At 36.2% G+C, this 144,179-nt stretch overlaps 1 long non-coding RNA gene across 7 annotated transcripts; it reads right to left on the minus strand.

The window, feature by feature from the left end:
• Window positions 1–15,045: 15,045 nt before the first annotated feature.
• On the minus strand, window positions 15,046–117,381 carry LOC124526357 (uncharacterized). 7 transcript variants are annotated; one of them, XR_006965649.1, is made up of 9 exons: window positions 117,162–117,381; window positions 98,627–98,699; window positions 84,668–84,693; window positions 81,370–81,462; window positions 81,152–81,267; window positions 59,540–59,727; window positions 26,406–26,646; window positions 19,922–20,008; window positions 15,046–16,495 (listed from the first exon to the last, which is right to left on the minus strand). It is a non-coding gene; the product is annotated as an uncharacterized LOC124526357 (long non-coding RNA). The 7 variants fall into 7 exon arrangements; XR_006965650.1 differs by lacking the exons at window positions 98,627–98,699; window positions 117,162–117,381 and adding an exon at window positions 97,201–97,484; XR_006965645.1 differs by lacking the exons at window positions 84,668–84,693; window positions 98,627–98,699 and having other exon boundaries at window positions 117,162–117,379.
• Window positions 117,382–144,179: the final 26,798 nt, after the last annotated feature.

A 144,179-nucleotide genomic window follows, 5' to 3' on the forward strand; every position in this document is an offset into this window, starting at 1 on the left:
GTACACAGTGCTTTAAAAAGATATAACCAGGAGTTAGGAAGTACTTATTTAAAAAAAAAAGGTTAATTGGGTAAATGGAATTCCAAGTAGAGGGAATATGGAATATCATATATGATGATCATCTAAAAAAAGGGAGAGTAGTACGTCTCTTTAAAAGATAATGTTTTTTTGTTTTTGAGAGAGAGACAGAGCATGAGTGGGGGAGTGGCAGAGACAGAAAGGGAGACACAGAATCTGAAACAGCCTCCAAGCTCTGAGCTGTCAGCACAGAGCCCCATGAAGGTCTCTAACTGGAGAACATTGAGATCATGACCTGAGCCAAAGTAGGATGCTTAACTTAACCACCCAGGTGCCCCACATTTCTTTTAACTAAAACGTTCCAGAATGTGAGAAGGAGAGCAGCCAAAAGTGAACCTGGGGAGGCAAACAGAGGCGAGGACACAAGGGGCCATGTAAGTGAAGTTATAGGGGTGCCTGGGTGGCTCGGTTGGTTAAGCGTTCAACTCTTGGTTTCAGCTCAGGTCATGATCTCACAATTCATAGGTCGAGTCCCAAATCAGCCTCTGCTGGAGGTATTCAGCCTGCTTGGGATTCTCTCTCTCTTTCTGCCCCTTCCCCTGCTCACACTGTTTCTGTCTCTCTCAAAATAAATGAATAAACTTTAAAAAAGATAAGTTATAGATAGGGATCTTTATTCCAGGAGTCACAAGAAGGCATAGAGGAGTTAAATGATGAGTAGTGACACAATTTATAATGAATTTTTGTCTGATGAGCTCCATAACGTTTTTCACAATATAAAATATTGGGAGCTTATTTAGGAAGCTATTGCAATAATAAAGGTTTAGACAGGCAACAGTGGAGAATAAAATGAATAGGATTTCATGATGGAGTTGATACAAAGGGTCAGACAGAGAAAGGTATCATGCTTATTGAAGTTTTAGGAATACCCTTGATACCTTTACTTCCTTTTCCATTGTATTGAATGTTTTGTAAGAACTGGGTCCATTCTGAGACCAGATAAAACCCCTCTAGGCCAAGGTCAGTTCTAGGTTTCATAACATTCAGATCCTTTGTTTTTTGTTTTTTGGGGTTTTTTCCCCCTTTCCTTTTTTGTCTGTTCTCTTCTGTTTTTTCACAGTGGCTGATCCTTGCAGACTACATTTACTCAGCTGACATTTGTTTGGATTTAGCTAGTATAAGGCCCTTGCAGGAGAAGAAAGGGTGGGAGAATGAAGTCAAGGTAATTTTCTCTGTCTCTGCTTGGGTGGTGTTCCTTTCTTTCTCTTTTCTTTCTCTCTTTTTCTCTTTCACCTTCCTCTTTCTCTGCTTTGGATTGTGTTTCTTTTTCTTTCTTTCTCTTTCTCGGCTTTGCTGTGTTTCTCTTTCTCTTCTCTTTGTCTCTCTCTTTTCTCTTTCTCTGCCTTTGGGGTAGAACTCCAGCCAGTTCTCTCTCTAAGACAGTAGTTCACAGTAGACAGGGCTGATATATTTTCTTGCTTCCTCCAGTGACTTCAGCCGCTAGAATATCATAATGCCTCCTCCATTCAATATTTTTCCTGTTACCCTCTAGAAGTTTTATAGCATTAGCTTTTACATTTGGGTGTAGCATCTATTTCAAGTTAATTTTTACATATAGTATGAGGTAAGGGTCTAGTTTGATTTTTTCTTTTTCTTTTGTTTCCCACATATGGTTGTTTACCTTTTGCATGGTAGGTTGATAATAGCTTCCTCCTATTTCTAACCTCTCCGTTGCCTTTATATACTCAATTTCTTAGCTACCTCATCACTTGTGTAACCAAACCTCCTCTGGTTTAAGTTCTTAGAGAGGTTTCGGTTTTCCTCTTCAGACTCTGAGTGATAACGACCTCAAAGCCCAAATCTGGAACTAATCATTATAAATGTTTAAGATTTGCATCACATGGGCTTGGCTCTACTCTTCCAGGTCAATTCAAGAGGTGCTCTTTATGGATTAAGAAAAGCAATGGTGTAAAAAAATTAAGCACTGAGCTCTTTTGTTTCACTAGGCAGCCCTTGAACTTATAGCTCCTTTTTTCCAAAACAGAAATGTTTTTAAAGAGTAAAAGAGTTTTTTTATATACTATACCAGTAATGATCAATAGCTTTATGCTTGTCCTTCATAAAATCCCAACTACATACAGTAAACATGCTGAACCAGATAGATTTTTGCATAAGATTTTCACCTCTTTCAAAATATTTTCATATTTACAATTGTTTACAATTATATAAAATGAAAATTTCATTGAAATCTATGTTATATCAACAATTAGACATTTAACAGTCATCTGCTAAATCAGAAGTATAATGCATGTTTTTACATACAATATTTGATTTCATATCCCTTATTTGTCACAAAAAAATTAGAGATTGATGCACAGAGAGGTTAATCAAATTGAAGGTCATTGTAATAGACCATGATGTCTCTCTTAAGATCTCTATGGACCATCTATTTATTTTTCACATTCTTTAAACTAAATCTATCTTGTTTTTCTGTTTTTGGTCTAGTTAGGTCAGATAATAACTAGATATCAAAGAGAAATGGCATATTAGGTCATGCACTTGATGAAAAATAGCAATATTATAATTAAAATATTTCAACATTGGGGGCAAAATGAAAGCATCTGAGAGAAGTAACATCACACTGAAAGACTAAGCCTTCTATATGATAAAGTGTAACGTGTTGAACAGACTGAAAAACTTTCTGTATTAGCTTTCTATGTTTCATGCAGCAGAAATCGATTCTGGCTAAATTATTAAAATAAATTTTTGAAAGGGAATTGGCTTCATATGATCTACCATAAATCCAGCTTTTAAAAGCTGTTCAGTTAGACTAGGATGAAATTCACCAAAGATCCTCACCAGGGAATGCCACTTCTATGAAAAAAATGGGACCTGTTGTTTTGCCCTGACAACAAACCAAGTTGAAGGACAATAGTGGCTTAGGATCTATGAGTTAGGGGACACCAAGAGTCTGTCTGAATTCACCCATCCTGGTGGCCATATTACCCCTTAGGTAAATATTTATTTTAGTGTATTTATAGAACCATAATACTGGTGGTACAGAGTAAATTTGTTGTGGGTAATCATGATCCTGTGGAAAAATTTTCTGCCATCATGGCACCTTAAGGAACTATTGTGGCCTGGTCTGGAACTTGGAAACAGCAGTGAGCAGAGCTTACCAGTAGAGCAGGGACTAAGAGCACTTTTCTGGTTGTCCCGGGCTTGTCTCTTGGCTTCTATTGATAAAGATGCTGTCTTGAGCTCCTGTGAGGGCAGTAGTATCACTGATCTTCAAATATGTCTTCAAACATGGTTCTAAAGCAATACCAGGTCCTAGGCATTGTATAGGAGGCCCCTTAAAGATGTCCATGTCATAACCTCAGAAACCTCTTAATAATTTACCTTAATGGTAAAAGGAATTTTGCAGATGTGGTTAAGGTCCTTGAGATGAGAAAATTATCCTGGGTTACCCCAGTGGGTCCGGTCTTATTATGAGTCCTTAAAAGTAGAAAACGTTCCCTAGCAGTTAGAGTCCGATGTAATGACGGAAAAAGGGTCAGATAAGCACAGCGTTGCTGGTGTTAGTTAGAGGATGAAGACTATAATACAAGAAATGTGGGCAGCTTCTAGAAGTTGGAAATGGCAAGGAAGCAGATTCCCTCATAGAGTCTGCAGAAAGAAACCTAGTCTTGTCAACATCTTGATTGTAACCCAGTGAGACTAGTATCAGACTTTCTGACATACAGAACCATATGTATTTATGTAAGACCATAAATTTCTGTCTTAAGCTACAGCAGTTTAAACTTGTTATAATGGTGTTGTGAATTGAACGATGACCCCAAAAAGATATGTCTACTTCCTGACACCCAAAACCTGCAAAATATGACCTTATTTGGAAAAAGAATCTCTGTTAATGTAAATAACTTATGGATCTTGGATGGATTATATGTATAAGCCCTAAATCCAATAACAAATGTCCTTATAAGAGACACACACAATATGTAATAATATGTTTTTCATAGATTTGCTGTGAGGATTAAATAAAATAAGTACATTTTAAGTATTTACCACAGGGAACTAACTATAAAAAGACCTTAAGAAATGTTAACAATTATTTTTTAAATTTTAGTTGTTATTAGCAGTAGTTATATCAGATGATTTTAATAATCAGGTTGTGTATTTTATACCATTTTTGTGCACCAATTCTTTTATATGTACTTGCAAGGGTAAGAGAACCTGGGAATGCAGGTATGAATAAGAAATCATACGTTTAATAAGCTCAGAGTCTAAGCTTAACTTTTAATTTTTTTTTAATAAAATCTCAATACCAAGCTTTAATGAAGGCACACAAGGGGTATTAACAAAAACATTTGCTCATTTAACAGTATCCAGTATTTTCAACTTTTATAAGTAACTTTGCCAATTTATTTTTAAAATATTTTATTTTACTTCCTGTGATAAAAGTTTGGCAATATGGAAAAGATAAGAATCATTACTTTCAGAGGCAAGAGATTAATTAGGAGATTGTGATAATTGCTGTAGGAGAGGTATAGGTAAAACCTTGAAAGAGAAGGAAACATTAGCTTTGCTGGTGCATTTTGAATGCTTCATTTGGAAAGTAAGTAAATTTTAATTCATCTGGTGATATTTCAATACTTTTAAGTCTAGTGATTTAGTTTATATTAGGAAGTGATTTAGCTCCATTGTTGCATTACAAATTGGTAGAAAGCAGAGGCTGAAAGATGCAGAGCCTGTGCACTACTCCAGATGCTGCTTCTGCTTCTTGGACTAGAAGTCACTCAGAATCTCTCTCACCCCCTTGCAAAATGGAAATAATTCAGTGTCTTACACTTAAATGGCCTTCATTTTGCAGATCTTCTGAATGGCAGTATTTATGTTTTCTTTTAAATTTATATTACAAAAGTCTATAGTTCTCCTGTGGGGAAAAGTCTTTAAATATCTTAAGTTCATAGTTAATTAAAAACTGTCTCATTTCAAGATGAAGTATTATTGATCTCTCTGCTGTTTCTCCCGCAAAATGGTCCGCAAGTGTCCACCGCTTGGTTTACTCTGCTTCTCTACACCAGCAGTCTTGGTGTCTTTTGAAATCACATCACTCACAATCTCATGTAGCCTTTCCCACAGGGTTCTTGCCCAAGGTAGCGTGTGATAGTTACAACTCTAGACTCAGATTCTAGTTCTACAATTCTGTGAATACTAACTTCACTTTCAGTGGCATTTGGGGGACTAGATGACCTCGTCTTGTTCCTCCTCCTCCTCTTCTCTAGAGCGGTAAGTCCATGTCCCCCTGGTTTGTCTTTATGCACTTTTCATGTGTACATAAATTTAGGGCTTTTTTTCCCCTTTCTTTGTCTCTTCAATTTTATATTATGTTGACCTTTTAAGAAACTTTTGATATAACCTAAGTTTTCTGAGGCCACTCCAGATTGGCATTTAATAGGTTTACAATTTATAATTATAATAGTAATTCTCAGTTAATACCCTATCAGCGGATTCCTCGAATCTCAGCTTCTTTTATACTGCTCCTTTTGGGATTAAGGTGGACAACCCATGGACCAATTCCTTAATATCATAAAGGCTGATATCTATCATTTTCTTTCTCCTAATTATTTTATTATCCTCTACCCCTGATTGATCAAATAACTAGTCATTGTGTTGTCTTCTTGGCGATGGCTCTTGTTATACCCCATTTTAACACTTCTTAATTTACTACGTCTGCATCAGATATATTTTGTTTTGATGAGTGTTTTGGGCTATAGATAACATTTATTTCCAAAATCCTATCTAGAATTATCCTGGACTTACACATTAAAATAGTCTAAGGTCAACTTTCAGAACATCCTTTTGGAAAATCAGGGCATTATTTGTAATTACCAATATTCTGAAAATTTCTTATATTATGAAGATTACAAGACTATACTACAAGTGTGGTAATAACATATCTGAGAATTATCATAGTAGCTTGAGATAAAGTCTTCCTGGCATTGGAATTTTCAACTAATTTAAGTTGGTAGGAATCAATAACTTATTTTAATTATACATAGTAAAATAAATAAGTATAACTTGGGAAAGAAGGACTAACCACCTTCATAAGGACCTTCAAGATCACACTGGTCTTAGTAAATTTACCATCATTCAGGATCCAAACCTTAACTTGGATAATGAGAAGGATTATTAATCAGCAAACCAAGAATAGCTCAACTAGCATTAGGCAGCAATATTAGCCAATTTTATAGAAGTTAACCTGTGAAATCTGTACTCTTTGCTTCAGGATGGATTAAACATGGACACAAGAAAAATAATTTCAAAATGATTGAAAATAGCCAATATGTAGATCAAAAGTGAGGTTTTTCTCAGAATTTGGGAATCAAGTAGAAACACAACTATATAGCAAAGTCTGAAACAGATTGAAGAAACATATCAAAAAGACAAAATGGATTATAGGGTAGCAAGGCTTAATTCTTTTGGGCCATATAAAACATAAACAAATCTGAGTCATGTTGTTTTATTAAGACATCTATCTGGACCTTTGTCACTTTCCAGTATTCTCAGCCTGGGGAACAGCTTCTTCCTACTGGTAGGGACTAAGTGAAAAAAAAGGAAACCCTCACCTCTTAGACACACTCACCATGACTTTAGCCTCTCTCATTTTGGAGAGGATAAGAAATACTGGTGGCCTTCCCCTTTCTAAAGCTGTCAATCACTGTAGCCCTTGACTGGGAGCTGAGATGAGGGAGTTCCTCGTGCTAGACCACACCTGCTAGGAGGGGAACTTGCCTCATGCTGAGTTGAGATGGGAAAGGAGGAGGGAAAGGATGTATCTCAAATGCCACAGACTCTCTGCTTTAATCTAATTTTAATAATTTTCTTAAATAAATGTTTCTTTACTTATTCTATGACTTTAAAGGCTTTTTTAGAGGCTCTAATTCTTTTTTATAGATTAGCCAATTTTGTTTGTTTTAAGCATCATGGAGAGCCTCATGACACAACCCTAGGGGTTGCATATGATTTTATGTATTTTAAGATTTGGGAGAGAAATCATATAATTGTGCTAGTAGTTATCTCTGAAAAAAAGGATTGGGGTCTAAGTAGGAAGGAAACTCAATTTACATTGTATTCTCTTGCGTAAAATGAATTTGTTGAATGATTAAGGGAATTTTTTTAATGTGTATTTATTTTTGAGAGAGAGAGAGATAGAGTGGAAGTTGTGAGGGGCAGAGAGAGAGGGAGAAACAGAATCTAGAGCAGGCTCCAGGCTTGTAGCTGTCCGCACAGAACCCAACACAGGGCTCAAACTCATGGACCACGAGATCATGACCTGAGCCAAACAAAGTTGGATGCTTAACTGACTGAGCCACCCAGGTGCCCCAATTAAGTGAATTTTGTATGTAATTTGCTCCTTTTATCAATTTTTATACAAAAATTGTTTAAGATATGTAATTCTTGTTCCTCTGGTATTTCAGATCCTTTTATGATGCTGAACATTCTCAAATAAGCACATAGTCTCAGGAGTTAGGACCATTTTCTTGACATTTACTTACTATGACCATGATACTCTCCTTATCCAAAAGGAAAATTGCACACAACTTAACCTGGAAAGTAGGGCCCTTCATATTCTAGCTACAACATATATTTTTAGCTGCGTTTTATACCCAACACAGTATGATTTCTTGTGCTCCAAACCTTCTTTATGACCTTGCAAGTTCTTTCTCTGTCCAGCTCCCCTATTTCATAAATTGCTGATATTTGTCACTCTTTCCTCTGTGTTCCACACTGTACTCACTGCCACCTCATGATTTTAGCTATAGAGTAGAGACATATGTGTGTCTGTTTTTCCCGCTAGATTAAACTTTGTAAAGCCTTGTTCACCTCCAGACCCAAACTAGAGCCTAGCACATAGTAAATGAGGAAGAATGCTGATATAAATGGATATAAATGGATTTTTAGAGAGTAAATATGGCCTACATCATATGTCTTTGATTGTCCTGAAAGAACTCATTTATTTTCTGCTATGAAAATTAGCTCAAAACGATGAAATTTTTGAAGAATATGTAGAAAACATAACTGAATCAGGCTATTATTATATAAAGATGCAGGGGGAATGAACTATCCATGTAAAGATAACATGGGTAAATGGTGAAAGTCTTATCCATGTAAAGATAATATAGGTAAATGGTGAAAGTTTTATCCATGTAAATATATGTAAATGGTGAAAGTCTGTCTGTAACGTTAAGGAATTATAGATATAAATTGTTCCTATCCTAACTTTAGAACACAACTGTTCACACTCATAAAATCATCATCAAACAATTGATCCATGTCTACTTTCACTTGACTTCATAATCTAAGAAACTCTCATTACCCTTAGAGACGTTGCTAATGTCTTTCAAATCAAGAAAAGTTACTCAAAATTGTCACAGAATAAAGCTATTAAGATCTGTCTTATCAATTTGTTTGCAGGTATGCATGTATGAAGTTTTGTAATCTTTAAAAAGTGGGGAAAAAAAAGAGAAATTCTTGGCCTAGAAATAAAGGCCCTTTCAGAAGGGTCACGGAAGAGAACATGAACGTTTTTCAGAAACCACCCTTTTCCCCATGGATTCTAATTGATTAATAAACACTTTAAAAGTCTTTATTAATAGAATTTGGAAAAGTACTTGACATTGTATCTTATAGTTCATCAATCCTAAATCATCATGAGGGAAATATAAGAAGAAAATTAAGTTGGAAGATATTATAATTGGGCCAAATCCAAAACTTGTTTTGGAAAATGTAGAACTGAAAGACACAGATTTAGTGAGTCTATTTCTACTCTGTATCTATATGATATTATTGTGATTTATTATTATTATTCAGTATCTTTGGAGTATCTAATTAGGGGAAGGTTGTGGGGCTCTATAAGGAATAAAACAAATTTTTACCTTCATGGAACTGATGTTCCAGTAGGAAGATACAGACAATGGGTAAATAGAGATATGCCAAGTACAAGTTTCACGGAGACAAATAAAACAGGAATGAGGAATAGAGAGTGCTTGAGATGGGGAATTTCTATTTTAACTCAAATTATTATAACCTTAAAGGAAAAAGTATTCCTTTTGAAGTTAGCGAAACTAATATTCCAATCTATGGATGTCTTTATTCCTTTTTTCCTTCCTTCCTTCTGTCTTTCCTTCCTTCCTTCTGTCTTCTTTCCTTCCTTCCTTCTTTCACTGCCAACATTCTTCCTTCCTTCCTTTCTATTCTTCCTTTTTCACCTGCTCTTTGGTAATCAGTCTTTCTCTTTAAGCATTGCCATTGCACAGTGGGAGAAGCAAATAATGTATTTTATTTATTGTGTATTTTTCTGCTGTTTTCCAAGAAGGATATTTAGATGGCTTCAAAAAATGTGATATATTATCAGAAGATAAATACTGTAATAAAATTTGCATAAAATCAAGATGAAATGTAGTAAAACAAAATGATAACATGTCATGAAGTCCTATACTGCTAACCACAAATTTGGCTCCATGCTTTCTAGGAAAGAGGAAAGGGAAATTAGGTATGGGATTTAAATACCCTAAGGTAAAGCAAGTCAATTGCTAGGGCGACACTTGGATAGAATGTTGCCATGGCAATAGTGTCAAGAGACCACTTTACAATAAAGTCAATAGCATTTCCCCAACAGGATCTTTCTTCATTGGGTAGTTGGTACTTGAAAGAATCCAAGTGTGAATATAACCCTATGCTACAGGAGTTCTCAATCTTCTTAAGGGTATCCACTACACTCTCAGGAAAATGTTGCTACTTTAAGAGCTACTATAGTATATTCAACAACATTCACTGTGTCACAAATTAAAATTGCAGAGAAGTGAGAATTCCCTGTGGGCTGATATGATTTTTTTTTTCTAGGAGAGACTTACTTATTTTAAACCTTGATTTTTTAGAACTGGAAATATAAGGAGAAGAACACAGTTGTTCTCCATGATTCAGGTGAGAATGGCAGTAGTAGAGTGTAGGTAGTTTTCAGTATGACCTGTTTGGAAGATAGGACGGAAATCATATTGACTTGATAGTAAGGAAATCATAAGCAGCTTAATTTTATGAAATAGTGGGAGAAGAGATTGTGACAGAGTTGAAGATGATCTAGTTGTAGAGAATTACGTTTAGAAAGTTCAGATTTGGTGCTTCAAGATTTAGGTTCTAAATTAGAGCTATATAGATACAGTTCTGGGAGTGTATGGACCCCTTGAAATGGCATATGATTGTGAATATATACGTATGTTGACTTATCTAGGAAAAGTGCCTGTCTTATTCATTTTCTGAAAAGGACTATAATCTTCTCACACCAACACTGCCAAACAACAACAAAGTATAGAAACATTGCCCTAAAGTCAGTGATTAGCCATGGACATTTTTTTTTTAACAAGGAGTGTCATCAAACTTTAATTAAAAACTTCAGGGTGCAGCGCCTAGGTGGCTCCGTCCATTGAGCATCCAACTTTGGCTCAGGTCATGATCTCATGGCTCACCAGTTCGAGCCCCACATTGGGCTCTGTGCTGACAGCTCAGAGCCTGGAACCTGCTTCAAATATTGTGTCTCCCTCTCTCTCTGCCCCTCCCCCACTTTTACTCTGTCTCTGTCTCTCTCAAAAATAAATGAATATTAAAAAAAAATTAAAAACAAACAAACTTCGGTGGTACTAGCATAAAGTTGTCTCTGCTTCTGATAAACATAATAAGCAAAACGTAACTAAAATATATAAAATAATTATAAGAACAGGGGCTTGGAAATCTTAATTTGAGGAACAAGCAGAGAGCCCAGAGTTCTTTTCCTCTTGATCGTGTGGTGTTAAAAACAACAATCCCAAAACTTTGGCAGAATTTTCCACACTCTGCTGAGTTTTCCTCAGTTTATTCTCCTAACTGGTTGATTCAAGACTTTGTAAAGTGAATCCCAGTGTAGGGATTATTTGGTCACACAGAAATGTCATCCTCAGGTTCAAGAAAATATAATGGCCAATACTGTGGCCAAAAACCATGATTTTTCCAATCCAATGAAAATGATTTTCATTATTAAATTTTTCACAAAATGAAGTTATTGCAACATAATTTGCAGATCACCAACACATCTTCTACCAAGTAGAATTGAATTCTTTTATTTATTTTTAATTATTTTCCTTAATGTTTGTTTATTTTTGAGAAAGAGGCAGAGTGTGAGTGGGGGCATGACAGAGAGAGAGAGAGAGAGAGAGAGAGAGAGAGAGAGAGAGAGAGAGAGAATCTGAAGCAGACTCTAGGCTCTGAACTCGATGTGGGGCTTGAACTCAAGAACCACTAGATCATGACCTCAGCAGAAGTTGGATGCTTAACTGACTGAGCCACCCAAGCGCCCCTGAATTCTTCTTTTAAAAAGTCTAATGACCATAAGAGATATGAAAATGCAACTTTTTTTAAGACATGGGGAAGTTGATGATAGCAATAAAAAGCAATAAAGTCAATTCAAAATTAGGTAAACATTAAGAAATAAAATGAACTAAAATTATTTTAGGATTCAAAAATTTGTTTCTTTCAAACCAAAATCTCTAAGCATATAAAATCTCATGTAAATCAAAACTAATTTATTTTGCCAACTGGGTTTGTTTACCTTGGGGCATTTTACAGCATTCTTCCTCATGTTTCCAATTACCAAAAAAGCTAATTATCTTTAAATTAAGGCCTATACGACAGCTGATTGTACAGTAAACTCATGAAAACAAATGTGTGTTTTCCCATGGCAATACCATAAGATATGGAAATATCATAATATTGTGGTTATATACAACTACATGTTCCTATAACATGTAAAACTTTGTCTTTCCTAACTATACATCATTGTAAAAACTTAATTGTAATCTGTAAAATCTAGAACCAGGCTGAATACATTGGGCGTGCTCAACAAAGACTCTTGGCTCATCTGAAATTTCCTGTTTCCTTGTTTCCACAGAAGCTTGTTAAAATATGGTTAACTGGATACTTGCATCAGTTCCTCAGCCATCTGAGGCCCCTGTTAGGCAGTGGCACCATGAAAGAGCTACTGGCCAGGAGGTTGTCTGTGGGACCATAAATGAATACTAGATTCTTTGCCCCTAGGTCTTGGCACTGTTAATATGTCACCCAGGTGACCCATAAAAGTGGTTGTATTCCCTATTACTATATCATCTACTACAACCCTTTTGTGTTCTGCCTAAATGATAGTTTTGCGTCCAAAGCCATTATGGTTGATGTTCAGTGGTCAGTATTACTGGTCAAGGCTCATGATGACAAACCTCAAAGGTTTCTTCCTAATGAAATATATCCTCTTCTTGATCATTTCAGTCATATTCCCTCCTTAGCCTCTTTATTTTCTGATATCTACAGAAATACACACACACACACACACATCCTTACACATATATATGATAGATATTTGCACACACATAGATACATAGATAGATGATAGACATTTACAGTACACTCACTCATTAAGTTCTGTATCTTTCTCACCACCCATAGACATTTTTTTTGCCTCTTACATACCTGTTATTTTATATTTAAGGGGAAAAAAGATCTGGGGAGGGGAGAATGAGGAATTTTTATTTCATGAGTACAGAGTTCCATTTTGCAAGACGAAAAGAGTGCTGTGGATGGATACTGGTGATGATTGCACAGCAATGCCACACTTAAAAATGGTTAAGATGGTAAATTTTATATTAAGTATATTTCATCACAATTTTTTAAAAAAGTTTTGGGGATCCTGGGTGGCTCAGTCAGTTGAGCCTTCAACTCTTGATTTGGGCTCAGGTCATGATCCTAGGGCCATGGTATCAAGCTCCACCATAGAGCTCTGTGCTGAGCCTGCTTGGGATTCTCTCCCTCTCCCTCTGCCCTTTCCCCTGCTTGTTCTCTCACTCTGTCTCTGGAAAAAAGAGAGAGAGGGAGAGAGAAAAAGATCTGTTTGCCAATCTGCTGTAGCCAAATATTTCTTCTATGATAGAAAATATGTTTCAAATTTAAGTAACCATTTTCAAAAACATGTAAAGATTCCCCATGAACAGATTAACAACACAATGTAAATGACTTAGCATATCTTCCACCGGCCTCTACTCTCAATTTATTTTCTTTCTCTGAGATCTTACAACTGGCTGTTTAATCTGAGGCATAGTTTCTGGTTTTCCAAATATGTCATTACTTTTGTACTACCAATCTTAGCTAGCTCATGCTCTTCTGTCCTTTTGGAAGTCCCTTCCTTGTTTTCCTCCTCCTTATAAAAGTCATTCTCATCTTCCAAGATTCATACAAAGTATTCCTTCTGCCTTTAAGTTTTGTGCAATTCAAATAGCTCCAAGTAATAGCAGATTTCTCTATAAACCCAAATGCTGCACACATATCACCACAAATAATTTATATACCTTGCCCATCTTTCATCATCCACTCACAGTACATTTTTCCATCTATGTCTATTATTTTTCCATCTGTGTCTTTATTTTATTTTATTTATCTTTTGAGAGAGAATGCGAGTGGGGGAGAGAGGCAGAGGGAGAGAGAGAGAGCGAGAAAAAATTCTTAAGTATGCTAAGCACGGAGCCTGACACGGGGATCATGACCTGAGCTGAAATCAAGAATGGGAGGCTCAGTTGACTGAGCCACCCAACTGTCCCAGACATCTAGGTTTTTTACCTTTTGGTAGAGTGTTTTACATATAGTAGATACACAACTGTTGGTTAACTTGTATAATATATCAATATTGGTAACTTTAGTACCTTTTTTTAGACACTACTTAGAAAGTTTAAAGTGACAAACTTCATGGCAATACAGAAACTTGAAGAACAAACAAAATAATAATAAATTGGCTTTGTCTCACCTGAAAGCATTTTTAAAAAAATTTTTAAATTTATTTATTTATTTTGAGAGAGAGCGAGCACAGGCAGGGGAGGAACAGAGAGAGAAAGAGGAAGAGAGAGAGAGAATCCCAAGAAGGCTCTGCACCTTCAGCACGTAGCCCTATGTGGGGCTCAAACTTACAAACCGCAAGATCATGACCTGAGCCTAAATCAAGAGTCAGTCACTTAACCAACTGAGTCACCCAGGCACCCCTACTTAGAAGCGTTTTTTAAATTACTAGTTAAATGTTAAATTACAGAATAATCACTTTCTTGAAATGAAGGCTTTGTCAATTTCAGAGACCTAAATGATATATTTAGCAAATTTACCAGTTTTTAATTGAAGGAAAATTCCAGAATCATGGGTGGTGCTATAAAATATGACCCTCGAAAAATGGGTTAAGCCACATCATAAATAAATGGATTTACTTTGGCTCACATTGTTTGTTCTTTGCTGTTGCTATTCTGTGTTGCTCAAACTTGGGCTTTGCAGGGATATAATAAGCCAGTTTTTGTTAGAAAGTTAGATTTTAAAGCCAGTAACAGTTGGAAATTTTGGTTGGTCTCTGTGGAAACCAATGTATGTGACTGGCATAAATGTTGTTAATGAGAATGTCTGTGAAAATTTCACATTTGGTATGGTTTTCTGGCTTGACATTAACTGAATTTTGTCCCATTCTACTATTGCATGCTTATGATTTGCAATTTATAAAAATAATAATCACAGCATGCTTTCCCCTATTCCTCCTTTTTTGTGTGGCAACAGAAGAGTATGCCCATTCCTTGTGCCATGCCCTGTAGGCAAGAAGGCCAGGGATGGAATGCTTTAGTTTTTTGTTAGTAGGATATAAATCAGATTCTTCTTTCCCACCCATTTAGATATATCATAGGACACACTTTTAATTTAAAAAAGAGTGAGTAGGATACTATCATTTATTTAAAATTTTTAAATTGTAGTTATTTCAATAATTACAATGTATTTGCTTCATACAAGAGTTTAAAGTTACAGAAGGGCATTATCAATAAAAATTATCCCTTTCACTTAAGTGTCATCCAAATACCTAGTTCCTCTGTGTAGCAACCCAGTGTCAGTTTCCTGTGTAACTTTCTAAAGATATTCATACACAAATAAGGAAAACATGTGTTTATTCTCATTTTTTCCCTTTTGTTCATACTAATCATAGCATCTTATACACATATCCACTTAATTTTTTAAATCATTTTCCATTTCAATATAAAAAGTATCACCTCATTATTTTTTCCTTCCCCATAACTCTTTTAAACTAAGGATTGTGTCATGCATACATAAGTCATTAATACATATGTGTGTATATAGTATATGCATATGAAAGATATATAGAATAATAATAAAATAACTACTCATTTAGCTACCTCATGGCTTGATATAGAACATTACCAATAAACTTGAAGCCCATTGTGTATAACACTCCAATCAAATTTCCTTCTCTCTCATCATCCAGGTTTTTTTTTAATTCAGCTTTATATTTGACTCTTTAATGTTTTATCAGAGATTTATATGTATATATATAATTTATATAAATTATAATTTATAATATAAAATATGCATTATATATACATATATATTTATGATTTCTTATTTTCACATTGCATGTATTTGAGCAGTAATACAATAATACTGGATATATTTTTCTACAACATACTTTTTACATCAAGTGTGTGACTCATCTGTGTTAATGCACATAATGATAGGTCATTAATTTTCATCATTACAGAGGAGTCCACATAGGATTATTCATGCTTCTATTATAAGATGTACGAATTGTTTCCAATTTTTTGCTCTTATACATAATATGCTATTAACTTTCTTGGGTATGTCTCCTGCATATGAGGTATCTAATAGTGGAACTGTTGAGTCAGGGGCATGAGCACCATCACATTTATAAGATAATACTGAATTGTTTCCCAAAGTGCTCATATGGATTTACACTGCCATTACCATACTTCTTAGTCTTTGCAAATCTGTGACTATAAAATTGCATCTCATTTATTTTTTTTCTATTATTAAAAATTAGCTTAGTAATCTTTTCATGGGAAAATACGTGTTTTCATATCAGAAATATGTGTTCATTTGATATAATCACAGAAGAGAGTATAAAATGTGTAGGCACAATTTAAAGAGTAATTATAAAGCAGACTCTTGTATAACTATAATTCAGGTAAGATTCAAAACATTTCCAACATTTCAGAAGGTTCTTCATGTCCATTCCCAGTATTTCTTTATTCATCTTCCCAGAGGTAACCATTGTCCTGATTTTTTATGTTAATAGTCTTCTTGCTATTGTTTGTTATCACTCATATATATATTTGTAGTCACTAGAGCTTAGTTGTGTCTATGCACAACTTTTATATAAATGGAAACATGCCATCTTGCCTTGTAAACATTTTTACATGTAATTCCAGTTCATTCCTATTTAATGCTGTATAGGATTCCACAAAAGAAACATAGAACAATTCATTTTTCCATTCCATTCTTTTTGGTCATTTTGGTTATTTCTAGTTTTAGCTATTTCAGTCCTCTATGAATATTCTTGTATTTCCTGAAACACAGAAAAAAAGAGATGACCTCAAATATATCAGGAGCAGAATTGCTGGGTCATAGCATATGTCTATGTTCAACTCATTTAGATGATGTCAAATTATTTTCAAAAATGGTTGTATCAAAATTATAATTCTACAGCAGTCTGCAACAGTTTCTACTGCTCCAAATCTTTACTACTTCTTGATTCAGTCTGTTGTTGTTGTTTGTTGTTTTCCCAACCAATCTGGTAGGTATGTAATGACATATTTTCTGTTTTTATATTCCTTTTTAGCATGACTAAACATAGTTTCTGTTTTTATATTCCTTTTTAGCATGACTTTTAAAAATTATTTTTATGGATTTTTGTATTTTCTCTTATGAAATGCCATTTTGAATTATCATTTTAATGACTAATTTCGGAACTATTTGAATAGTTTAGATATGAATTCTTTGCAGTTAGATGTGTTGTAAATATCTTCTCCCACTCAATCACTTATTTCTTCATTTTCATTATGATTTCTTTTGATATATAGAAGTTTTTTATTTCAATGTAGTAAAAGTTGTCAGTATTTTTATTTATATTTAGTTTTGCTTTTGTGTTTTATTTTTTAAAATCCTTATTTATCATGAGGTCATAAAGTAATTGTCTTAAACTAGCATACAAAATTGGCTTTCACATTCCATCCAGAATTGATTTTTGTTTATGGCTTGAGGTAGGGATCAAATTTCATTCTTTTCCATTTGTATACTTAATTGTATGAGTTATTTACTTAAAAGTCCATTTGATCCCCAATTATTTTCCATGTACTTCTTTTATAAATCAAGTGTCTATATTGTGTAAGTCTGTTTGGGTGTTTGCTTTCCATTTCAGTAGCCTATTTCTTGCATGTCTTAGTTTTACTGCTTAATATAAAACATGCTGACATCCATTAAGGTAAAGCCTCCCACTGTATTCTTCTGACAGTGTGTTATAGCTATCTTTGGACTTTTTCACTTCCATAAATTAAACTGATACTTTTACAATATTAAGTAATCCATACATGAACATGATATATCAACTTCCCACAATGCACCAGTCTCACCTTTTTTCCTCTTACATGGCTGTTAACACTGAAGTCAAGGAATAGTAAGTTCTTTAGGCAACCACTAGTTTTAGCACCTACTTACCTTCTAAGGTTGGACTTATTTAGGTTTTGTTTCCTTTAAAAAATTGTTGAATTTCTCCATAAATTTTCATTTTCACAGTTTTGTTCAATAAGGTTTTTAGGGATTTTTTTTTCTATTTTAAATTCTATTCTTTTAAAAATTAAATACCTGGTATTCAGGATGACAATTGACAGTTGTATATTGATACTTTTTAAAGTAACCTCTTCAAATTTTCTCATTAATGCAAGTGATTTATTAGAGTATATTGATTTTCTTTGTTGACAGTCATATTATCTATAAAAAAATGTTAGTTTTTTTTTCTTTCTTTCTAAATAATTTACTCTTTTGTTTATCTTACTTTACTAGCTGGAACACCAAAATATATGCAGAATATAAATGACAAAGTAGGAATATTTTCCTTATTCCTGATTTTAAAGGGAATGCTTTTAATGCTGTACCATAAAATTGAGATTGCTATACATTTGAGTAGGTACCTCATATCAGATTTTTCAAATCTTCTTTTGTACCTAGTTCTCTAAAAATTTTAACATAAATTGATTTTAAATGTTGTTGAATGTTTTCTCTACATTGAGATGATCAGAGAAATGATCACATTTTTTTCTTCTGTAATTTATTAATCTTTTTTAATTTTTGGAATATATCCAACTTCCTTATTTCTTGTATCTTGAGAGGATGTACCCTCCCCTCTTTTTCTCTTCTCATTGTCAAGGTACAATATCAACCCAGAGCTACATTCAAATAAATTCTTTGCTTGAGGTCTTTTAGATGTTACTGGCAGTTAGAACTTGGGGCACATAATTGAGTGGGAGTTGACCTGTGAACCAATTTTCTAACAGGTAATATTTTATTCTTTTATTCACAACCATGGTCAATACAGCCATGTTTACCGTGTTTACATGGTCTTTCCATCCCCTACCCAACATTTTTATTATGGTTGTAGTCATTTGGTGTCCCATTTTTATGAGTGGGAATCTCTGATTCAGCTTCCCACAATGCACCAGTCTCACCTTTTTTCCTGTCTTACATGGCTGTTAACACTGAAGTCAAGGAATAGTAAGTTCTTTAGGCAACCACTAGTCTTAGCACCTACTTACCTTTGAATTTGCGCACCTACTTGGCTCTCAATTTGTGCTTTAGTTTCATTTTGACATCTAAGGCATTTACTTATTTAATTGCAAACTTAGCCAAGTATATGAAATGTTTTAACGCATGATGTTTAGTTGTTTTATAGTGGGAGGGTTTTCTTGGCTAAGGGAGAGGACACTTTTTATCTGGCCAAATGGAATTCAATTGTATGCATGTAACATCATCTATGTAGCCACACAGTCTTTATTTCCAATGTTTATGAAAACAAGGCTATAAAAGTCATTTCACAGAATAGGAGTATACAAGTAAAAAGTTTTGGTATTACAGGTGCAAAGGGTTATATGCATTAACACTGTAATATATATTGACAAATTGTTCTCCTTAGAGGTTGTATAACATTCTATGTATGAAATTATCTGTTTCTCTTCACTCTAACAAGAATATTTGTTACCAAACTGACATTGGCCAGTCTTTAGAGATAAAAAAAATGGCATATCAGTTTTGGTTTAATTTGCTATTCTCATATTTTAAGTAAAGGTGAAGTCTTTATATATGTTTAAGGAGCATTCATAGCTCTTCTGCAAATTTTATGTTCATATTTGTGTTTATACTCTTTGCTCCCTTTCTGTTGGATTTTGGTCATTTTCAAATTGATCTGTATTTTAGCTCATGGTCTGTGATATGAATTGGCAATATTATTTTTCTGTTTTTGGTCTTTTTACTTTGTTGTTATTATTGAGAAGCATTTTAATGAGATAAAATATTGCCTCTGGATTATACATCAACATTGGGAAAGCCTTCTAACTTGGGGTATTAGGAATTTGCACTTTCAGCATTACTTACTTTTTCCTTTATTTTTTGAGAGAGAGAACATGAATCGGGGAGGGACTGAGAGAGAGGGGAACAGAGGATCCAAAGGGGGTTCTGTGCTGACAGGCTGACAGCAATGAGCTGAATGCAGGACCTGAACCCATGAACCGTGAGATGATGACTTAAGCCGAAATCAGATGCTCAGCAGACTGAGCCACTTACTTTTTTTCTTTAATCAAGTTTATCATTACTATTGTTCCTTTCCTGAAACTGTAAGTACATAGGTTCAGGATATCTATGGCTATTTGCCTCATTTTTTATATATGTGCTTTTTCAGACTCCCATCTGTAATTTAAGAGTCCTGAATAAGATGCATGCTTACGCAACTGCACTTCATTTCTCTGATATTTAAATACACCACAGCATTCCTGGAGCAGTTGGTAGTTCTTCTTCCATTAGCATGGTCTGTCTGAGACAGAAGGAAAAAAAATGAGCACAATTTCCTCAGGAGTCTAAGTATTATCAATAGATATTCTATGAACTGAGAAACTGAGAAAGAATCCAATACAGAAAACATCAACTAACAGGATAGTAAGTCCTAAGTCCCCTCTCATTTAACATGATTGAATGAGATAGGCATTATATATACATATATATATGTATATGTACACATATACATATATATGTGTGTGTATATATATATGTATATATATATATATATCCATCCCAATTGACTCATGACTAAGGAATTTCATTTTGAATATTGCTTGGTTGATTAAAATTTAGCCATCTTATTGCAGAAACCATACTCATACAGCTGCATTGACATTTTCCTGTTTGGTCTATTTAAAGTGTGTGTTTGTCTGTGTGTGTGTCTGTGTGTGTTTCTCCGTGTGTGTCTATGTGTGTTTTAAGCATCCGAGTGCCAAACTCTTCTGGAATTTTCAATTACATCACAACCATTTAATGTTCCTTACTCAAAAGCATTTATTTTATGCATGTATTAGGGAATAGCCCAGTAGCTGTGATCATACAAGATTATGTAGGCATCTATCCATGTGTAATATAGTAAGAATGAAGAATGATGGTTAATTCAGTGACTTGGTTAAGTGGAATTAAATATACTTCAACTGCATCTGCCATGGAGAGTGACGGTTAATTCAGTGAGTTGATTAGGTGGAGTTAGATTAAGACAGATTTAAATTGTACCTGCCATTTTTACATTTCTTAGAAATGACAGATACATTTTCAAATCTTTTAGTTGCCTATTTTTTTAGGGCAACTGTAACATTGTAGAGTTATAGATATAATCATGTTCTGGAAAGTGAATCGAAAACATTGGCCAAAATATTCTGAGAAAATAAAATACTTTCCCCGTTATATGATTGGCACTATTTGAGTTAGGATGAGTTTTTCTAAAATGTTTTCTTGTCTTTAGGAGATTTTTAGCTATAGACAGCTTACAAAAGTTGGCACAAAGTTTCAGCTTCCTTAATTAGATGTACCACATTTCACTTGGTTTTTGTCTTACTTGGAAATCTGAGAAAACACAACCTCATGGACTCATGAACAGCTGTTAGCCACTGGTTCCTCTGAAATAAATATACCAGACAAGTGTTGTTTGATATCTGTAAATATTATCATCATCATCCTTTTTATCATTACCAGAACTATCAATTACTGAGCATACACAGTATGTCTGTCACTGTATTCTGTGCTTTATTTGTTAATAGCCTGTAAGGGAACTGAAGAGTGTGAATTATTGTTCACATTTTGAAGATGGGGGAAAGCTCAGTTAGTTATCACTTCTGAAAAGGCAGACACTTAACAGGTGTGAGAATAGGATTAAAAACTGACCTTGTCTAATTCTTTCCTATTCAGTAGAAATTTCTCACCAACATGTTAGTTGAAAATCTGGTTTAAAGTAACAGAAACCAACTTGAGTCAACTTAAAAAATAAGAATTAATGAACAGGATATAAGTTCATCTCATGAATTAGGCAGAGTAGCCAGTCAGACTTTTGGAAGGGATTAAGATAGCAACAGGAACATCATCAGAAATCCAGTGTATGTCTTTTGTCTTTTTTGCATTCTTTTGCTTTGTTCTCACCCCATCCTCTACTCCTCCCCCTCTTCTTCCTGGGACCTCACAAGTTTAATGGCTTTAGTTCTAAGGACACACAGAAAAGGCCTCTGAATCTCACTTTCTAATTCTCTGGAAGGAGAATCTAAATTTGATTGGCCCCATTGGTGACATGTCAGGTATTCACCATTAATAAATCAATGAAGGTGGGGAGGAAGGTTATATGTTACTAATATAATGGGAAAGGGCATCTCATCCCTGGAAAGACAGAGACAATTCTCATAAAAGAGGTACAGCAAAGACTCACTAGAGGTACTAGCAAGTAGCTCACCAAAATCTACATTTTCTTCTTGGAACACAGACTACATATCTTAGTCTATTTTACAGCTAAGTATGGCAAAATGATAGAGTTTTTGTTATAGAATGTGACTGAAAATGGCATGTGCCGTTTCCAGGCATAGGCTCTTATAAAACTCATTTACCACCACCACCCCCCATTTAGGGCTGACTGGAACAGAGAGACCTTGGAAGCCATATTGTTAAGTTGGCAGAATTTCTGCAGCCTGGATTTCTAAGTGACTAGGTGGAGCTGAGCTATCTTGCCAAACTTCCCAAACTATACAGTACTGTTACTTGGAAGATAAAAATCTTTCAGTCTACTTGAGTAATGCAATTTGGGATCTAACTTTTATACCAGTAAGGAGATCTCTCCTAAGTCACACCAAAGAGGTCTCATGGGCTGAGGAGACATCTCAGGAGACATTTTCTATAACCTCAAAACTGTCGAGAATGAAACAGAAAATCACAAAAGAACCGTAAATAAGCTATAGCAATAAAATTTCCTTGAAGTCACCTATTTAATTTCAAATACTTATTTTATCATATCTATCAAATGACTTTGTATACACAATATCACTTACTCTCATTGTGGTTGTAACTGCAATCCTGATATTATCCTGGCTGAGATTCATTTTGCTTGGTTTATCTTAATAATATGCTGAGAGGATGGAGTCTACTTATTTTCCGTTTTTGCTCTGGGCATACTTTCCAAAGCAACTCATTGTCAGGAGACCGTTCCAAAATATTGAGTATATAGTTTTGTATATAATGCTCTGCTTAACAATAGAAATGCCGAGTTAATTCAGCACAGCCATTCTCCCAAAGGAGATTACTATATAATTGAACAAAAGAGACACAGAACTCTACAATGATTAAATAGCAATATAAAAAGTTTCAAATGCCAAACACAAATCTTTTCTTCATGTATTCAGTTAAAAAATAAAAAAGGTTTCATAAGTATGTATTCTGTATCTCCCTTTTTTAGGTTAGTGTATTACATATATAACCGTACATCATAAATGTCTGGAGGATTAGTCTCCCAAATATTAATAGTGGTTATTATGAAAGAAATTGTAGGTAATATTTAATGGTTTGTTTATTTTTATTCTCTTTTTCTACTTTAACAAATTTGTAATTATGTTTAGAATAAAAATTCTAATGGAAAAATCTGTAGGCAAAGAGGGGAGAATTTTGTTCATTCCCTGTGAGTTAATTCTAAAATACTTTAAAAAGAGAGGTCACGGAAAATGTCAAGTGGCAAGCTGTGTTTATTTTGTAATAGAGAGAAGGGGTAAAGGGAGATAAGATGGAAATTAGTGGAACAACCACACCTTAAGAACTTCTCAAATATTTGAACTAGGATACAGTCCGTGAGAAGTTATTACATTAATAAATATGCATTAAGATTTCAATACTAGGTTAATTTAAAAGATACTTTAGTCATTTGGAGCTGAATTTCCCTTTTTACAAGTCAAATGGATCTTTTGTATATTATTCTGGCCCAGGAGAGGGCAGACCACCACACATAAAGAAATTTAACTTGATTTTGTAAAGAAATAATGCCTATGGCATGACCAAATCCTTGCAAAAGGAAATGGCATCTCATCCTCAAAATATGCGTTGTTCTTTCTCTGTTATTTCCATTCCCATTTGTAGCCATCTTCAAACACAAGTGCTGCTTTCTGAATAAATTATTACTGTAATAACTTTGGTGCCATGATTATTCTTCCTAAAAGGTTTGCACTTATTCTGATGAGATTGTTTCCACGTAGTTAGTGGATCCGTTTTAAAAATGAAAGTTTGCTGCTCTTTTAAGGAAAACAAACAAAAATACTTTAGAAATAAACTGGTCCTCTCTTTTTAAGTAAGCAAAGAAATTAATGCCAAAGTAGTTAACTTAAAAGAGAGGCATGATAGTCTGAACATGAATGATTCAGTGGAAAAAGTCCACCGAAATTAAACTCCTTGCAGAAAAAAGTTAAGCCTATTTCCAAACTATTTAATATTATTAAATATGTTTTAAGAGTTGACCATCTATTTCAAAAAATTTAACAGATAAATTATTACCATGTTAAATTTGTTGAAACTACCAACTGGCTTTTTAAAATATTCAACTAAATTGAATATATGATAAAATGGTTTGGTAACTATATCATATTATATCTTGGGTGCTTCACTAAGATTTGCTAAGAATTCATCATAATCGAATGTGCCCTTTTGTCATCTGGTTTAAATTGTATTTGAGGCCAAACCCTAAAGTACAAAATGTCAGGTTGATATTTAAAATAAGTTCAAGGTTTTAAAAGTTATCCAAAAACTTATTTGCCTTTGCTTTTCTCATTCTCTGTTTAATGAGCTGATATTAAAATGACCTGCCATTATTAAGGTAAGGACTTAAGAATTACAGACATATGTGCAAATTAGCATAGAACTAAAACCTGAAATTAATGGGGACCCAAGGAAGAATACCTTCCAGGACATTATTTTTCTGAGGTTTTATTATCTACTCTTCTGCCAGAGAACACTTAATTAGTAACTGAACAAATTACTCCAAAGATTTTAGGATGTATTATTATAAATAGTTTTCAAAAACATTTAAAGAAACAAGTTAATATTCTCATAAACCCCCAAGAGATTAAAAATGTGCTGATGTATTTGATCAGGCCAGAATAAAGCTTTAAGCCAGTAATTATATTGACAAAAGCTATCACTCTCCAAAGATTGGATATAAATATCTGTTATATGAGACAATTTATTAAAAATCACATGTCCCATGATGTCACTCTTGAAAAACAAACATTTTTAAAATTCTGAGATGGGAATTTTTTAAATACACAAGATTAACTTTGAACTTCAAAAAGGAAAGAATAAGCCTCAGTTAAACTATTCTCCACCTCCATGTATGGTTCAGAAGTCACAAGAAAAGTAAAGGTAGCTTAGAACCTTTGATTTATGATCCATTAGACTGTCTTTTGGTGACTTATTTAAAGCATAAAACAAATCTTTTCATTACTTTTTTTGAGTGTTATAACTCTAGCAATTAAAGGGGGACATGATATACTACTAAGGCTCTCTGAACATACTCTCAAAAGTGGAAAGCGAAGAAAACTAAACCTGGTTGCCACAGATTTACAGCTCATGAAGTTACCAGTATAAAATGTTTGCCTCTTCTGCTTGTTCATGTATTTAGGAGCTAGATGGCTTTCCCCCTGCCCTGGCTGCATGGAATTTAAAGCATATCACCTGTTCTAGAGTTTTGATTTTCCTGTGTTTATCAGCAATTATACCATTTTAAATCTTGAAGGAATCTTGAAGTTACACTCACTCATTTTGTGGGACAAAACTAAAATCCTGGAAGAACACATAATTCACTCTGTGGCCAGAATCAAGAATTTTTCACATTAAAATCAGACACACTAACTCAGTCATTTGTTTAGTAATAAAGGGTTCAAGAAAACCCATTGTGAACACCGTCACAAGGACTACTGTTTAGGCTGCAGGTAGGCAGACATGGTTAGCCCCCATGGTTAGCCATCTGGTTGCCCTCAGGTCTCACCCCTGACCACCTACGTTCCCTGAGCTTGACATATGCCTTGTTTCCTGATGTAAGAGAAGCTTTGCATCTCACCGTTGAATGAATGGTGGAGAAGGGCTATGCTCAACTACCTGTATTGGAAGTTCCACCCAAGTGTCATCCAGTAGAAATATAATCTAAGTCAGAAATAGAATTTTAAATATTCTCCTGGCTTCATTTTGAAAAAGTAAAAAGAAATAGGTAAAAATACATTTTAAAATATGTTTTATTTGGGGTGCCTGGGTGGCTCAGTCGGTTAAGCATCTGACTCTTGAGTTTGGCTCAGGTCGTGATCTCATAGTTGTGAGACTGAGCCCCACGTCAGGCTCTGCAATGAGCATGGAGCCTGCCTGAGATTCTCTTTCTTCCTCTCTCTCTTCTCCTCCCCATTTTCTCTCTTTCTCCCTCTCTCTCTCTCTCAAAAAAAAAAACCTTAAAAAAATAAAATGAGGGGTGCCTGGGTGGCTCAATTGGCTAAGCACCAACTTTGGCTCAGTTCTCATGGTTTGTGAGTTCAAGGCCTGGGTCGGGCTCTGTAATGACAGCTCAGAGCCAGGAGGCCGCTTCGGATTCTGTGTTTCCTTTTCTCTCTGCCCTTGCCCCACTCACGCTCTGCCTCTCAAAAATAAATAAATGTTAAAAATTTTTGAAAAAAATAAAAAATAAAATGAAATATGTTTTATTTAATCCAACATATCCAAAGCATTATTGTTTCACATGCAGTCATTATAAAAAAAATTGTTGAAATACTTTACATTATTTTTTCCCTATTTCTTCTAAACCTAGTGTGTATTTTACACTCACAGTCCATCTCAATTCCGACCAGCAGCTAGTGTTTTGGGCAGTTTGACACCATTGCCTCTTCACTTACCTACACAGGTCCCAAATAAAAAGAAATGATTGAGTAACTGTGAACAGTTTAGCAGATCCAGAACATTTTATCATGATGTATATAAAGAAGCTGATGCTCAGTTTTTACATCACAGGAGTTCAGTGGTTAAGTGTGCAGAGTTCCAAACCCAGACTCGTTAGGTTCAAAACCTCCTTGCTTTGCACCCAATTACATGTCCTTGGACACATTGGTAAACCTCTTTGTGCTTCAGTTTCCTCATCTGTAAAACAGCAGAAGTAGAATGTTACCAACCTCATAGGATTGTTAGAGGATTAAATAAGTCAAGATGCCTAAGCACATAGAAGAGGGCTAGGAAATGTATTGGCAGTTGTTATTATTTACTATTATTACTTCTTCAGAATAATGATTTTTAAAGTATGTTCCTTAGACCATCAGCATCACCTGCAAACTTGTTACAAATGCAGAATTACTAAGAATCTTCATTTTAATAAGATTTCAAGATGGATTCATATGCACATTAAAATTTGGGAAGCAATGTCCTAGAGATTAAGCAGAGAAATTATAAAAATGACAAATGTGACATCTGGGAATTACAATTTATGCTATAATTTGTGAGGAGAAAAACTGGTATCTTAGGGTTCTCCAGAGAAACAGAACTCTCTCTTTCTAGAGATAGATGACAGATGATTGATAGATAGATGATAGATTGATAGATAGATAGATAGACAGACAGACAGACAGACAGACGTAGATGAGGGGTACCTGGGTGGCTCAGTCGGTTAAGTGTCTGACTTCAGCTCAGGTCATGATCTCATGGTTCATGAGTTCGAGCCATGTCGGGCTCTGTGCTGACAGCTCAGAGCCTGGAGCCTGCTTCACATTCTGTCTCTCCCTCTCTCTCTCTGCCCCTTCCCTGCTCACATTCTGTCTCTCTCTCTCTCTCTCAAAAATAAATAAACATTAAAAAAAAGATATAGATAGATGATAGATAATAGATGATAGAGATATCTAGAAAGAGAGAGAGAGAGAGATTTATTTCAAGGTATTGGCTAATGCAATTATAGAGGCTAAGAAGTCCCACAATCTGCCCTTTGCAATCTGGAGACCCAGGAAATCCAGTGCTGCAATTTGAAGGGCTGAAAGCTGGAGAGCTGATAGTGTAGATTCCTGTTCAAGTCTGAAGGCCTGAGAACCAGGAGTGCCATGGGCAGAAGATTGTCCCAGTTCCAACAGTCAGGAGAGAGAGAGAGAGACAGACAGACAGACAGACACAGACACAGACACAGACTCACAGAGACAGAACATATCCTCCCTTCCTCTGCCTTTTTGTTCTATTCAGACAATCCCGCATTGAGGAGGTCAATTCCCTTTACTCAAACTGTCAATTCAAATGTTAATCTCTTCCTGAAACACCTTCACAGACACATCCAGAAATCATGTTTTACCACTTATCTGGGCATCCCTTGATCTGGTCAAGTTGACACAGAAATTATCTGTCACACAAGGAAAAATAGTTTAAGCAAATAGGGAGCTGTAAAATACCAAAATACCAAAAGGAAATTTGTCATAGAGACAAAAACCTAAGGAATTCTAACTGTGACAAACAACTTCAATTAAATTAACTTTAACTTTGATGATTCATCACCACCAGAAAGACTGGTTCACTATGGCAGAAGAAATAAGAGAAACAAAAGTTAGAAAGAGAAGTCTGATGTCAGTCTCTCTGTCTTATAGCCCTCTTAGGTTATTAACAGCTCATATTTGCAGAACAATTAGTTGAGGATATTGCAGCAGATGATTTCCTCTCATATGATAAACTGAGAGACTGGAGAAAAATATGACTTTTACATGAGAGAGAATTAAATGTTGACATGACTTAAAATGTCGATCAGATCTTCATATCACATAAGTGCCTGTAGGATAATAATGTTACTAACAGTCATAATAAAAAGCAGCTAACATTGCTAAGTTCCAGTTACTTCAGGATGTGGCCTATGTTAGCTCACATATTTATCATAACAACCTAATCAGGTAAGAAAGTGATGCACGGATAGGGTAAATTACTTGCCCAAGTTCCCAAAGTTAAGAAGTCATTGAGACCAGCTCAATTTCAGACAGTCTGGCTCCTGAAACTGTACTCTTAACCACTGTGCCATACTGTCCACTTGACTTCCTAGTTGGAGCAAGGAGTTGGAGGATGACAGAGACCGAGCTGTCCAACAAGGAGCTGAATAACAAATTTCTAAATAGTCCCTGACTCTATAAAATATTACTCACGATTTCTTTTAACCCAAAAATATTTTTAACACCAAGCTCTTTCAGAAAATATGTACTAGGTAAAGCAATATTTGGTAAGTTGACATTAAAATTAATGTTACATAGAAAATTGAATTTATATTCAAGAAAGTGGATCTTTTAAAAGTATCAGAGGTTTGACGGAAAAATCTCGTCTATCTCAAATAACTAATAATAATATTTTGATGAGCCCTCAATTCTAAGAGTTAGATATAGTGGGCATGGGTGGTGAGAGAAATTAACTTTGCTAACTAGTGGAGTTTCAGACTGTTCTGATACAGTCAATTCAGTAACTTCAAGTACAAATAGATTATTAAAATCTAGACTTCATTTTGCGTGCTTAATCATATTAATTTTTATTCTCTGTACCCACATCTTTGCTGGTGATAAGCTGGAGGTGATAAGGAAGAAATTTATGTTATGTCCAGCACATCCCTATCAGTAGCAAGAGTTTCAGCCCTCTTTTGATCATTACAGCTGACCTTGGATGCCACAGTGTGACCCAATGCCCAAATCCTAGTCCTTTTATGAGCCCTTTGTATTTGCTTGTTTTTCAGAGTTTGCACTGATGCTTTTTCTGATACTGCAAGCCTTTTCCTCTCCCTCACTCCCCAGTCGATGGTCCACCCCATAGACTCTTACTCCTGGGTTATTCTCACTGTTCCTGTGGACAGCTATTTTGTGGTACCTGCAAGATAGGTAAAGCCTCTGCTGCCTTGGGCACTCTCTATCCATAGGATCTCATAGATCCATGTTGCTTCAATCCATGACCCTGTAGATTGACTTCAGAAACTTTGTTATCTCTTCTCTACCCTACTTCTCTGTAACCTGTAACTTTAACACTAAAGTCTAGCTCTGGGCTAAGCAGCTTTCAGATTAAAAAAAAAAGTCATTAATCCAGATGTAGTGGTAGAAGAGATCCTGACCATAACTGTATAGAAAGCAGAGAAATAATTTATCCATTACCCATACTCCACTTATGAAGGAGAAAGGAAGGAATAGTTATGTGTTCTTGAGCTCTGTTCACCCCTAAATGTGCGCTCTCTCTCTCTCTCTCTTTCTGGTATCTTTTCCTTTTAGTATAGTTGCCTTAGAAGCACTGCTGTGTTTTAGCAAACTTTTGTACTGGAATCTAAAGTCTTTTGTTCTTAGCCTTGAACTGTTTTCAGAGAAAACCTAAAATAGAATTATGAACTTCAGAGGATCAGGAAAAGGTTTCAATAATCTTCACTTTATCCCATTATCATAGCAAATGCCCAAATCGTAAAGAAGTAAAAATCTAGCAATTTAAATATAAATTAAGGGAAATGGTTTTTACTCTTCAGTAATATATACTGAATTAAAACTTATAAATACTGATAAATGAAGATCAACATTATGCCATCTGCAAAATCCTTTATTCTGCTGATTAAGAACACCAGTTATAATATTGGAGAAATAAAACTAATACTGGCTCTAATCTATCTAATCTAATCTAATCTAATGTAATTTAACCTGACAGTTGCTCTAGTCTCCTGTTTTACAAAGATTTAGAAAGAGAGGACCGAAGGAATTATAAAGCCAATGACCTACTATCAACAACTTTGGAGATTATTGTTATTATTATCCCCATTTCATAGATGAGGACTCTGAGGCTTAGAAGTAATGTTCTTGCTCAAAATTGTATGAAAAAAATCTCTTGAATTGTGAAAATAATTAAAAATATCTTGATATTGGCTCATATTAAAGATATCCATAGTATTCATATGATCTCAATTTCCTGTAAAAAGATACACGATTTTCAGTACATTTACCAAAGTTCAATGACTATTGTTTAAAAGTAGCAATAGATGTGGCTACTCATTGTGTATTCCAAGGTCATATACTATCAAGGGTATATACCAAAGAAGATGAATTCTAAAGAAAAATGAGAGGAAGCCAAATTGGATAAGTTTCACAAAAGAAATCAAGCAGATTTCCTTGGTGTCAAGATATTGGGCAACCTTCTCAAGCAGGACTGCTTCTCATTCTCATTTCTCTCACCTTATCCCACAGCATGTAGCCTCATAAATGCCTAAGCAAATGTCTGAGCATTAAATGATGAATTTTAAGTCTGCTCATGAGATCTAAGCAGAGATTATCTTGAAATAATAGAATGGTATTCAGGCCTTTCAAAGTCTGACTATACACTATACACTAAGTCTCCTAGAATTAGTGTTGACCAGCCTGAGATGGTATCTTCCAAGCCAAGTTAACTGTAGTCCTCTGACAGCAATATCTCTTACAAAGACAGATTCCTTAGGGAAAAAAATTAATAATCTGTCTTTACAATTAGCTTAAGTGGAAAGAAGAAGTGAGTAGGACAATGCCCTGTCCCGAAATTATCCTATGTACCTTATAGATATAGTTCTGATTAAATTAATTATATTCCGGCTTATATACCTCAGAGTCTTGTGAATTAGCTAGAGTGAGTAACCTGTTCTTCTGACCATGCTAAATCCAGGACAGTGGTAAGAATCTTTATCACAATTAGTATCAGGGCTGAAACTAGGACCATTTTAAGTTCTTTCTTATTTTCAAACTCATGTTGCTCATATACCAGTGGCTCCTAATTTTTTTTTTCACTTAAAGGACCCCTTTGAAAATCTGATGAAAACTAAAAGGGCGACATATGCCTAAGAAACAAAAAAAATGTCATTTCAAGGGTTAGAACTTGAAGCTTATCCATAGACTCTCACTTAGGAACTCTCATCCTGAAGAGACTTGCCACCTGATTCAGGAAAAGATAATCACCAAATCATCTTACAGAATGCTATATTGCTTACACACACACACACACACACACACACACACACAGAGAGAGAGAGAGAGAGAGAGAGAGAGAGAGAGAGAGAGAAATTCCACTCTCAGAAAGAAACTGGAGGTCCCTTTTGTTTAGATAAGCTTAGTGATGGTTAGAGGAAAATTGCACTGCCCATAAAGGAAAAAGAAATGTAAGTTGCTAAGGGAGATACCTAAAAGAAAGAATCTTGGAGCTATTGGCCTCTGTGAAGAAAGAACAGAAAAACAAGATCCTGGTAGTGATGTGGCAGAGGAAGGTCTGGAGCAGAGACAAGTCCTTGGAGGGTTGAACTAGGTTAGGTTGAGGCAGCATACAACCCTCACAGCTCAGTGCTTTACTTGTCCTAACACAATGAAAAACTTTTCCACATCTCATCCCAGGGGTCTGAGCAGCTACTCAGGTCACTTGCCTTTTAAGTGGACACTTGGCAATATAGGCCACTTCAAACTTTTGTCTCTACCCTCAAAACCAAAGGTTTTCTCATGATTGCTATACCTGGGGAAGAGAGAGAGTCTAAGGTCTCATATCTGCAATAAACACATTTCACTTCTTTTTCAAAAAGATTTTTTTTTTCAATTTTTTATAATGCATTTTATTTTTTATTTTTTTTTATATATGAAGTTTATTGACAAATTGGTTTCCATACAACACCCAGTGCTCATCCCAAAAGGTGCCCTCCTCAATACCCATCACCCACCCGCCCCTCCCTCCCACCCCCCATCAACCCTCAGTTTGTTCTCAGTTTTCAACAGTCTCTTATGCTTTGGCTCTCTCCCACTCTAACGTCCTTTTTTTTTTTTTTTTTTTCCTTCCCCTCCCCCATGGGTTCCTGTTAAGTTTCTCAGGATCCACATAAGAGTGAAACCATATGGTATCTGTCTTTCTCTGTATGGCTTATTTCACTTAGCATCACACTCTCCAGTTCCATCCACGTTGCTACAAAAGGCCATATTTCATTTTTTCTCATTGCCACGTAGTATTCCATTGTGTATATAAACCACAATTTCTTTATCCATTCATCAGTTGATGGACATTTAGGCTCTTTCCATAATTTGGCTATTGTTGAGAGTGCTGCTATGAACATTGGGGTACAAGTGCCCCTATGAAAGATTTTTAATGTTTATTTTTGAGGGAGAGAGAGACAGAGAGACAGAGCACAAATGGGGGAGGGGCAGAGGGAGAGGGAGACACAGAATCCAAAGCAGGCTCTAGGCTCTGAGCTATCAGCACAGAGCCCAATGTGGGGCTTAACGCACGAACCATGAAGTCATGACCTGAGCCTAAGTTGGTCGCATAACCAACTGAACCACCCAGGTGCCCCAACACACTTCATTCACTTCTATCACAGTGCCTTGATCGAAACTAGTCACATGATCCCAGCCTACCTAAGGGGGTTGGGAACTAAGAATTTCCACATATTCAGAATGAGAAGATGTTAGTTCCAAAAATGTCTACTATAAGACATGTCTAATAGAGGAGTCCTAATTTGTTTGCGGGCAGTATCCATTATTAAACTTTTCATTTGTCTCCCCTGTGAAACCCTCAATGAAATACATAACTTTTCTCATTCTTTCGAGGGACTCAGAGAGGTGCTGAGCTCTGCATATAAGTGGAGCACAAACTAGGTATAGGAAGCCCCACTTTAGGTACAGTTAGAGTACAGTGTGCAGAAGACTGCCATCTGATGATAGAGTACCATGAGACAGGCAGTTTTCATGGTGGAAAAGAACTGCCTGGCTTCCAGTCCAGTCTACATTCTACAATTCTGGGGGAAGTTAAGTGACTTGCCCATCTGTAAAATGAGTAAGCTGGATCTTATCATGCCAGTGTTAAATTGTACAGCACTGGTAATAGATGCAAAAGCAATTAAAGAAGAGAGAAATCAATTTAAGGAGTAAAATTATTTTTGGCAGGTAACCTCATTTTTTAGCCTATCTGACCAATGCATTACTACCTCTGATGATCACTTCTATTAATGAGATTTTATTAGGTAATATATATCAAAAAATCTAATTTTGTTCCCTAAATTATAGCACTCGGCATAAAAAATATTCTCCAGTTACATCAAGTGGGATACAATATTGACTCTAAGTCCGTTTTATTTTCATTTCTATTTAAAGAAAATACATTCTAACATGGGTAAAACTTTGTACGATGTATTTATCTCAACATTTAGTAGATGCATTTGGGATAATTGCATATACAAAGGTGATCATATATCAGGGTTTGCCTGGGACAGTCACAACAAAATTATGAATAGCCCCCAGTTTCCTTCTCAAGTGTGTCCCAGTTTGGGTAGTAAATTATATGTTACCCAATATGTATACCATATGATTTTTAGTAACTGACTTTTGTGTACACTAAGCAGCAGGGCCCTTACTTGCTACTATTATAATCAGACCCCAAATTAACTTAAGTCAAACACTTGGGGACACTCAGAATTCATGCAAAATATCAATTTATTTTTTATCTCTTAATTGTTCAATCCAGATAGAAGGTTTTCCATGTTCAGATCACCAGCTGAAACAATCAAAATGAGTAATTGTTTTCTCCTGAATCATTTACAAAAGGAAATCCTCCATTTGAGGTGAATAATCACTTCTGATTTCTCTGGGGTAATCAGAAGCCAGTAATAACAAGCATTATCCTGTTACATTTTGACCTTGGTCTGAATAATATACCTGATAGAGCTCTGAGAAACATGAACACAGTCTATAGATTTTTCAGTCTTCTGTCATGGAAGAGCTCAGACTATTCCTGAGAATAACTCTTTTCTAATTCAAAGTTAATTTAAAAAAATGGTTACACTACCCTCAATTTGAGCATAATAGGGATCTCCCATTTATCTTCTTTATATTTGCTATAAACAAGAGGAATTTTAACTATTTTAGAAGAGTTATTACCTTTGTTTTTTTATTTAAAAATTCAATACTTTTTTTTTCAAATAAAAAAAATTTTTTTGATTAAATCCAAGTTAGTTAACATATAGTGTTATAATGACTTCAGGAATAGAATTTAGTGATGCATCACTTACATATAACACCCAGTGGTCATTCCAACAAGTGCCCCCCTTAGTGCCCATGACCCATTTAATTCATCCTCCCACCCAACAACCCACCAGTAAACCCTCAGTTTGTTCTCTGTATTTAAGAGTCTCCTATGGTTTGTCTCTCTCTCTGTATTTATCTTATTTTTCCTTCCCTTACCCTATGTTCATCTGTTTGGTTTCTTAAATTCCACATATGAGTGAAATCATGTAATATTTTTCTTTCTCTGACTTATTTTGCTTAGCATAATACATTCTAGTTCCATCTATGTTGATGCAAATGGTAAGATTTCATTCTTTTCGATCGCCAAGTAATATTCCATTGTATACATATACCATCTATTCTTTATCCATCATCAATTGAAGGACATCTGGGCTCTTTCCATACTTTGGCTATTGTTGATAGTGCTGCTATAAACATTGAGGTGTATGTGCCCCCTTTGAATCAGCATTTTTGTATCCTTTGGATAAATACATAGTAGTACAATTGCTGGATCATAGGGTAGTTATATTTTTAATTTTTGAGGAACCTCCATACTGTTTTCCAGGGTGGCTGCACCAGTTTACCAACAGTACAATATCTGCATCCTTGCCTACATCTATTGTTGCCTGAGTTGTTAATGTTAGCCATTCTGACAGGTGTGAGGTGGTATCTTATTGTGGTCTTGATTTGTATTTCCCTGATGATGAGTGATGTTCTTTTCATGTGTTGGTTGACCACATGGATGGCTTCTTTGGAAAAATGCCTATTCATGTTTTTTATCCATTTATTCACTGGATTATTTCTTTTCTGGGTGTTGAGTTTGACAATTCTTTATAGATTTTGAATACTAACCCTTTATCTGATATGCATTTGCAAATATCTTCTCCCATTCCATCGGTTGCCTTTTAGGTTTGATGATTATTTCCTTCACTGTGCAGAAGTTTTTTATCTTGATGAGATCCCAATAGTTCATTCAGTTCATTTTTGCTTTTGTTTCCCTTTTCTCTGGACACATGCCAAGTCAGAAATTGCTGCAGCTGAGGTTAAAGAGGTTTTGCCTGTTTTCTTCTCTAGGATTTTGATGGTCTTATATCTCAAATTTAAGTCTTTATTCCATTTTGATTTTTTTTTGTATAGTGTAAGAAAGTGGTCCGGTTTCATTCTTCTGCATGCCACTATCCAGTTTTCTCAACACCATTTGCTGAAGAGACTGTCTTTTTTCCATTGGGTATTCTTTCCTGCTTTGTCAAAGATTAGTTGGCCATATATTTGTGGGTCCACTTCTGGGTTCTCTGTTGTGTTCTATTGTTCTATGTGTCTGTTTTTGTGCCAGTACCATACTGTCTTGATGACTATAGCTTTGTAATACAGCTTGAAGTCTGGAATTGTGATGCCTTCAACTTTGGTTTTCTTTTTCAACATTACTTGGGCTATTCGGGGTCTTTTCTGGTTCCATGCAAATTTTAGAATTGTTTGTTCTAGCTCTGTGAAGAATGCTGGAGTTATTTTGATAGGGATTGCTAAAAATTTAATACATTTTTAATGTTGATTATTTTTTCCTACAGTGCTGGTTACTTTGTGTTCCTCTAATTCATTATGTTCTTTAGGGGTCAAAAATTAGGCAAAGTGAGACCACCAAATGTTGGTAATAACAACTCAAAAATGACTCCCAACTATTGCCAAAAGTAAAATTTGTATCATCTGTGTATTTTGCTCTACAATGTCTTATAGATCACCCTGAAGGACTCTATAGGTATAGAGATCTGTTAGTGCTCCCTCACAGAGTCTTGGTTGCTCTGTTTCATAGGTATGAAGATTGGTTATGTTAACATGGGCCTGATATATGGTCTGGAAAGGCAGTTATGTTTCAGTTATGTCCTTGGATCAACATTAATGTAATTCAATAAAAATTTAGGCAGGAGACAATTAACCATTTCATAAATTCACAATATTTCAATAGCAAAATTGCCCTATTTATTTTATTTTTTAATATGAAATTATTGTTAAATTGGTTTCCATACAACACCCAGTGCTCATCCCAACAGGTATTTAGTTTATTTTAATATGCATATGTTGTTGGTAATTTTCTGTAGAATACAGAAAGCTTCATTCATATACCCTTGATTTAGAGTTTGGTATGATTCTATTAATAAATGCTAAAATGTGGGACACCAGGGTAGCTTAGCCGGTTGAGCGTCTGACTTTGGCTCAGGTCGTGATCTCTTGATTCCTGAGTTCGAGCCCCACGTCCGGCTCTGTGCTGACAGCTCAGTGCCTGGAAGCTGCTTCCGATTCTGTGTCTTCCTCCCTCTCTTCCCTTCCCCTGCTCCTGCTCTGTCTCTCTCTATCAAAAAATAAATAAAAATAAAAAAATAAATACTAAGTTTTTTCCACTTATAATGTAAAAGTTTCTAAGTTAATTGTCACTGAATGCAGAAGATACAATGATTCATTAAGGAAGCCACAGGTGTAAAAGAACTTGGGTTCCCTCATTCCCTGCCTCCCAGAATCAATGGATACAAAAAGTAGAAGGGAGCCTGAGACATTTGTAATTAATTGGGCAGTTGGTGGTAGGTGTATTATTTTGAAACAAATTCCAGATGACATTTTATATGTAAACATTTCAGTCTGTATTTCTAAAACAAGGATTCTTTAAAATCTAACCACAATTTTATAATATCTTAAAATGACAGTAATTTGTTAACTCTATCAAAATTTCCAAGAGACTCATTAAATTTTAATTTTTAGTTTAATTTTTTGAGATCCAAATGAGGATCATACAATGCAATAAGTTAACATTTTACAAATCTCTTAATCTCTTCTCTCTTTCTCTCACCTGGCAAATCATTTGTTGGTTAAAAAAAACAGCAAGTTATCTACATTCTGTAGAGCATCCTACACTCCAGATTTTGTTGATTGTATCCTATGGTGTCAATTAACATGCTCATTAACTCCTAGCATTCATCAACACTTTAGTTAAAATTAGGTACAATTCATATAGGAAAAGTGGATAAGTTTTGTTTTTGCTTATCATGCTTTGTGAAGTGGAAACTGACCCCCTAAATTCCTTATTCTTAGTCCAGAGTCCTTTCCACTACATCTCTGGGTATCTATGAACTTGTACTTGTTTTCTTATTCATTGTTTGGATTTCACACATAGAGTGACTCTGAAAAGTATCTGGAAGGATATAATTTAAGGGACAGGTGAGAATTATAGTGTGAGCGATCACAAAATAGTTCTTCACATTGGGACATAATGAGTTAACACTACATGAAGACCTCTTAGTGACCATGTCAATAATTTTTCATCATCATACAATAAAATACTGAGGCTACACCCAATAGCAATTTGGATAACACCCCTGAAAAGAGTGTGTTGTTCACAGTAACATTAGCTGTTTAACTTTGGTGCAGTTTTTTCCAGACATTATTTCATAAAATATGACCTCCTCAATTAATGAGTTTGTGTTTTGTTCTGACAATTTCTAAAATATGGCTGCAGAGAAAGAGAGCTAAGGCCCTCAGGCTTCAGGACTTAGAAATATTGTGGTTTGGGTGTGAAAATCTCTGATTAAAAAAATCTATAAATTCCAGTATATGCTGATTTGAAGATTTAAAGGCAGATCTTGTTTATGCCCTAGCTACATACATAGGAGTAAGATAATACCTATCTTTGCTGTTAACTGTTTGTGTTTTTTTGTTTGCTTGTTTTACATTTTGTCAGTATATCGAGGCTGTAGAAGTTGGAAAAGGAGCTCAGAATTTATACAGTTATTTTAATACTCATTACAGAATGTGGATAACCACAGTAATAGTAGAACTTTTAAAATATGCCTCACTTGTTCTTAGCTATGTTAATCAATGAAACTAAACTGATACCATATTATTCCTTTTCAGTTGCTGTTAAATTTGGAGAAATTACTGGGTTATGTGCCAAATGACCTGAGATTTGGCCTTGATATCTACTAACTAAATTAAACTAACTGAGTAGGGCACTTTAATTCATGATGTGGTTGGAGACAATTCTGAGGGGTCTCCTGAGTTTCTGCGTCTTGTGAGCAAAGGTACTGACAGCCTTTGCTGAGCTTTGAAAAGATTATCTTTCCAAGGATGTTTGTGTAGTGAGTCGCCTTGGAAGTTAGAGGTCGAGTCTTCTCCCAGAGCAGAGAGCAAGCTTGTTTACTCACCAGTATAATAAATATGTTTTCCTCTGAGTAAAACTTGGGCAGATTGCTTTGTAACCCATTATAATATAGTAGAAATCTTTCAGCTTGTGGCTTCTCAACTGTGACACAAAACTTGGCCCCTATGGGACAAGTAGTTTAATGTAAACGTGAAGTTTATTCTTGCTGTGTTGTGAGTAATGGACTGTTTTTTTCTGACCCCCGGAGTCTGTGACTTCTACCCATTCCCATAATACTGTGGTGGGTTAACTTGCTAGCTTGCAAGCAGGGTAAAATCTTCACATTTTTTAACAGATACCATAATTTGCTTATCTTTAGAGTTAAGGAATTGGTCTGTGAGCTGGTTTAGATTTAGTTTTTAGTTCTGACTTGATGTAATGTAGAAAGAATCCTGTTTTATGTCCTCAAAGGATGACAACCTTCTGAGGCCGAAAATGTAAGGAAGTGTGGCTGGCTCTGTACCTGCGGCCCAGGTGAGACTCAATCATCCTCACCACATCTGTGACCTGGTTGGGGAGCTGAATGGGATGAAAACTGAGAGTAAAGAGCAACTGTATGCAGACATATGTTCACTTTACCTATTGGCAGAAATGAAGAGACTAGAGATTACTATCTGCATGATTGTAAAGACCAGAAAATGAAGATAACCCCCATGGAATGGAACCTGATCCAGTGGAAAGAGGGGCTACAAGAGTTATTGTCACGAAAAACCATTGAGATATGGAAACACAAGCAGAGCTGTTCATGTCTTCAGTGACAAAGCATAAAACAGGATGACAGAGATGTGAATTATTTCCACTTGGGCATAGTACATCCCTCTCCTTGGTACCATGAAGGCTCAGTATGATACATTTCAGCATTGTCTAGAGCAGCTGCATCAGAGCAATGATGCTCAACCAAAGATGGACGTTTCCAGTAGACCCATCAGCACCCAGAGTTAGCCTGGTGGGGAACAGTGGATGCTACTTGTAGAATGAGCTTTTAGTGCCCACAGTCACAGAAGTGACTCTGGGTACTAAAAAAAATGTTTGACAGGCAAGTCCCAGGGTACTGAGTTACTACTTGAGCAGATTGAGACAAAACCTGAGGCACTTTTTCATTGTTATCATTCATGTGACCCCGTTGATACTTATGGCTAGTGAGGTGTGAGGAAACACAACTTATACAGTAGAATATGGTGAGTGTTGTACAGAGGTTAGTGTTACGAAAACACAGAACAAAAATATTTGCACTAGATCTTGAGAGATAAATAGGCTTTTACTAAATTGCCAATCCAATAAAAAGAATTGTTTGCAGAGAAAACTATCACAAAGGCATAAACACTGGATAATGTATTTTAACTTCAGGTTTTTTTGCAAGAGCCAAACACTGGATAATGTATTTTAACTCCAGGTTTTTTTGCAAGAGCCAAATTTTGAACATTTTCAAGACTGAATTGTAAGTACCCAACTAACAGTCAAAGATATGTTCAAAAGATACATTTCCTACCCTATGACCCAGCAATAGCACTGCTAGGAATCTACCCAAGGGATACAGGAGTACTGATGCATAGGGGCACTTGTACCCCAATGTTCATAGCAGCACTCTCAACAATAGCCAAATTATGGAAAGAGCCTAAATGTCCATCAACTGATGAATGGATAAAGAAATTGTGGTTTATATACACAATGGAATACTACGTGGCAATGAGAAAAAATGAAATATGGCCTTTTGTAGCAACGTGGATGGAACTGGAGAGTGTGATGCTAAGTGAAATAAGCCATACAGAGAAAGACAGATACCATATGGTTTCACTCTTATGTGGATCCTGAGAAACTTAACAGGAACCCATGGGGGAGGGGAAGGAAAAAAAAAAAAAAAAAAGGACGTTAGAGTGGGAGAGAGCCAAAGCATAAGAGACTGTTAAAAACTGAGAACAAACTGAGGGTTGATGGGGGGTGGGAGGGAGGGGCGGGTGGGTGATGGGTATTGAGGAGGGCACCTTTTGGGATGAGCACTGGGTGTTGTATGGAAACCAATTTGTCAATAAACTTCATATAAAAAAAAAAAAACAAAAAACAAAAGATACATTTCCATTGTACAAACCTGAATTTCTCATGTCAAAAAATTATCTACAGCAGGAGGGTTTCATGCTTTGCAAATTCAAATTCTGTTAATAAAATAATGATTTAAGTTATGTCCTTGGCACTGTCTGTTCCTATAGTGTGTATATGTGTGTGTGTGCACTCCGTGCCAGTTTGCCAACAAATATAATCTTCCTTTTTCCAAAAATATTATATATCATCATAATACCCTATTTTCAATTTGTGTTTAATAAATAGAATATAATATATACATAACCCTTTAAGAAAATGATTTCTCTCGGGCACCTGGATGGCTCTGTCGGTTAAGCTTCCGACTTTGGCTCAGGTCACGATCTCCAAGTTTGTGAGTTTGAGGCCCATGTTGGGCTCCGTGCTGTCAGTTTAGAGCCTGAAGCCTCCTTCGGATTCTGTGTCCCCCTCTCTCTGCCCCTCACGCACTCACACTCTGTCTCTCTTTCTCTCTCAAAAGTAAATAGATCTTAAAAAATATTTTAACAAAAGAAAATAATTTCTCACCTATTGAATATTTGCCTCTATTTTCAGCTTCTAATCATCAACCAAGGTCAGTTAGGATAGTTTAAAGGAATGCATGTTTGACGTTCCTTATATTTAGGCAGGCATTTGAAAGCAATGAGAGAAATATCTCTAAACAGTTTCTTCATTGTATTTGATAGAGAATGTGGTGTAGATGAAAATGCTCTTGTGGGTCTTTGTGGTTTGATGCCCTACTTTTTTTTTTTTTTTGTCTCAGAGTGGTTAAAAAAATCAAAGTACAATATAGCCTAGAGAAGTGAGGCATTGCCAAGTCTGAAAAGTTCTTAAAAAGTTTCCTTTTGATTTCTCCTACTTTTTTGATCTTTCATACGGTGGTTTGCAATCTCTTTTATTTGTTTATTGTAAGTGTCACAGCATTATCTGGTAAGAAATATAATAAATTATACCTTAAACTACATTGCTGAAGTCTCTCCTTGATACATTAAATCATCCTGTTCCATTGAAATGAAGCATTTTTTTTTAAAGGGATGTGACTTAAAGCTAGCTGATACAAAATATCCAGCAGCATAAACATTTCCTTTGGGTGAGACTAGTGATCCATTATACTCAGTGTTCTATCTTTGACATTGACACCTGTAGTTGTTTGCAACCAACTGCTCCATTGTTGTCCATGACACCATAATTCATGGTAAAATACGTTGGAAGATGATGACAATAATTCTCCCATACCACATTCTCTTCTTACCATGTGGCTCTGACACTCTTCCCACTAATAGGTAAGGTCTATGTTTATTTCCTTTAATCTGAGCAGGCTGTAAAAACAGTGGAATTAATGCTATGTGACTTCTGAGGCTATATTTTTAAAAGACCATACACCTTTTGCTTGTTTCTTCTGGGATCCTCACTCTTAGAATGCAATTACTATACCGTGAGGAAGCCCAGGCAGCCATACTGAGATGTCAACTGACAGCCAACATCCACACACCAATCAAACAACTAAGTGAGCCTTCAGACCATTCTAATCTCCTACTCTCAAGTCACTTTCCCTAGCCCTCAAGACCTCCCAGCTGAGAATTCAGACATGAAGCACAGTCAAGCCATCCCTTCTGAACTCTTAAAATTCCACAGAACCCGTGAGCATAATAAAATTTTTGTTTATGTCACTAAAGTCAGGACTGTTTATTAGGCAGCTATAGTAACTGAAACAATACGGTGTCCCTAGAATCCTAATTTTCCTTTAATAACTCCTGACCAATCAGTCTGCATTTTTGTGCATTAACATTTTCAATGTTTGAATTTTTTGGTTTATGTGACATATTCTAAAAGCTCTTTTCTTTAATTTGACCTAAATTGTTTTTCATGGCTATGATAAGATTTTGCAATAATCTTAAGTAAGAATATTCTGAGCAGAGAGAACTGCATGTATAAAAAACCTGAAGTACAAACAAGTCCGGAGGGATTGAGGAACCCAAAACTGGCCAATACGGCTGGAGTGTGGTGAGAGAGAAGAGTGGTACAGGCATGTCAGAGACCTCTCATCATATAGAGCAGAAAAGGCCATGATGAGGAGTTGGGATGCTATTCTAAGAACCAGGAAGGTTTTACACAAGACAGTCATGTGTTCTGATTCTCATTTTTAAAGATCACTGTAGCATAGAGAATGACCAGTAAACTTGAGAAGGAACAGCAAGAGAGCAACTGCAGAATTACAGGCAAAGAAGAGGGGGCTTGAGCAAGCATACTAGCAGCAAGGCTAGAGCAAATATATTCTAGGCATATTTTGGGGATGGGAATTATAAGAATGTGACATACTGCATGACTGGGTTTGACACAAGGAAACGAATTAAGGATTATGCCTAGATATGCAGCTAGAATAACTGAATGGATTGAGAGGAAAGTTACCAAATTGGGGAAAGGTTATAACAAAGGAAAAGAATTGAGGCAGATGTATTCAAGAGTTAAGTTGGAGAGATTTTTGGCAATTCTCCTTTTAAGTTCTAATGAAAACAACCAGACAGTGGGTTGATCTAATCAAAATCCAGTCCGTGGAAAGAAAAAGAAAGAGAGAGGGAGGGAGGAAGGAAGGAAAAGAAGGAAGGAAGGAAGGAAGGAAGGAAGGAAGGAAGGAAGGAAGGAAGGAAGGAAGAAAGGAAGGAAAGAAGGGCGAACCAGCCACAATCTTCCAGATAGACTGTATTTCTTGCTCTAGTTTCTCTCTCTAAAATACATGGGCTCGATGAATACACCAAGTTAATTCAAAGTGGTATTGCTATTCCAGTGCTTTTATGTGTTGTGCATCTCCATTCTCATCAGCTGGATTTCCTTTCTCTACCATATAGTAATAGAATGAACAAGATGTCTACAATGTTAAGTAATCTTAGAAAAATATGAATAAGAATGTGTCAAGGCTGATTAACTATCACAAGATTTTGGCAGATTTCGAACGCTCTTGGGAAGGAGTACTTGAAGTTGCTAAGGTCAGAAGCCCTGGCTAGGGGATAAAATTGTAGACAGTGAAGAGTAATTTTTCAGTATTTGTGACTAGAATAGGGGTAATTCATAAACAGGAGACTCCCCTCTAAAGAATTTTAGTCTTGGCATCCTTTTGTTGGAAAAACTAGATACTTAGGGGTGTGCCCTTTAAAATATTAAAATCTTCCATTTGTGGAAAGTTTAGTAGTACTATTTAGAAATAATTACCTTTATGTGGAGAAAACAAATGAGAGAGGTATAGTTCTCATGGCTGTTCCAAAAGTAAACAAACAAAACTAATGATATCAATATAATTCAACTGAGTGTTACTTTCTCTTTCTACAAACACACTTGCCACACTTTGTCTGAGAGGAAGATGTTTAAGGCTACCCTTTCTTTGTCATGTAAGAGAAAAATTCACTCTTGACTGCCTGATCTGGGGCTTGACCTCATGAACCTCAAGATCTTGACCTGAGCCAAAACCAAGAGTCGGATCTTAACTGACTGAGCCACCCAGGTGCCCCGCAAGCTAGTTGTTTCAGCTCAGTCTCTATGTGTTTTGTATGTGTGTTCTCATATACATGTGCATGCACAGGCATACAAAATTGATATGTTTTTTAGACATCAAATACAGAATGACCTAGTAACTGTTCAGGAATTAAAGCCTTTTTTTCTAACTCTGCCTCTCCCAGTCCTTTAAATTATGGGCTCATAATCTAAATTTAACTATAAATTGTAGTCAGAAACTATATCTCTCTTAGCATTTAGGGGTTCCTGGGCATCTCGATCGGTTAAGCATCTGACTCTTGACTTTGGCTCAGGTCGGTCATGATCTCACGGTTTGTGCGATGGAGCCCTGTGTCAGACTCTGAGCCGAAAGAGCTGAGTCAACTTGAGATTCTCTCTCTCCCTCTCTTTGCCCCTCGCCTGTTTGTGGACACTCTCTCTCTGAAAATAAATAAATAAGCTTAAAAAATTTATCTTAGCATTTAGCTTAGTTTAGTACCTAGCACATACTAAAAACCAAATATGTGTTGGATTGAATGCACTTTTTTCCTTTTAACTACTGCCTCTTTCTATTCCATTTTTCCACGCATCTTGCAAAAGCAACCTTCTCTCATTCATTATTTATCCGTTTTGGGGCAACATCCTTCTCATTTTATTAAAACTGTCTATATCTAACAAAAGTGAACAATAATCATTCTTTTGCTTAATTCAGTAACTTTTTATTAGTCCTCATCCTGTTTGCCTCTGGGTAATATTTAGCAGAGTTATCCATACTTCATATTTTAAATTCCCTTTTCCTTTGAAATTCCTATGGCTTTTGTCAAACTACTTCATACTTATCCTCTTCGTATCTGCTAAACCTCTCCCTCTTTATGTTTACCATTAAATTTTGTAGTTACAAAGGTTTTGTCCTTAGGCCTATTCTCATTTCACTATACTTGCTCTTTCTGGACATTTTCATCTACTCATAGAGCCTCAGCTCCCAAATCTATGATGATGGTGTCTAATCTACAAGTAAGTCTTAACATTGTTTTCTGAATATTTTCTTTGTATATTGAACATCATTCAAACATAGTATGAGACTATTTTAGCTTAAAGAACAAAATAACAACAGACATGGACTCTGTCTAGCTTATGCAAAATCAAAGGAAGAAAGAGAGGCTTACTGGAGTGATTACTGGGGAATTTCAAGGAGCCTACAGGATGGAAGGTATGGCTTCCACAAGAGGCCAGAGTCCTCAGAGAAACTCAGGAAATTTCTTTCTCTCACCTGTACTCTGAGTATCTGTTTATGCCTTCTCTCACACTGGCAGCCAGCATTTTGTACTCTTTAACCCACATGTTGGAATGTGACAACTAATGGTCACCAAGCTTACACATTCTCAGTTTCAGATCATCCAGAAAGAGATCTACTTTGCTTTCTGTGTTCTGGAGAACCATAGACTCTTAGTGGCCCATCCTAGGAACATATTACCCCAACAAGTCCATTCTGGCCACAGGAAAATGTCCATTATATAGATGATGTCTGCTTCAAAACCATGTGATGTGAGAAGAGACATGTGTCAGAAACAGGAGATAAGAGATAAGATTTGCTTGGATAGAATAAATAATAGGTTTTTAATACAAACACCCTCTAGGCAGGTGAAATTCATGTGCCAAACTCATTTTTATCCACCAACTACCAACTCAGCCGTATCTCCTAAGAGAAAGGGGAAGAGATCACCAGATCTCAAGTTAGAAATTGCTGAATTGTCTTTGACTTTGTCCTAACTGTCTATATTCCATCATTTTCTAGTCAGTCAGTTTTAACACTGAGCTATCTCATGGATGCATATTTTCCAGGCCTCTTGCCACCACCCTCTCATGGCCCCTCATCTCCTGCCTCCTCTCTGGGATCTGTGACTTTATCGTTTGTTTCTCCAGTCTTTGTCCATACCAGACTATGAAGCTAGACCACATCACATCTTTATTTAAAAGCCATTGAAACCTATAGAACAGATTTAAAATGGTCCAGTTTTATGTCTGGTCCCTCCTCATCCAGAGAATCCCATCACTATTTATAGACAACCTTATTTAATCTCAAAAATTATATTTATTTACTCATTCTCCTGGACTTTTGTATACACCAATGCTAACTATACTCTTGTTTATTTGGCAAAACCTTTCTTATCCTTCTGGATTTACCTCAAGACCCAGTTCAAATTTCATCTTCTCTGAGAAGACTGTCTTAACACTTTACATCACCAAGGAAATTAATCTTACCTACCTGACCTTAACTCAGTATAATACTTTTAGCACCTCATGGTTTTCCTACAGTTTTTTATTTGTTTTATGTATTAGCATTTGGACAATTTAGTGTGTTTTATATTTTCCCCTTTAGAACTTCACTTAGGGTCTGGTACAGAGAAGGAACATATGAATATTCATGAATGAAAAATAAGAATTTTTTAATATTGACTATAGACTTTAAATGGGCTCTTTTTTAGTATGTAAATTTTAAAATGATGAGAAATCTATTTAAATCGGATGTCTTAGACAAATTATTCAACTTAAAAATTATTGTGTTCTTCTTATGTGATCTATGGCATGGCTGAGATTATTACTGTGTTTTTCTTATTTGTGCCTGCTTTATACCAAGCTGTTTATGTGTGCATGCTTTACACCAAGCTGTTTACTCTGTAGAGCTGAGAATGACAAAGAAACAAATAATAATATTGTAAGTCAGGTTATAAATGCTAGAGGTACAAGAAAGTGCCTATAGGAGAAAAGAGAAAGGAAAGATTAATTTTGGTTAGAAACTCGTGTCACAAATGAAAGCATGTAAAGCAGAGGGAGACATAGTCTCAAATGACACCCAATATGGTCAACTAAATGAAGCCTGTGTTTCTTCAAAAAATCTACATAATTGTGGTACATAGTGTACAAATTCTGTCCTCTAAGTACTAAACTATTTTTGTTAATTTACGACCATAGTCATGATTTATAATGCCTGTAAAAACCAGCCTAAGATAAACGTTCTCAAATACACAAACACTTACACATACATGACTGCCAAAGGTGGTAATTTCATTGGCTGAGCTTTTAGTTCTACAGTTGAGTTAAAGGAGAAGATTAACATGTGTTAAAGTGAAGGTTTGCTAAGGCTTAACTCTGGGTGTCAGATTGCCTATATAAAGCAGTAAGTAAAATACCAAGCCAAGACAAAAGTGTTTGTTCTTCACTCAGGCTTCCAACCCCAGGCATCATGTACTTAAGAGCAAGCTTAAAGGCAAGCCTTTGGAGAATAGAGCATAATGTTGGCAAGCAAGTCATTCCCAATTAAGCAAACTAAATCTTAAGAACAAAACTACAATAAATGGTCAGAGAATGTGAGAGAACAAAACCCAAAGTGGATGACGTCTTGTTTTTCTGATTTCATTGCTTTCTTCCTCATCCCGCTCATTAAGAATTGGCATTAAATGCTCTATGGGATCTGATCAGAAGTGCACAGAGGATTTGGGCCTGCTGGAGGAGCAACTGCCTTGCAGCCTCCTTGGTTTGGTAGCAGCTGTCTGAATTGAGTAGTCTGTGATTCTAAGGAAAGACTAGTTGTTAATACACATATCAATTCATGTAGTCAACATTACTTTAGGGAATGGAAAGAATGGCATCTTGACATTTGTTCCACCAAAGCAGATTAGTTGGCCAGACTTGGGAACATTTTAAATTTTACTTCAAAAAAAGAACAAAAGGTACGTCTTTTCAGGCTGTCAAAACCAACTACCAAAATAAATAATTCCCTTAGATTGATTTTGTTATCAAACATTGGACACATGATACTTCAGTTTCTTATTCAAATTCCCCATTGTTGGGGTCTATTAATTGCATTCGTATTATTTTGAAAATGCAGTTTTAGCTCATACATAATGAGTGACTAATAATATATAGATATATTCCTAACTGCTTTCATTCTCCATTATTCATAGCATCTATTCCTTATTCATCTAGCAGGATAAAGAGCTCTGGGGAATGAGATGACCTTTTCATCCAAGACCAGTAAAAAATGAAAATTCATTTGATATGAATAATCTCTCTATTTATCAAAATTCTATCAAGGATCATCCCAGAAGAATCACTGTTATTTGTCCAGTGCACACCAGTCTGGCATAGTGGTCAGCATCTGATATAAGCATCTCTTTAGGACCCTGATGAATAGTTATAATGATCTGAATGGATATGGATAGAGATATGGATGTAAAGATAGATAGATAGATAGATAGATGTTATTTATTCTTTTTTTAATAAACTAATTTTCAAAATTAACTAGAAGAAAATGTGGAAGTAATTAATATGTGCACTAATAGCTTTCATTTTTTGTGCCTGCTCCTCTAACCCTGCCCTCCATAACATCACCCAAATTATCATTCTGAAATCATATGATCTTCCCTTATCATTTTTCAGAAGCAGACTTCACATGTCATTTGTTTTACCTAATCTGTTAAAAATATCAGTATATTTTAGTCTGTTGAGTGTCTGACTTGATTTTGGCTCATGTCATGATCGCACAACTGTGAGATCGAGCCCCATGTCAGGCTCTGTGGTGAGCGTGGAGCCTGCTTGGGATTCTCTCTCTCTCTTTCTCTTTCCTTCTGCCCCTCTCCCACTTGTGCTCTCTAAATAAACAAACAAACAAACAAACAAACAAATAAAGCACTTTTTAAGATAGTGTATTTTGTCATATTTAAAAGTGTTTAAAATTTTTATATTTTTCACCTTTAAAGATCCAAGTGCCAGTAAGCTAAGGGGAAGGTGGTGTGTTGGTTATTTATTCAATAAATGTATATTGAACCTCTGCTTTGAGCCAAGAGAAACTAGAAGTGTGACAGTACATTGGAGGAAACAGTTTGAGGCCAGTGGGCTTATGACAGAATCTTGGGTTAATGAGTCAGCACTTTCATTTTACTAGGATCACTAATTTGTCCATTTTGGGAATCAGAAAAGGTTGACCAAAATCCTGCCATTATGATATTCAACTTTAACACATTTTCCCACATCTCCTTTATACTTCTTCATATAGATGAAGGGTGGCGACTCTGATAATAGTCTGTTGTGTTATTTCTCAATGCACTATTTTTTCTGATGTACCTCTCTTACTGAGGTACACACCATTCTGCAACTTATTAATAAAAAGCACCTGGAATATGAATTCTTACTAAAAAAATCAATGTCATCTATACTTCACAGATTGTCAATCAAAACCCAGAGACTTTACAATTTTCCCAGCATTTCACATCTGTTAGCAATAGAACTGATTTCTTTCTCTCTCTCTTTTTTTTTTTTAGTCACCTAGTGTTCTTCATGACAACTGCGCTCCTTAATCCCCATCACCTATTTCACCCATACACCGACCCACCTTCTCTCTGGTAACCATCACTTTGTTCTCCATACTTAAGAGTCTTTTTCTTGATCTCTCTCTCTCTCTCTCTTTCCCTCTCTTTCTCTTTCTCTATTTTGCCTTTGCTCATTTGTTTTGTTTCTTAAATTCCACATATGAATGAAATCATATGTATTTGTCTTTCTCTGACTGACTTATGTCACGAAGCATTATACTCTCTAGTTCCATCCATGTCATTGCAAATGGCAAGATTTCATTCTTTTCATGGCTGAATAATATTCCATTATATCTATATACTATATCATCTTTATCCATTCATATACCAATGAATGTGTGGGCTTCTTCCATATCTTGGCTACTGTAAATAATGCTGCTATAAACATAGGGGTGCATGTATCCCTTTGTTTTATATTCTTTGGGTAAATACCTAGCAGTGTGATTACTAGATGACAGGGTAGTTTTATTTTTAACTTTTTTCAGGAACCTCCATACTGTTTTCCAGAGTGGTTGCACCACTTTGCATTCCTACCAACAGTACCCAAGTGTTCCTTTTTCTCCACATCCTCACCAACACCTGATGTTTCTTGTGTTGTTGATTTTAGTCATTCTCACAGGTGTGAGGTAATATCTCATTGTACTTTTGATTTGAATTTCACTGATGGTAAGTGATGAGGAACATTTTTTCATGTGTCTGTTGGCCATCTGTATGTCTTCTTTGGAGAAATGTCAGTTCATGTCTTCTCACCATTTGTAATTGAATTATTCATTTTTGGGGTGTTGAGTTTTGTAAGTTCTTTATTTTGTATACTAATACACTATATTTTTAATATTTTGTATACTAATCGTTTATTAGATACGTCATTTGCAAATACCTTCTCCTATTTACACAGGTTGCCTTTTAGTTTTGTTGATTGTTTCTTTCACTGTGTAGAAGCTTTCTATTTTGACATAATCCTAATAGTTTATTTTTGCTTTGTTTACCTTGCCTCAGGAGACATATCTAGAAAAATGTTTCTTAGGCCAATGTCAGAGAATTTACTGCATATGTTCTCTTCTAGGATTTTTATGGTTTCAGGTTTCACATATAGGTCTTTAATCTATTTTGAATGTATTTTTGTGTATGACATGAGAAAGTGATCCAATGTCATTCTTTTGCATATTGCTATCCAATTTTCCCAAGCACCACTTGTTGAATATCTTTTTCCCATACAATATTATTTCCTACTTTGTCAAATATTGACCATAAAATTGTGGGTTTATTTACGAGTTTTCTATTCTGTTGCATTGATCAATGTATCTATTTTTATGCCAGTACCATACTGTTTTGATTATAATATAAATTGATTTGATTTGTAATATAACTTGAAGTTCAGAATTGTGATTCCTCCAGTTTTGCTTTTCTTTTTCAAAACTGCTTCGACTATTCAGGTTCTTTTGTGGTTCCATGCAAATTTTAGTATTGCTTGTTCTAGCTGTGTGAAAAAACACCGGTGGTATTTTGATAGGGATTGCATTAAATGTGTAGATTGCCTTGGGTAGTATAGACATTTTAATATTATCTTTCTATCCATGTTCTTTCTATCCATGAACGTGAAATGTCTTTTTATTTCTTCTTTGTTTAATTTCTAATTTTTAAAAATTTTTTAATGTTTATTTTATTATTTTTTTCAATATATGAAGTTTATTGTCAAATTGGTTTCCATACAACACCCAGTGCTCATCCCAAAAGGTGCCCTCCTCAATACCCATCACCCACCCTCTCCTCCCTCCCACCCCCCATCAACCCTCAGTTTGTTCTCAGTTTTTAAGAGTCTCCTATGCTTTGGCTCCTTTCCACTCTAACCTCTTTTTTTTTCCTTCCCCTCCCCCATGGGTTTCTGTTAAGTTTCTCAGGCTCCACATAAGAGTGAAACCATATGGTATCTGTCTTTCTCTGTATGGCCTATTTCACTTAGCATCACACTCTCCAGTTCCATCCACGTTGCTACAAAGGGCCATATTTCATTCTTTCTCATTGCCACGTAGTACTCCATTGCGTATATAAACCACAATTTTTTTATCCATTCATCAGTTGATGGACATTTAGGCTCTTTCCATAATTTGGCTATTGTTGAGAGTGCTGCTATAAACATTGGGGTACAAGTGCCCCTATGCATCAATACTCCTGTATCCCTTGGGTAAATTCCTAGCAGTGCTATTGCTGGGTCATGGGGTAGGTCTATTTTTAATTTTCTGAGGAACCTCCACACTGTTTTCCAGAGTGGCTGCACCAATTTGCATTCCCAGCAACAGTGCAAGAGGGTTCCCATTTCTCCACATCCTCTCCAGCATCTATAGTCTCCTGATTTGTTCATTTTGGCCACTCTGACTGGCGTGAGGTGATACCTGAGTGTGGTTTTGATTTGTATTTCCCTGATGAGCGACGTTGAGCATCTTTTCATGTGCCTGTTGGCCATCCGGATGTCTTCTTTAGAGAAGTGTCTATTCATGTTTTCTGCCCATTTCTTCACTGGGTTATGTTTATTTATTTTGGAGAGAGAGAAAGTGTGTGTGACCAGGTGGAAGGGCTGAGAGAGAGGAAGATCACAGAATCCGAAGCAGGCTCCAGGCTCCGAGCTGTCAACACAGCTACCTGTGAAACTTTCACTATTTTCAGACAAAATGGTATTGTTTAGAAAACCTGAAAGACTCCATCCAAAAATTGCTACAACTGACAAATTCAGTAAAGTCACAGGATGCAATATCAATCTGTAGACATTTGTTGCATTTGTATATACCAATAATGAAGCAGCAGAAAGAGAAAATAAGACAGTCCCATTTATAATTGTACCAAAAATAATAAGATACCTAAGGATAAACCTAACCAAAGAGGTAAAAGACCTATACTCTGAAAACTATAAGACAATGATGAAAGAAATTGAATAACACAAAGAAATAAAAAGACAGGTAGCAATTTTTGGGTGGAGTCTTTCAGGTTTTCTAAACAGAATACCATTTTGTCTGAAAATAGTGAAAGTTTCATTTCTTCCTTACTAATTTGGATGCCTTTTATTTATTTTTGTTGTCTGATTGCTGTGGCCAGGACATTCAGTAGTATGTTGAATAAAAGTGGTGACAGGAGACATCCCCATCTTATTCCTGACCCTAGGGGAAAGGCTCTCATTTTTTCCCCACTGAGTATGATGTAAGCTGTGGGTTTTTCGTATATGGCCTTTATTATATTGAGGTATATCCCCTCTAAACCTACTTTGTTGAGGGTTTTTATCATGAATGGATGTTGTACTTTGTCAAATGTTTTTTTTCTGCATCTATTGAAATAATCATATGGTTCTTATCCCTTTCTCTTATTAATGTGATGTATCACATTGATTGATTTGTGAATATTGAACTACTCTTGCAACCCACTTGATCATGGTGAATAATTGTTTTAATGTGTTTTTGGATTCAGTCTGCTAGCATTTTGTTGAGGATTTTTTACATCTTTGTTCATCAAAGATATTGACATGTAGTTCTCTTTTTTTGTGTGTGGTGTCTTTATCTGGTTTTGGTATCAGAGTAATCCTGGCCTCATAAAATAAATTTGGAAGTTTTCCTTCTTCTTCTATTTTTTTGGAATAATTTTTGGAATAATAAAATTTTGCTTTTGTTGATTTTGTTTAGGGTTTTCTGTGCCTCCTGGATCTGGATATCTATTTCCTTCTCCAGATTAGGGAAGTTTATAGTTATTATTTTGTCAAATAAGTTCCCTGCCACCTTTTCTCTCTTCTTCTTCTTCTGGGATGCCTGTAATACAAATGTTATTATGTTTGATGGAGTTATTGAGTTTCCTAAGTCTATTGTCATTTTGCATAATTCTTTTTTCTCTCTTTTGTTTGGCTTAATTACTTTCCATTACTCTATCTTCTAAGTCATTAATTCATTCCTCTGCTTTTTCCAGCCTGCTATTCATTCCATCAAGCATATTTTTTATTTCTTTTATTAAGCCCTTCATCTCTGCTATGTTATTCCTTATCTCTGTGTTATGGTCTCACTGATGTCCTCCCCTCTTTTCTCAAGTCCAGTGAGTATCCTTATAATCATTGTTTTAAATTCTCCATCAGGCATGTTACTTATATCTGTTTCACTTAGATCTCCAGCCATGGCCTTGCCCTCTTCTTTCCTTTGGGACATATTTCTCTGTTTTCTCATTTTGTCTAAGTCTCTGTGCCTGTTTCTCTGCATTAGAAAAGTCAGCTATGTCTCCGGTTCTTGAGGGTAAAGGCTTATGAAGAAGAGTTCCTATAGTGCCCTGTAGTGTAGTGTCCCCTTTTCCCCAGGGTCTGGTGCTTCTTTGAGTATCTCCAATGTATGCGGTGTGTGCTCTGCTGAGAACTTCATCATTCAGGCCAGTCACCTGCAGTTCTCTTTGCAGTTCAGGCCAGTCATCTGCAGTCTCTCTTTTGTGGGGAGTGTTTGGGGCCTGGCCTGAATATGGTGCATTTTAAGTAGATCTGCTCTGGTGTACTTGTGAAATGAGACCTCTGTCCTCTGCCTCCAAAATCGACACCTCACAAAACTCCCATGTTGGCAGGGATTTGGGGCAGTCTTTTGGGGGAAGGGGCTGAGACTAAGGCAAATGTGACTGGAAAGAGTGGTTCTGATGGCGGAGCAGGGCCAGTGTAAGCAAGTTAGGTAGTGAGTATCTGTGCCCACAGGTTCCCACAGGGTACTCTGTGTTTATGCTAAGGGGCAGAGGAGGGAAATTCTTCCTGCCAGGTCCTTAGTTCTGGAGGGTCCTCTCCATAAGCACTGCCTCTCTGGGACATACTCTGAGATGAGCAGCTAACCTCCCCATTGTGTACCTTGGTGCTCTTCAGATCATTTCCATGCTGTATGTCCACCGGCTGTTTGCCCTCCTATCTTTTCTCCAAGAGCAGCCTCAATGCCCTCCAAGCTCTCCCAGGGCCAAACACACTGACCTTCAAAACTCAGGTTTTATGTCCCACTGGTTGCAAGAACTCACAAAATTCGGGCGCTCTTGCTTTTGAAGCCAATTGCTATGAAGATTTATTTTTCTCTGTGTGCTCCCCTGTGTGCTAGTCTGTCTCTCACCCTTCTCCATGACCTTGGCTCCCTCCCCACCACAGTGGCCACACAGACCATGTCTCTGTACTTCATACCTTCTTTGATGTGGACTCTTCTCTACTTTTTGTTGTGGAGTTTGTTCTACCAGTCTTCAGGCCAATTTTATGGGGTATTTGGGATGATCTGATAGTTATCTAGTTGTATGTCTGGAACAAGACTAGGGTCCTTCTACTCCTCTGCCATCTTCCCCCTACCCAGAAGTGATATTCTTATCCTAAATTGATCAAAGACTTTACTAGGATGAATCAGAATTAATATTTCAAAGATCATTTTTTTCGTCTATTTAGTTCATATTAATTATTATTAACTGATTAAACTAACTATTGATATCCTTTTCATTGTTAACATAAATTTTGTTAATTTATTTACTTTACCCCATTCCCAAGACTGCATGGCCACCATGTCTGATTTTCAAGGGAATGATATTTCCTTCCTAAGTATACCCCATGTTCATAATACTTCTTATCTAGATATGAGCAAATATGCATATTTCTGTATCAAGGGATTCAGAGAAGTCAAGATGGAATGAAAACTTGCTAAATAAAAATTTTATATCCTATTCCCCCAAAATATTGAACTTAATCATCTATATTTTAAACAATAAGAAGCAAAATGACTGATATCAACTATGTAATTTTCCTCCAGAACTAGGATATTAAAATTCAGAGGCTATTTTAGAATGAACACTGGTCTCAATTATTTACCAGATTACTTTAATGTATCTTGATATTACCTATTTTTGTTTTATTAACATTTTAGTATCCCTTTGCCGGAAAATGCAGTATTTTGTGTTAGAATAGCAAACAGAAGAGAAACTGGTTTCAACAGCCATTTATAATTGCTCAAAACATTACAATTAACCATATTCTATTTGTTCTCATATATAAACATAATAGAATGGACAGCTAATGACACCTAAAGGAACAAATAATTTAAAATGGTACCTAATAATGTATTGGTGTATATGGCCTAATTACAAGAGAATTGCATCTAGTTCTTACCTGAAACCATTTATCCTCTGGATTATAGAGAAGGAATATTAAAGGCAAGGGGGATCATGAGCATATGATATTGCAGGATTTCGTGGGGGATTTTTATAGACTTTTTTATTTTTTAATGTTTATTTTTGAAGGAGAGAGAGAGTATGTGAATGAGGCAGGGGCAGAGAGAGAGGGAGACACAGAATCTGAAGTGGGCTCCAGGCTCTGAGCTGTCGTCAGCATGGAGCCCGACATGGGGCTTGAACCCATGAATAGTGAGATCATGACCTGAGCTGAAGTCTGATGCTTGATTGACTGAGCCACCCACATGCCCCAAGACTTTATTTTTTTTAGTGCAGTTCTTAGGTTTATCACAAATTGGGCAGAAAGTACAGGAATTTCTCATATACCCCCTGCCTCCACACATGCATGACCTCTCCCATTATCAACATCTCCCACAGAGTAGTACGTTTGTTACAATTGATGAACCTACATTGGCACATCATAATCACCCAATGTCCATAGTTTACATTGGGTTTCACTCTTCATGTTGTACATGCTGTAGGTTTGGAAAAATGTATCATGATATATACTTAGTACCATACAGAGTAGTTTCAGTGCCTAAAAATCCTCTGGGCTCCTCCTAGACATCCCTCCTGACACAATAACCCCTGGCAACCACTGATCTTTTTGCCATCTACGTAGTTTTGCCTTTTCCAGAATATCATATAGGTAGAATCATATAATAGGTAGCTTTTTCAGAGTGAATTATTTCACTTAGTAATGTTAATTTCAGTTTCCTTCATGCTTTTTCATGGCTTGATAGTGTATCTCAGTTTAGCACTGAATAATATTATCTGGATGAACTGTAGTTTATTTATCTCTTCACCTACTGAAGGATATCTTGGTGCTTCCAAGTTTTGGCAGTTATGAATAAAGCTGCTATAAACAAGCAGCAAGTTTTTTTGTGAAGATAGGTTTTCACCTCCTTGGAAAAAAGCCAAGAATGATTGCCGGATAGGACTGTGGTTTTCAACCAGTGGGATTTAGATGGCTAGCGGGAGAAAGAATCATAGTTTAGGGAGACTTTATTCCTCATTGTTTTTATAAAATTTCTAAAAAATTTTTTTTCTCTCAACCTCCAAGTTATTTTCCCGGAAGTCAAAATGCCATTTATAGCCACTTCTACCTGCCAGGGGTTTACCACCTGCTGTTTCTCTGTAAAGCCCTGCACATGGAGTGTTCTTCTTATTCCCACAAGTCAGTACTTCTGATATGACACACCTATTGAAAGCTATATCCTGTGCTTCTTCCCCTTTCTACATCAGCTATGTATGTGTACAATGAGACCAGAATAATTTTGGGAAAACATGGCTTTTAAGAGTCACGAGAGCAGTAACATTTATTCCCCAACACCATTATCTCCATTTCAAACCACAAAAGGAATTATTTTAATTTGTGTTTTAAAGATAGACCAACAGGGGCGCCTGGGTGGCGCAGTCGGTTAAGCGTCCGACTTCAGCCAGGTCACGATCTCGCGGTCCGGGAGTTCGAGCCCCGCGTCAGGCTCTGGGCTGATGGCTCAGAGCCTGGAGCCTGTTTCCGATTCTGTGTCTCCCTCTCTCTCTGCCCCTCCCCCGTTCATGCTCTGTCTCTCTCTGTCCCAAAAATAAATAAACGTTGAAAAAAAAAATAAAGATAGACCAACAAAATTGTTCACTCACCAAATAATGAATTGCTATACCCATTTAATTGATCATAAGTAATGAATAAAATTGTCAAATGTTTGTAACTATATAATTTGTGTAAGATTTGGCATATTTTATCAAATGATTAATGAGGGAAAAATGGAAGATTTAAGAATCACTTCTCTAGGATATTATATGATTATATTTTTTCTTGTCTCTTCAAGATATAATTTTTATCTGAATTGGTGCATATAAAATAAAAAGAGATGGATAGAAAAAAAATTTATGCAGTGAAGGCCTTTTCACACACATACATGCACACACACACACAAATTATGGGGGGAACTCTTTTGGGGATTTACGGTAATAACTTCCTATGGTAATCCATAGGAATTCTAAAAGTTTATATGATGATGAGTTAAGCTCCTAATCTACATCAAAGATATGTATGTAGTTATTAGACTTTGGTATTCACAGTGAATTCATGCAAATGGCTCATTAGAATTTCAGGCCAGACAAACTTATTCCTTTATTAATTCTTTAATCCATTATTTTAATGTCTTTTATTGTGTTAGGCACAGGGATTGCAAAGCCCTGCCCCCATTAAGATATGTCAGTTTGGATTGTTATCCAGACTATAGCAACAAATCCCTAACTGGATTCCTTGCTTCTGCTCCTTCTCACTCATTGTTTTTCACATTGAAGTCAAACTAATTTTTCTAAAATATGGCTATTATTCTACTCAAACCCCTAAGCAGTAAATGGCATCCTGTTGAACTCAGGATAGAAGGTGAAATCCTTAACCTGGCCTTGTGGGTTCTTTATGATCTGAACCCCACTCCCTCTAGTCCTACCACCAGGCAATCTCCCTCTCTGCTCACTATACCACAGTTCCTGGCCTTTTAGGTCCTCATGGGCACCGTGTATTTTCTTTCTTTTAGCCTTTGTTTTTGCTTGACATGCTCAGCTCCACATCCTTGGCTTGGCAAACTCTTGCTTATCCTCAGTTCCAAACTAAAAGATAATTCAACAAAGCAACATTCCCTGAATTGGATCTTCCTATTAGACTCATCAAAAAGAGTCTCCTTCTGACTGTTAAAAACTGAGAACAAACTGAGGGTTGATGGGGGGTGGGAGGGAGGGGAGGGTGGGTGATGGGTATTGAGGAGGGCACCTTTTGGGATGAGCACTGGGTGTTGTATGGAAACCAATTTGACAATAAGTTTCATATATTAAAAAAAATAAAATAAAATAAAATTTCTTAAAAAAAAGAGTCTCCTTCTGTAGTGTATGTATATATATATATATATATATATATATATATATATATATATACACACAGATATTTAATAGAAGTCTGTCTCAAGAGACCAAAACTCAATGAGTGTAGAAATCACATCTATCATATTTACCATAGTGTGTATAGCATTTAGCATGATGCCTGACATATATAAGGCAAGTACTGAAACATTAATTATTAATGTTTGATCAAATGAGTATGTGAATGCTCCAATAGTACCTGGACACATGCGAGCTCCTCTTTTAAGCAAATTAAAATTAATCCACTGATCTTTAATCTGCCTGTCCAATTTCTAAATTGAGATATATGAATATAACTAAAAGAGGGGACTCTTCAGAAAGATTGTCGTAAAGATCTTACAAACCAAAGTAGAGGGGTAGGTAAATCTCTTGATTTCAGCTAAGGTCATGATCTCGTGGTTCTGAGTTCAAGCCCCTTATTGGGCCCTACACGGATTGTGTAGAGCCTGCTTGGGATTCTCTGTCTCTGTCTCTGTCTCTCTCTGTCTGTCTGTCTCTCTCTCTGCCTCTCTCCCCCCCAAATAAACTTTAAAAAAGCAAAAGATGGGGAAAAAAAGTAAAGGAATTATTAGGAAAACAAGTTTAAGTATAGGTAAGTGGAGTAATAATTTTAACAGCTGCACTTATAAATGTTTGCATATTTTAATGATATGTTTTAATACCCTGGACTTTTCGGGGAAGCTGACTGTCTTTCCTTCCAAAACATTACACAGGAAAGACCTCATATTGTATATTCCAGAGCTTCCAGGTCCAAGGCTGCGGCTAGGCTCAGTACTTACATGCCCAAGTTCACTCTTTAGACGTTGAGATCAGTGCAGAATCAGAGGTCCTCCTGCTCACATGAATTCATTTAATACTTGATTCTTAATCCATTTTGCTTCTTCATTAAAAGCAGTTTTTACTTTCTTAAAGAACTTTTGAGGATCGAGGCACTTTCTTCTCATGTTCCATGTCACAGAAATTTGCACTAAAAAGAGTATATTAAAAAAACAAATTATGTGGGTGTACTAAGTGTGATATGTTTTCTGGTTTTACCTGAATTAAAAGTACTCTATATTTGAAGTAAATACAAAAATATGAGCTCTAATTATACAGAAAAACTTTAACTGAAGATCACATCAGCTTGAATCATTATTGTTAATATATGCAATTTTACTTTCCAGATGAATGAATAAAAACTACTTTGATTTCCCATTTATAATTATGTTCAAGTTTTGCTAGTTTGGGTACTATGCAGCCAAATCAAAGCCAAAAACATATTTTTATAAATAATGCATTTAAAGATTACCAAAATGATATGTTAATAGGAACACAATAAACATCTCATAGGAAGTTAATACACATGGGTCTACTCGGTATTATAACTCACAAAGGCCAAGAAGTAATACTATTCTTTAATTATTTTTTCCTTAGAAATCTGCTAAAATGTTATGCTTTTCATTGTAGCTGATGAAACCACATAATTCTTATCCTCCACAGTACAAGTGAAGTACCAAAAAGGATAAAGTAGATAAATATTGTACAATGTTTTTAAAACTATACATGTACATCTAATATGAAAGCAATAGGGAATGGTGCTCAAGATATGATATGTAGAAGTAAAAAACTCTGACATAACAATTAAAGAGGTTTCTTACTTAACTTTGAAAGAATGCTAAAGTTTTTAATAGCAAAGAGGCATCTAGTAGAGAAAAAATCTTGTTTTCTTTTTTAGCATTAGTTTTGACTGTGAAATTAGTCAATCAATGCCTTTGATGTGTCAAGATACCACTGTTTAAAACATTAGATTGCTAAATATACTTTTAGATAAGAGGCATTTAGAGAAAAATTCTATTCGGCTGTATTACATAGATTCAGTGTCGATTTGCATGGTGAAAAATATTGAAATCCAAACCCTCAATGTGGTGGTTATTAGGAGGTGGGACCTTGAAAGGTAATTAAGTCATGAGGTAGAACCCGCATAAATGGAATTAGTGCTTTCCACTCTGTGAGGATACAATGAGAAGTCAGCTGTCTACAACCTGGAAATGAGCTCTCGCCAGAACCTGATCATACTGGTGCCCTGATCTTAGACTTCCAGCTTCTAGAACTGTAAGCAGCCACCTAGTCTATGGCACTTATGTTATAGCAGCCTCAACTGCCTAAGACATCAGGATAGGTTATTTCATTTTCAAATAAAGAAAAACTATTTCTTCTTAAATTCACCTATCTTACTAAGTTCTTTTTATTATATCTTATATTTTCTCAGGTATTACTCTTTGAGTTTCTAGGTATATATTCAAACTTCCTGCAAATAATTTCATCTTCTCCTTTCCACTTTTAATGCCACTCTTCTCTTTTTTTCCCCACTCTTCTCTTTTCTAATTAAGTTGAACATTCTAACAGATCAATATTAAATTTATTGGTAATATTCACAGAGCTGCTTTCAGTATTTTACAGTTAAGCACAATCCATCTTTCTCAGTAATACATTTTTCCCATGTTAAGAAAGTGTTCATCTTTGTTAATTAAAATTTTGTACTAGGAAGAAAGTTGAATTCTAGCAAAAGCTTTTTTAGTTGCAATCTTTGATGACATAAAATGAAGAAAAAATGAACAGATTTCCAAATATTAGCCATCCTTGCATTGCTGAGATCAAATACAATTGACTGGAGTATAACTCAATTAATATGCCTCTGCATTCTATCTGGGATTAATTTATTTACCATTGCATTAATACATGTAAGAAGAACTACTTTGAAAATTTTTTCAGTATCTAACAGAATGTTAAAATTGACATTTTGACAAAGCACCAAGATAAAATATAATGTGCTAGACATTCCTCCATTCCAAAGTAGGTGTTATGCCTCATGCAAGATTTACAATGAAAATATCCCTAAACTGGCAACACAATTCTTAAAGCCCTACACCTTTATTAAGAACTGAAATGTTTGAAATTTTATATTAAAGAGAAGGCTTTGTGAAAAGAAATTCTGAGAGTATTACCAACATGCTAGGAATCTCAATCCTGTAGTAGGGAAGATTTGGACAGTGTCTGATTCTCACCATGAGTATAATGGAGGTTTTGAAGGGACTACTTAGAAGCTTTATTCATGTCCCCCTAGATTTGTGGCTCATGCCTAAAAGAACTCAAGTGATCTTTGAATGAAGGCTGAAACTGGGAAGTTACTTTTTTCTCTGAAAGTAGGTCAAATGTAGGTTAACCATGGTGACTATACATATGGATCCCAAGTAGAAATGTCATTCTGGAATTATTTGTGATCCACCCCAAAGCGTTGCCTTTTAGGGTAAAAAATATCATCTGGAAAGGGATATGGGGTGTCCATCCAGAAGAAAATCCTCTGTGGTGAAGGTAGACCTGACAAAGGAAAGATACTGCCATGTCACCGGAGTTTTAGAAAAAGGCACTCCACAGAGAAATCTTCAGAAAACACACAAAAGTACCCAACATGTAAAAAAAGTTGGCTTTAAATACCTGCATTGTCCAAAATCATGATGATATCTGTCAAGCATGAGTTATCCTACTTGCCTTACCTCTTCTTTCGTACTTTACTCTCCTCCCAACCCCACCCACTCTGATGGTGTTAGATTAAGAGATGCTAAATAGAACAAGAGGTAAAGTAAGAAGGAGGGAGAGACAATTGAGTGCCCTCTCTTCCTCCTGAAAGTAATCATCCCAAAGGAAACTCCGGCTGGAAGGGAAAGAAAAATCAACCTCAAAGTTTTGATCATTTTATGGGACTGGATATTTTAAAGGTTTGCGACATAAAGGAATGGTCAGAAAGAAATAGCATTTAGTTTCACTTGGTAATCCAGGGGGAGAGAAAGGATAATGCTCACTAAATCAGATTTAAAAGAATGGTGAGTCAAAATATGTTTGCTTTTATAATTACATACCAGGACTTCTTCTGGTTCCATGTGCAGTCAAATATATTGTTTTTGTGAGATTTTTGTGTCCATGAAATGCCAGCTTCAAGAAAGTATTTATAAACTTAACTTCTTTCTTGGAGACTTAACAACTATTTTGATAAACACCTAAATCACCTTTGAGGTGGTCATAGGGGATAATCAGTTATTTAGTCTTCCTCTTTTCTTAGAAACCAGTTCTGGTATAAATCACTTTTTAAGAAGGCCTAGCAGCTTATGAGATCTGTAGATCTTATGAGATCTATATCTTTTTGGCCCCTCATTCTTCTTTAGCCTTGCTGCAATATCTTAACTTGGCTATTACTTGCCTTCCAAAGACCACATGAAAAGTACGGTGGCCAAGCAAAGTTAAGTATATGGTCCCTGCTACAGCAAGGGAGAACTTTACCTTGACAGAGCCTTAAAAGTGTCTCAGAGGGGAACGTCAAAGGAAATCTAAGGTTTTAGGGCCTCAGTTGGATCATTATCATTTGAATCTTGAAAGGTAAGAAAACAGCTGTAATCAGGCAAAGTTTATGATACAATGACTTTGGATTGGTGGACATAGCAAGTGAAGGTGAGAGAAGATTCTTTAAGGAAGTCTTGATGAGAAAGCTCAGGGTCTGATTAGTATACTATCTTAGTTGTTCCGTACTCTTGTCTAGGAGGGATAAGTTTTTGTGGAGGCAGTAGCTAAGTGTTTTTGTTTATTCTTAGTACTGTTTACATATGACTAGGAAAGTGTGTTCAATCACAGAATTTTTAGGATGTGTGCAGAAAAATATTTAGGCCCAGTATGGTCTGAACACAGAGCAAAGGACTTGTGTGGGTTCCAGTTGTCAAATTCAGTTCTGCAGATTCAGCTCCTACAAAAGAAGTCTCTTGGAGTTACAAGAAGTTCTGCATCTTCAGTGATTAAGAAAATTGAAAGAATGCACAGAAATGTGAGGTAGATTTGTCTGATTGGCTCCAGAGTGACCGAAGTCTCAGGATTCCTAGGATTCACAAATAGCTTTAGGAATAGCGTATGATGGCCTTAGAGACTTAACCTTTTGCTCACCTTAGAGTTTATCCTTCTTACAAAAGAGCATTTGACTGAGTTGCCTCTTGCTCCCATGGGGGGCATCTGTTAGGCAGAATTATTGCCAAGCTGTTCAGGAAGAGTTGCCCTACTCTCTTTCCAGCGTAGCCCACACAAAAGCGTAAAAACTCATGATAAAATGGAAAGCAAATTAAGATTAAGAAATATAATAGTCCATCTAAAATGTATGAAACCAACTTATAAAATTATTAAAGCCAAATTATAATTCTGTTTTCTGGAATAAAATAAAAACAAAAAAACTTTACATCAGAATGGAGCAGAAAGGTATTATCACTAAATCTATTATGTTAACTGCCACCTTGATATTTTGGTGAGACTAGGCCTAAGGCACATGCCCCCCTTTCTGATCCAGGCAGCTGTGGTCAGGGAAGCCATGTTAATTTCACCTACAGTGCCAAAGTTGAAGGCAGGTCACCTAATAAAGAACCAGTTGGGACCATATTCTACAGAAAGTTTCTGGGAAACTGAGCCCAGTCTTCTTGGTATCCATAGTTTTCAGAGGAATCTATGTATCTATTCTGGATAGTAAAAAAACTCCCTTTCTGGAAGTTTGCTGTAAAGTCTGAATGAAAAGATACCTAATTTATGTAAGACCCAGGTACTAAATTTTACTCAAAACCCTGCAAATTGATCCTACTGAATTGTTACCCTACATTCATAGCATTATTTAAACGATGTTAGTCAACATTAATCCACCATTCATTGTAAATATGATTTAAAGTAACTTAAAGGTGTAATTTTAACTGCAATTTAATACATGTCTGAAGCCATTTTTATCTTTTCCTTAATCATCTCACTCTGAATCAAAAGTATATTACAAAGACATACCTGGAATTTTGTCCATTTACCTAGCACCGGGTTTCATAATAGCAGTACTGCTGACATGTGGGTTGGATGATCATGTGTTATGGGGGCTGTCCTGTGCATTATAGGATGTTTAACAGCACAGTAGATGCCGTAGCAACTGCTCCCTCACCCCAAACCAGTTGTGACAACCAAAATTTGGTCCAGAGTTGCCAAACACACGGGGATGGTGGAGTGAGGGAAACCCTCCCCGGAGAGAACCCCTGCTGTGGTGGAACATGAAGGCTTCCCAGTTTGCACATTCTGCACCACCTGCTATCTAATGCTAGGAAGCTCATTGATTATCTCTGATGACATCTAAGCTAATCGATTCTTAGTTTACCTTTACAGCATATTCCATAATCAAATACATATGGCAGGAAAGAAACAGGGGGTTGAAATGCCTCTAGGAGTATGCTTGTATTTGTTTTCTTCAATTAAAACGTGTTATTTTCCTGCTAGAGGATTTAGATCAATAGTTTCTTCCTCCCTTAGAGTCAGTTATGGGATCTGCATTCTAGTTCATGTCAGTTCCCGGTAGCAAGATCCTACCAAGTCCTATCTGTACAAAACCCTGTTTTCGATGACAAATTTCAGCAGTTTAATAAACTGTCTTACACAAAACAAACCATTTTGAACACAATAAAGGCATTATTTTTGAATTGGAATTTATCTTGGTTTCGGGAGAGGCTGTTATTGGAAAATCACGACTGCAGCTCACTCTAGACCAAACCGTTCGTCAGGAAGAGTCACGAATTTCCCATTTCCCATTCTCTGAGCACTTCTCTCACTCCCAGGGGAATGATTTATGCAGTGGCAGAGCGGGGCTGATTTTCCTCCTGCTTCACTTTCAAATTGCAGCGTGAATAACATTATCAGATCTTTATTGGAGATTCATGAAAATTATACTTAGTTTCTTATTTCAGGAAGATCTTTCACTGAAATGTTTAGCTTTTTAAACAAATCCTGGCATGACTTCATATTTTCAGCTTGTTCAGTAGTACTTGTATACATGGAGAGGGAGAGGGGAGTTGGAGAGGAAACAGAAAGGTAGCAGCCAAAGATGTAGCCTTTTAATGGGCTAGATGCCTCTCAACTACCAAAAAACAAAATCTACAGCATAAACCCTTTGAGATATATTTCACATAAGTAAGTGCAGTGCAATGGAAAGAAAAGTAATTGTGGTAGGCCAGCAAGAAACCTGGCTTCACCCTCTTTTGGAAACATTTAGTGTTTCCTTGTTTTCTTTATTCATAAGTAAGGGTAAATAATTTTCATTAACTTATACAATAAGAATTTATTGAACACCTAGTATATGCCAAACATTATATTTTGTGCTTAGAACACAAAGATAAATGTGAAAGACTTCTATGTTGTCTACATTAATACTAATATATTAATATTAAAAAAGAACAATCTAATAAGCAAAATGTTATGTAAATAAAGCTTGGAAGACAAAATATAAATCAAAACATGAGAGTTTACCAATTAGTGATAATATTCTGTGTATATAAATTGTATGGGATTATACAAATTTATGTGCTTAATTTCCATATGTGAAACTTGCCAAACAAACATAAAACACAGGGAGATTTTAATGCTTTGGTTATTATAGTCAGTACAACATTAATTCAATAATATTTTAGAAATATTTATTAAATTTAAAATGATCATATCCTTGACATAACATTTTCACATCTAGTTACCCTTCAGAAATAAGTGTCAAAGTATGATAACATATGTACATTTCTATATTGTTTTTTAAGTACTCATTTATTTATTGAGAGAGAGAGAGAGAGAGAGAGAGCACACAAGCAGGGGCGTGGCAGAGAGAGAGGGAGAAAAAGAGAATCCCAAACAGGCTCCACACCGTCACCATGGAGTCTGATGTGGGGCTCAAACTCAGGAATCATGAGATCATGACCTGAGCTATCAGATGCTCAATGAACTGAGTCATCCAGACACCTCCATTTCTATATTGTTTTGATAGCTAAGAACTCAAATTTTCATCAGTAGAGAAGCACTATGATAGACCCATTTAATGGAATAACATGAAGCCATTAAACATAATGAGATAGACTTAAACTTAGCAGCATGAAATAATGTTCACAATACACTGATAAATGAAAAATGTCAAATTTGAGAGCAGTCTGTATTGTCTGATATCTTTCTGTAAAAATAGAATAAAACACTATTAGTAATATGTATAGAAAAAAATCTGAAGGACTGGATAGCCAGAAACTAATGGGGGAATATGGAGGACTTTTATTCACTTTATTCATTTCCTTAGCATTTGGATTTTAACTTTTGCTTACTTTTATAATTATAAAAATATGGCAATATAAATTTCTATGTCACTAATATTGTCTTCATAGGATTTGACATTAAAAAAAGTATAGGTCAATTTTCTTCTGTTTTTATACCAGTGAGAACTTTTAAGCTGAGTAGCACTAACATTCTTAAACATTGCCATCCCAAGTTGTTCCTTAGTTTTTAATTAGTCATTCCTTGGAGAAAACATGAGCTGCCAATGAGTAAACAAAAATGATTTAAGAACTCACATCATAAGATTTACACTTGTGGAGTATTTGACATCTTTCCCTCCCAATTTACCAGAGTTTAACATTTTTCAGGTTCATTTTTAAATAACTGTTTTTATGTATAATTGCATTGTAAATAACTCTGATGAATTATTGGAAAATTTTCCTTGGCCTCTTTTGTGTTTTTTTTTTTTCCCATGGAATTTTATCTCTTTGACTTAATTAGGTTGGAAAAAGAAATGTAAGTTAGTTAACTGTGCTTAACCCACGAAAACCTCGTCTAGTTGGGTAGTTGCTATATCAGTTACAGGATATGAGATATTATCACGTCAAAATGTCCTGAAACTGAGCAAGCTGTATATATAGGCCAAAACAACTAGTTCAGAAATCTTTAAAAAATCTTTATATGTCATTAAAATGTCAGCCAAGGTATATTTCCATATAGAATACATGATAACATCAACATTTCCTTAGCCTTTATTGCATATTTTGTTTATTTCATATTAATACATGATACAGGCTTCAGGAAACTTGGCTAAAGTTGACTAAGGACAACACTCTTTCACTACAGAGAGTTACATGTAAAATTTCCTTATGAATGTAGTAATCTGATGCATTGTATTCCAGTCTAAAGACCATACAGAGGGAAAAAATGCATGAAAGGCACTTTTTGACAAACTACAACAAATCTAAATTATGCAAGGTAAATTGAACAAATTGTATAGTACTTTGTGATGCTCTTTACAAGCTCATTACATTATCGTCTTTAGTATCAGTCATGTTATCTTGCCATTCTTTAGCCAATTAGGTATAGAAGAGTAGAACTTAAATGTTATAGAGTAAATAATAGAATGTAGTCATTAGTCATTGGAATGAAATATTTATACACTTGTCTATGTAAGGAACATCACCAGTTGTACCTTTACGGTGACTCAGGGTCAAATCAAAATATATGTGCCAGTGCCATTATGTGCATTGCTAGATATTTAGATAAAGGCAAAGTTGAATTTTAGTAAAATTCTACTTTTTGAATAAAGCAATCATACTTAAACTCTTAAATGCATTGTTATTTTTCAGTGGTCACTTTTCAGTCCATTCAGTTGTCACTTTTCAGTCCCTACATTATAGCCCAAGGGTCTTATTGGAACTCATTGGTAGCGTAAATGTAGCTTTACCAAACCTGGTATTTGGCCAAACAGAACAGGTTCCTAGCCTGTACTTGGAATTTAAAAATTGGTGGTAGCTATAAATAAATAAATAAATAAATAAATAAATAAATAAGGCATTCCATTAGAGAGTAGAGCATGTAAAAAGATTTGGAATGAAGAGAAAAAGATTCAGAATGGATTGAACTCAGAATTCTTTATCTTTAATTGATTACCCTAACATATCTCCATAGGGCAAAATCAGATTACAAATTTATATTTTCATTTTGTATTTCTTGAAATCATAAGGCTCTTAGTATTATTATTTTCTTGTCACTTGAGCTATTATTACAGCTATTTTTTGGAAGCCAGTAGCAAAATAACATATTGTTAATTATTACACACACTTGCTCTATGTGCAAGTCTTTTTAAAATTAGTTTATTAATTTATCCATTGATGAATGTTTTGTATTTCTAATATGAAACTGGGTTTATTCATAATTATAAGTTGAATAGCTATAAATGCTGAAAACTCATGTTTACATAGTAAGTAGATGGGAATTGTGGCAGCATTGACATATAATTGAACTAATTTAATCTCAGTTATATGGCAGAAAACACTGTCATCAATATTTATTTTTAATGTTAAGCTAAATGCCAAGTAGATCCTGCTTCAATTTAATTAAGAGCAATTTAGATACTATCTGATTTCTGAAAAGATCAGTTACCCAGTCATTAAATACTCATTTGCCCAACACCATCATCAGTCTTCCCATGGCCACTTTGTTTGACATGGAGAAGGTTACACTTTTGGCCAAAGCCCCTTAGTAAGGTCACTGTTAGAGGAGACATAGAATTTGTCTTTTATTATTTGGGAAAGGGTGATTATGAAAAGAGAGGTAACACTGAGAACCAGCATATGCCAGATGGATTCACTTTAGGCATAAGCATTTTTTAAAATCTCAGATATTCTATAAAAGATCAATTTTAGGAAGCTGAGAATTGGAAATTAACTACTTTAAAGCCACCCACCTCCAAATATCATTAGGAAAGCCTTCATGCATTCTCCCTCTGAGCCTAAGGGTGTTCTGGTTTGAAGGGTACAGTCATTTTAATGTTCTGGATTAAGGTCAAGATTTCATGTACAGTTCCCTTCCTCACATGAGTCCAAGGACTTGTCACCTGCCCCAGTTTCCTACCACACAGCCACAGCACCCATTCACTTACCATTCTTGTTTTCTGTACTTTGTATATTGTTAGCACCTGAGGATCTTACTTTCTTCCCCGTGTGTTCAACTACACATTTGAAAAAATTTTCATTATAGTTTGCTAGCATTCCTGTATTGGGAAAATTCTTAAGTTATCTTAGTGTACCATTCCATTTTACTAAAAAGTTTGTGGGGCACCTGAGTGGCTCAGTCAGTTAAGCACCCAACTTCAGCTCAAGTAGTTCATGGGTTCAAGCCCCACATAAGACTCTGTGCTGACAGCTCAAGAGTCTAGAGCCTGCTTTTGGATTCTGTGTCTCTCTCTCTCTTTGCCCCTCCCTGCTTGTGCTCTGTCTCTCAAAAATAAATAAATGTCAAAAGGTTTTTTTTTTTAAGTTTGTTTAATCTAGAAACCAAAATTTTCAGAAATCTCTGTATGGGAGGGGCTTATGGGTACAGTCTGGCTGGAATGGAGAAAGTGGTCTTTACTGTGTAGTGTGCACACTGTGATTTTTTTCTTTAGGCTGTATATTATACACCAATACATATAGAAAATTTTCATGGTGCTATTCATGCTTCCATAATATTTAGAAACTATAAGAATATGAAGGCAGGGGTAGGAATGGGGGGAGGTAAATGAAGGTAAAAACACCCTACCTAAGACATTCCATGATACCTCCACTCACTATAAAATGCCAAAAAATAAAGCTAACACTTTAATAGCTACACCAAGAATTATACAGTGAATGTGTTATCTAGAGAGGCATTTAGTAAACACTATTTGATATGGATGAATTATAAATACTATGAGTTGTTGGAAAAGAGCATGTGCAAGACAATTGATGAATAAGTTTGCTCAGTACTAAATAATGTAATAAGAATTTGCATAGCTTTATAGTGTGTATCCTTTGAGTGCAAGACAAAAGCCTTTTTAAAAATTTGTTTATTATATACCATTTATCAAAAAAAAACAGGTGTATGGGATTGCTTAATACTGTATCCATATAGCTATTTTCAAATTACTTGATAGGGTTTTTAAAGAAGATATTCAAATAAATAAGTACACAAATAGGAAAACAAAACAAAATAAAATAAAACATAGTAAACTAACTGGAGGGAAACATCATCATTAAACTTGTTCAGTCAGAAAATTTAATCCAGCTAATTTTGCCAATGTAGGGGATATAACCAAAGTTTGGGATGGGGTTAGAAGATGGCAGAGAAAGAGATAAGCCTTTGGGCTGCCCTCTGTACTTACCTGTTAACCACAGGGGTTCTGGGATTACCCTACTCTCTCTTTGATGTGGAATTCTGGAATTCTCAAGGATAATGAAAGGATTCCTAGAACTATGTAGATGGGCAGTGAGCAGGATTTTCATTGCTCCCTGAAGCACTCTATGATTTTCATCAACTTTACCTAAGAATAAGCCCTATTTTCAAAGATCTTTTTGTGTTGTAAAGTGTGGTTGTATTTATTTTATTTATGGTTTTTGTTCACAAGCACTACGATTTCAGGGATTTGTTACTGCCCATTTTAGCTTGGCGATAATTCTTTATGAAACAAACCTTCCTTATTGAACAAACTTCTTTTTTTTTTTTAATTTTTTTTTTCAACGTTTATTTATTTTTGGGACAGAGAGAGACAGAGCATGAACGGGGGAGGGGCAGAGAGAGAGGGAGACACAGAATCGGAAACAGGCTCCAGGCTCTGAGCCATCAGCCCAGAGCCCGACGCGGGGCTCGAACTCCCGGACCGCGAGATCGTGACCTGGCTGAAGTCGGACGCTTAACTGACTGCGCCACCCAGGCGCCGCTTGAACAAACTTCTTGACCATTCTTTGTGATATGCCCACCTTGAAATCACACAGCCCCTTCTGGGTCATGATCTAGATCCTCAGGATCTCGGAATTTCATGTCCAGTGGTCCTGACTTTTCTTCCAGGCTTTATCCCATCAAAGGCAGACTGAACCATTATGTGTAATCCCTAGACCCAAGGCGGTAGAGTTGAATAGGGAGTCCACATGTACAGGAAAAAGTGGGATGGTATTTGGGGTGTGATACAAAGAAAAGCGGGACAGGCTTCAGGCCAAGTGCTGGCTCCCTCTCTCCCTGCTGTGCTCTGGTACGGGACTCCCATACCAGAAAAAAATCCAAGTTTCCTGAATTGAACCTGGCCTTCCAGGTCATTACGAAGACGTATTTGTCAAGTGGAAGGAGGGTACCTATTTTATTTGATAATTTATTAGGTTGAATTGTTACCTTTAAATATTTAGATATATAGTATTAGAACTTGCTATTGGTGGTTGTTTGTTGTTTTTACTTTTTTCTTTGGCCTGGGTCCCACATTAGATAAAGCTAGGCTACAGACATCCCTCACAGCCGCAGCAGCCAGAGCCTCCTGATGAATCAGGACATTCATATGCATTCACAAATAACCAAGTGCAAAGCAGTGTTTTCCACATGAATATTTACAGTGCAAAGTCAATCTATGGTGGAAAAATGTCTCGGCCTGCTTACCTTCTACCCCCAAAGCAGAACTTAAGACTAAAGCTTTTGTGACACTGAATTATTTCAGAATGTGACCTCAAAAAGTAGAGAACTGAAAAAAATGACACAGAAATGAAGGGAAAGGCAATCTAAAGCTGTAGTGATGAGCTGGTTTTCTGTGGGCTCGGTTCCGCTCAGTCCTGCAAGCTACTGGGTAAAATGTGTCTCAGAACCATCCATCCAAGGAACATTACAGAGGAGTATTAGTTTACTGGCTCACAGCCCTCCAGTATATTAACTCCTTTGCTCTTTCAGATTGGTGTTAGTATGACTGAGCAGTTTCTGCAGCCTGGAGAAGTCCCACTTGGTGGAAGCAGAGAAGGTTAGGGGAAGAAAGTAAAGACATGCCCTGTTATGGAATGAGGTCCTGTCAGGTTGTGTCTGTAGGCAGCTGACTGCATAGAAATGGCTAGAGTAACAAGGTAGGGTGAGAGGAAATGAGGTAGGTGTAAGAGATTTCTGATAGCCTTCCTTCAGGGCGGAACTAGCGAGAATAGCGATTATGTTTAAACTGTGCTCCATAGAATGGGCAGACAATAGCAGTTGGAAATGGAGAATATAGTCATTTCCTAGGGCTGCTGTAATAAAACACCACACGTTGGGTAGCTTAAAACACCAAAAATGTATTCTCTCATATTTCTGGAAGCTGGAAGTCCACAATCAAAGTGTCTATAGGGTTGGTTTTTTCTAAGGGTTTTTTCATGAGGGAGAATCTGCTCCATGTCTCTCACCTGGCTTTTGGTGATGGTTGGCAGTCATTATAGATACATCACTTCTCCCTGTGTGTTTGAACCTTCTTATGGCCATTGTCTTATGAGTAAGCGCACAAGTCATGCTGTATTAGTGGCCCACCTACCCTAACTAATCACATCTACATTAACCTTATTTCAAAATAAGGTCACATTCTGAGATACTGGGGGTTATAACTTCAACGTATCTTTTGGGGGGAACACAATTCAATCCATAAGAAAGGAAGATCATCGTAGGCTGAAGCAATTTAGGAAAATTATGTAGGAGCTTAAAACTATTCAGGAAAATTCAGTAAAATGCTATTACTGGAACTTAAGTGAGACAGTGGAAATAGAGAAGTTAAACAAAGCATGGATCAGACCATTACAGTTTGGAATGCACCAGTGAGGACACTGGGCTTGGTCCTACAGGGAGCCCTCGAAACCCTGTTTGCAAAGGATAGTGCGGTCTGTGTTCACTTCTGCAGGCTCAGGTATTAGGGATAGGGACTGGAGAAGATTCCATGAATATTCCTTTTTATTTTTCATGTTTTTAAAAAATAAAGTTCTTTCTTCAGCACTCTTTGTAACATTTTTTAAGTTCTAGAGTATATTGACAATGGTATTAACATTTAAAAACAAACTCCTGAATACTTCTGCTTCAGAATCGTAGATCCCCTTTCATAAAATAATGTTACAAAAGATCACTACTGCTTCCACGTGTTTCTGTTTCTTAACATCAAGGTCAGCAATGCAAAGAAACAATAATGACATGACAAATTTGAATTGTAATGTAAATGTAGCATATTAGTAGTACTAGTATATTACATTAGTATTAAAGCATTGTTTTCACATTTAGAACTATTAGAATTTTTAAAATATGTGCTTTATAATCTCAGAGCAAAGGCACTGAAAAAAAAAAGCAACTAAGAAATATCCACAGAACATATTGTTACTCCAAATTAATTCCAGTGGGTTAGACATGTGGTGACTGATTCCAAGTGCCTTGAGTATCTATAGAGTGATAGTTTGTGCTCACAACTCGCAGGAACCTGAAGTCTATGAGTTGAAAGACAGGAAAACACAATCAAACTTGGCTCCTTTGGTATCTTGGAGACAACGTGACTCTATGAGCTCGCCTCTCTTAGGCTTTCTGAAGTCAGTCTACGTGGTTGGAAACGGGAATGCCTACTCTTTATGCAGGTTCTGGCTTACAAGTACTAAACAATGAAAGCAAAGAAAGGGACTTGGTGTTCAAAGGGCTAATCCACATGTGAGCTTGGCTTGCACAATAATAAGGGAGCCATTTCCATATCATCACAGGACCAAGAACAGCCAGGCTTTGACAGGGCATCGAAAATGTCCGGCCTCTTGCTGGTACCCATTCTACTCTTGTCACAGACATTGAAGCAAGTGGGCTTGGATAAATACAAAACTGGGCCTCACGTGGTGCTCCTCCATTACACACATGTCAATATGTGGAGATTTCCGCCTGAGAGGAAACCATGGAAAATGGAAATTCAACATATGGTCAATGAGGGCTGCAAAAATCATGGAGAGGAACAGTTGCACCCCTGAGGCTTTCAGCGGCACTCCTCCGTAATTGCTTAATTGAAATTTTATTCCTTTCATTCAGCCTCGCAGCAGGAGTGAATCTACAATTACAAAGCAAGTTTTGATATTTCATTCCTGCCCTTTATACCAATGGGTGAAGAACGGGCATTAATTAAGGGATCGCTACAAAACAAATTGCTCTGGAAGGGAAGAAAAGGGAGAGATGTGAAAGTGTGTATGAATGTAATTAAAAGAGGGGAATGCAGAAGCAACATAGAAAATTTTTGTTTTTTTGTTTTTTTCTTCTGTATTGGTAACAGCAACATAGGAAAATAATTTTACTGAAAATTTGTGGGTAGATTAAAAGGACATTAATTATAGTGAAAAAATGTTTTTTAATCGGTCATAGTTCAAACTTTACAGGCCAAGTGACTTGAACAATTCAGGTCACTCCTCAGACCCTCAGATACGGTACAATGTGGGTAATAACTGCAAATTGTTATACTTTACAGGGAAAGTATGAGAATAAAGTGAGATACTACAGGGAAAAGCATACTGCAAATTGTAAAGCTCCTGTGCTCAGGAAATTGCATGATTGATTCAGAGAAAGATTTAACCATTCGTTTATTTTCTAATAGTGTGAGGGAGGGAAGTAGGAGCTGAGAAGCAATCAGCATACTCCTTATTAGTACTCTAACAGAGTTTAACTTTCCAAAACTAATATGTGAAAGAGAAACTCAGTCCTTCTGCCACCAGCAATTAGCCACAGGAATTATAATGGGATTGAAACTTTAAGGTGCTTCTGGAACTTATTTAGATATGTCCTCAGTATGAGTAACTGGAAATAGGGTTGAATTGGCAGTGTCTTGTGCCAAATCTCTGGATCTTAAACTATTAAGAATATAAAATTATTGTTTTTATTTGTGAATAATCTAATGAGATTAGTGTGCAGCTCTCATTAGTCTCCAAATGTTCAAAGGCAACATCTGCAAGTAGTTCTGTGAGTCACGTTGGAGTTTAAACAATTTTCCCAGTTCCACTAAAAACAAGTAAGCTCTTAGGGAATGGAAAAAAGGAAAAGTAGATTTAGATGAACAATAACTGATAGGGCCAACTAGGAGAAAATAGACTCAGGCAACATAAGTCTCTTTTTTTTTATCATTATAAATATATCCATGGTTTGAAGACCATAAGAAGCAAATAAATATAAAATAATAATCAAAGATCACATTGTTCACATTTCTATCCATGGCAGAGCCAACTGGATCCCTACATGATATCCATTCTTGCTTTCTGCTTTAAGAGCAAACAACGAGTATTATTTGGAGCAGTGATATGCCCAACAAAAATATTTTATTTCCCACTCTTCCATATATGCTAAAGGTTTCAACATGACTAAACCCTGACTAATGAGTTAGAAGTTGAAAGTTTTGGGAAGAGACTCCTAGTATGGTCAGTTCCTTAAGGGATAATATTTCCCTTTGGCTTTATTTTCTCTTCCCCTTTTTTGCTGTCTGGTAATGGATGGGGAAGCTGGGGCCACAGCAGCTGTTTTGAACAATGGTTGCCTTCAGGGTAGAATTTAACCAACACTGGGTTAAGTTCAGTTTTATTTTGGGTTAAAGAAAAAAAAATATGACTTTTAAAATCTTTTCACACATTTTTTTCATACAGACCACCTAATCTTAACTGATGTGCAACAACTACAATATAAGTTCCTTGGAAGCAGAGGCCTTTTTCATTTTGTTCAGAGCCCAGCACACAGGCAAGCCCACAGAGGTTCAAAAATATCTGTTGAATCTGAATGTCTAATACTGACTTTTTCCCTTTTATATTTTCTTGAATAATTCCTTTCTACCTCTCCTCTTTTCTACTTTTTATACCATAATTTCCTAAAATATTTCCTCCATTGCCTTTTTGCTTCCTCTTCCATCAGTCTTTGTTCCTCATATTTACCGTTGTAGTTCACGTGTTTCTTCTTGTTTAGATGAAAGTCTGTCCCAATGAAAAAGGAACAAAATATAAATCCAAAAGAAATGATGATTCTTCTTTCAAATTTGGTTTAAATAGAAACCAGCATGGTGGGCTACTTTGTATTTTTTTTTTTAATTTAAATACAAGTTAGTTAACATACAATGTCATCTTGGCTTTAGGAGTAGAACCCAGTGATTCATTTCTTACATATGACACCCAGTGCTCATCCCAAGTGTCCTCCTTAGTGCTCATCACCCATTTAACCCATCCCCCCTCCCACTTCCCCTCCAGTAACCCTCAGTTTGTTCTCTATTGTTAAGAGTCTCTCATGGCTTGCCTCTCTTTTATGTTTTTATCTTATCTTTCCTTCCCTTCCCCTAAGTTTATCTGTTGTGTTTCTTAAATTCCACATATATGTGAAATTATGTGATATTTGTCTTTCTCTGACTTATTTCACTATAATATTTCCCTTTGGCTTTATTTTCTCTTCCCCTTTTTTGCTGTCTGGTAATGGATGGGGAAGCTGGGGCCACAGCAGCTGTTTTGAACAATGATTGCCTTCAGGGTAGAATTTAACCAACACTGGGTTAAGTTCAGTTTTATTTTGGGTTAAAGAAAAAAAATATTATAATATTTTATAATTTATATTTTATATTTTTTATAATTTTATATTTTATTATAATACACTCTAGTCTATCCACATTGTTGCAAATGGCAAGGTTTCATTTTTCTGAAATAAAAGCAATAATGAACTATTGGGACCTCATTAAAATAAAAATCTTCTGCACAGCAAAGGAAACAATCAACAAAACTAAAAGGCAACAACAGAATGGGGGAAGATATTTGCAAATGATATATCGGACAAAAGGTTAGTATCCAAAATCTATAAAGAACTAACCAAACTCAACATCCAAAACACAGTAATCCAGTGAAGAAATGGACAGAAAACATGAATAGACTTTTCCAAAGACATCCAGATGGCTAACAGACACATGAAAAGAATATCACTCATCATCAGGGAATTACACAGGAAAATAAGAATACAGTTCTTATTACACAGGAAAATAAGAATACACTTAAAGAATACAGTTTTATCTTCCTAAATGTAAAAGAAACCTTTCCTACATCCTTACAAATATTGTATAATGGTATTATGACCAAAAGACAAAGATTCAAATTTCATGGTCACTGTGAATTTAAGAACTTCGAAGTTTGTATTTTGAGTGAGTCAGTGGGGGATAGCTCATGAGAAAATGACAAATCAAGTTGAAGAGTTGGTCTCAAGGTTAAAATTCCCAATTAAGAAACAAATGTCACCTCCTAAATTTCAAAATAAAATTATAAAGGGAAAAGATTTCAGGCTGGAAAAGGAGAAATGATTAAATGTCTTCAAGCTGATTTTTTTAATGTGACTATTTGTCATTCAAATTACCAAGCCATACACATTTATTTTTGAATTTTTTTGAACTTCTAGGATAAGGGGCATTAGGATGAATTCATTTAGAGAAATATATCACTGTAAGAATGTAAGAAAATGTAAGAATAAGAGTCCTTTACTGCTAGTTGGAGAAGACAAATAATGTGGAATTTTTTTTCTTTACTCTGGCTGTTTTTAAGATTTTATTTTCCCTTTATTTTTTTCATAAGTTTTACTAAATTGTGCATAGATGTGATGTTTTGGGTATTTATGATTTTGGAGAGTAGCAGTTCTTTGTAAAACTGTGTCTTGAGGGGCTCCTGGGTGGCTCAGTTAAGCATCAGACTTCAGCTCAGATCATGATCTCACAGTTGATGAGTTCAAGCCCCATGTCAGGCTCTGTGCTGACAGCTCAGAGCCTGGAGTCTGCTTAGGATTCTGTCTCCCTCTCTCGCGGCCCCTCCCCTTCTCATGCTCTCTCTCTCTCTCTCAAAAATAAATAAACATTAAAAAATGAAAAAAAACTGTATCTTGATATCTTTCTACAGCCTTGGAAAATGTTTTGCCATGGTCTCTTCAACTATTGCTTCAGTCTCATGTTCCCTCTTCTCTCTTTTCTTCTACATATGCATTTTACCATTTCCAACATTACTTATGTCTCCTAATCTTTTTTCTTTTTTTGACCAACCTTCTTTTCTCTTTGTTTTTCAATCTGGTTATTTTCTACTGACCTACATTTTTGTTTTCTTATATCTAATCTTCTGGTAATTTACCCACAAATATTCTTTTCAGTTATTGTATCCTTCAGTTCTGGAACTACCATTTGAATATTTTATATTTATATTTATATTTATATTTTTATATATATATTCTATATATATGTTATATGTTATATATTATATATATATTCTTATGCTTTTTGAAACTATTTTGTCATCTATTTTATTGAACATATTGATTACAATTATTTTTACATTTCTGTTTTATCATTTCACTATCTAGATCATCTGTGGATCTGTTTCTAGTACTTATTCCTTCTCTTGTTTTTTGATCATTTGGTACTATTGTAGATTTGTTTTGAATTCTAAACATTGTATATAAAAGACTGCCAAGACAGGAAGCTCTATATGACATTATCTTTATCAAAGAATATTTAATTATTCTAGTGAGTAGTTAGTATAAGGGCAGATTCTCTCAGTCTAAGCTAAGATTAATAAAGTTTGAGAACTGGTTTGAAGCTTTGTAGAAGCTGTAATATTTTTACTTTGCCCATATTCCTGCAAAATTTGAGTTTTACCATTGCCTCTCTTTCTTGGAAGATTCTAATTGCCAATTTGTGTTCTTTTGGTGCTGTGAGACTGCTAAAAGGTTTTGTTTTGTTTTTTTTTTTGTTTGTTTTTTTTTTTTTGCCTTCTAACCTGTTTCCTTCTTAGTTCTTCAGTCTCTTACACCTTGAAATATTAATGCTTGACAAATGACTCAAGGAAAAAAAAGGTTGTCCTCAATTCCTTACAAAGTCATTTTCTCTAGATCTTGTTCGTTTGGGTCTGACCTACCTTTTTAGCCATTATATTTTTACCACATCCCAAGTTTGACAAACACTCTAGACAGACTTTCTGCTTAAACTCTGAGCCTCCCGCTATGAAATGGCAAATAATAGTAAATGTTTCAATGGGAGAAAGCAGCTAAACAAGTATAGTTCCCTTTAGTGTGTTTCCATTCTCTTTTTGATCTGTACCTCTAATCATGGCTGCTTTAATTGCTCTCTAATGCCTAAATAAGCTGAAAATTTTTAGACTGAGGTTTTATAGTAGCTTTTGACTGGAGACCTTGTGTAATACAAACTATTTCATTAGAGTTGGAAGATTTTTTGGAACCAACTCTTTGACCTTTCATTTTCCCTCTAGGCCTGACTTCTTGCTCTCTGTGGATTTTGTTGTACCAAGTTAGAATTCTTCTTAATATACTAGTGACAATTTTCTTATGTAACATTTTAGAAATACTGGCAAGTTTATATTCAAACTGTACTACTTAGTTGTTTTGTCCCTAATTGAAGAGGAAGAAGAAGTTGGGGAGGGGACATGGATTTATCCCTATGGGATTAGTTGTTTTTATTATTTATGTGCCCAGAGGGGAGTATAGAAGAGAATTGGTTAAAGTTAAGAATTTTTGTTTTGTTTTCCTTAAATAGCAGTCCCATTGGGATTAAATTATACTTTGGCCAGCTTCTTACATTTATTTGCCAATGGACAAGTCCAAATATGAAGGAATTTTGGTTCTATTTGGATTGATATAATTAGCCTGTCTATAAATAGATTATTTATATCTGTATATTTTAGTTGATGACTTGTCTTATAGAAGACAAATTGTTATTTTAAAATGTCCAGAGTGTTGAAGAGAAGATCGAAAGGAAGGAATATTTGTTCCTGCTAACGTAGTGTGCATACTATACTAGAAAGATGGTGGGGCAGTGGGATAGGGAATGCATATTCATATAGTGGGATCTTAAAAATGACATACATTATCCTCTCTCTGCTCCTCCCTCCCCTCTCTCTCCAAAATAAATAAACATTAAAAATAAAAAGACAGGTGCCTGGCTGGCTCAGTCAGGTGAGCATCCGACTTCAGCTCAGGTCATGATCTCACGGTTCATGTTCAAACCCCATGTCAGGCTCTGTGCTAACAACTTGGAGCCTGGAGCCTGCTTCGGATTCTGTGTCTCCTTCTCTCTCTGCCCCTGCCCCGCTCGCGCTCTGTCTCCCTCTGTCTCTCAAAAATAAATAAATATAAAAGAAAATTTTTTTAAATAATGAAAAAACAAGATAAATCCTTTTCTAGAATTTTAGAAGTACAAGTTTTATGGATACTCTTGCATGATTTTAGCTTAGATATGAGACTATAGTTTCATAAGGTTATCTGGTGTGTTTAATGCTTTACTTCTATGCATTCCAACTGAAATGGCATATCGGTATTGTGTGACAAAATGCCCATTTTAGTTCCTGTTGCAGAAATCTTAAATCTTTCATGTTGTGCTGACAACGCTAAGGTACTTACCTCAAAGAACTATATTTTGATGTGGCCATTGGCCTTTCTCCTCAATAATTCTAAGTAGAGAAATACAGAAATGAAACTTATTTTTTTCTTTGTTCTCATGCGGTAACTGTTAAGGTGAGTCTCAAAGAGTTTATTGAAAACATATGGTCTTAGTGACACATGAAAAAAATAATACTCATCTTCATGGTAATAATCAAATTCCAATTAAACATAGCTTAATTAACCAGTGTCTCTATGTAGTAGTTTGAAATAAGTCATTATATCTAGCTTGCATATCAATTTTATGCTCTTTTGACTTTCTAAAAAAAACTGTTGGAGGGATTATTGCTTTCAATCTTCAGAAAATTCTAGAGGCTTCTTTCTTCATAACTCACCTGAGGATAGTTGAGAGTTGACATTCTCATGGTCATGTACAAAGTCAGGAATGTATCTCAATGTTTAATTTATAGTCCCCTCTATTTTTTAAACTCCACAGTTTATTAATTAGCAACTGGAAATAATCAAACAAAACAGATTTTATCATCAATATGACTACACATTTAGTCAAACTTGCTTTGAAATGGAAGGATTAATCAAAATTATATGATTTCACCTTTGCTCATCATCTGTCGAAGTTCGTCTGTTGAATTGTTAGTGTAATTTTTGGTCAATAAGGAGATTTGCCTTCCTTTTGCTTTCATGAACTCTTAAGGAAAATAGAGAAGCAGAGTGGGTGATTACCTAATGTAATAGCAGCATTCAATCTACTACAATAGCGTATGTATTTTCTTCAAAGACTGTCACAGGACATGTACATCTAGATGGATAAGAAACTGATTATTAAAAGAGAAATTATGAGAAACTACAAAATGCAAAATGAAAAGATATGATTGAGGTGGATGTGAAAAAGCACAGAATTTTCAATTTCATTTTCAACCAATCAGGAAAGCTGTATAGAACAGGTGGCATTTCACACAGAAAAAAAAAAAAATAGGTACTTTGATCATCTGGTAAAGAAAAGACATTTTAAATGCAATTTTGATTCACTTGTAGACTTATTCCAGTTTTAGACTCTGTATTTTTTAATTTGCTGATAGAGTATAATTAGAAACTAATGTAAATTTTCTCCTGTGCTTTAAGAATCTTGACATTTAGTACTTCATTTTAACAATGCCTTTTATAAGGTGTCATTTCCTTTTATAGTCATTACACTTAAAAATTTTTCTTCTGCTTTCACAGAAAATAAAAGATAAAAACAGTATTAGGATAACTGGCAATTCAAAGGCAAAAAAGGGGCTCCAAGACACAGATAGCTAAGTAAACATAAAAGAAAAGTTATGTATTGCTCCCACGTAAAATTAAATTATAGCTGTAAGAATATAAATGGCTCAATCTGTATTATCTTTTGTTGATCCAGCAGCTTGTTGCTATAAAAATACTGACAATTATAAATATAGTCCTTTCCCTTCTGCCATTGGAGCCCTCATATCTTCCTATGAAAGTCACAAGTGAGAGATAAATTTGACACCTTGGATAGGAAATTGAATAGAAGCAAGAAATCAAGTAGAAATTCAAATCTCTCCCTTGACTCTCACAGGAACATATGAAAGTGACTTCCATAATGGCAAAATTTTCTGAGAACATTAAATTAGAATTTTAAGGACATGTTTATTCCAAATCAATATGACTCCAGAGATTGAAAAAATTCATGCCTTTGAGAATAATGCATAGTGTCATTCTGAACAGGCAAGACATACTTATGAAATGTCCTAAAGAACAAAGAATAGAGCTGGGAGAAATATTAAATTTACTTTTATTACAAAACCTTCCTAGAATTTAACTTAATTTAAAATTAAAATAACTTCATCTTCATTATTTTTATAATCATTGCCGAATGTTTATGTAGTGCCTACCAAGTACAGAACAGAGAATTAAGTATTGCCAGCCCAAAGAATAAATGATAGTCTCTCCCTACAGGGGCACACTATCTTTGGAAAAGAGAAAGTAAGTTTCTACTGACATATGTTCCCATTACTTATATTACTCTCTTGCCCTGTTTGGAACCATACAATTCTAATAATTCTTTGGGCTTTCATTTAATACAGGTTTTTATTTTTCCTTTTTGGAGTAAGTTGAGACGATGGAAGTCGTGGGAAAATCTACCTCAAATCTCACATCATAAAACCCTACCGTGTCTCAGCAGGGACTTTGGGTATCAGTAACTCCCTCCTGAAATAAAAATTTAATGGTCAATGTGTTTGTCCTACAGTATTAGAAGTCCCCAACCTAGGGGTGCCTGGGTGGCTCAGTTGGTTAAGCGTCTGACTTCGGCTCAGGTCATGATCTCACAGTCTGTGAGTTTGATCCCCATGTGGGGTTCTGTGCTGACAGCTCAGAGCCTGGAGCCTGCTTTGGATTCTGTGTCTCCCTCTTCTCTGCCCATCCCCCACTCATGCTCTGTCTCTCTCTGTGCCAAAATAAACATTAAAAAAAAATTTAAAAAAAAGTCCCCGACCTAGCATTGTTAGACAATATGAGAAAATGCTTTAAAAAAAACTAAGTTTTAATTTTTTTTACAGCTATATCATTTGCAGAATATGAATCACACTGTGTTGTCACCTAGCAACTATTTATTTGATATGATATTTTAACCTAAAACAGACATTTTTCCCATGACTAAATTCTATTCCAAGTCTATCACATCTATTTTCACATCTATTTTCTATGTCCTGATAGAAACCATCATAACTTACTAGAACAGGCAAGTGTCAGATCTGCTAATAATGAAAGCTGCAGTGGGGCCTAAAACACAGATGCTGGGTGGTACTTGCTGACTCTGGACATGTTTAGGATGTTATTTCATGAACCATGTTCAGAATGAGAGGAAAATCAATGGGAAAACTTACTGGATTAAACCTCATAAACTTGATGTGTCTTTCTTCCTCTTTTCTGGGCTTCCCTGTGATACAGTACTCTTCACATTTTATTGTAATGGTCTGTTTGTGTTTCTTTCTACCCAAACTATAGGCTTTTTAAGTGAGTAGAGCCTATCGTATGAAGAAGTAGGCAAAGTGCTTACCTCATAGTAGATGTCAAAAATGCTTAAATGGATGAATGGGATAAGGATCTAAAATGGTATCGTAGCTATCAGAGAAATAAGAAACAAGTTGTAAATAATGTCATAGGATCTTGAGGTCTATGATTTTATACAACTTGGCATAATTATAGAACATGAAGTATAGAGGCTTGGTATTCATCACTGGCCACGATCTTATAATTTGTTGAATAAATATTTTACAAATGCTGGAAGACAGAATGAACAATTCCCAAGCAACCCTAGCATTCATAATTTGGAGTTATTTGAAGTTTTGCTCCGTCACAAATTTAAATCTCATGTATTCTACATGAGCTGGTGAGTCACTCAGCTGGTGATAGAGCCTAGCCTTGAATGTCCCAGGCAATTATGTTGTCAAAGCTGTGATCCCTGAGAGTTTGGCCCTCAGCTCTGATGCTGTAAAGTTCTAAATGTCCTGAGACCTGAGAAAACGAAAAAAAAGCACCAATTTGGTCAACTGTTCCCCACTTACTTCCTGAGGCAACTTTGATTTTTTTCTGTTCATCATTAGTTACACGGTAACCTTCAGAAGGAATTAAAAATTTCCTTTTAATGTGAAAATTGCATTGCATAAAACTCTTCATGTAAGTTTAAAAGGTGAGATGATAAGAAGAGGAACTATACTGGCATTTAGGTGAAAGCTAGAAGCTTATGCAAACATTGTGGTATACTTAAATTTCAGGTTTCAAGAAAATTTTGAGAGTTATCATTCATGAATTTCACAAGCTTACTGTGCATGCAAGAATAAAGGGAAAAAAATTGGGAAATGGAGGAAAAGTATTTATTGAATACTCACATTCAGGTCTCCTGTGAAGCATTTGTCTTGTAAAAGAAGAAGTAATTTAGTGAAGCTCAGAAAATCTGATTCTCTTCCAAATGTACAATAACAAATTAAACAAGAGATCTATTTTGGTTGAGATGAAATCAGTCAAAGAAAAGATAAACATTAAATAAACTGACACCATAACTTCTAAAAATATAAAAGTAATAAAAGGTAGAAGTTAAATCAACTTACAAGAGAAAGAAGATACAAATTCAGGGATAAAACCAAAGGCAATGAAAATGTAAATGGGAGGTGGAGTGCCATACGCTTTAAAATTGTCTGCTAGAATTGACCAGTGCAAACTATATCAGAAATTATCATTAGAATTGGAGGCAGATACAGATCCAATCAAGTTATAGAATTACATGCATTGTCTTCACAGGAACATTATTTTTGTCAATAATATTTACAGCTCTCCTTCTGTACATTTGTCATAATTGTGCTCTTTTATTTGGATGATTATTGATATAATGACAATTTTTCCAATAGACAGGAATTTCCAAGAGGTAAAGACCGTGCCCAAGTTGCTCACCACTGAATATCAAGTACCTAACACAGAGTGTGACATAGGACAGGCGTTTAAACACCTTGTTGAACTTACAAGTGGACAATGATCTTCATTGGTTCTGCGAGGATTCAACTGCACACGGTGCTACCTTTGACTACCATTAAACATTTTAAATTTGAAAAGTAGAAAGATCTGTGTGTGACTCCTACACCTACAAAATAGGTTTGTGGTGAGCTAAATGGATCCAGGAAACAGGAAAGGACGGATGAGCATCTGACAGGGGTATTTCCCCTGGGCTGCTCAGATGCTTGCTTGCTCTCTGCCACCTGGACATATTTAAATCCAAACCCAAATGAATAATTAAATTCAACTGCATGAAGGGATTCCTTGTCTTTTTGTCTAGGGCATTTATCTTAGTGATTCTTAAAGTGTGGTCCCTCGAGCAACTTCATCAGCATCATCTGTAAATTTGGTAGAGATGTAACGTTTTCAGCCCCCTACCAGACCTACTCAGTCAGAAACTGGTAATGGGTCCCAGATATCTGTGTTTAATGAGCTTGCAGGTGGCTCTAAGATAAAATGTGAGAAACTCCAAACACTGTGTGAAGTGCATATTACTGTATAGACTAGTGAATTTTCATCGCACATCCTTTGTTGTCACGGAGTCCACAATAAGCAATATTGTAACCATGGCTATGGTGGCTCCATCAACATGTGGACTCCCAGCCTTTCAACATCCGTGTGAATAACAGTTGCAGTTGTGCTTTGATTTTGGAAGAAGTAGGACAGAACTGTAAATTATTATGGATTGCATTTACACATGACACTACATCTAATAATCAATGTTGTTTTCAAATACTTTTAAGAATAAAGGAAATGCATTATAGAAAAAAGAAATATGACTTTAATAGTTCTACCTATGACTCCCTGTAAAACCTTTGTTCTCCAGGTTCCTCTTTTTTTTAACACCACACAATATACTGCACATATTAAAAGTATACAATTTGATTAGTTTTCATGTGTACCTACCGTGAACCATCACCACAATCAAGATCATGAGTATATCAATACCCACCAATGGATCCTTGCAGTCATTCCCACTCAACCTTCTCTGTCCCTTCTCCCCCTTCTTGAAGCAACAACTAATAGGCTTTCTGTCACTATAGATTAGTTTTTATGTTCTAGAATTTTATATAACTGGAATCACACTGTATGTATGCTTTCTTGTCTCGATTCTACCACTCAGCATAACGATGTTAATATTCATCCATTTTGTAGCATATATCAATAGTTCGTTCCTTTTTCTTGCTGACAAGTATCCATTACATGGACATACCAAAGTTTGCCAACCCATTAACCTGTTGATAGGCATTTTGGTCTTTTTAGTGGAATATTACAAATAAAGCTATTGTGTGAACTTGTGCCCAATTCTTTGTAGGGATGTAGGCTTTCATTTTCTTTGGGAAAAGGCTAAGGAGTGGAGTGACTAGATTATATTGCACACATATGTTAAACAGATTATGAAACTGTCAATCTCTCAAAGTAGTTATATTATTGGACATTCCCATAAGCAGTTCACGAGATATCCAGTTTCTCTACTTCGTTATCAACATTTGGTGTGGTCAACATTTTCAAGTTTAACCATTCTAAAATATTTCCTTTTTAATGTCTCCTAACTTGCTTAATCGCATTCAGATTTTTTTTTCATCTCACACATCAAACTTTTTATGTTTAGAATTTCAAATTGGGTGGATTTATATCTTCCATGCCTCTTCTCAACTCTTTGAACATATGTAATATAGTTGTACTAGCAGTATCAATGTCCTCATTTGTTGATTTTAACATTTTATTAGTTCTAGTCCAGTTTCAATTTATTGGGGTTTTTTTTCTCCTCAATGTGGCTTATATTTTATTATTGCTTTGCAAGGGTATAATGGTTTGGGGGGTGTTTTTGTTTGTTTTTTGTTTTTGCCAGTCATGAATTTTACTCTATTGAGTTCTGGATCGTTTTGTTTTTATACAAATATTCATGAGGTTTGTTCTATGGTGCATTTAAGTTACTTGCAATTTGTTCTTTTTGGGTCTTTTTAAATTTTTTTTCTTAAAAAAATTGTTTTAATGTTTATTTATTTCTGAGACAGAGAGAGACAGAGTATGAACAGGGGAGGGGCAGAGAGAGAGGGGGAGACACAGAATCAAAAGCAGGCTCCAGGCTCTGAGCTGTCAGCACAGAGCCTGATGGGGCTCGAACTCACAAACCATGAGATCATGACCTGAGCTGAAGTCAGTCGCTCAACCGACTGAGCCACCCAGGTGCCCCTGTTCTTTTTGGGTCTTGATTTTATATTTGTTAGAATCAGAGCAATTCTAGGTAAGGCTAAAGATTCCCACTATTCAGGGAAGTCTCTTGTTTACCCAGTGCCCTTTCATCATGAGGTTTTCCAATTCAGCTGGTGGCAACAGACATTACTCCAAGTCCTGTGTGAGTGCTAGGCATTGTTACTTCTAAAACTATCAGTCAGATGGTTCTTTCCTCGGCCTGGAGTAGTCTCCATGCATGTGTTAGTATCCAGTCGCATACTCAAGGGGTATCTTCCTGGAGCATGCTCTCTCTCTCTCTCTCTCTCTCTCTCTCTCTCTCTCTCTTTCTTGCTCTCTTCTTCCTGATACTCTGCACTGCAAATTCTATCTACCTCAGTTTACACACACAGTTCCATGTCCTTCATACACTAGGCTCCTACTGGATCTCTCTTAGCCTAGAAACTTTTTTTAAAGTTTATTTATTTATTTTGAGAGAGAGAAAGAGAGCATAAGTCGTGGGGGGGGGGAGGGACAGGGGACAGAGAGGAAGAGAGAGAATCCCAAGCAGGCTTTGTGCAATCAGCACAGAAACCAATGCAGGGTTTAAACCCATGAACCCTGAGATCATGACCTGAGCTGAAACTAAGAGTCCAATGCTTTAACCAGCTGAGCCACCCTAGGCGCCCCTTAGCCCAGAAAGTCTTAAGGAAGCATTTGTTAGGCTCACCTTTTTGTTTCCTATTTCTCAGGTCGCACTCTCCTTCATCATCTGACACTGTGTATCTTGAAAACTGTTGTTTTATATACTTTGCCTTATGGGGGAATTGTCTCAAATGGGAGGGTAAATTCAGTCTTTATTACTCCATTTTAACTGGAGATGAAAATATCTCCTCATATTTTTAAAGTCACATTTGGAATAAATGACCTTTAAAGATCAACCCAGCTGTGTGTAGACCCAGTTATGTACTGCCCAATAGGCTGCACTGACATGTACTCTCCAGACCTCAACTTCCTGACTTTGTTCTTGGCCTGAGCAGCCCTAGCTTTGAAATACACAGTTCTGGGGATGATAAAGTCCAACTTCTGCCATCATCACTATAGATCAAGAACCCCCCAACTGGTAGTGACCACTGTCTCCAAACCACTGGCCGGGTCAAAGCTGTAAAGGGTATGGTTTCTCTGTTGTTCTGTAGAAAAGCTAGATCATACAACCCAGGAGTGTGGGGACTTCATAGACCCTGGAGCAGATGTGACCAGTGATAAATAGTAGAACCATCAGATGAATTACTCTTTTCCCCAAACCCCATGCCCACCTAAGAGACATGAAGCTTGTCCAGAGATATCCCATATGACTAAATAATAACCGACTGAATTTTCTTGTAAAATCACAGACAACTGGATTCATTTCTCCTCCTCACTCCTGCCTCATTTCCCTTTTTCCTTCACTCTCACTGCCCTTGCACATAATGTTTCACCCCTACTAAAGAGCATTAATATATAAATTTTGGTTCAGACTCTTTTCTGGGGTACTCAGGCTATGAAAGTGGGGGAAATAAGAGAATTTAAGAAAGATAATAATCATCCCATTACATAACACCTACTTGCTCCATTTTTACACACAAAAAAATGTAAAATTTTCTCTGGATATTTTAAATGAAGAAACAAAAACATTTTAATTTAACATGTTGAAAATTTAGCCCAAATTTACAGAACCTGGAGAAATATTATCAGAGACTGTTGGTCTTGCTGAAGGAAAAGTAACAAAATGTGGATCCTCAGTTCTAGAATAGCTGCCGAATCAGGGAAGGTAGAGAATTCTACATGCAGGTGCAACGTCACTGTGAACGCTGGAATTTCAGAGCTCTTACCTAGAACATGATTTGAAGGTTTGTGGGAGAATGATGATCTAAAACTTGAAGCAACCTGTAGTTTGCCTGCATTCTTAAATACCATGATGACTTTAAATAGAAGAAGCTGAAATGTTTTTGCCTTGGTGTTCTGTCCTGTATCACAGCTTTGTGATTTGTTTAAACAGATCTCTTCAGCACAGTGGAGTGATATTAAGCATGTGACTCCCATGCCAAAGTTACAGACTATGCACTAGTTGAAGAAAAGATCATTTGGTAAGTATGAATTTGAAGGTGGGTAAGTAAGTTTTAATAGTTTATGTAGACAGTACATTTTTAATCAGAAACCAATTACAATGTGAGATTTATTCATGAAATACTAGATTAGTACAGTGGGAGTCCTAACAAAATTATGATTTTTAACTTTCCTCCTATAAATTATTCTTGTTTATTCATAGAAACCAATAAAGTGAAATAAGGGAGTCTAATGTTCTTTTTCTTTCTAATGCAATTTATTTAAAGAATCTTAAGACCTAGTACTGCGGGTTGAATTGTATTCCTCAAGAAGATATGTTGACATCCTACCTCAGTATTTGTCCATGTGATCTTATTTGGAAATAGGGTCTTTGCAGATTAATCGAGTTCAAATGGATTCATGCTGGATTAGGGTGGACCCTAAATCCAGTTACTGCTGTCCCTATAAGAGAAGGGAAATTTGGATATTGACACATACAGAAAACATGTGATGAAAAAGGCACAGATTGGAGTGATACATCTGCAAGCCAAGAATAGCCAGCAAGCAATGCTAGAAAGACTCTCCCAGAGAAACTTTGGGGATAACAGGCACCTGCTGACACCTAGATTTCATACTTCAAGCCTCTAGAACCATGAAAGAATAGATTTCCACTGTTTTAAGCCGCGTACTTTATGGCAATTTCTTATAGTAGCTCTAGAAAACTAATATACTTAGTTATAATTGTTAAAAGACTTTTTTTGTTCTTATGTCATAAATTTTATAAAAATTCAATAAAGTTAACAAAGATTTGTTTTATGATATTATTACAAATTATACTACATTAAGGAATCTTTGAGGCTTACATTTGAACTCTATATAGAAAATTTTATTGACAAAATATTTTCTTTTCCATTAAGGAATTTCCTATAATTCCTATTCAGTCCAATTTAACAGGTTGTTTGTAATTACCTGTCTGTGAATAGTACTCTGGAAGGTAACAACATTGCCAACAACTTGACTTCAGACTTCTGGTCCCTTGTTTTAAGTCACCTGGTTTGTAGTAATTTGTTATGGGAGACCCAGGAAACAAATACAATACTGACAACTTCAGGATTTTTTGTAGATGACAAGGGGATTCAAGTCCCAGCCTTATGACCTCATTTTACATTAATCACCTCCATAAGGGCCCTATTTTTAAATATAGTCATTTGGGTGTTGGGATTTCAACATATAAATTTGCGGGGACAGGGGTCACGATTCAGCCTATAACATTGTGATTATTTTTCTTTATTTCTTTAGATATTTTTAAAATGTTTGTCTTCCCATAAAATGACCCCTTATTCTTGTAACCTTTTACTTTTTAGAACCAAATTTCCCTAAAACACTTTGTTCATATGATTCATATGAGGGTAGCCACAACCCCACACCAGGGATGGCACATGCCATAGTCCTAATTATTCAGAGAACCAATGAAAAACTTTGTTTGGCCTCTGCAAAAAGATAGTGGCCACTATATATCATGTTCCCCCCAGGGTCACTAGAATTAACCTTTACACAATGTGGAGTGAGCCTGCCAGAAAATAAAGGCACTCAGAAGAAAATAAGGCCAGAGAGAGAAGAGACAAGACAGACAGGTACCTGCTAATATTCAAACATTCAATGCAGTCTGTCAGAAGCTTGACCCATACATAGCTTTTGAATTACCTGATAAATATCCTATATTTGCTTAAGCCAGATTACATTGGCATTCTGTTAGTTAATATTAGAGTCCTGACTACAACAATTCTGGAGTTATAGAAAACTTGTAAGTAGATATCATAATTTTCTATTGTCTGGGCAATTGTGTTAGATCATGCGATAGGTAGTTTTTAAGATAGTCCCCAGTGATCCTCATCTTCTAGTATAAGATGCAACCTCTTCTCCTTAAGTATAAACTGAACTTACTGATTCACTTTTAATGAAGTGAATACAGCAGAAGAGATGGAATCTCACTTCTGAGATTAAGTTACAAAAGACTGTGTTTTTGGTGTTTGATGCTTTGTCTTACTCTCTTTTGGATCACTTATCTGGGTGGAGCCAGTGACGAGACTTGAGGCCCACCTGGTGAGGGACCACACAAGTGAGATTGGAAGCAAATCTTCTCCTCATTCTCCAAACCAATTAGGCCTTCAGATAAGACCATAGCTTCAAGCTGACAGTTTGATGCAATGTCATGAAAGACTTTAAGCCAGAGGCAGCCAGCTAAGCCATGCTTGGATTTCTGATGCACATACACCATGAGAGTATAAATGTTTGCTGTCTTAAGCTGCTACATTTTAAAGTAACTTGTTATACGGTAATAGATAATACAAATCACTTGAAAAATAATAAATCTTGGAAGCTATTTGAAAGCAGTATTATATAGTATCATATCATATCATATCATATCATATCATATCATATCATATCCACAAACAGAAATAAGCTATTGGCTATCTATGAGTTGTCTTCTAGATAAGACATATATTTTCATTAACATTGAGGGTCTCAACACTTACAATCTCAGTAACAGGAAGGAAGCATCAAAGTATAAGAACAATTTGTGTTTCACACCCTTGAATTTGAATGCTGAGTCAACCCCAACTAACTGAATGACCTTGGGCAAATCACTTAAAATCTATGTGCTTCTGTTTCCTCTTCTGTATAATGGAGATAAGAAAATCTACTTAAAGAGTTTTCTGGAGATTAGAAATAATATATGTAGAATACTAAAACCATGAGTGGGCACACAGGACTGGAGCTTAATAATACATGGTTAGTATTTCTTTGACTAGTACCTTTAAGGTGAGAGAGCAGACTGACAACAGGAGTGCATCCTTTGATATTGGCATGGTGCTTGGGTGTGGACCCAAGTTGTGACCACTTGCTTGTTAGGATTAGGTGCTAACTGACTGGTTGGCCCCACACAGTTCAGTTCTCTTATTAAGGTTGCTTGTGGTCCTTCTTTGAAACTCACTGGAAAATTATGTTGTGTTGGGTAGAAGATACACGCATTCAATGTGTGAGCTAGGTCACTTTTTCCGCCACAGTGGGACTTTACTATTGTCAATATTTTGTCAAGTGTCCCCAGACCTCTTTAATATGTCCCTTTCTGTAAAGGTATTAAAACATTTCACAAATTTGTTTACCTGTTTATGCCATAGTTAAATCTAATGTTTCCTGTTAGTTTAAATTACACCAATCTTTATCATATCCCCAGAGGACATTTAGGCAAGCTTATATATCATCAATTTGCAAATGGGAAAACCAGTACATCTAGAGGTTAAATCCATTTATAGTGTAGAGAAATCAAAGCCTATTACTGATTTGGAAAATTCCTGGAGAATTCTGCCTTTCCTATAGTTTAGGAACTTGCAAAATAATAATTATATATTATGTCAACAAAATCATTGACCATAGTAAACGTGAGTTTGTTTCTCAGTGTATTTAAGTCTAGTCAGATCCTTATTAGAGAAAAGTGCCCAGTTTAGCAATTCATAAATAAAGTGGATATCTCAGATAGTATTGAATAATAAAAGAAAATTAATAGGTGAGTGTTAATGTAAAGCATAGCCACAGAATTGCCATGAAGGTGATACCTGAGCACATTAGATGTGGTATATAATAGAAGATTTTGTTATTTATAAACCCAGTGTTTGATGTTTAACAGGCCAACAGATAGCAGCATTAAAATTATAATTATCATTTTTTTCTGATTCCAACAATATGCATTCATTATAGAAAAAAAAGAAAATGTTAAAATTAAAAAAAATCATTCATAATTCCGACATCCAGAGATAATTTATAATAATTTGACATATATATCTATAATCTATCTAAATGAATAGTATATATATTCATTTAAATCTATAAATTACATATTTGGGATTATACCAAAGAGTGTTGTGTGAATGCTACTTCGTTTTTTTATTTGACAGTAACATAATGTCAAACCTGGCTTAATGTTTAATATATCATTAATATGCCATGTATTGTGTATACAAGTATCGTCTGGACACTGCAAAAGCCTAAAGGACATCATTTACATAGACTATGACACACCTCCTAGGGTTGTATAATGTGACAGCCTATGTTAAATGTTCTTAGAAAACATTTGAAATGGCTACATAATTGCTCATTACGTGACTCTTCCATTCTTTATTAGCTACTAGTCTACTGTTTGATGCTAAACTTGCTTCCAGTTTTGATGTTATAAATAATGCTATGTGAAATTGTGCAAAAATATTTGTATTCTCTGTTCATTCATTTAAGGAATACCCTTGGAAGTATAATATATATAAGTCAAAAGATAAACAATTTTAAGTATTCTCTATATATACTGAAATATATAACAAATGCTTTAGACCACTTACTGGGGGGCTCTTGTTTCCAATTTAAGCCTGTATGCCCATCAAAATTTCCTTGGTTTCAAGTAAACTTAATTTATTTCAATAAGGAATATCTATATCTATATATGTGTATGTCTATGAAACATAAAAGAAAATTTCACAGTCCTGGGCACTCAAGACTATAAAGAAATGGTACCGGGAACTCAAAAGCCATTAGGAAATTAGTTAGCAGTAAAATTTTACCTGTCTCTGAATTTGTGTATTATTCCTCTCTCTCTCCCCCCCCCCCCTCTTTCCCTTTCCCTCTCCCTTTCTCCTTTTCTCCCTCTCCCTTCTTCCTTCTCTCCAGCTTTTGGAATAGTCTAAAATGTCTACTACACAGCTGATTGTGTATCTTCATTCGATTGACCATTCCACATCAAAATAACATCTTTGATCCATGTAACATATTCCTAGGAGTTAAACCTTATTGACCTTTCTTAGGCCATTTGTTTCTTTTCATTCAGTTGATAAGAACAAACACTGAAGAGCCATGTAGCACAAATCTGACAATTATTTCCCACCACAGGAAGGAATTTCTAAAAGAACGGCAAACACTATGATACAGACACTGTAAAATATGACCACATAGTGCCATAATTAATCATCTGACTGATAGAATTGTGGATTCTAAACTGATAGAACACTGAAGATAGTCCAGTGGCTTCAAGTCATCTTTAGCTTAATTCTTAGGGAATCATGGAAGAATCCCGGATGCCAACACAGCAAGAGGGTATATGGAGACTGGATAAATTGACTTTGGGTTTGGAACCCTTGATTCAACTACAGCTGTATACTTGTATATGTTTTATATATATGCCTTTCAACGTTTATTTATTTTTGGGACAGAGAGAGACAGAGCATGAACGGGGGAGGGGCAGAGAGAGAGGGAGACACAGAATCGGAAACAGGCTCCAGGCTCTGAGCCAACAGCCCAGAGCCTGATGCGGGGCTCGAACTCACGGACCGCGAGATCGTGACCTGGCTGAAGTCGGACGCTTAACCGACTGCGCCACCCAGGCGCCCCTATATATGCCTTTCTTGTAAGCTCCAGAGAAAAAGAATTTAAGGCAGAAAGAATGTGGGAAAAGGGAAGGGATAAAAGGAAGAAAAGGGAAAAGAATTCTGTGCCTAAAATTCATTTGAAATCACTTATTTTCAACCAACTGCCTGGATGAAATCACTTATTTTCAACCAAATGCCTGGATGAATGAAAGGAGAATAAAAAGACTGTGGGATTTAACATTTTGTGCTGTATTTAGTATTCTCTTAAAATATCTAAAATCAAATGCAAAATTTCCTTTGAATATATCCTTTCCTGAGAGAAGTTTTCCATTATCTTAGTGTTGTTTATTTCATGTAAACTAATACCTGAACTTATTATATTAAAGTCTATTTACCCATTGCTTGCAAGCTCTGAGTTACTTAAGAAAATATCTTCCCTTAACTGATAATGAAAACCATTATCCAAAAAATTATTTCTTACTAATCTGGAGGCTACTAATCTGGAGTTTTACTTCCTCATCTGGGGATGATTAACATGTTTAATATAGGGAGAAAAGGCACTTGAAATGAATAAACATTAAATTGACACTACAATTTCATTTGTAAAAATAGAGGAAAAGATTGTGATTGGAACTTTATTTTGAAAAATAAAACCAAAGTTATAAAAATGTGATTAAATATAATCTAATATTTAACTAAATTTAGTTTACAATTGCAAACATGGTTCAATTTTTAGAAAAGACAAAGAACATTGTTTTCTTCTTGGTGCAATTTACTGACAAACTTGTACTATTGCATGATATCATATCTGCACAAAATGTGTTTTTTTTTTCAGTATGATAATAAGGAGGATTATTCTTGCAAATACACACATGCTTAATCATTCTTTGCAAAGCTCTCTCTTAAGTCTTTGATTTTTAACAATCATTCTCTTTTGAAACCCCTGCCTATCCTTATTTTTGTTAACATTTTCTTCTCCCGTTGTTTATTGCTTATTTGCCAATGACTTCACATGAGATCTAAGTATTTCTCTAATATCCTTCTCATGGTCTCCATGGAATTCTGTATCTTTTGCAAAGCTCAAAGTTTCATTTGGCAATAAATTTGCAATATATTGGCCTTCCAAACATCCAAGAATAGAAGCAGGCCAAGCCACAAAGAGAAGGCAAGCTGCAGTAGAATAGATTCTACTGTTAAAACAAGATGGGGATTAAAAGATGTTTGAGGGAAAACTAAATTTCTGTGTGGTTTCTTCATTCATGATTTTTTAAGACTCTCTATGTAACCTTATAGTGCAGCTCCTTGGAAGGCAAAATACACAGATTAAAAAAGGACCTTCGAGATAAGAAAAATGAGGTACAATTTAATTGACCTTTCAAGATACTTTAGAGAATTAAGAAGACAAAACTAGTTCTACATTTCTTATTTTAATCTGTCTTTACGAATCTTGCTTTGTGTAGATCATGCAGTCACAATTCCTATGAAATCATTTGTAAACCTGATAGTTCAAGTAGTTGAATATGTCCGTATTGCCCTCTAGATAGTATTAGGGCTACTTCTAGGCAAAGCTGTGATGTAAAATGAGAAGATACTTATTGTCCTCCAAATTTCTGTTAGGTAATTTTCTTAGGTGCTTTGGTACTTGCTGTCCTTCTTTTCTGTCCTGCTGATCTCATTTTTCTGATTATCTATGGTTGCATAAGAAACCACAACACAACTTGGTCGTTTCTAACAATAATGTATTATTATCTCTCATGATTCTGTGAGTTTATTGGATCTAACTGGGTGGTTCTCACTTGCAGCCGTATATGTAGTTTTAGGCAGATGTCAGCTAAGGTTGTAATCATCTCAAGTATATTCTAGCTGGACATCCAGGTTAGGTGTGGCAATGATTAGATACATAAGGGTAATTGATAAAATAAATGATATTAAGGATAGTAAGAGCCTAGTTTCTCAGTGTCGGACTAAGGAGTTACAAATAGGGAAGGGGCAAAAACTAGAATGAACTCTATGTTGTTGCATTTAAAGTGGAGATATTAATGTGAACTCTTCATATTCTAGATAGATAAACTACATATGGATGTAAGTATAAATCTATATGTAAACATATATCTCTACCCCCACACCTAAATAAATATGCATATGTAAAAATAATAAAATATATTTGTGTGTGTATATGTAACATATATAAATATATTTCCTACCTTTTTCCACTGAGCAGCTTGGAACCAGCAACCTCCAATAGTAATGAGAACACCTAGCACCCAGATCTTAGTTTCTAAATATCACTGTCCACTTAAGGAAAGTAGAACTCCTTGGACAAGTAACTCAATCTATTACTGGGCAGGAATATTGCAATGTGAACCTGGACAATCATGTGTCAGAAAGAAAGAAATTCTCAAAAAATGATGGAGAAATGTCCAAAGGACAAAAAAGTGCCTTCAAAGGAGACCCAGTGACTAAGTCTTGGACAAGTTTAACATTAAAGTAAATAATGAGGATATTGGACTGCAACTTATTAAATAAAACAAGAATCTATCAATCCACACTGATTTAAATAAATGAATAAATTGAAGATTTAATGAAAAATGAGATATTTACCCAGCCTCAAATACTTGCTCCAATAAAATACTTAATTATAAAGGAGGAAAAAGTAACTTTATGATAAGAAGCCTGCAAGATACCACCAAAAACAAGTGATCAAAGTTAACATCATCAGTAACGGAACAAACCCATGTGTCACCTAACAGGATGAAAGAGAATAATGCAGAGTCGCTTTTGTGGTATGTCTGCTCAAGTTGAAAACCTAAATTTAATCATGGGGAAACGTGAGAAAATCCAACTGAAAGAATTCTGGAAAATAATGTCTATAATCTTCAAAAATGTCATGGTTGTGAAAGTCTCAGAAAGACCACAGAACTATTCCAGACTGAAGTTGTTTAAAGGATTATGACAGCTAAATAGCATGCATGATTCCGGACTGGATCCTTTTCTTACAGAGAACATCATTGAGACCATTTGAAAAACTTGAATGGAATCCAAGGATTATATGGTAGTAATGTATCAATATAAATTTCCTGGGTAGTTGTCTTAGGCTTATATAAGAGAATATCTTCATTCTATAGTAAAGTGTGCAGGGATGATGGAGCATCGTGTTAGCCTCTCACGCTCAAATCGCCCAGGAAAATGCTATTTGGATGATTCTTAACATTTTTTAAGTTTGAGATTGTTTGAGATAAAAACATTTTTAAAAAGTTACAACTGGGGAGCCTGGGTGGCTCAGTCGGTTAAGCGGCCGACTTCGGCTCAAGTCATGATCTGGCAGTTTGTGAGTTCGAGCCCCGTGTCGGCTGTGTGCTGACAGCTCAGAGCCTGGAGCCTGCTTCCGATTCTGTGTCTCCCTCTCTCTCTGACCCTCCCCCGTTCATGCTCTGTGTCTCTCTGTCTCAAAAATAAATAAACGTTAAAAAAAATTAAAAAAAAAAGTTACAACTGCAGAATCATTCAGCAACACTCAGTGTTAACAAGATAAGAGTAAAAGTTATGATTTGTAATTAGCTATGCAGCATCAGGAAGCTATCTCAGCACAAACCACAGAAGTGTTATGAAAAGGATATCACGGACCCAAACCTGGAAAGCTCACTCTGATAGGATCATTCTGTTATCAGTACTGGTACAGGTGGTCCCCAGCAGGCCACTAATCCTAAGTGTGAAGGAATTAGAAATTCATATCAGATACTACCATATAGATTTTAGAGTTTATTGTAAATTCTATGTTGTTCTCCTAAAATATGGGGTGCAGTGATTCTAAACCATATTATTTTCTAAAAAATCCTAAGCCTTCCATGAAACCCCTAGGTGCACATATTACCAGAATACGTGCAAATATATATTTCAATATAAATTCCTGGACTAGAAGGTCATATATAAGCCCCAAGTGGACAAAATTAAGAAAGTGTTTTCCCATACAGAATTCTGTCTTGCACATTAATCCTTTCTAAACTTGCTACCTATGATATTATACTCAAAAATACGTGGCTAAATTGAATGGTCTATACATATTTATGTAATCAAATTCCCAAATTAAGTCTACAAAACTTGATTATAAATGAAGATCTAATATAAACATTCTTTGGATTTTAGCACAGGAGTGATGCCTTGATGTACACTTAAGGATAAGAGGAAGGTAATTAATAATAAATCACTCTAACTTCAAGGGTCATAAATCTATTTGCACTTTAAAATCCCCATTCTTCTAAACTACAGCTTAATGTTTCTTTGGAAAGTGATGAAATTCACACAGAATCAAAGGATTAAGTTTCTTTGACTCACTTTGCTCTCTTGGAGAATGGGAGTTATCAGTTTTAATTGAAGGAAGACTAATTGAGGGATTAATTCCCATTTGTTTAATCCTTTGAAGATTGTTACCCAAATACAATATTATTAATATTTATTCATCACTCTCAAAAGCCAAGCCCATCACAAATATAAACTCCCTATAATCAACCTTTCATTTACAAGTGGGATGAGACTAATTCTATTAACAAAAATTGAAATAAAATGTAAGATTCCAATAATCCCTCCAAAGGTTGCAGCAGTTAAGATCAATGATTATGACAAATATATTATGCTCCAGTCCTTAGTAAATTGTTTTATCTAGAGACATTATAGCATACAGAATATACAGAACACAGAATATATAGAATACAGAATATACCAAAATCTATGAGACTTGTTGCATCCTTATTTTACAATTATATAATATTGTTTTCCTTAACTATTCCATAAATATAGATTGGTGCTTACTCTGAACACAGCTTCTTGAATCTTCCAAAGCTTATATCAATTAATGGAATCTTTCTTTTAAATTGAATTTTTGCTTTCATTTAATTTTGCTAAAATTTTTTGGAGACATTGAGGGAAACTATACGCATATATGCTGGAACTTCCAAAAATAATCTCTAAGTTTTGCATTTAGATAGCATTTTTCTTGGTTTACCATGACAATAAATAAGATTCCAAATTGAATAATGGACCCTGATGTGCTCTTGTAACAGTACTAAAGGAATTTATCAAAGAAGAAGGCCAATATTACTTAAAGCACCATGCGATACTTCTTATTTTATTTTAGATGTTCATAGGACTCTGTAAACTAAATGACAATTTATTTTATCTAAGACCAAAGTGAATTCTTGGCTCCTTTAAGTGGAATTTCATATGATATCTGAATATATCTGCTGTCTAACAAACCAGTCATACAAATGTTTATTGAATGCCTTTCGTAATCTCAACTCACTGATAGATGTTGCACAGAATAGAAGAGAATTTTAAGCACACCATTGCATTCCAAAAATGATTCAAAACGCCATTTTACAGAGAAATAAAAAAGAAATAAGTTAGTATGAATTAAAAATAAATGTAAAAAACTATTAAAAAGGATAGGCACACAAGGACACAAAATGTTTTATAACCAAGTGCAAAAATGTAAACTTCCTTCCCAACCTCATTCCATGCATTCATTCTCTGATTGAAATCATTCTCTGATACACTCAATCCAGTCATACAACCTCATTATAGATTTGTCAACTACCAGTTATTTGAACTTGGTCTTCTCTTTGCTATGTTCCTCCAGCTTAGAATCCTGACCCTCTCAACTACAACAGTATTCTGTGTTTATTCTATTTGTTCTCCTCCTCTACTGTCTTCAAAGCACTTATCACTTTGGGAAATTATTTACCTCCAGGTTGGGCATTGCAGGGATCAAAGCAGGGAAAGTCAGAGGCAAAGAAACCTGAGAGATTATAGAAGTTGACCAATATGGCTGGACTATAGGCCAAATTCTAGTTTAGTCTCTTCTTGCTTGGTTTTACTCTTAAGTTCATTTTCATGTAAACACAGGCATTTATTCAAGGTTGTCATTTTCTAAGTTACTTCTAAGTTTAATACAAAAAATCATAAACCTATAACTGACTTGATGTATCCTTCATCAGAAACATTAAATATTCTTCATTAGATGAAGCAATAAATGTCTTTTTAAATATCAGATCCAAACAGTCAATAAACAGGCAATTTTTAAACAAACAACGTAGGTAACTCCTTTTGGTTTAGGCCATAGCAAATAGAAATTGAAAATCGTAATGAAAGAAACTATTATGTCGGTGCCAATTTTCAGTAAAAGAAGTGTTAGCTACATTATTTTATGTAATTATATCAATGATTTCTTAGTATTACATTAACTTCATTTTATAGAAAAGGAAACTGATATGTTAAGGCACTAAGAAGAAAGCTGGGGCATCTGACACAGAGCCTACCTGCCTTCCATTGATCTCCTCAAAGAAGACAAAGCATATACATGATGCTATTATATCAGAAAGTAAGAGAGCTGATGGCACAAAGTCCAAATGGCTTGCCAAGAAATAAGACCTCATGGAAAGGTTGAAATTGTCACTGAGCTTTGAAACTGTAGCTTGTTCAGAGAACATTTGGATGGAGAAAACAACATGAATACAAATGTGGAGGAAAGAATCATCTTGTCGTATGATGGAAAAATGTGTAAAGGGTAGTATCAGAGAAAAATTGGGTGTTGAGCTGGATAGAGAATTGAACTGGATCAGTGAGATATAGCAAGATAGAAAAATGGGACATCAAGAAAGCCTCCAAGATGTATAATTAGAAAATCAAGTGTCTAGTCAAGCCATCCACTAGGAGTAGGAATACGGAAGGAAGAATGCAAGGGAAGGAGGGCTGATGAGGAAAGACACAATGAATTTAGTGTTCAATATGCAGTATTCACATGCAGTTATTCTTCATATGGAGTTGTCCAGTTGACAGCTGGTGATGGTAAAACATAGCAAAACAGGGAGACAAGAAGTTCCTGGGGTAATCCATTACCAAAGAGAATGCAGACATTTATCAGGGAAGGCTGGAAAAATATAGCCACATCTTCAGAAAAGGAACATTTAGAAAAAGAAATGTTTTATATATATGTTCTAGTATATATTCAAGTAGAGAAGACGTATAAATTCAAGTATAGAAGGTCAAGAAAAGACTGTGGAGCTGGTTAAAACAGAAATAAGGTGCAATGTGTAAAAATATGATGTTCAGGTTTTCTCCATCCATCTTGTATAGAAGAAACAAAAGGGAAAGATTTTAAATTTTGCTCTCGGTAGTATTTACAATAGTAATGACTACCCATGACACAGAAGCTCTTTTGTATGTAAGGTGCCAGGGATGACTGGTCAAGCCTACAGTATTCCAGGTGTAGAAACGGGTCTTTGCCATGTACTCTTGACTTTAATCCTCTCAAAAACTCATGAGATGGTTATGATTATCATCAGGTTGGAGAGGCAGGAATTGAGGCCATACTACTTGTCCACTGGATGGGAGAACCAGTGTTCAACTTCAGATTTGCCTGACCCTAGAACATGCACTCTTACCTACTATATCATAAACTTCACTAAATTCATGGGCTATAGTACAAAACAGTATGCTGGAGTACAAAACGGTAATTAAATGGGTTCCCAATTATAGTTCACATTTCACTACAGTGCAACAAAGATAAGCTCCTCTCCATTGTTCAGTAACAGCGAATTAAAGACATTTAGCATATATTAGAGTAATTGAATACCCCCCAATTCCATTTTCTTTTTTTCTTTCCAAATCTTTTAAAGTGACTGTAGTGTGCAAGACTACACGTCTTGTCTTCCAATTCTTTTCATAAGCAAGCAGAAGTGAGATGTAAATTGCAAACAAACAAATAAGAAATAAGGGAGTTTCTTCTTCTCTGGTTTTCCTCAGTCTCTGGGCAAATTTCATTCAAATATTTTATGGTACAGTCATTCCTTTCCTAGCTTTCAGATGGTGAGCATTTTAGTCATTATTTTACAAGGCCAACACGTTTGTTGACTGAAGCAGTCATAGAGAGGCCAAGAGCAATAATTCTTATCATTTTATTCTGAGGGAGTGAATCTATTTTATACCATCTTTGGCTACAATGTAAATCTCAGAGAGAATCAGAAGCTAGTCTGTGTTTAAATGAATTAACTTCATACTGAAGTAACCATGATAGTTTGGGCCATAAATTAAGCTGATTTAAAAGAATTCAGCCAGAACATTCCAAAAATGGTTACGGAGCCAAGAGACTGAGATCTTTTACTTTTAAAGGAAGTGGTTCTTAAAAACATTAGCTAATAAACTTCATAGTTTTTGTTATTGGCATAACATTATTGGTGTAGTGTAATTTAGAGCCCCAGCAATGAAAGAAAGCTATACGACCATTATGAGCACACTGTAGTTATCTTTCTTACTAAAAGCATATTAAAAACCTTTTTTCCCTCAGTTTTTGTCAGAAGAACTGAATATATTTTCTCCTGAAATAATGAAATATAGGGAAAGAATACTTTTATATTAGAAAAAAACTAGAATAATAGCACACATATTTCTTTTTTATTTTAGGTGTTTTAGCAAAGAGCTGTCTCTTATAATTGAGATTGAATTATTCAGGTCTATTAATGAAAATGTTTTTATTAGCTCTCACTAGGTTATACAAGTATAGGTAAAGATATGCATTCCTGAACCTCTTCCTATGTGCTTTTTTTTCCTACGTGCTTTACATATATTACTACATTTTCTTAATATGGATCCTAGGGAATAGATATTTCTGCTATTCTTACTTGATAAAGAAACAGGTTCAGAGGGGTCATCATTTACCCCTGTGAGTGGTCAATCAGTTTGTGAGGGGCCCAGCAAGAATTCAAACCTAGGTAAGCACTTCTTGGCAAAATTATTATGCTTACTATATTATTTTATTTAAAAAAATTAACTTTATTGAAGTATAGCTTACATATAATAAACTATATACACTTTAAGTGTACAATTCAATGAGTTTTGACAAATGGGTGCACCATTATGGGAAAGATACAGAACATTTCCACCATCCCCACAAGTTCCATTCGGTACCAATATGCCACCTCTTCTTCTTCCCTTCTTCTTCCATTCATAGGCTTTCTATAACTAGATATAATTTTTTTTTATTTTATTACATGCATGTTCTGTTTAATAAGACAATATTACCACAAAATGCCAAATCCACATTTCTTCGTCTTCTGCAGTAACTTGAAACAATACGGTACTTCTGTTAATATCAGATAATATTACCAAATCTAACACCTTACCAGATAATACAGCAGTTAGTTTAGGGACCAAAGGATCAATGGCAATAAGGGGGGGGGGAGGAAAAGTGCATATAAATTTGTTTTGTAAAGTCAACTAAATGAAAAATTAATCCCAGAAAGTGTTAATAAATTTAATATGGTCTTATGTGCACCAAAGTAATAATACCTGCCTTAGAAGGGTGATCACTAGGTCCAGATAATCTGGACTGCAGAGTCATGGGATCATAAGTCTCCTGTTTTCCAGACATGATACTTTCAGCCTCCTCTATTCTCCTCCTTGTCTATCAGCTTCTCTGCTACCTTCCTCCTGGGGGACCTAAGACTCTCCACACACCTTTCATCTTAGGTCATGAACTGCTTGTTCTGACCAGTGATACAGCCACCAAGTAAGAGAACCAAATTGCTATAAAGCTTGGCAAACCAGTGTGAAATGTTTTAGTCCTTTATTATACAATTGTTGTGGTTTAATTAAGAGAAACAAATAATGATTCATAAATGGATGAAGCACTTTGTTAAATAGAAAAACAATAACAACATTCAGATATTTAAAGCAAATGTAATTTTGTTTTCTATGACTGATCTGATTTTCCTTTGAGATCTTCATCTCTTTGGTAAATGAGAAAACAAAACACTTTTTTCAATTCCTGAACTATAATATCTCATTTCTTCCCTATTGAACTATCTCTTCTGGTTGATTCTGTCTTTCTCAGTTAAGGCTTCTGGATGCCCTCTCTTCCCTCATGCTTTTTGGAGACAAATAAATGAACTTTCTAAGGTTGGCAGAGGTTACAAAGAAGGATGTTCAAAAGCACAATGTTTTCAGGAAAATATCTCTTAGCCATAGATGTTCTTTTATCCTCTCATCAGGTTTTGTCATCTCTCTCCACAATCTGACAGAGCTTATAGCTTGGGCTCCCTACTTCCCCTTCTTTTCTCCATCACATCTTGCTTCTTCTGAAGGGCTTAGCCTCAAAACAGAATCCATTCCACACACCCGGGAAGGAGCAAAAGATCTAGTCAGACCTCTGGCTCCAGATCCCTCTGTGGAAGCTATAGAGATTTGGAAATTCCCTTTATATTGCAGCAATACTAAAATTTTAAGGCTGTTGTCTTGCTAAGAATAAAAAATACAATTTGCAATGCAAAACTTAGTACTGATGTTCTCTCACTCTTTTCTTGTTTTATTCTCTGATGTAGTAATGCTAATCTTCCTCAAGGCAGAGTAAAGCAATATAAAGGATAATATATTAAAAAGAAACATCATATGAATAGACGTATCAAAATATATTACCATCATTTCATTTATAAATACTGTGGAGAAAAGAAAAAGAAAATATTACATCTTTCCTTAATATTGTTCTGAGTGTCCCTTTCTAACAGGGTCAAAACTTGACAGCCAGGCATTTGAATTTTCCACAAATTTATTCATCTCATCTTGAACTATTCTTGAGACACATGTTAAACACATGTTCCAAACACAAGAGATTAATCATTGTTTCTCTAAACAACGTTTACTTTTCTGTCTCCATATCTTTGCTCAAGCCTTTATCACTACCTAGAAGGTCCTTCCTTTTTCATTCATTTGGGCCAACTCAGATCTCATCTCTACCATGAAGTCAGGCAATATTGAAAACTCTCTGTCTAGGACTCTTGCATGTCTCTATTATATATTGTATCTCCATTATAACAGCTTCTTTTCCTTTTATGAATTAGAGATACTTCTTAAAGGATCTGTCTCTCACACTAAAGTGCATGGCTGCAGGGCAGGAACTGTGAACAATTCACCCGTTTCACCCACAATACCCAGCAAGGTGCCTTATATGTATTACATGATATGCGGCTACAGTTATACATATCTGTGATGTTGGGTGTATGCAAATGAAAGGGAGAAAAATGTCTTCTTCTTAGTTATTCCTTGTAAAATTCAAAAGAAGTATGCCTGGCCTTTTGGAACTAAAAGGAACCTAATATAATAGAAGTCTCACCCACAGTCTATATAATACAGAGGACTTCACAAATGACAGAGAATTTCTTCAAAAAGAAAAATACTTTTCTATCAACTAACATATTAAGAGAGTCTACTTAGAAAATTTGCTTTAAAATCTCTATGACTTTTGCAAATAGTAATGCATTTTCTTATGCCACTTGGAAAACTACATGAAATTAGGTATTCAGATCTTGATATCCAAATATTGAAATAACATAGATTATTTATTGTAACTTCAGAAGAGTAATTACAGTAATTAAAAGGTCAAGGATAGTAATTCAAAGGAAATCAAAAGTAAAATCTTAACACAGACTAATTTAATCTAAAGAGTATAGCTTAAAGTATATTAACATTCTTAAAGAGTGGGAAGGCAAGATGAGATACTGTTTTTAGAATATAACTAGGAATAACTTAAGTAGCCAAAACTGGTATGATGGATTAGTTAGGTAGAAAGTAATGGCAACAAATTTTTGTTGGTTGGATAGGATAAAGGTCGAAAGCATATTCTGAACAGACCACATCATCTTTGAGACATACCCCGACATTTATGTTGACATAGTGATAGCCAGAATGACCGAATGGACCCAATGCCCCCCAACCTTCACAGGGCCATGGGTAAAACATACGGAAAGTGAAACAAGAATTGTAAGAAATTTTAAAGAGAAATTAAAAATAGCTCGGTAGTCACACAAGTGTTAAGAACCAATCTTAAATAAATAGCAAACACAATCTCATTACACAAGAAAGGATGTAATACATATTTGTTGTAATACATATTTACCAAAGTTGTAATACATATTTACCATATTGCCCAGGAGCATAGTCCTTATCCATTACTTTACGCCATCTCTCCAAAGCAGCGTATGGAAAATTGTTCTGAGTCAGACCATTTAGTGAGAAATGCTCTCTGACAGCAGTGCCAAGGAACATTTTCTGGATGGATATAATCAGTCACAAAATCCTCTATTCCTACTCTCATGCTTCATCCCGTCACTAAATATTATCTGTACTTCTATTATTTGCAAGACTTCATTCTAATTTCCATTTTCCAGACGGTTGAGTCATAGCACCTGTTCTTAAGAAATCACAATCTGGGGCACCTGGGTGGCTCAGTCAGTTAGGCATCCAACTCTTGATTTTGGCTCAGGTCATGGTCTCACAGTTTGTGAGATGGAGTCCCATATTGCGCTTAGCGCTGACAGCACAAAGCCTGCTTGGGATGCTCTCTCCCTCTCTCTCTGACCCTCCCTCCACTCTCAAAATAATTTTGAATAAAGAGAAAAAGAAAACACAATCTACTCTGGGACAAAGAGATACCTCTACTCTAGGAGAATAAATAAATGCCACCAGAATTTCTTTCAGCGTTTCATAGAAAAGAGATTATCAAATATTCCAGCTCAGTGCTCTGTGCACAATCAATATTGGTCAAATAGATAAATGAATAGATGAATTCATAAATCCAGAAATTTAGCTAAGTTCCATCTAAATACATTAGAGATTTTCAGCCTATATCACATCTGAAGCATAAATTAGCTCTATATTACATACATATATGTACATAAAAATAGTGCCTTGCAAGCTTCTATGAGTAACACTGCTTCTTATGATGCTTGGCCTATCACTAAATGTCTGCAACACATGCCATTTTGTGCAGTTTGATAACATGCCTCCTTAGATTTAATTATTTAAGACTTTTTTTTTTAATTTTTCAATGTTTATTTTTGAGAGACACAGAGAGACAGAGCGTGAGTAGGGAAGGGCAGAGAGAGAGGGAGACACAGAATTCAAAGCAGGCTCCAGGCTCCGAGCTGTCAGAACAGAGCCTGATGCAGGACTCAAACCCACGCACCGTGAGATCATGACCTGAGCCAAAGTCGGACTCCCAACCGACGGAGCCACCTGGGCGCCCCTAATTATTTAAGACTTTAAATGTAATAGTTTCCTCTTTTTTTTCTTCGATGATTCTATCTCCGGCTGCCCTTCTATCCTTCTGGCTTCAAGTTTTCCATCTCCTTTGTGGCCTTCTCCTCTTGTATCTGTGCCTTTGTTCTTGCCAGGGTTCTGTCCTTGGCTTTCTATTTTCTCCATTGTACATTTTTCTCTAAGTGATAGCATCTGGCCCCATGGTTTCAGCGACACTCTTGTCCACTTACCATTCCCACATCTAGTTTCCCAGGTCAGATATATGTCCTAAGCTGAGACCCATACATCTACCTGAGTACTGGAAGGCTCTATCTGAATGGCACGACGCATAGACACCTGACACTGAACAAATCCTATAAATGCTAGTGCCTAAATATTTCTGGATTCCATAACCTACATATTCTGCTCACTGCTACTCCTTTGCTCGAGTCCTTTATTATTTCTCAAATGGATCTGTTCAATATCACTTATCTGATTATTCTATCTCATGCTTACTTTCTCACCAATGCACTGGGATCCATTCTCCACACCACTGAGATCGATCTTTAGAAAACTAATCTGATTTCTTTACTTCCCAACTGAAAAGAGTTCAATAATAACTCATAACTGAAAAGATAATTAGCTTGGTGTCTGCTGGCACTTAGGATCTATCCACTAACTACCTTTCTGCCTTCACCTTTGATCATACTTGTTGTTCTCTATAAAACAATTGTTAGTGACCTTGCCAGTTTCCAGAATGTCCTCTTTTGTTTCTATATCAGTACAAGTGTTTCTTTTTCCACCCTTTCTCTATCCTTCATCTGATTAATGTAAATACTCATCTCTGAGTTTTCTCTTAGGATACCTCCTTCAGAAAGCCCTCCTTAACCATTGCAGCTTTCTATATACTGCACCAAATGCAGCAGACAGAATGTCATCTGTGATTAATCCTTGTTGTAGGTATGAATGTTTATCTAACATCAATTTAAGGCCTTGAAGGCCTTTTCTTGCTACTGAAAAAACTGACTGCAAAGATGATATAGGTTAAAATGACTGTAGCCATATTTGTTAGTGGTTACTGATCTAGGGGCGCCTGGGTGGCTCAGTCGGTTGGTTGAGCATCCGACTCAGCTCAGGTCATGATCTCATGGTTCATGAGTTTGAGCCCCACATCGGACTAGCTGCTGTCATCACAGAGCTGGCTTGGGATCCTCTGTCCTCGTCTCTCTCTGCCCCTCCTCTACTCACGCTCTCTCTCTCAAAATAAATAAACTTAAAAAAAAGAGTTCCTGATATAAAGTTTCAACCCTACCTCTCTTAACTACCAATTTGGTGATCTTAAGTAAGTGTTTTCTTTTTTGTTTTGTTTTGTTTTGTTTAAACCTCTAAGCTTCTTCCCCTCTAGAGTGGATATAGTTCACTACTTCATTGGCTTTTTATCATATGAAATGAAATATTAAATGTGAATCACTGACTGAATTGCATGGAATTCAATAATTACATATATGCCACGGTAACTAATGAAATTTAATTTCACAGTGCTTTGTGTTAACATGAACCTCCATAGCTCATTTCTGACCTCAGGTATTTTCTTCTACTGACGATGTATACGAATTCATCTGTATACAAGTTGCTGTTGCTAGTTCAGTAATCCCTCCCCTCCCAGTAGCCTGTCCTCTCTAACTATTCATCTTCTCTATGTCCCCTGACCAAGCTTTGAAGCAGGTCATCTCATTTATTGATCAAATCATCTCAAAAGGTGGAATTTTGTCAAAGATTCAAGAAAAAAAAAAACACAGTCACTTAAAATTGAATGTCAGATAGCACTCCTAAATTTCCTCAACCATTACTCTTGAGTTGGAGTTTCAAAAGTAGAATCACACTAAAGAATGCACCTTGTCTTTTCCCCAGAAGGAGAGGGGAGAGGATATGTGAAATGGCAGCTGTAGCAGCTTTGACTTCCATAAAGGTCAAAAGATACAATGTAAGTAAAAGTACCATTTATCAATGTGTTATTTACACGTGATTTGTGTCTTTCCTATAAAATCAATAGTAGAGTTGCATTATCACTCACTTAATTTCTTTTTGAGTTGCATTATCACTCACTTAATTTCTTTTTTTACATGTATTTATTTTTGAGAGACAGAGAGAGACAGAGCATGAGCAGGAGAGGGGCAGACACAGAACCCAAAGCAGACTCCAGGCTCTGAGCTGTCAGCACAGAGCCCAACGCGGGGCTTGAACTCACGAACCAAGAGATCATGACCTGAGCTGAAGTCGGATGCTTAACCAACTGAGCCACCCAGGCACCCTGCATTATCACTCACTTAAAGACAAAATGTAATTACTTTTTATCCAATCCCACTAGTCTTTCTTTTCTTTTTCTTCTTCCTCATCTTCTTCTTCTCTTCCTTTTCTTTCCAAAACAGTTCAATCTTAAAGCCACTCAATGTAGGTGATGAAGGTAAATATTTGCACAGGTTTCAGGGGTAGGAAAGAAAGGGAGTCCCCTGAAAAGTAGTGTTCTAAGTCCAAGCAGGGTAAGGAGGGCATTCTTCCCCAACAACAGCCAAGCATAAAGTATCACAACCCGGGAATGTAAAACAGGATTTCACATAGGGAAGAGTCTGGCACAAGAGGCCTAACAAGGTAAGAAGGGTATTTATGCAGAAGGAAGGTGGCAATGGTGATGGCATAAAGGGAGGTTGATCAAATAAGTAATATATTTAAGATAAGAGGATCCTGCTTCCGCATTGCCACAGAAGTCAGTTCAAATATAGAAAGAAAAAACATTAGAATTAACCTTGTTTTGGAATTGGTGGCATCAGTGTGAAATAGTAGTCTTCAATAGGTAGATAAAAATGGAGAAATATGGATGTAAATATATGTATCATATGTATACGTGTATATTATGTGTGCATATGTGTGTTCAAATGCATGCATATATATACTCTATCTTGTCCACTAAGTGGTATGGGACTAGTGATACTCTTAATAGTCATGAATGTCCATGACTCCCACTCAGATCTTGGCTTCTAAATACCATTCACCACAGATAGGAAATAGGGCTTGTTGGAGGAAAGGCCAATTTTAGGTCTTAAGGCAATACAAGATGAACACAGAATATCCTTTTGTGCCAGAAACTAAAGAATTGCTCAAAAAACAAATGATGGAAACATGTCAAAAAAACAAAGTAGTAACGTTGAAGGATATTTATTACCCAACTGAGGAAAAATTGTGCTTTTGGCATAAAAATGGATGTAGAAGTCAATGGAACAGATAAAGAGCCCAGAAATGGATGCAAACATACATGGTTGATTGTTTTTCACCAATGATGCAAGAAAATTCAGTGTGGAAAGTATAACCTCTTCAGTCAAGATGCTATATATATATATAAACTCAACTCTTACTTTAAATCTTCACATCATATTTTTAACAATCATAATGGACCATATACTTACGTGTAGGAGCAAAACCTACCAAATTTCTAGAAGAAAACATAGAGTAAACTCTGAGTGAACTTCAGTTTAGTGAAGGTTTTATTAAATACAAAGCAAAGCAGAGTAGTAATCATTTAAAGTTTTTGAAAACTTTGGACTTTAGAAGCAATTTCCTTCAAAATTAGGGACAGAACTTGAGTCTAGAATATATACAGCATTCTTACAACTTAATAAGAATAAAACATCCCAAATGGAAAAAAAAATGTGAACAGATGCTTCACCAGTGAAGATATATGGATGGTAAATGAGTACATGCAAAGATGCTCAACATGATTAGTCATTAAGGAGATGCAAATCAAAACCACAAAAAGATAATACTACACACTCACTACAATGTCTAAAACTTTAAATACTGGTCATACTTAAGTATCAGTGAGGTGGTGAAGCAATCATAACTCTTACACACTTCTGGTGGGAATGCAAAATGGTATAGTTTTTTGGAAATGGGTAGCACATTTTTAAAAGTCAATAGGGCCAAGCCATTTCACTCCTAGGTATTTACCCAAGAAAAATGAAAGCATATGTTCATACAAAGATGTGTACACAAATTTTCACAGCAGCTTCTTTGTAATAGCCTAAAACTGGAAACAACCCAAATATTCCCTAGAAGGTGAGTAGATAAACAAATTGTGGTATAAGTATATAATAGAGTACAGCTCAACAATAAAAAAAAGAGAAATACCAAAATATCTACTTAAGTTTTTTCATTGGTATCATGCCTTCAACTATAGGCATTTAGTACCCCCTGCCCAAAATAATGAATTACAGAGGCAGTTAAATCTCAAAATCATCATGGTGAGTGAAAGAAGACAGGCAAAAAATAAAAGAATACATAATGTATAATTCTATTCACATAAAATTCTAGAAAATATAAACATATCTTTCTATATCTAGTCTATAACATAATAGCCCGTCATCTACAAAAGTGCCATGAAAGGTAAAGAAAGACCAACAAACTGTTCCAGGAATGTGAAGAAGCATGGCAACTAAATGTGAACAGATGAAAGCATGTTTGCTACTAAGGCATCACTGGGACAATTGGGAAATTTGAGTGTGGGGTAAGGACCTTGTGGGAACCGCTGACAATACTTGAATGGAATCTGATTAGATGTAGTAATGTGTCAAAATCTATCTCTTGGTTCTGTTTGTATTGAAGTTACATTGAAGAATGTTCTGGTTTGTAGGAAATGCTAAAATATTAGGGGTGATGGAGGCACATATTTGGCCACCTGCTCTCAAATGCTTCAGGAAAAATGAAATTGTTCTTTGCACCATACTTTCAATTTTTCTATAAATTTCAATCGACAGATAGGTAGATAAATATAGATAGGCATAGATAAAAAGATTTAAATTATCAGAATGGGCAAAAATAATAAACAAACAATAATACTTTTTTCTATACAGCTATCTATTGAAATTTATAGAAAAATTACAGGACTTTTTTCAATAACTTCATCTCTTTCATCTTCCTTTCCCTAACAAAATGTCTCAAGATCTCCACCCTACCACCACCAAATGTATACACATTTCTCCCTGGAGGAACTCTGCCATCCTCCCCCAGCAAAGGTCTACAACAAGGTGGCCTCACGATTTAATCTGACACAGAGATGCATTATTGGTCTACAGAATCTGTGCTTGTTTGTTTTCCCCTATGCTTGTTTCATCATCGTATTTTAGAAGCAGACAGTTCACTTTCTAGTTTTACAGATCCAGAAATGAAGAGAGATTCTGCGCTAGGGTAGATCCCCAGAGTCTTATTTGTATCTGATTAGATGATGATATTTGGGATTAGGGGGTTGATGAGAGCTAGATGAGATTTTGAACTTGAGTTGATGCTGTCATACATGGAGTCTTTGGGGGATGTTGGGATGGAGTGGCTGTATTTCCCATGTGGGATGGATGTGAACCTTTGGGGCCAGAGAAGGGACTGGTAGGCTGCAAAATGTACCACACGCCCAGACCCCCTACCCTAGTTCAAAAAGGATATATTTACAGAAAAACTGTAGAAACTATGAATGTTACCTTTTTCAGAAAAAGGGCCTTTTCAACCGTGATTCAATTAAAGGTCTTGAGATAATCCTGAGTTACTGGGTGAGCCCAAATCCACTGATAAGTTTCCTTATCAGATAAAAGGCAGAGGGATATTTGAGGCAGACAAAAGAGGGCAAGATACAAAGAAAGGGTGTCATGTGAAGACAGAGTTGGAAACTGCAGTGATGTGGTCACAAGCCCAGAAAGCCAGGTCAGCCACCAAAAGCTGAAGAAACAAGTTGTCGCCTTGATTCCTCAGAGGTAGTATAGCCCTAGTGATTTCAGACTTCTGGCACCATGCTGGAGCCTGGATTTATAGGTGGGCAAAACTCACAAAGGCTCTCCCTCAAGGCATTTATACATTAGTGGGGGAGACATATGAGAAATATATCAGTCATCAAATAGTGATATGTGAATTGATGGGAAATAAAGCGGGAAGAAGAATATATAAATGCTGTTTGGGTTGATGCTATTTTTGCTTAAAACTCTTAATTATCCGCAATATCCATTTTCCTGAATGATACAAGGAAACATGGCTACCTGAGTAAAACTATATTCCTCAGCCTCCTTCGTAGCTAGGCCATCTGACAATGTCTTAACCAATGGAATGTGAAGAGAAGCAATGTGTACAGATTCTAAGATACATACTTAATAAAGGATACCTTTCTTTCCTTTCCCCTTCTTGGTGGAAATGTGAACCAGCCTGAACAGGGACTCTAGGGAATGGTAGAGCCTCCAGATGGAAGGAATCTATGTTCCTGAATATAGATGTTTGGAAGGGGAGGTGACTCCTTGTCTATTTCTGGAATGCTATGCAAGAGATAAGTGCAATTCATTTTTTTTAATCTCAATATTGGGTCTCTTTGTTTCGGCAGCTAAGCCTGTAACCTACCAAATAAATATTTTAATTTAGATGGTGAAGGCAGGCCTTTCTGAGCAGAGACCAAGCAGACTAAGGAACCAGAGGTTGTAGAGAGGCAGTATATTATGTTGAGAGTTGTATCTGCCACAGTTTGGGTGGCTTTAAAAGCAAATTTTGAGGTAAAGGTTTGGGTGCAGGTACTTGTTTTGAGAGGTGATCCCAGTAAGCACAGATGAAGGAGTGGAGAAAGAAAGGGGGAAAAAGAGATCAAAGAGATCAAACATGCCAATGAGCAGGTCACGCCTGAGAGCCTTGGGAGCGCCATACCATTCAAAACCCTCTGAGGAACTTTAAGGAACGTGTCTCAGAACCTTAAGGAGCATGTCTCCAAGAGATGAGGGACAAGGTATTTTACCCACCATACCCAACGCCCACAGAGAGTTTTCTCTGGAGGCATTAAAGACCTGGCACCTTTAAGCTTTACCCTGCAAACGCTGAGCAAGCCCCCAAACAATAATCAGAGAAAGCTCTCAGGCTGACAAGTAGACATACCAGGGGCCTGTGGTGGGAAGCTCTGAGCAGGTGGAAACTTACTACTTCCCCCACAGATGAATTCAGAAGTAAGCCAAGGGACCATGTGGCAGGACATTAACAGTCCGATAGCAAGGGGCACCTGGGTAGCTCAGTCAGGTAAGCATCCAACTCGATTTCTGCTCAGGTCATGATCTCAAGGTTCTTGAGTTTGAGCCCCACATCGGGCTCTGTGCTGACAAGATGGAGGCTGCTTGAAATTCTCTTTCTCCCTCTCTCTGCCCCTCCCCTGTTCATGCTTTCTCTATCTCTCAAATTAAATAAGTGAAACTTAAAAAAACAAAAACAAAAACTGTCTGATAGCCAAGGTTCAAATTCTGGCTCTTCCACGTACTAGCTGTGTCACCTAGAGTCAGTTGCTTAGCCTCTCTGTGTCTCAGTTTCCTCATCTGTAAAATGGAGATAATTATAGTACTCACCCACTTCAGAGGCTTGTTGTATTATATATTATCAGAGATATGATGCACAATAATTAGAATACTGCTCTTCATATGGTGAGAGTTATTTGTTAGTTTATTTTTGTCTGAGACAAGAAATAAATTTATTAATGTAAACCATATTTGGGGCGCCTGGGTGGCTCAGTCAGTTAAGCGTCTGACTTCGGCTCAGGTCATGATCTCACAGTTCGTGGATTCTAGCCCCGTGTCGGGCTCTGTACTGACAGCTCAGAGCCTGAAGCCTGCTTCAGATTCTGTGTCTCCCTCTCTCTCTGCCCCTACCCTGCTCTGGCTCTCTCTGTCTCAAAAATAAATAAACATTAAAGAAAAATTTAAACCATATTTATTACTGAATCTTCAGTGTTTGTCACGAGCTGAACAATAGTAGTAGGTATTATATAAATGTTTATTTAATGAGTAGGCAAAAAAAATTTTTTTGACTGCTGCTAGATTTTTGGATGTATGTAGGTATGTATCAGAGGGAGACCCAGACTGGTCACTTCTCACCCATATCCTCTAAGGACTATCCAGAAGACTTATATAATATCACCCTAAGATGAAGTTTACTGTGGGGCCAGTGATTAACCTTGCTTCATGAAGGATCTGAAGTATAATTTAATAGAGTTTCACAAGCCTCTTTTCTTGGGTAACTTCCACATTCTCTTGGGTAATTTTCACATTTCATGGGAGGCTCAGTTCTAAATAAAACTAATGAAGTTTCTTGGCAAAATAGAAGAAAATCACGGTCCTGGCCGCTGGTTTTTTAAAGAAACCCTACATGCCAACAGTTGTGCCAGTGGTTAAGAATGGTGCCACTTGAAACCAAGCTAAACTTGAAAGGTTCCAGAAGATTTCCCCAAGAAACGAAAAGCTGAAGAAAGGCCAGGGAGCTTTTGTTACACCTATGGAACAGAGCACAGAATCCAGATGTAAGTACTGAGAAAAGAAAAGATGATACTCTACACGGCCAGCAACTAGAGACACCAGTGGCCCATCGTGGAGGGTAGAGGACACCTAACGGAGATGCGGAAGAAAATGAACACGTATTGAATGTCTAATTAGGCCTCAAAACCTTGCACTTAAAAGTTACAGAAGCAGGGCGCCTGGGTGGCTCAGTTGATGAAGCATCCAACTTGGGCTCAGGTCACGATCTCGCAGTTGGTGAGTTTGAGCCCTGCATTGGGCTGTGTGCTGACAGCTCAGAGCCTGAAGCCTGCTTCAGATTCTGTGTCTCCTTCTCTCTCTACCCCTCCTCTTCAAAAATAAATAGAAAACATTTTTAAAAATTAAACAAATAAAGTAAAAGTTGTAGAAGTGTTTTCATCTAATCCTCATGATGCTGTCTTGAATAATATTATGCATTAAGTCATGTTAATCTATCTCACTCCCAAATCCATGCTCTTTGCAGGCAATTTTAAAGGAGGGAGGGTGTCATATGGTCCCTAAGTATGAGCTGTGAACTACACCCAGAATGCTATGAACAAACTACTGAAGAATTTGCAAAAGTGCATGAAAATGAGAAAAGCCTTATAACTCTATGGCTGCCAGATCTTGGTCATTTCATGAACTCAGAAGCAAGGCCAGAAACATCAGTGGGCTTCATCCCTCTACAAGTATCTTCATAGTGAGGGTAAAGCTTCAGAACATTCCACAAAACAGAGAAAATCATAATAATGTCTTACCAGATGTCCAGGTCAATTTCAGATTCCAGAAACGGCACGAGAGGTCCTGCGATGTGACACTATTAGAACTCAAGTTCTCCAGAAAGGTGAGGTGGTAAAAACTTTGAAGCCAGCATTAATTTCATGGGAAATAATGGTCGTGAGCATTTACTCCACTTTCGTTTGGTTCAGCTTTGCACTGAAAGTACTTCAACAAAGAATCCGTATGAGCCACAAAAGAAACAGATTTTGAATTTAGGTAGACTGCACCATATAGATAAGCATCTCGGTTTTGTTTTGTTCTGCTTTGCCTTTTGCCTTTTCGGTCAAAGGGTTTCAGTTTGTTTCCGTTTTTTGTTATCATGGTTTTTGGAGGCCGTGCTTGGATAGTTGTTTGTTTTGACTATTTTCCACCACTGGAAAATACAAATAGGTTAAGGAAGTGAGATCAAGGTTTAAAGCTCTGTTAAAATTTCTTCAGAGATGCTGGAGAAGAGAGAAGTGCCAGGGTTTGGAGCGTGCAACTGCATCCAATAACAATATCTCAATTGTCTCAGCAAGCACAAAGGAGCAAGGGGCAGTGCTTTCCTTTCAGATACTTGGTCTGCAAAACTTCTTTGGGCGGGTTTTCTTTGTATTTTCAGGCAATAAATTTCCTGATGACATAAACCTCGTCATCTTGTTTCACGTTGTGGAAACGCCAGGCCAGCCTCATGTGTTGTTGAATTAGGGAGAAAAAAAAATATTATTTGGATTTCTATTGACAACAACAAAAAGTTTTGATTGGATTGAGCTATATAAAATTACTGATAGTGAGCTATTTTTTTTCAAAGCTTCAGAGCTGTATTTTTTTTTACAGCTTCCAAGTTGCAATTTCCTATGACTCAGAATATTGAATCAATTTCCTATGAATCAATTTCCTATGATTAAAAGTATTCCTGATGCTTTTACTGGGAATAAGTGATTCCCCCACTAATATTTCTATAGCTCAGTAAGATTTTGGAGTATACTCTTGATTACAGAAGATAAAATACAATTATGGTATGAGAGATTATCATCTAAATTTTTGGAAATGGTAGTATTTGTAAAGCATAACAGAGTATTCTAGGCATATTTTATTAATTTCTGTTGTTTATATAGCAAGTATTATTAACCATCTACTGTAATATGGTGTTTTTAAAATATAGGGCCTAGAGTCAAAATTCATGGATTCCAATCCTGGTTTCCCCAACTTTTTTTTTTTTAATTTTTTGCATGTTTATTTTTGAGAGAAAGAAAGAGCATTAGCGGAGGAGGGGCAGAGAAAGAGGGAGACACAGAATCTGAAGCAGGGTCCAGGCTCTGAGGTGTCAGCATAGTGCCCAACAGGGGGCTCAAACTCACGAACTGCGAGATCATGGCCTGAGCTGAAGTCGAATGCTTAACCAACTGAGCCACCCAGGTGCCCCATGGTTTCCCCACATTTAGAGTCTCCGCACATGAAGACACTTAGGTCTTCATGTCAAACGTTCTTTTTCTATAAATGGGGACCACAATGAAGACATCTGACTCATTGAATAGTATGAATTGAGTAAAATAACTGCACCTTACAGTACCTGGCTCATAACCACCACTCCGCAACTGTGGGCAAAACAGGTAACCCTATTATCATGGAGCTTACAGCCTAATAAGGGAGACACAGACACAAATTATCACAACTGTCATAAATGTTATGAAGGAGAAGTGCATGTTCCTGTACAGGTATAAAATTACTCTGTGGCAAGCAGGCAAAACTTCCTTTGGAAAAAGAGAATTCAGCCGAGGTCTGAAGGATAAACACTAATAAATCAGGCGCAGGTTTGATGGAAAGCATTCAAGGCAGAAGAAAATCCATGCCCTGTATTTTGAGAGGCCGTGACATTTGGGGGATCTCGTTTCAGGGCTGCAAGGCAGTACCACCAACCCTCTGCAGGTGAGGAGGCAGTGGGGGCTCCACCACGAGGGTCTTTTAAACCATGTAAATTCCTTTAAATAGAGGAGTGAAGTCATTGCCTGAGTATGCTGCATAACAGAAACCTTCTTCTTTGTAGAGTGTCTGGTGTGACTTATTTGTTTTGTGGCATGTATTAAAAATAATTTGATGTGCCTTGGCTTCCCCACCATAGTTACAGTTATTTTTAAATGAGGTATATGGAGACAGAGTATTTTCTTTGGTCCAGTTTCTCCCTTTTAAATATACCTACAACTTCCAAAGGTAGCTAAAATGTGAGGTTTGAGGGCACAATCCTCTGAGTTGCCAAACGTTTCTGGGACCTCTGCACCAACTACAAGTTTGAGGGGATTTCTAAAATCACTGTCAGGTTTGGTAATTCATTAGAAAGACTCACAGGACTCAGAGCTAATATACACGTGCCTATGGTTTATTACAGGGAAAGAATAAATTAAAGTCAGCCAATAACACATAGGACAGAGCCTGGGAAAGTTCCAAATGTGAAGCTTCTGTTGTCTTCAGAATGCATTTCACTTCCAACCCTGACATGCGACAATATGCACTCACTAGTGCCAACCAGGAAGCTCACCCAAGCTTTGGTGTCCACAGCTTTATGGGGACTTCATTAAGTGGACATGATTGATTGATTACCCATGCAGTCGCACTCAGTTCCTAGTCCCCTACTGCCCAGAAGTTGGGTTGATACCATGTAGCCCAAGGGGCCCACCGTGAGTCATCTCCATAGCATAAAGTATCAGATGTGGTCCATAATAACAAAGATACTCCTATCATCTAAGAAATCCAAAAAGTTTAGAAGGTCCCTCCCAGTGGCTAGGGACAAAGGCCAGAGCTTTCCTTTGGCCAAACCAAATGATATCCTATAAAGGCTACCTCTGGCCTTTGGTCAAGTCTGTCTTATAGCAAAACAATCATATTCATCTGCAACTACATTTAGTATAGCTTGTATATGGTAGAGACAGTACTATCATATGAATGTGCCTCACATTTGGAGGAGCCAGTATGGGGAAGGGACAGGTTTAAAGAAAAAACTAATCCATCCTAAGGGTGACTGGGTGGCTTCGTCAGTTAAGTGTCCAGCTTTGGTTCAGGTCATGAACTCACAGTTCATGAGTTCAAACCCCACATCGGGCTCTGTGCTGGCATCTCAGAGCCTGGAGTCTGATTTGGATTCTGTCTGTCTGTCTCTCTCTCTTTCTGCCCCTTCTGCACTCACACTCTGTGTCTCTCTCTCAAAAATAAACATTAAATTTTTTTTTAGGAAAAAACTAATCCATCCTATAAAGTCATTACATATATTACATTTATATTTTTACTCCTTGATTTACCTTTATGTGTACTTTAGAGTAAACTTATGCAATGTTATTTAGCATAGAGATTATCTGATGATTGGCTAAATTCAGTTCTTCCTTAAGCCAATCATTTTCCATCAGTGTTATGGTTTGAGGAGGCTTTAATTCTTTTTCCCAAATTGATCATCAATATCAACATTATAACCTTAACAACAAGGCCAGTGTCATACCCTATCACACTATGGCAGCAAATGTGATATAATATTCTTAATATACAAGAATGTATATTCTTATATATAGGATTCTTAATGTATAAGAATCAAAACATACTGGCACGTCACCAGAGTCCCACTCAGTCATTAACAGTACAGTCCGTCATCATATTGTCTAACCAAAATGGCTGCCAGAGTGATGCCACTCAGCTTTGTAGGTTTCCTGTCAATGCCGTCAGGCTGCAAAAGCAGAAGTGGCCTTCACCCACTGGTGTAATTGAGCATTGACACCGTATCATCTCTTGTTCTTAGCCTTTCTCAAAGTAGTAATGTAGTATTTATTTCCCCCCCTTATAAAACCAATTTATGCCCTCCCATAGCCTCAGCTACTATTTTCCCTACCTTCATTAACTGCCTAGTTTTACCCAAACATTTTCACCTTTGGAAGAGACGGCAGGTTTGGCTGTTGAGCAGGTCCAGATTGCCAGTAGGAATACTGGTCTAGCAAGCATTCCCTGCAATGCACTCCCATTATACAGGGTAGGATTACACAGTACATAGCTAGTGGGCTCTCGGACACTAAGCAACTCGTGTGTTACATTTCCCACCAACCCCAATTATGCCAGATGGGGTAAAGGCATAATCCAACCTATCAGGCCCTTAGGAATTCTGACATAAAAGTTTAAAGATATAGGTACAGGTTTTTTTTTGTTTGTTTGTTTAAGGATTATCTCTGCTTTTCGGGCACCAATAGTCACAGGCCTGGTCCTAGGACCACTGCATTAGGTAAGAAAAAAGTTGAGGTGATGTGAGCAAAAAAGAAACAGTGTAGTCATAACAGCATCTTCCCCCCATGGGAAGAATTATACAGTCATACCAGAATACTTCCCCACTTCCTTCTTCTCAGATTACTCAGAAAAGCAGGGGAGTCTATCTGATATAGATCCTTCCTTGGCCTCCCCTCATGTTGAGTGTGAGAACACACTCATGAAGGTGCAGAAGCCAACTACTCTTGCTTTTATCTACCCATTTTAAACAACAACTATTCCTATTGCCCATTCTAATTCTATATCTAGCCACTGCTCTGGGGACACAAGCTTTCTGCCCATTGTTGGACATAGAAGCTATGAAGTGTGTTTCTTGGTCTGATGCAATGTGACTTGGCAGTCCAAACTGATGTTTCACAAGACCATCCTCAATGTCCGTAATTTGCCAGAAGGACTCCTAGAAGTCTCTGAAAACTATTATATATACATTTATGGTTTATTACAAGGAAATGATACATTAAAATCAGCCAAGGCAAAACACAGAGCAGATTCTGGGAGGGTTCCAAACCCAAGACTTCCATTTTCCACCTGGCATCAATGTGTGACAGTACCTGTGGAGGCTTGACAACCCAGGGAGCTCATCTTAACTTCTGTGCCTAGACTTTTTACTGAAGTTTCATTACTTGGGCCTGACTGGATGATTGCCCACAAAGCTGCACGCGAGTCTCCAGCCCTTACTCTCAGAGCTCAGGCTGATAACACAGGGCTGAGGCCCACCATAAGTCACCATAATTAGCATAAAGTCTCAGATATGGTCAGAGGGATCCACCTGTCATCTCGCTAGCATAAACTGGCAGATGTGGTTCCAAAGGCCTACCATGAATAACAGAGGTACTCCTATCACTGAGGGTATTTCCAAGAGTTTGGAGATTACCTCCCTGGAGCCAAGGATAAGGCTGGATCTCTCTTTCTGCAAGGCCAAATTCTTTACTACAAAATATATCATTTTGAAATGGGTAATGCATAGAATTTCACTTTTGAAGTTGTACTTCTCTGAAATTTACTTTTTTTTCCCCTTTAGCCCTCTATGGAACATAGATGCAGTTTTCAGGTGGAAATGTGACATGCTGCTAGCTGACCATGATATATCCATTCTGCCCCTCCCCTTATTAATAGATTAGGAAATAATGGAAATAAAATACAAATACACTTAAAAGAACAAAGCTAAAATACATTACTATTTCTTTGAGAAAACTATCACAAGATTGATGAAGAAGAAGGAGAGGAAGATGGAGTGGGCGGTGAGGAGAGATGAGGGTGCTTAAAGAATTACCATTAGAAATATTGGAGAGCATAACGGATGCGAAAACTTAAACAGAAAATAGAGAGGGGGTTCCTGGGTCGCTCCGTCAGTTGAGCATCCAACTCTTGATCTCGGTTCAGGTCATGATCCCAGGGTCATGAGATCAAGTCCTGTGACGGGCTCCACACACCGAGCGTGGAGCCTGCTTAAGATATTCTCTCTCTCTCTCTCTCTCTCTCTCTCTCCCTCTCCCTCTGTCCCTCTCCCCTGTTCACTCTCTCTCTCTAAAATAAAAAAATAAAAAATATAATGGAGCACCTGGCTGGCTCAGTAGGTTAAGCATCTGACTCGATTTCAGCTCAGGTCATGACCTCACAGTTCTTTTGTTGGAGCCCCTCATAGGACTCTTCACTGACATCAGGAGCCTGCTTGGAATTCTCTGTCTCCCTCTCTCTCTGCCCCTCCCCTGCTCATGCACCCTCCCTCTCCCTCTCTCTCAAAAATAAATAAATAAACATTTTTAAAAATTTAGAAAATAGAGGGATATTATAAACAACTTTATGCCAATAAATTTGAATATTTACATAATTGGTCAAATTCCTCAAAACCAAATTAAAAAGAGAAACACTAGAGTCCCATTAATAACAAAGTGTTTGAATTTCTAGTAAAAGATCTCACAAACCAAAATCAAAAGATATGGCTTTTCCAGCAAGTTCTATCACTATCACTCAAGACAAACAACAATAACAAAACCTTCAGTCTTACACATTCTACTCCAAAGTGTGTGTGTGTGTGTGTGTGTGTGTGTGTGTATCACTAAAGCCCAGATTCAAAGAGATGGGGATTAGACTCCACTTCATGTGGAAGTAATAGCAAGGAATTTGTAGCTCATCTTTAATCTGCCACAAAGTGTTTTTCTAAAATATTGTGATAAGGAGGAGCATGTCAAAACCCAGCAAAGCAGAAGTGTGCCTACATACATTAGTAGCAATTTAAACCTGTAGTAGAACTTATTTTATTAGTGATGTTTTAAAACAGAGTATTCAAACAAATGAAGTGGCTAATGCTGTATGAATCATGGAGGATAAGGAGCCAAACTAAATATGTATTAGAGGGAATGAACGCTATCACAGTACATGTCTTAACTTGTATTCACACAAATTGATTCTTTCTGCACTCTGCAACCTTTGCCTTTGGTACATTTATGGAATGTAGCAATTTGTTTTTATGAAGAATGTATGTATTTCCACTTAAGTATGCCTTCTATATATGTTTTCATATTCAATACAGTAACACAAATTCTTCTCATCTGTTATAGACACTGTCTTGCTTACACGGGCATTCAGTATTTGCTGAAATCAAGAAAGAAAAGATGAGCATAAAAATCTGAGAAGACAGTGATCTGCTTTGTAATTTAAAGGAAACAATTCTGTCAAACAGTTATATGTTCAGGAATTAGCTCACCTAAGCTCACCCAAGACCTCATAAGGGCTCTTTGCCAGTTTCCTTTCTTGTTTCTGTAGTACTTGATCTCAGTGAATCGTTCACAACCTCTGTCTACTATATTAGTTTCATCTGCTATACTAAATCAATTTTGCAAAAAAAAAAATTAGTAGAAACTTTTTGCCTCAAATTCAGCTTTTACTTCATACTAGGGTGTGTATGTGACTTTTGTTACCTCTGATATAGGGGGACTCAGCAGGTCAAAACTTAGAGGGACAGAATTCTAGTATGACATTTTTATCAATAACTGTGAAAGTCTTTTATCTATAAGCTTGATGGATTATTCCTCATTTTTGAAATATTACTTTAAGAGAGTTTCTGGGGAGAATGGATTACAAGTATACAAGTAAGCCTTCTCCTGTATTAGCAACTGTCTCAGATTTTATGGTACTTTTTTCCTTCTGCAATCTTTCATACACCCATTCAAGAAATTTTAATTGAACTCTTACAATGTTCCTAACACCATGGTAGGCATTGAAGGTCAAATTGTAACTAGAAAATGTCGCCAGACAAAATACAGGATTTCCAGTTAAATTTGAATTTTAGATCAGCAGCATACTTATACTAAATATTATTGTTCACCTTAAATTTCAATGTAATTGGGTGTCCTGTAATCTATTTTATTTTTATTTTTATTTTATTTTATTTTATTTTATTTTATTTTATTTTATTTTATTTTATTTTATTTTATATTTATCTTGCATGCATGTTAAATATGACAGCCGTAGTAAAAAAAATATTATACCTGATCTGTTATAATTTGAAGTCCAGTAGGCAAGGCAGATACTAATCACTGATTTGGCATGTAAATGAAAAAATATAACTGCGACAAGTGTTACCAAGGACAAACACAGAACTATAAAAGGAAAAAATAATCAGGAGAAAATCCTGGTTGGGAAGGTGACATCAGGGAAGACTTTCAAGTTAAAACTTGATAAATGGAAGTGCAAGTGACAACGGGCCTGGGGTACTATAGGGAAGGAAACAGAGATGCTCTAACACTGTTACTTTTATTTTTTATGCTATTTATATATTTTTCCCTCTAATTTTTTATTTCATTTTTATGTAGTTAACGTACAGTGCAATATTGGTCCCTGAAGTAGAACCCAGTGATTCATCACTTATGTATAAACCCAGTTCTCATCTCAGCAAGTGCCCTCTTAAATGCCCATCATCCATCTTGCCCATCTCCCACCAACCTCCCCTCCCTCAACCCTCAGTTTGTTCTCTACTGTTAAGAGTCTCTTAGGGTTTGCTTCCCCCCCTCTTTTTTTTCCCTTCCCATATGTTTATCTTTTTTCTTTCCTTAATTCCACATATGAGTGAAATCGTATGGTATTTAGGGACACCTGGGTGGCTCAGTCAGTTGAGTATCCAACTCTTGGTTTCGGCTCATGCCTCAGGAGTTCGAGCCCCATACCAGGCTCTCTGCCAGTCAGCTTCAGGATCCTCTGTCTCCCTCTCTCTCTAACCCTCCCCCACTCTCTCCCTCTCTGTTGAAAATAAACAAATATTTTTTAATTAAAAAAAAGGAATCATACGGTATGTATCTTTCTCTGACTTATTTCACTTAGCATAATACACTCTAGCTCCATCCACATCATTGCAAATGGCAAGATTTCATTCTTTTTGATTGCTGAGTAATATTCCACTGTATATAGACACCACATCTTTATTCATTCATCAGTCAATGGACACTTAGGCTCTCTCCATAGTTTGGCTGTTGTTGATAATGCTGCTATATACATCGGGGTGCATGTACCCTTTCAATCTCTCTGTATCCTTACTTTTAAATGGCAATTTTATACTACAGGGAGATGTGTCTAACTAAAATGGTATAAGCAGTAGAAAGCCTGACTGCTCACCATGATGCAGAATACTTCAGAAAGAAAGCATTGTTTCAGGGGCTAACCAGTGTGTCTGTCTTTTTCATTTGGCATCTCACTGATGATGCAACCAGAGGCTGCAAGTTTTTGCCTCGTTCATAAGGTGCCACAGGAGGGTTCAATACTCAATTCCAAACACAATGGACATTTTCTGGGATCAGAGAAGAAAAGTTGCTTGTTCCATCAGGCTTCTGGCCTTTGCTCCTGCCAGACATGAGAGGGAACATGCCTGGTGGGAAAGACTCAAGTCCATGATGCACTCACCAGGGAGTTGCCAGACAAGACCGTCTCAAGTGACCACACCCTACAGTACCTGCGGCAGGATTCAGGCTCTCCAACTTTCCCAACTGCCCAGTTTGTGATTCCTCTCCCCTTTCCAAGTTTCCTTATGAATGCAATGTAAGAAATGGTCTTGGATAGTTTGGGGTGATTATTGAGGCTTGAATATAATCATTGTTCTTCCTCCTCTTCTTCTTCCTCCCCTCCTCCTCCTCCTCCTTCTTCTTCTTCATCATCGTCTTCTTCATCATCATCACCATCATGAGAATAGTCCTGCCTCAGGTTTATATATTTATTCTCATATGTTCCGTCTCTTTTAATTATCTTCTTTATCTTTATGATGTGTGCCAAATAAAAAGAGGAGTGACTTATACCAATTTTTATGGATGTAGGAACCTGAGCATACTCTCTCCAGATGAGTTACCTATGTCCTTTCTCTGACACAGCCCACAGCAGGATGGAGTGTTGATCTAGCCTCCTAGCTGTAGCGCTGTATCAAACTGAAAAGAAGTGCAAAGCACAAAAATTGACTGACAAAAAAATAATTATGTTGAAAAATAGTCATTTAAAGAATATTAAATCACAAAACTGGTGGACAATTAGATAAAACTTATTAAAAATACACTGACATACAACTATGTCAGAAATGCCACCTGTTAAATTGTAAAATGATTTGATTTCATGATTTTATTATTATGACAAATAGCACATTATCATTGGCTATAGCATTTTAGATCCCCAAAGTGGCATATGCTCTAAATGCCACTAATAAGTTATATATATTAGAAATCTGCAAATGTGGGAAGATTTAAGCTTTTCTCTAAAATTATAAAGTATTTTTTAATTATAATAGAGTAGCGTATCTCTTAAAAACCAGTGCCTGTAGGGAAAAATTGAAGAAATCTGCAATTTTAATATCTCAACCTCCTTGTATATATGGCACTTTGTTTTCTGAATAACAATATTTTTCATAATGATGTCTATACCTTACTTTATAGTAATTTAATGTACATCTTAGTCTAAAGGGTGCAAATATCAAGTGTATAAAAGATTTATGGGTTTTATAGTCATGTAATGCTAGATTTCTTAAAGCAAAGTTTCTGTAGTCTGGTTTCTCTTCCAATCACATAAATCTTTCACCTTTTATTTTTGAATTTTTTTTTTCAACGTTTATTTATTTTTGGGACAGAGAGAGACAGAGCATGAACGAGGGAGGAGCAGAGAGAGAGGGAGGCACAGAATCGGAAACAGGCTCCAGGCTCTGAGCCATCAGCCCAGAGCCCGACGCGGGGCTCGAACTCACGGACCGCGAGATCGTGACCTGGCTGAAGTCGGACGCTTAACCGACTGCGCCACCCAGGCGCCCCAAATCTTTCACCTTTTAAAAGCAAAGGCTTTGGGTCACCTGGGTGTCTCAGTCACTTGGGCGTCCAACTCTCGATCTCAGCTTAGGTCTTGATCTTAGGGTCTTGAGTTCAGGTCCTGAATTCTGCATAGAGCCATATACACCCCCCCCCAAAAAAAAGGCAAAGGCTGTATTTTCTAGGAAAATTTTAGAAAACAGGATACAGGTATTGTTTTTTGAAAAGCCAGCTTTTGTTTATTCAACTAAAAGCTAAAGAATTCCTTTCTTATTACTAGAAACTCAGTTATTGAGATCCTGCCTTCATGTATAGGCTTCTTTTTATTTCTGTGAAAATGGACACGTAAATCTCAGAAAAGAATGATTGTTTCCAGATCAGACATCAAAAATGATTTTCCTTTTTTTTTTCCCCTTTAAAACCGCATGTGTTCTTTGGTACTGACTTGAGTACTACAGAGCAGAAGGGACTCCTGATCCCCCTCAGTCTCTCTCTATGGTCTAGGCCACAGGGAAGTTTTTATCTGTACCAGGGAAGTTTTCAAATATAAGCCGTTCCCCCAAAAGCAGTGGCATTAGGAATTGCAGGGCAGAGGTTTATCTCCCAGATGTACCACACCACTTGTAGGGCTTTTTTTGATCCGCTTATAAAATATGCCCACCAGATTTTGAAATTAATTACTTCAACCTTGAGGATTCTTTTTATGGTGAATACACCTGTGACTCATGAGAACGTACTGTGATCAGACGGACCGGATTTTAAAAAGAAAGAAAGAAACATAATATTTTAGAACTACTACACACTATCTTTCAAGTCTTTAGGAGCATGATGTGAAAGATGAAGGGCACCCGAGCCCAAACTTTGTGCCAAACTCCTGGGTGCCAGCAGCTATAGAAGCAGTTCTATTAAATCTTTACCACAATCCTATAATGTTGGTATATCGGTTCCATTTTACTAAAACTCAGAGAGATAGTGTAAGATAGGATCTTCCAGCTAAGTCAAAAAGAAGGCTTTAGCATGTTTTCCTATTGCTCACAGGGCCTATCAGACATATTTCAGACAGAAATATGGAGGAGCATTTAGTTGAGATGAATGGTGAAAAGTCCTTGGAAGTAAAAGCTGACCTGATGGCAGCCTTCTGGGTTGAGGCACATAAAATGGATACTTAAAATGATAGCAGTAGTTAAGAAATGTGCCTGGGACACCTGGGTGGTTCAGTCAGCTAACGTCTGACTTCAGCTCAGGTCATGATCTTGTGGTTTGTGAGTTCGAGCCCCACCTCAGGCTCCATGCTGACAGCTTGGAGCCTGGAGCCTGCTTCAGATTCTGTCTCTCTCTCTCTCTCTCTCTCTCTCTCTCTCTCTCTGCCCCTTCCCTGCTCACACTCTGTCTCTCTCTCTTTCTCAAGAATAAATAAGCATTAAAGAGAAAAAAAAGAGGTGCCCAAAGCAGGAAATTTTGAAGGAATTTGAGAAAACACACCCTATCCTCCTTCTTCCCTTACCCAATTCAATCCTACCACACACGCCAACCACCAAACGTTGAACTGAAGGATGACTGGGTGGTACCAAAGCAAAAATCCACCTACTTCCCAAATTTATGTAGAGCCAGTGCTGTGAGTGCTATTGAACTCTGATTTATGTGGATTTCATCACTGCTGGCTTTCCCAAACCCTGCTAACTTTGTTGTTTTCATATGCTTTCAATTCCCAAATGTCTGAGGACTCAAAAATGTCCTCTTGTGATTTGTCCTGTTTGCTATTTGGTTTTTCACTGCTGTTGTTGCTTCATTTGAATATTTTCTCCAGGAGTCTTAGCAAAGTTGTTTTTTTATTCTCCTTTTTGTGTTACTCATGCGGAAAGATCGTCTAAATTACATTTTAGTGCAGACTCACTGTTGACTCTTTATAATAATTACATTCTCAGCAATCAGCGGTAGTATCACATTTCGAGCGCCTTGGAATTATTTCCCTTGTCATGATTCGAATGCATTTTTCAGACTCTTATCTAAAATTAAACCACTTTCATGATGTTATGGTCTTGGAATCTGTCATAGTTAGCACTACCTTTTCCCTTTCTATCATTTAAAATTACTGGAAAGAACTTGCAGAGAGAGTGACTAGATTGTGAATAATTAGTTCTTTATAGGATTTATTGTCATCTGGGAAGAATACTATGTTAGATGTTCTTACGAATCCACATGGGATTTGTAAATTCCCCACATGGGAATCTTACGTAATCTACATGGGATTACGGAAGTAACAACGCTTCTGAGTTCCAATTTTGTTTTACCTGAAGGGAGTAAATTTGTTCTTGCAATGTTTTAAGCATCCATGACTGGTGTCTCAGTTTTTCCTACATTCCTAATAATTGTCATTATTCCCAATTATATTCAGAGGACCTAGAACAAAAAAAGGTGGCTCTTAACAGAACATCAGCTGACGTTCAATAAGGATATTTTGAAACATTAACTCCTGCAATGGGACAGAACCTATTGTAACGCTATACATTGGTGTCTGAAATCCTTCTTTATACCAGTCCTGCAGGTCACGAACAGTAGAGGCCTCTCACACGCAAACATCTGCTCAGCTAACTTAGTTTTTGTTCTCCTTTCTTCAACTCACATGGACTTAGTAGGAATTTGCCGAGTTACACATCACCTCACAAATAGAGTTATGTATCTTTGTAGCAACACCGAAGAAACTAGGAGAACATATGAAATAGATTCTATCAAGAAAGGTACTTTGTAATTATGCAGTGTTATAATATGTCCTACACCCCAAACATCTGAACACATTCTAAGGTTGTAAGATGTGCATTTCTTCTCTGTGTAGGATACTGCCATTCACACTATAACAGTAATCCTGTAAATATTAATGTTTATTCTATTGTATTGACTGTTACCTTCATCACGGTTGTCTTTTCACTCTGAGGAAAAAAAAAACAAATTAGCCAAATAAATATTGCCATTTCACATAAAATCACGGTTTTAAAGTGACTCAAGCATAGAAAGGTATTATTTATAAAACTTCTGATTTGTTCAAATGGATGGATCCCAAATTATAAAACTAGTCATGCAAATAGCACCCAATGAATATTCTGTGGCTCAACAAGAGTGTGACTTGAGTGTTTAAAGAATTAAAATAAAACAGTGCTCTCTGTTACATTTCTGTATCTGTTGGATTGAATTTTTGCCAAATGTATCTAACAGAGGCAATTCTTGTGTTTTCTTGGTTTAGTGACTTAAATAAAGAAAGAAGTGGAAGTGGTGGGAAACGAGGACAGTATTGTAGAGGAAGCTTGAAACCTAATGGATAGAAAAATAATGGTCTTCGAAAATCATGCTCAAGGCCAGTAATTTTTTTTTTATTGTGAAGGAAAGAAGTAACTTCAGTCCAGTTTTGTATAGTTTTCTAAATATTTCCATGATATAGTTGGTTTTGTTGGAATTATTTTGTTCTTTTATTTTGAGGGAGCTAAGGTGTTTGTTTGTTTGTTTGAGCCTAGGATTATATGCTGAATCTCCATGATGGTCAACCATGAGATTGGGAGAGCCATATCCAGAGCAATCCGGTTTTTATCTAATTTGCCTATTTGCTAACAGACTACCTAGACACTGAAGTTTAGCCTTGTTCCAAGGATGCAAATAGGAATCATTCTTAGCTTTAAAATTACATCTTGATGTTATGTCATGCCAGAGGTGAACAAACTGCCAATTGTCAAAGAGATTAAAAACTTTTAGCTAAAAATAACTATTAATCATTCCAGTGTAGAAGAAGATTGGATATTGAAATATACAATTATGAGGGAACCTCAAAAACACTCCAATCAGCCCCCTAAAACAGACCATTATTCCCAATGTCTCCATGCCTGTCATTGCTGCTAACATTTCTCCAGTGAGCCAGGCTCACACCAGTAAGGGTTAATTCCATTCATTGTTCAGCTTCAGAAATCATCAAGCACCTTTTTTACAACTGTTTCTGAACTAGCCTGATCTTTATCACCTTCCTCATGGCACTTTAGTTGGCTAATTCTGGGGCGCCTGGGTGGCTCAGGTGGTTAAGCATCCAACTTCAGCTCAGGTCATGACCTCACGGTTCCTGAGTTTGAGCCCCACATTGGGTCCCTGCTGTCAGCACAGAGCCTGCCTCAGATCCTCTGTCCCTCCCTCTCTCTGCCCCAACCCCCCTCTAAAAAACAAATAAACATTAAAAAAAAATAGGCTAGGGGCACCTGGTGGTTGAGTCAGGTAAGCGTCTGACTCTTGATTTCGGTTCAGGTCATGATCTCATTGTTCGTGGGATCGAGCCGTGCATCAAGCTCTGGGCTGACGGCATGGAGCCTGCTTGAGATTTTCTCTCTCCGTCTCTCTCTGCCTCTCTCCCACACATGCACATGCACTCTCTCTAAATAAATAAACTTTTTAAAAGTATTTAAAATTTTTTTTCAAAAGACTAATTGTGTTCCCTGCATATATTCTTTTTCACCAAAGGGAAAAATATTGCTATGTTGCTTAATGATGCTACATTGATATATATATATATATATATATATATATATATATATATATATCAAATGTAAATATAGAAAGTATATGGCTTGAAATCTTAATGGAGTCCTCAGTCCAGTGTTCAATCCATTTCATCTCTCTTAGACCATCTGTGAAGATCCTTATGGTTGTGGTCACATCTCCTCAGGTTATAGTTGTTTGCTCTCTGCTTCGTTTCTCTGCTCTTGTTCTCATCTACTATACACCTTAGAATGTTCAGCTTCTCTCTTTACATGTAAATTCTAAAATACTAAGGCTCAAGTGGAATTAAACTTCTCTGAAGCCTTCTCCAGAAATTTACACTCAAGTATCTTGTATGTTCTGTCAGAATTTCCAGAATATTTTATGAAACGCCCAACATCTATATACCTGTTTTCTATTAGTTTCCTGTATGTAAGTTAAATTAGGGATAAATTGATACTTTTATTTTTCTCTTCCCCCACAAATCTGTTGTTTAAACTACAGGTCATGACTCACCTAGTTTATAAAATCAACTTAGTTTATTGACAGTCCTCTTTAAAAAATGAAATAGATGAGGTGTGCATGGGTGGCTCAATTGGTTGAGTGTCTCACACTTGGTTTCAGCTCAGGTCATGATCTCACAGTTTGTGGGTTTGAGCCCTGTGTCAGTCTCTGAACTGATAATGTAGAGCCTGCTTGGAATTCTCTCTGTCCCTCTCTGCCCCTCCCATGCTCATGCATGCTCTCTCTCTTTCAAAGATAAATAAATAAACTTTATTAAAAAATAAAATAGATTAGAATAGAAAATAGGAGAATGGTGCCCAGAGTAAGGAGGAGTATTTATTGGCAACTCTTTTGTTTTAGATAGATAACCAGAGAGAGATAGCAAGATAGACATTTGTATTTTGCATCCTAATGTAAAATTGTGGGTTTTTTTTTTTTACTATGGATCATAGTCATAAATTTTTCTGTAATTTATCAAAATCATGTTTATACTCCTTCATAAGTAGAGTTATTCATTTATTCATTCATTCATTCAACATGTTAAGTACACCAGAAGTATTAAAAAATAGTAACATTGTCTCTCTCTTTGAGGGCCTAGCATTCTCTTAAGAGAAATTGGTAGGTATACAAACAATTTTAGTATGATGTACATGATGTCTAGATACAAAGTACAGATAATTCTCTGGGAACATAGAGGAGGAAGTAATAGCAAGCCTTTAAGAGTCTCTCGTTGACTCACATTCTTCATTCTTCTGATGAGAAATCAGCCTGCTAAGTTTTGTTTTTTTTTTTTTTTTTAACATTTATTTATTCCTGAGAGACAGAGCATGAGCTGGAAAGGGGCAGAGAGAGAGGGAGACACAGAATCCGAGACAGGCTCCAGGCTCCGAACTGACAGCACAGCACAGAGCCCAACGCGGGGCTCAAACTCACAAACTGTGAGATCATGACCTGAGCTGAAGTCAGACGCTCAACCGACTGAGCCACCCAGGCCCCCAGCCTCCTAAGTTTTAATTAAAATATTTAAAAGATGCTAGTCCATTTTCTTCTCTTCTTTAATGTTATATGATTATGGGTAAGTAATGGAATATAATATAAAATTCTGTGTGGTGAGGTTGTGAAAATAACAACTTACTTTTCACCAGCTTTGAACTATTTTAAAAAATTGATACTTCTGGGGCGCCTGGGTGGCGCAGTCGATTAAGCGTCCAACTTCAGCCAGGTCACGATCTCGCGGTCCGTGAGTTCGAGCCCCGCGTCGGGCTCTGGGCTGATGGCTCAGAGCCTGGAGCCTGTTTCCGATTCTGTGTCTCCCTCTCTCTCTGCCCCTCCCCCATTCATGCTCTGTCTCTCTCTGTCCCAAAAATAAATAAACGTTGAAAAAAAATTAAAAAAAAAATTGATACTTCAGCTTATACTTCAGAAAAGCTATTATCTATTTATTTAAAAAAATTTTAAGTTTATTTATTTTGAAAGAGAGAGAGACAGCAATCAGGAGAGAGGCACAGAGGGAGGGAGAGAGAGAATCCCGAACAGGCTCCATGCTATCAGCACACAGCTTGATGCAGGGCTCGAACTCACGAACCCTTGAGATCATGACCTGAGCTGCAATCAAGAGTTGGACACTTAACTGACTGAGCCACCCAGATGCCCCAAAGCCATTATCTATGTAGAGGAGGAAGTTGTTGGAAAAGCTTGACCTCCATAAGTTCCCCTTTATATGAAATGAGAAAACTTTCTCAGAGTGCATCACCTGTCTTAATCTTTTCTTATGTTCTTAAAATTATACTCAAACATATTACAACATAATGTAAAAGTTTAACAGTAGTATACACATAAAATTTCGTATTAATAAATATTGATGCCTAAAAACATAATGAGTCAAAAATATTTGGTAAATATAGTAGATTTAAAATAATAGATACTCATACTATAACTTATCTCTTCCTAAAATGCAGTGTACTTTGGATTGATTGTATATACAGTTGACCCTTAAATAACACGAGGCTTACAAGCACCAGCGGCCCACACAGTTGAAAATCTGAGTTTAAATCAGACTCCCCAAACACTTTACTAATAGACTATTGTTGACTGTAAGTCTTACCAATAACATTACACTTGATTAACACGAACTTTGTATATTCTATGTATTGTAGAGTGTATTCTTACAATAAAGTAAGCTATGAAAAAGAAAATATGTTAAGAAAATTATAAGGAAAACACACTGATAGTGCCATACTTATAAAACACACACACACACACACACATACACACACACAGACACACACAGACACACACACACAGATCCAGGTGTAAGTGCACCTGCACTGTTCAAACCCATTGTTCAAGGGTCAACTGTACATTTAGAGCCAAATGAAGAAATATTTTTAGAAGAGGATTTAAAAAGCACTTGAGGGTCTCTTTGACATAGCAAAAATTAGATCTGCAGTCACATTAAAAAAGAAGACACCAGAGTGACACTCTGCCAACGTAACCAAAACATGCTACCAATTTTTAAATAGAGCACTTTCTTGAAACCTCATTAAACATAGTCTGAATGTGTAAACTATCTGTTCCCTTGCATTCATAGTACATGCTTTTTGAGTAAGCGATATTAGTTTTTCTCCAGCTCTAATTAATTTCTGTCATTATTTTTCATTTGGAGTCTATTTGAAGTTTTTAAATGTTCTAGTTCCGACGCATAATTTTAAAGTTAAGGAGCTTCTCTGGACAAATGTATATGCACACCATCCTTCCCTATATTATTGCCTTAACTAGAGCTTGTTCTCTATGTTGTACTGCATAAAGCTTTTTGCGCAATACACTTCCTATGGTTAAATCATACCATCAAGTCATGGGGCCTTTTGTTTAGAGGAATCAAGGTCGAGAGTCCAAGTCGCTGAAATTTATTTCCATAGTAAGAGGTTGATTGAATGACTTAAAAAAAGAATTATCTATGATGATGGAGCCCTAGGGACTCCTTGATCTGCTTTTTGCAAGCTGGAAAACCTTGAAAGCCAGTGGTATAATTCAGTTATTGTCTGAAGGCCTGAGAATAGGGGAAACCAATGTTATAAGATCCAGTGTAAGACAGAAGACCCAGGAACCAGGAACTCCAATGTTCAAGGGCAGAAGATGGATGTTTCAGGTCAGAGAGAGAACATCATCCTTCCTCGGCCTTTTTGTTCTATTCAGGCCCTAAATAGATTGGATGATGCCCACCCACATTGGTAAGAGTAATCTTCACCAAGTCTACTGATTCAAATGTTAATCTTTTCACGAAACACCCTCCCAGACACACCCACACATAGTGTTTACTAGCTATATGGGCATCCCTTAGCGCATTCAAGTTCACGTTGACACATAAAATCACCAGTATTCTTAGAAGTGTTCATGATTGCTAACAACATGCTGTAATTTGCTTTTCAAAAACTTCATAAAGCCCTATTTCTCTCCAGATAGCTAAATCCTCCCTACTCAACCTCCCTAGGCTATCTGCCTTACTGTCCTCTATCCTGAATCCTACCTATTTCAGTACAGTTTGGGAAATTACAGTATTAAAAACTCTGCAAAACTCAGTGTTAAGTAAAAACCGAGGGAGGAAAAGCTAGTCAGGGAATGGATTTTCTAGAACTGAAAGGCCCTCTTGCTGGGTACTATGCCTGGGGCTTTCTATATGGTAAATCTCCTATTACATATAACAGTCTATGACTTAGGCATTTGCAACTTCACTTCAGGATAAGAAAACAGATACGGAAAAGTTAAATCCATTGCTGCCAAATTCCCTTGATATACAGGTGGGGGCCTGGGATTCAACCCAACATCCATTTAGCCTGAAGTCTAGGATCTTTTCAGTATACCACTCTCTTGCAAGAGTGCTTGTTCTGAGATGTGGGTTTTCTGTAGAAAGTTGTTGAGTTGTTCAGTTTTTGTTTTGTTGACTTTCATTTAAAAGTATAGGAACACCTAGTGTTTTTTAAGCAAGGTGTTTATATTAGCTATTCTTTTCACTTACCTGAAAGTAGAAGACATGACATGTAACCATGAGCTTAGAACTTCCTTATGCAAATCATAGGAAAGGATTTGCTCTGAGAAGCTGTACAGGCTGTGGTGATCAGAGAGGACTGGGTTGAAGCAATTTTTATGACAACTGTCAAAGAAGGTCAAGATTAAGCTGTTTTACATGATGTTGGCTTATGGATTAGCTATCCTCCATAGACAACATATTTAATTCATGATAGTTTTTTGCAACCCCAGCAATAAGGAGAGAGTTTGCAAAGTATGAACTGCTGGATAAAGATAATCAGGGAAATAAAAGGCAGAGTGGGAAGTGCTTATTAAAAATTTAAATAGGTATCTATCCCAGAAACTCACACAAATTCATCTACATACTATAATTCCTAATGCTCATACTAATAGTTCATAATTTATCTTTTAAAAAATGTGAATTACAGGGGGCCTGAGGGGGTCAGTCTGTTAAGCATCTAACTCTTGATTTTGGCTCGGGTCATGATCTCATAGTTCGTGGGATCATGACCCGCGTAGGGCTCTGCACTGACAGTGAGGGGCCTGCTTGGGATTCTCTATCTCCCTCTCTTTCTTTCTGTCTCTCTGTCCCTCCCCTGCTCACACTTGCTCTCTTTCTCTCAAAATAAATAACCATTTTAAAAAATGTGAATTACTTCTTCATTCTAAGTAACAGTCTTTAACTCATATTTTTTTGTTTGTTTTTAGTACATGATATTCCTGTCAGATACCTTGACTCTGAAACAATGCACATACATTAGATATAGAGTAGGGTGGGGGCACCTAGGTGGCTCTGGTAAGCGACTGACTTCAGCTCAGGTCATGATCTAACGGTTTGTGGGTTTGAGCCCCACATGGGGCGCTGTGCTGACAACTCAGAGCCTGAGGCCTGCTTCAGATTCTGTGTCTCTCTCTTTCTCTGCCCCTCCCCACTCATACTCTGTCTCTCTTTCTCTAAAATAAACATTAAAAATTAAAAAAAAAAGAAATAGACTAGTATGAAGTTAGGGAGATAGATTGGTCTGTAACCAGCAGTATTAACAGAATAAATCAATGTTCCCAAGTTTACAGAAAAACATATACAAGTAATTCTCATCTTAAGAAAATCAAATATATACATGTTCAATTTACACAATAGACAAATTATCCTTTATTTTCATTGTAGAAACATCTATTGCATTCCTTCTAATGCAGATAAAGCAGATTTCAATTTATCAAAAAAGCAGGGATATTTACAGCCAAATTTCCCAGGTTCTAGTGAGTATTAACTTTGAAGAACATTTATACCTGACTATTCATTTCATTTTTCTAATTGCTTTAAAAGAATCCCCTAATTCCCTTCTCCCGAAAAAGTCATTCTCCTGCCTAAATTTCTAAGTAAACTTGAAAGGTATTTTTAGATATGCAGCATTAAATATATACTGAGTCTTCCAACTTCAAGTATCAGATAAAGTGGCTCAAAACACAGGCTAGCTTGAGTACCAACCTTCAGAATGCTGGAACTTCTCCAGGACCCTGGAGGGATTTCTCTGGGTCAGGCTGTTCCTCTCTTCCAGTTAATTCTCTAGGAATTATGAGCCTTCTTTTTTCTGTAATGTGGACATATTAACCCTTCCAGTGGGATGCTTTTAAGTAATAAAACTATACTGACTCTTTGTGTTTTGTGATTAACCTTCATTTTTCAAATGGCTAAAGGGATTGAATAAATCTTTGAGATAAAGTGGTTTCCATCAAACATCTCAATCTGCTGACAGATGGGAACCAAAAATAACTCTGGTATAAAAGTTTCAGTGGAAAAGTCAAATAGGCACTTTCGCCAACCACTTGAGAATCCCCCCAAAGGCAATACGTACCTCATAAACAATACAATTATAATGTTAAAACTACTGGTGAAAAAGAATTTTGCCATAAACTGAGGAAAGAGTACAAACATTTTAGTGATAAAACTACCAAAACGTGTTTTCCATCTTCAGATTTACATGTAAATGAAATAAGATTATGATGTTTTGGTACAAAAATTCCTGTATAGCAGAAGATCATAAGGAGCATGTTATGTAGATAAAAAATTATCTTTATATTTTTGTAAAAATTATGAGATTAACAACATCAAGGATAACACTGGGACAATCAGCCAAATGTCTGTAAAAAAATAAAGTTAGATTTCTGCCTCAGGCAATGCATATAAAAAAATTCCAGGTAGGTAAAAGAGCCAAGTGTTAAACTCAAATAAAAACCACAAACTAACAACTATAAAACTAAGATGACCCATAGGTATATATACATATGTATAACTGTGATTGGAGAAGATTTTCCTAGGAAAAACATAAATATCAGAATTCAACACAAAAATATTCAGTATTTGTCTTGAGAAAAATTCCTTAAACAAAGCTAAGACAAATTATAATTGGGAAACAGTATATAAAGCAAATATAAGAAGGATTAATACTCAGAATATATCAAGAGCCCCTATAAATAAATATGAAAGGATAACCAAATAGAAAAATGAATAAAAGAACAAAAATACAAATGGTCAATAAATGTATGAAAAGATGTTTTACCTCCCTGATAATAAGGGAGATTTAAAAATAATGTTATATCCTTTTTTGACTCATTAGATTAGCAAAATATTTATAAGATTGTTAATACCCAGCACTGGAGAGAAAACGGACACTTATAAACTGTTGGTGGGAGTATCATCTGACAATGCCTTTTAAGAAAGCAATTTAACTAGCACATTCTTATTTAAAGAGTAACAACATGAATTATAGTAGTTATGATCCTAGGAATCCTAAAAATCTAGTTTCTAAAAATCGAGTTTATCAAATACAAAAAAGTGTATGTATTAGGAATTTAAAAATGATATTACTTATAATGGGGAGAAAAATACTGAGATAACTTAGATTGAGCATTCTATCAGACAGTCTGTGGTCCAATCAGGTGACTTTTTATTTGACTCCTTGATTTATATCTCTGTAAAATATTTTAGACTTATACGGATTAAGTAAGATCATAAAAGTAAAGACCTTGGAACTTAGAAGCAGTGAATACCCATTATTTATTAGACTCTCTTCCCTTAGTATCAGAATCTTGGTATAGATAGAGGAAGCAATGTACTCAGTAAGAAAAGAATCCCATTTCTCAGCCTTTCTTGCATCAAAGGATAGCCAGGTGACATACCTCTAGTTAATGTGATGTAAACAAACAAAAAAATATCACTGAGCGGCTGGCTTAAACAACAGATATTTATTTTCTCACAATGATGGAGGCTAAAAGTCTGAGACGAAAGTGTATGCAGAGTTAGTTTCTACCAAGGCCTCTTTCATTGCCTTGTAAGATGGATACTTCTCCTTGTATCTTCACATGGCCTTCTTTTGTGTGTGTCTGTCCTAGTCCCCTCTTCATATAAGGAAATGAGTCACATAAAAATAAATACAATGACCTTATATTAACATGATAACCTTTTTATTTTTTTTTTCAACGTTTTTTTTTTTTTTTTTTTTTTTGGGACAGAGAGAGACAGAGCATGAACGGGGGAGGGGCAGAGAGAGAGGGAGACACAGAATCGGAAACAGGCTCCAGGCTCGGAGCCATCAGCCCAGAGCCTGACGCGGGGCTCGAACTCACGGACCGCGAGATCGTGACCTGGCTGAAGTCGGACGCTTAACCGACTGCGCCACCCAGGCGCCCCGTGATAACCTTTTTAAAGACTGTTTCCAAACGCAGTCACATGCTGAGATATTGGGTGTTAGGAATCCAAAATACGAGTTTGTAGGGGGAAGCACAATTCAGCCAACAACAGCAGGGTGTTCAGGAAAGCACCTAACAGGTCATAGGCCCTATTTTCATGTTGTATTTTTTTCATTGTTCTGCCAGGGATATGGAGGAGAGGTCTGAAGCTGGAACAGCCTTTCTGTGACGCTGAAGGAAAGAGTAAGAAATCGCAGAATCTTTAACCCAGACCTATTCAAACTTCAATAATATCATCAGCTAACCCTACCTCTGAGCATCTTGGTAAGTGTATACTAGAGGTAAAGCAGGGGGAGGGACTTAGAACTTACCTTATTATTTGAAGTTTCTGTTACATGTAGTGGAACCCAAATACACAGAGGTGAATAGTGTTCAATAAATTCTAATTAGCAATAATTATAATAAAAGTTTTTTTTAAAAAAGAAACCTAAATGTCTATCAGTAGAGAAGTGTTTTAGGGGCACCTGAGTAACTCAGTCAGTTAAGCATCTGACTTTGGCTGTCATGATCTGTCATTCGTGGGTTCAATCCCTGCATCAGGCTCTGTGCTGACAGCTCGGAACCTGGAGCCTGCTTCAGATTCTGTGTCTTTCTCTCTCTTCCCCTTTCTCTCTCTCTCTCTCTCTCTCTCAAAAATAAATAAACATTAAAAAAAATTTTAACTAAAAAAAAGGCAATCCACCTTATGAAATAGTTTACAGCTATTAAAGATAAATATGAGGAAGATCTATATCAAATAGCAAAGTTTTCTAAGATCTCTTATGAAGTGAAAAAGATAAGTTGCAGAAAAAAAGATGCATTTATTTTATGATTGCACATACAGTAAATATATATAAATGCATTAAAGTTCTATAGGGATACAGAAGTGTATTGTTTAAACCTTTAATAACAAATATATATTAATGTGTTATAAATGTAATAAAAATGGAAATATATTTTATAAAATTAATCAAATTACTTTTCTTTGCATTTCTGTCCTTGGAAAAAAAGTGCTTCAATTAAAATGTTCGAATTACAAAAGTCAAACCAGTTCACCAAAAAGACACAAATTTTATAAAAAACACTTAAAGCTTTGATTTTGTTGAGAAAAATGCCACAGGCCAATGTGTGATTACTTGAGGGGCTATACATATCATTCTTTTAAGAACAAGTTCATAACTCAAACTGGCTTTCCGTGAAGGGATAAATCTGCTCTCTGGAGAGCTTAATAAATTATAAATGTTTTAAAATCATATTTAAAGAGAATTCCACTTGCAACATGACAGTGTGAGGAGCACTGTGGACCCACTTTTCAGTAAAACTGGAAAAAATATTTTAAAAGAAACAACCATTTAAAGTTTGTGGAAATGGTCCTAAGGGCACACAGCAAATGAAGAAACACTTATTCAAGAAAATCTACTAAAACTCACTAAGAACAATGAGAATCTGAGGTTCCCTCCTCCCTCTTCCAGGTTAGTGGAACAGAAATGCCACTCCAGGCTGGTGCATCTGAGAACACAGTCATCCTCCTTTCTCCCCAGCTTCCAGTTAGAGTGTTCTCTAATTAACAGGGCAAAATGTCAGCATTTTACCAACCGGTTTCAAAATCACAGTGATGTTTTTTGGCAAAATGGACAATCCCAAGCTAAAATTCATATGGAGTTTCAATGGACCCAGAAAGTAATAGCATGTTTCAAAAAAAAACAGATTTGAAGGATTCACACTTCTGCTTTCAAAATTTACTAAAAAGCTACAGTAATCAAAACTGTCATTTTGGTATAAAAATAGACAAATACGATAGAACTGAGAATATAAAAATAAACTCAATGGTCTATCAATCTATGGTCAATTGATTTTTGACAAGAATGGGAAGACCATCCAAAAGGGAAATAATGGTCTCTTGAACAAATTGTTCTGGAAAACTGTATATCCACATGCAAAAGAATGAAATTAGACCTTTATCATGCACCTTTATCATTAACTCAAAATGTATCAAAGACCGAATTTAAAGTCTGTAGCTATAGTATTATTCAAAGAACATATAGAAGCATATATGCAGGACCTTGGATTTGGCAATGGAATCTTAAAAGCACAGGGGAAAAAAGATAAAATAAACCGGACTTGATCAAAATTTAAAACTTTGGTTCATCGAATGGTACTATCAAGGGAATGAAAAGGCAATCCATTCAGCAAATGATGCAAAACAACTGAACATCTACATGCAAAAAGAAAAAAAAAAGGAATCAAGACACAGATTTTACACACTTCACAAAAAATTAACTCCAAATAATATAGACCTAAATATAAAATGCAAAACTATAAAACTCCTGAAAGATAACATAGGAGAAAATCTAGATAACCTTGGGTATGGCAAAGATGTTTTAGACACAACACCAAAGCACGATCTATGAAAGAAATAATTGACAAGCTCGACTTCATTAAGATGAAAAACTTCTGCTCTGTGAATGACAATGTCAAGAGAATATGAAGACAAGCCACAGATTGGGAGAGAATATCTGCAACAGATACTTCTGATAGAGGACTCTTATCCAAAATACACAAATAAAACATTAAATTCAACCAAAAGAAAAGAAATAACTCAATTTAAAAATAGGCAAAAAAAAAAAAAAATCCGAAGAGGCATGTGATCAGAGAAGATATACAGATGGAAAATAAGCATGTGAAAATATGCTCAGTATTATTTATTATTAGGGAATTACAAACAACAATGAGACATCACCACAAACTTATTAGAATAGCAAAAATTTACAACACAACGACAACAGTTTGTATGGAGCAACAGGAGCTATCATTCGCTGTAGAATGCAAAATGGTACAGCTACTTCAGAAAATACTTTGGCGGTTTCTTGCAAAGCTAAACATAGGCTTATCATAAGATCCAGCAATTGCGCTCCTACGTCGTATTTACCCAAATGAATTGAAAACTTACGTTGACATAAAAACATTCATACGAATGTTTAGAAGGTCTTTACTTATGATCATCCAAAACTGAGCACAACCACGATTTCTTTCGATGGGTAACAAGATAAATAAAGTTGGTATGCCATTAAATGGAATAGTATTCAAGGACAAAACAATATAAGCTATCAAGTCATGAACAAAAACATAGAGGGACCTTAAAGGCACATTGCAAAATAAAAGAAACCAGTCTGAAAAGGCTACTTATTGTATGTTTCCACAAGTGTATGACAGTTTGAAGGCAAAACTGTAGTGCTAATAAACAGATGAGTGGTTGCCAGGGGTTCAGTAGGTGGCAGAGAAGGTCTTCTGGCTGGGGAAAACACAGGGGAAATTTTAGGGCAGCAAAGCTACTTTTAGGGCTGTAAAGTATGATGTAATAGTGGTGAATATAAGATGTTAGACATTGTCAAAACCCACTGACTTTTATAGCACAAAGACTCCATCTTGATGTATACAATTTTTAAGAAATCGTCTCAGAGTGCGGAGGATCCTAGAATGGAACACAGAAAGCAGCAGAAGACTTTTAATGTATTACAAATCCCATTTGGGAGAGATTGTAGAAAATATCTGACCAATAATCTGCAAAACCGTCAAGGGCATCGCAAACAAGAGAAATCTGAGAAACTGTTAAAACCAAGAGATGCCTAAGGAGACATGACAGTTAAATTTAATGTGGTATCCTGGATGGGATCCTAGAAGAGA

This window comes from Lynx rufus, unplaced genomic scaffold (assembly GCF_022079265.1).
Source record: "Lynx rufus isolate CCGP_SWC_20201006 ecotype Redwood Valley unplaced genomic scaffold, mLynRuf1.p SCAF_5, whole genome shotgun sequence".
NCBI lineage: Eukaryota > Metazoa > Chordata > Mammalia > Carnivora > Felidae > Lynx > Lynx rufus.